Source organism: Meles meles, chromosome 18 (assembly GCF_922984935.1).
Source record: "Meles meles chromosome 18, mMelMel3.1 paternal haplotype, whole genome shotgun sequence".
NCBI lineage: Eukaryota > Metazoa > Chordata > Mammalia > Carnivora > Mustelidae > Meles > Meles meles.
The window spans coordinates 11,080,393-11,215,381 of record NC_060083.1 but is presented as its reverse complement, the minus strand read 5'-3'; the positions used below and the strand labels follow the sequence as shown (position 1 = coordinate 11,215,381).

Below are 134,989 nucleotides of genomic sequence, written 5' to 3'. Positions count from 1 at the left end.
TATTATAGTTAAAAGGACAAAGCCTGAGGCCTGCGTGGGAAGGGGTACGTGGACCTTGCGGTGCGGGATGCCCTCAGGTGCGGGGTCAAGGTCGTGGAGGCAGCAGATGCATGGCCTCGTCTGACAGTGGCTCCTGTGTGGCGGGGCGTCCGGAGGCTGTGTCTGCAGAGCTTATGCCACCTGCGTTGTCTCTGCCGGAGCCTGACCTTTTGAGACCATATGGGGTTGGTAACGGGGTGGGGGGTGGGGGGACCCATGGGCCACTGTGGGAAGCTCTGCAGGTTGCCTTTCGGAGGAGCAGCCCATGTGCTGCTGGGAGGGGGCAGGGTGGGACCGTGGCCTGGGGACGTGGGCAGGGACCACGGGCATGTGACGAGGTCTGGGGTGTCCGAGAGTGGCCGCCCCAGTCCCCGCAGGAGAGTGCGTCTTAGCACTAAGGATTGTGCGGGGGAGTCGGAAGCGGGGCCTCAGACGCACAGCGTGTGGGACGCGCTTTCCTCATGGGCTCTTGCGCTCATGTGTTTTGTTTAAAGAACCAGCTGCAGTTTAGCAGGAGCGCTGCCGAGCACGCCGACACCCTGGCCGTGCGCTACTCCTGCCCGCACGCCATCCGGATCGAGAAGCTGAAGCATTCATACCATGAGTCGTACGGCTGTGAGGATGCGGGCTGGCGCGGTGGCGGCGAAGGGAGCGGCTCGGCCTCGTTCTCTGTCATCTCCGAGGAGCGGCTCAGCTACGCCGTGCACCTGGCCAAGAGGGACGTGAAGCGCAGGCAGCTAGAGGAGCACGTCAGGCAGCACCGGCTCGCGAGGGAGCCCCGGCTCTCTCGTCCGCACAAGGTCCCCGAGCCCAGCGTGCAGAGGAAGGAACCGGGGAGCTGGGACACGTGTGCTTGCGGCCACCAGCCATCCACGGCGGGAACGTCCTGCGCAGGTGCCAAGGTGTTCCTGTATGCACCTCGTCCGGCCCTGTCCCACCCGGCCGTGCCCCACTCGCCCCCCACCCATGACCCAGGCCTGGAGCCCCGCCCCAAGCTTGCCGGCCACCAGCAGCTTCTGGACGTGCAGCGGCTCCAGAGGGAGCTGAGCGCTTGCATCCACAAGATGGAAGAAGTCACGAAGAAAGGTGAGAGCAGCCGGACTCTGCGGGCGGCCCAGCCTGCTCGTCTGGGTTAGTCCACCCTCTCCCTGCGGCGAGCAGGGCCCACAAGGCAGGTGGCCCATGAGTCTGACCAGAGTCTGTCCTCCCGGGAGTTGGTCCTGCCCTGGCCCCCGTCAGGCAGAGGTGCCTGACACTGCCCCATCCTGCAGGCTGCCGCATCAGCTGGTGATGCCTTGTGGTTGGGCACCTGCTGTCAACCTCGGGTCCAATGGCTCCCGAACGCAGACCCTCCTGCCGTGTTCTGCTGTCTGGAGAATTATCTTTAACTTGTCCAGAAACGAGCATCACGTGTGCATGCTTAGATAAAGCCGTTTGCATGGTGTCAGCGTTTGGATGGGCCTGCAGCTGGGATGGGGCCGAGGGCGTGGGGGGCATCTGACCTCCAAGCACAAGGGTGGGTGTGTGGTTCTCCACACTGTTCCCCACAGTTGCTCAGCGCGCTCTTCCCTGTGTTTCCCCACCTCCTGGTAGCGGGTTTGGATTAGGGTGGAGAGAGGAGCCCAGCTTCCCAGCTGCAAGGAGTGGGGAGCTGAGCAGCCCTGGGGACCACTGCTAGGACCCCCCGGGTCTGTGGCGATCCTCTGCAGACACATGCAGGTGCCACGGGGAGTTTATGCTGCCTTCCCGAGATAGCTGTGGCCCAACAGCACGACTGCAGAATGCAAGTGAGGGTATGGTGGCATGGGAGAGCCTGGACTTGTGTCCGCGCTTCCGAGCGGCTGGCTGAGCGGGCGAGGGGGTTGCTGCAGAGTTTACAAGGTCTGAAATAGCATGGCTGGGTGAGAAAGCGCTTTGTCCCCTGTCTTCCTGGTGAGTGTGTTGTGCAGTGTCGTGGGCGGTGACAGGAGTGTCGCTGCTCGTGTCTGACGCTGTTCCTTGGTGTGGGGTGCCCGGTCACCCTGTGGCATCCTGTGCTGGAAGCTGTGCTGTCCCGGGGATGGAGCCACCGGGACCCCCACTCTGATGACGTTGCCTGACCCGAGACCTTTCCAGCGAGTTCCTCAAACTCTCTGGGGCAGGACTGGCTTGGGTGATTTCTTGCTTATTTTATTCTGTCTTTCAAGACTTTATATTAGAGATAGCGTGTGTGCACATGTGAGGGCAGAGAAGGGGCAGAGGGAGAGGGTGTCACGCAGACTCCTGGCTGAGCACGGGGCTCGGTCCCAGGACCGTGAAGAGATGACGGTAGCCAGAATCAGGAATCGGAGGTGAAACCAGCCCATCCACCCAGGCACTCTCCGTTTGTTTTTTAGTTAAAAATTTCAGTTTGTCCCAAACCCATGCCTTCTGAACTGTAGCCAAAGTGTCACCACAGCAAGTAGCTGTAAAAACGCGTCATGCACACTGTACATTTCTGTGCTTAGTTGTCGTGGGCTGGGCACAGTTTGCCACGGCCCATCTGTGGACCACTCTGCGACGTGCACAGGGGCGCTCCCTGGGGGCGGCTCCGTGGACCGGCTGTCCGAGAACCGCCTGCAAGGCGGCAGCTCAGAGCCCCGTCAGAGCCAGCGTGCGTGACATTCACGCACATGTGCGGCACCTGCATCTCCACGGTGCACGGCCGACGTGAGACGCAGGTCTGGCTGTTGCTCCATGACACGGTGTCTGTACCCACAACTCCTGATCTCAGCGTGTTGCTTTTTCCAAAAAAGATTTTTTCATCATTTGGCTTCTTTTTTTTTTTTTCTTTTTTACCCCATAATTTGGTTTCTTAATGAATAAATGTTAAATATTTGTATTTATAAAATACACTTGCACTAATAAAACACGGCTTTTCCTGACTTGTATCCTGGAATTTTGCATCAGATCCTTTTCGGGATAAATGTGTTGGAAAACCACTGCCTCGGCGATGGGCGCCTGCGCAGCTCTGAGTCCCCCAGAAACAGCTTCTCCGAGTGCGCATTCTGCGAACCATGTGTGAGGGGCTCCCTGACAGACATGCAGGGCTTCGAACGTTTGAGCAATTTTAACGTGTTAAGAAAGGGTTTCGCTGTCGCATTCAAAATAAGAAAGTATCGGAGAAATCTTGCTGAACAGTAAATAGGGCAGTAAAGGGTTTCTGAAAAAAATAGAAAGCATCACCGGTCTGGGCTCAGTAGAAAGAACTTCAGAGTAGTGGGTGGCACTTGGCAGTGGCCGAGGCTGTCCCCTGGGGGTCTGGTTCCCGGATGCCGTGCGGCGGGAGCTCAGCTGGGCCCTCGCATCTCTTCCCACTGCGTCCCACTCTGGCCCGCTCCTTCCTCCCTTCTTGGCTGGTGGAGAATTTGTGGTGGGGGCCCCATTGTTTTTTTTTTAAATAGAACTAGAGCTCTGTAACTTCATGATGTCTTGGAATATGGACGTTTTCATGCATTTCTGTATGTAGCGTGTAATCCACATTTGGGGAAACCCTGTTTTCAGACAGGACGGAAGCGGCTTTGGACCCCGATGAGGAGCGGCGCGCCCGCGTCAGGAGGCAGGAGCAGGCTGTGAGCTCGGCCCGGATGCTGTATGTCCTGCAGCAGCAGGTAGGGGAGTGAGGGAGCGGCTGCCGGCCTGGGGAGCCCACACCTAGCGTCACAGCAGCACGAGCGCAGCATCCGGTGTGACTTCTACTGCGCTGCGGACGCTCAGTTTCCTGAACGTGTGGCCCTGCTGTCCCTCTTCTGTTGCCTGCCGTCATGCGCATGTGTGTACGGCAGGTGCGGGGTGATATCCTTCAAGGTGGTTTTTGGTTTCTTGGGGTCACAGGTTCTTGCCAACCTATGTGAGTGCTCCGGAAAGCGGTGCTGGTACAGCGCCTGTTTCTGGGCAGAGTCTGGTGGACAGTGGCTCGGGGACCCTGAAGCCCCCGGGCCCGGCTGGCACCCCGGGGTTAGAGGGATGGGGCCTCGTCACTTGCACACCTGCCTCCCATCCGTGGGGGGCCGGACGCCGAGTACTGCGGGTCACGTGGCTGTTTCCTCGCCTGGCGATGGCGGAGGTGTGCCGAGGGTCTCATTTCGTGGCTTGTGAACAGATACTCACGTCGCTTATGTTGCAATGCTTCTACAAGTCTGTGCTGACTGTGGTGCCTTCCTCACGAACTCACCTTTGACTCCTTTCCTGTCACTTAAGTCACATGTCGGCTTTATTGCTTGAACCAAAAGCCGAATGTTTTCATTTGAAGGAAATGACCTGAGTTAGACTTTATTCCATATTGTCCTGGGCTTGGCCACACGGCTGCCCCCGCGATCGTTCCAGAACACGCACCTGACCCTGTCAGGGCTCTCTGGACACAGTGCAGCCCGCGCCCCAGCATGGCCTCCCCCCTTCCCAGAGCCGCCCCCACCTTCACTCCCTCCTGGGATGTTCCTGTGACATTGGGACCAAGGACGGGAGGGGAACACTGCTCCATTCACCGTCTCGAACTGGAAGCCGGGGACTGTGTTTCGGGTCACGAGTGGAGGGCCTTGTCTCATTCCAAGTGACTTGAATTAAATAGTGGTTATAATTGAGCAAGAGAGGTCAGCGGACGGGTCTGAAGCCTTCACTTTCTGCCTTTACGGAACAGGTGAAGGAGATCCAGGAAGAGTTGGATAATCTGAGCCCACAGAAGACCAGACACACGAAGAAGGTGCTGGCGCGGTTCTGCAACCATGAGTACTGCTTGTCGATAAGTTGCATTTCCAGCGTCCGGGGGGGACTGTGCGTGGGGGTTCTCCACACTAACGGGTGCGCGGCTCTTACAGAGACGTGTCCAGGGGGGCATGAGCCGCGTACATATCCTGCATGTGGGGTGGCCCTCCAGGGCGTGGACTCTGAAAATAGATTCTGTTGCTGCTGGTGTGAGAGTAAGGGGTGCTGGGGCACTCGGTCGGGGGAGCTCCTGCCTTCCACTGGGGTCATGGCCCCAGGGTCCTGGGATCGAGTCCCACATCGGCCTCCCTGCTCAGCAGGGTGTCTGCCTCTCCCTCTGTCCCTCCCCCAGCTTATGCTCGCTCTCTCCACGTCTGCCAAATAAAAAAATAAAAATCTTAAAAAAAAAAAAGAAAGGTAAAAGCTCTTTGTCAGAGAAAACCTTTCCACTTCGTAATTGCCTTATTGTGAACGAGTGTCAGGGCACGAGGTCATCCGGAAAGAAGACGGGCCACAAGTGCTGGTGCGGATGGGACCGCCGCGGAGGAGTTGTGAGGCCTCACCCGCCCCCCTGTCCTCCCTCACCAGTCATGGGCCATGTCGCGGCTGGCGGCCGCCCACCGAGGAGCCATCCGGGCCTTGCAGGTGCTGGTGACACAGCTCACGGACCGCGGGGAGCACCCGGTTCCTGCACGCTGTCGGGAGCTGGGCGGCCTCATCCGCCAGCTCTCACTCTGCTCTGCCAGGCTGCACGCCGACCCCTCCGTCCCTGACGTGGTTGCGGACATCCTGCGGCAGATTGAGGTACGGTGCGGGCTCCGGGTTCTGCTCAGAGTGCTGTGTCTCTGAGCAGGGAGGTGACGTGTACCGTGGCTTGGTTTGGCTGGGACTGAGGGAAAGACAGGACGAAACTGCCGCCTGGGGAACTCCAGCTCTGCAGAGGACGCAGGACGTCCTTTGTTTTCATTTCATCACTTTCAGAGTTGGGTCTGTAACGTCGTATCTCACTCGTTTGAGAACGGGTGGCTTGGGTGTAGAACCCTCGTCGGTTCTTACCCAGGTCCGCTGACTCAGCAGAATGTTCCGTCCCCTGACTGTGCCCCTCGAGAGAGAGAGCCTGTTAGCACGGAAAAGGAGGGCAGTAAAGCAGTCTTCTCTCAGTGCTTGCATGGGAGTGCCAGAGTGCAGTCCCGGCGGGCTTCTGGGAAGAAGAGGTGCTTGAAGTCCTGAGGGAGCACAGCCTCCAGTCTGGTGTGATGGCTGGAGATGTCTGGCTGTCCCCTGGCAGGTACTAGTCAGGACAGAGCCAGCAAGAACAGGGTGCCCTCCTCTGTGCCGTCCTGGCCCTGCTGCGGAGCTGGCAGCCGCGCAGGCTTTCTCACCAGCACGCCACAGATGAGGGTCCGAGAGGCACCACTGCCACTTTCCTCGCACGCTCTCCCCGCGACTCCCTCTCCGCAGTTAGCTCCACCCCCATCCGTCCATGGACGAAAGGCGACCTTCATGTTGGTGAGACACGGGAGGACAGGTGCGCCAGAGGGAGCCTTCTGGGCATTGACTAGCCCTTGGTGGCCCCCGTGGCCCCTCTGCCTTGACCATCGCTGGTGCGGTGTGTGGGGGGCGGGTGCAGGGGGCACCAGTGCCTGGAGGGCGCAGCCCGGGAACGTCATCGGTCCCAGACCCCCCCACGACAGTGTGGTGGGGCACCTGGTGCTCTGGGTGCTTGCCTGTCACAGACAGCATGGGCACATCCTCATGGTCCTGGAAAGACCTCAAGGACTTATCAAGCCCATTCCCAGAGTCCGAGCAGGAGCACCTGAACGTGATGCTTCTTATACATGTCTGTCTGTCAGTAATGCAAGGAACTCGGTCCCGTTGACGGGCTGCGGTTGCCAGGGCTTGCTGTCCTCGTGCCTCCCCATCCCCGGAGTAAGTGTCGGTCTGCACGGACCCGCTGGAAGCCAGGCTGTCGCTGCCCGCTGATGAGCGAGGGCTGTGTCCTGTGGGAACGGGGGCCGTGCGGGGCTGGGCAGCCAAGGCCCTGGGCGTGCTGCGTGGCTTATGAAAATGTATGTCACACGCGGTTTTTTGCCCACCGAAAGTGCCATTTGAGTGGTTGAGTGGGTGGGATTTTGAGAATTAAGACGTCTAAAAAGCACACAGGCGGAGGCTCTGTGGACCGTGGTTAGTTTCTGACGTGGGGGTGTGGAGCCTTCAGACGTCCTGTTCTTTAGCGTCGTGCTATTGGTTTCAGCGACCTAGATGTGTAAATAACATGCACAAATCTTTTATTAATGACACGGACGTCCTCAGTAATAGCGTTTCCCAGCTAAACGACAGCCATTGGCCACTAGACATGGCTGTGCTAGCGACGCGTGTCTCCGGGGGCCCAATTTTCGTGTTTGTGATCGGCAGTCAGGCTTCAGTGAGATGATCTAAGATGGTAACGGACTATCTCATTGTAGGCTTGGGAATCCCTCCTGGGAAAGAAACTGTCACCAAAAAAGAAGAAAAGTTTCACGGAAATTCGGAACAGGTTTCCTGTTGGTGGCCACGGGGCCTTAGAGGGATGGCAGAGTCCTTCGCCCAAGAGCGAGAGGAGACCCCTCGTAGCGAAGGAGACGTTTCCCGAGGAAGCAAGGTGGCCTTCAGGGGCGAAGACGCTCCTGGCTGGTATGTGTCCTGAGACGTTCTCGGTGTGGTGTCTGCTTCCTCGAGGTCGTCTGGCCGACACAGACGCTGCGTGCAGGGGAGGCCAGGACTTAAATCCTGCTCCGCAGCAGACGCACTTGAACCCAGAGAAGCAAGTCGCAACCAGAGTGCGTCCTTGGGTGGGAGGCTGGAGGGTCCCCCTGCAGAGGAAGAATCCCTCCGTAGAGGAAACGTCACCCTCAGAGAGGAAGGCTCCCCCATAGAGGGAGGGCCCCCCCGTAGAAGGGTCTCCCGTAGAGGAGGGTCCCTATAGAGGAGGGTGGGGAATGTCAGGTTCCCACATCGTCATGCTCGGGTCCCCTAAAGGAGATTCCTGAAGAACAGGAAGTGAGAACCCGCTTTTTAAACACGTGCTTGTTTAGATTTTAACGATAGGCACACGTGTACACACAGACACCCACGCGACGGACGTGTGTGTGTTTAGTGCGGGTAATGACTTGTCCCCAGAGCCGGAGCTGCTGGCCTTGAACCTGGGCCTACAGGGATGTTCTGGGAACAGTGAGCAACAGAGTATGTTTCCCACATCCTTCCAAGCACTTTATGTTGTGAAACTGTGAGACTTTTCCAGTGTCTGGATGGAAATAGTCCCTTCCTGTTGGTCCTGTCCTGTCCTGACTCCAGCGAGGAAGATCATCGGTGCTCCTGGGCGCATGTGCTCCCTCCCGGGCGCACTCCACCCCGGGGCTGGCGGCGTGCTCGTGGGCGTGGAGACTTTCTTCCTGCGCTCTGGGCCTCCTCTCCGGGTTACGTGGGCAGTGGCGGGTCTCTCTCAGTCACTTGCTTTTCGCTTGGTTTGCGGTCCCTCTCCTGGTATGGAGACCTGCACCTGGTGCGCGGAGCCCGCGTTCTCACGTGTTTTCCTCTGTCAGGGGACTCTTCCTCCTCGTTCTTCACAGTTGGCTGACGACGATGTGTCTTCAGAGCAGAAGGTGCTTGTCAGGTTCTGGGGCAGAGGCTGTGAGGCTGGTGACGGGCCCCTGAGCTCACGGACTGGCCTGGGGGGATGACATCATCCTGCCCTTTGTCTGCTCCTGCAGGTGAAGGGCACAGTTGCTGGCCAAGGAGAATTCCCTGACGTAGGGTTAGTAGGAATTCCTGGATTCCTTGTTAGTTTCCAGTTTTTTCATTCTATAGTTTTTATTCCTGCTGTGAACGGGATTGTCATTTCGCTGCATGTTGAAATGGGTTCTAGCTCCTTCCGGCAGAGCCCTGGGATGCTTCCCAGACCCCGGGTGGTGACCTCACTGCGTTCTGTTGGTTCTGAGGGATGCGGTGGGACTTTTCCTGAAATTGGGATGCAGTCTTAGGTTGATGATACCTTACAAGTAATTGGTCATGTTTTAAAATTTGCTGTTGGTGCATAAATAAGGGCATGTCTTATACTCGATGTTTCAGATGTGATGAATTACTGAGATTGTTAGTTAATTCTTCCGTGTTTTTCTGGATACACAAGATCACCAACAAATAAGTAAAGTTCGGCTTCTCTCTTTGTGATTTTTATGCCTTTCATTCTTCTCTTTCTCCTTTACTGGATAGAATTTAGTTCAGAATAACACTGGGTGACAGCTGCGGTTTCCATGCCATGCTTGCTGTTGGGGTTGCGCATGTCCGTGGGCAAAGTGGGGGAAATAATCTTCCGTTTCTTCTTCCAGCTTTGTGAAGAGATTTTCTTTTCCTCTACTTTTTCCTTTTTTTAAGTTAAATCAATACAGATATACATTGATAGTGTTTTAAAGTAGCTCCAGGATTTTAATACTGAATTTTTTAATGGGCCATTGGTGTCGGTGTGGATGAACCCAGTGAACTAATTTTCCTGTTTCAGTTGAAGTAGAACATAGAGTTGGACGAGTGCACAGAACGTGGGTGTGCAGCTGCGTTTGCTGTCAGGAAACAAACATCTGTAGAGCTGCCACCTGCGTCAAGAAGTCCAACATTCCAAGCACTAAGAAGTCCCCTCCAGTCTCCATGCCTCGTCTCTCCCCAAAATGCACTGTTCTTCCGATTTTTTTGCTGTACTTCAGTTTCTGTCGGATCTGGAACTTCGTGAGCTTTGTCGGAATGGAGGTGCACGATCGGTATTTTTGCGGGACGGGCCTCTCTCCCCTCGCGTTTTGTGGGCGTTGCGTTCGTGTGGCTGTGACCTGCTGGGGCTCGCGGCTGCGTCCTGCCATAGGAGCGTAGCATGACGCCGTTGTCCTCACCGTCGGGGCTTCCCAGGTCTGGACGACACCGAGAAGGCTGCTCTTCTCCTGTGTGTGTCGGTGCGTGTACACGTGTGTTTGTGTTGGGTGTGTTCCCGGGTGTCACGGTCGGCGCGTAGCGGCTGGTTCCACCGTAATAGCAAAGATTCTTTTCAAAGTGGTTTCACCAGTTTTACGCTGACCAGCAGCGTGTGGGAGCCGCTGCCACACATCCTTGCCCACACTTGTCAGTTTCTGTAAGTGCAGCCCCTGCTTGGTGTGTAGACTGTCATTCTGGTTTTGTGTTCAGATATGATTGATTTGAGAGGGCTGGAGGCGGCAGGAAGGCATACGCGGTAGGTGCAGAGGAGGAGGGAAGCGGACCTTGCTGAGTGCGGAGCCCCGACGCAGGGTTCGACCCCAGGACCCTGAGATCAGACCTGAGCCGAAACCAAGAGGGCGACGCTTAACCCACTGAGCCGCCCAGGCGCCCCTCATTCCGGCTCGAATTTACATTTTCTGTGTGAGTGACGGTGTGAGTGTTTTCTTGTGTTTGGGCCCCGTTTGCACGCCTCCTGCTGGGCAGTGCCGGTTCAGGTCCCTTGCCCGCCCTCCCTCCCTCTTTCACGTTCTCCTTCTGTTCCTTCCTTTCCTTTTTTTTTTTTCTTTGTTTCCCAGAATTGTGTTTATAGTTCTTCATAGGACTGCTCCGTGTGTGGGCCCTGCCTCAGTTTTCTGTGCTGTAAACACACACTGGGACGTTACTGTAGCTTCTGCCGCGGCAGCGGTGCCAGGACAGACAGAGTTTGTCATTCGCTGGGGTCCGATGGAGCACTGCTTTCCTGTATGGCTTTTTGCCTTTGTTTTTATGTCCCGTTGAAGCTTTTTCCTACGCCAGAGTTAAGACCTTTTCCTGCGTTATTTCCTTGAGAAGGTTCATTTGAAAAGATCATTCCTTCCCCAGAGCGGCAAAGAATGCCACTCGTGTCGTAAATTCAGTGTCCACACGCGTGTGGGTCCGTTTCTGGGCCCCGTGTTCTCTGCCGTGGACCTCGCTGCTGGTCCCTTTGCTCATGTGCGGTGTCTCCGTTCTGACTCTTGACCGGACACTCGGCCGCCTGCTTCTCCGGAATGCCTTTGCTGACCTTGATCCTCGGCATCTGCATGGAAGTTTCAGGATCAGAATATGAGTTCCACCAACAGCCACCCCCGCCACACACAATGACAGCCCACAGCGGACGGCCGACAGACAGCCGACAGCGGACAGTGGACAGCGTACAGCGGACAGCAGACAGCGGATAGCTGATAGCAGACAGACAGCGGACAGCCGACAGTAGACAGCGACAGCAGACAGCGGACAGCAGATAGCGGACAGACAGCAGACAGTAGACAGCCAACAACAGACAGCAGACAGCAGACAGCCGATAGTGGACAGCCGATAGTGTCCTGGGATTCTGACTAGTTAATGCCTCCTGAGGTCCCGATTCACGGACGGGGCCTCTGACTCAGTTGTCCTCATATCCTCTCGTGCAGCTTTCACTGCGTTTACCCGTGCGTGGCATCCAGTAAGCCTGCTAACTCCTAATGTGTGTGCGGACGTACACATATCTGGGTGACGCGCAGACGCTCCTGTTTTCTTACCGCTTTGTCAGCAGGTTGTGCTCTGCTGTGCGTGGAATCGTGAACGATCCTGGCTCACTCCAGCCTTTGCTCCTTTCTTGCTTTTTCTCCCGTGCTCTTCTGACTTCATGTACGATCTGTCGACGGCTCGAGTGTCTCGTGCAGCGTGAGACTCGTGCTCTCCTTGGGCTTCCGCTTCGTCTGCTTGGAACCTGAGCCGTGAGACGCTCGGCCTTTGGGGCCGTGACGTCGTTCCTGTCGGAACCTCGGGGCCAGCCCCTTGGGTGGTGCTCGTGTGAGGTCGCGTGGCGCTCACCGAGACTCGCGCCCCTGTCCCAGGGCTCCGGCCTCCGCTGCCAGGCTCGAGAGTAGCTGGCTGTTGCATTGTTAACCCGCTCCGGTGTCTGAGGTGCAGGCTGCCCTTGAATGTTCAGCCTCAGTTCCTGAGTCTCCTCTGCCAACGTTTTCTCTGCCTGCGCCGGACTCTCCTGCGCTCATCAGCGGCTTCTCAGGTCACTGTTTCCTCTGCTGGGTTGGAGCTTGTGTGTCGCTGTGCACCTGACCTGTGTCCCAGTCTGCTGCCGATGTTGTGCACCGCCCTGGCGTGGATGTCTCTGAACTTGCTGGAGAGCGGTTAGACGTGCACGTCGCACAGTGTGGTTCTCCCTACCCCTCACAGCCACACAGTAGAACGCAGCCCCAAGTCGGTGCGCCTTTCCCTCCCACACCCGCAAGACAGGCTCTGGGGAAGTGTGTCCGAGGCGGGAAGGCTCCTGGCCAGCCGTGCAGCGTGCTGCGGTCTGGGTGCCTGGGGGAGACACGGATAGCTTCCCGGGCCTGCGCAGACGCGTCTCCTAACTGGGTTAGAAGAGCGCAGGTGCCCGCAGCCGAGGTGGGGAAGTGAGCTCCTGCGTTAGGGGGAGCGGGTGGAGAGCTGCCGGCTTGCAGCTCCTGCAGAACCGACGTGCAGAGCGGGAGCATGGACGCACGTCCTGACCCTGGTGGAGGATGCCGTTTCTCAGCCTTCGTTTTTCCGTCTGTGAAGCAAGGACTCTAGTCCTTATCCTGCGGGACAGACCCGGGTGTAAGTGGCACCTCGGATAATCCCGAAGCGCCCTAAACGTGGCAGGTGATTTTCGTTGCTTGCCACAGTCTCAAGCTACCGCGGGAGGGGCAGGTTGTGGTAGGCCAATGCTAGCTGAGGAAACAGGTCTTTGGTGGCCATTAAAAATGAGTTGTTTTTTTTTAAAGATTTTATTTATTTATGTGACAGACAGAGATCATAAGCAGGCAGAGAGGCAGGCGGGTGCCGGGGGGAAGCAGGCTCCCCGCTGAGCACGGAACCCTATGCGGGGCTCGATCCCAGGACCCTGAGACCATGACCTGAGCTGAAGGCAGAGGCTTAACCCACTGAGCCACCCAGGCACCCCTAAAAATGAGTTTTGTCCATTTCTAAAATAATAAAGTGATCAGGTCGTGGAGGAGTGAGCAGGCCTGCGTTGCCAGGGAAATGGGTTTCTGCGGGGCAGTTCCCCTGTCCCTGAGTGGAAGGGACGGACCCAATCTTGGACCCTAAGTCAGAGGGTGCAGCCCTGCACATGTTTCGTTTTGTCCCCATGGGCCGGCTGCTGGCCCCTGTGCTGGGCGCAGGCTTGGGACCGGACACGGAGGAAGCCCTGGGGGTCCGTCCCTTCCTGGGGAAAAAGGCTGTGCTTCTCAGGCACTGTCGGGTTGGCCTGGGGTTGTGTGAAGCACTTTGGGCGAGCCTGTTGGGACCCACTGAGAGGCCCGCTGGGGCACTAGCTGAATTTGTGCTTGAAATTACGGGCTACCGAGGGGAGGGCTCGCACCTCCACAGAAACAACTTACTCAGATCTTCCCTCCTGTCTTTAGAAGAACTGTGAGTGCATCTTTGTTAGTTTTCTTCCTGAGTGCCTGAGAGTTCTTGCTGCTGACGCTGACGGGACGTTTTCCCTTATATTATTGCTGGTCATCTTGATACGTGGGAATGACATGAATTTTCGTGTATTTTTTTCTTATCCAGAAACCCTCTTCCTCATTTAATTTTGTATCGATCCTCTTGGATTTCCTGTATGGAAAACATCTCATCTCTAATCAAAGACCATTTTATTTCTTTTCCCGCTGCAAATTGAACGGCGTGGAGGATAGAGGTTTTAAGAAACGACAGCTGAATATTTACATCTTAGAAAAAACACATTTGGTAGCCAGGTGGGGTGACCGCATACGAAAAAGGGGCGGGTCAGGAGGCGCTGTTCTCACAGTCACGGGATAGCACACGTCTGCCCCGGCTGGTAGGGGCTGTCAGGGCTGGGGTCCGAGGGACGGCGAAGGAGCACACGTGGGAGGGGAGCCTGGGCGTCAGCCACGGCCTGTGGGTCTCTGCCTGTGGGTCCCTGTGGGAGTCACAGGGCAGGGAGTGACTTTGGCTGTAAAACGCGTCTCTGGAAGATAGGAGAGAAGATCTGAGTTGGCAGGCGTGGCTAGATGTCTGCAGCTTGTCTGTCCTTTTGAAATGTCCTACAGATAACTGTCCCGCTGGGGCAGCGCCTGCTGCGAACTGGAGGTTGGAGAACGGGCTGGATGTGATGGGTGAGGAGATCCTTCCAGAAGAAGCCCCATCCGCTCCAGACCACAGCACCGGCTTCTTGGGGGATCCACTGGCCCCGGCGAGAGCTAGGGTGGCAGCGGGGAGGCCCACGACCAGGAGTGCGGTGCTTCGGAAGGAGGAGGCCCGGGTGCCGGCGAGGCCACCTCAGGTGCGGAGCGACCCATTTTGCGGCCCATGTCCCTGGTTGCCGGCTGAGCCCACGGTCCACCGGCTGAGCCCACCGTCTGACACAGCTGACTTAGCTCGGCTCCGGGTAGTGTTTGGGTTTTTTTCTTTTTCCTTAGAGATTTTATTTTATTTATTTGACAGAGACACTTCGAGAGAGGGAACACAAGCAGGGGGGGTGGGAGGAAGCAGGCTCCCCGCTGAGCCAGGAGCCCAGTGTGGGGCTTGATCCCAGGGCCCCCGGATCATGACCTGAGCCGAAGGCAGACGTTTTAACAACTGAGCCCCCCAGGCGCTCCTAGTGTTTGGCTTTTTAAGGAAAAAGAAGAGTTTTTAATACTGCTCCCAAGACCGGGTGTCTCTGTTGTCCTGGTTGGAGAGCTACGCATGAATTTGACACCACAGCCTTAATCGGGCAGGCTGTCCTGACGTTCTGCTGCGTCTGCTTCTGCTTCGGAAGTACGGGATTGGAGGGGGTTTAGGTCTGCTTTCTGCTGAGGATAAACATCGGTAACTCATCCCTCGGTATGAAAAGGCCTTACAGGGCTGCTGCTGTGGGTTGGGGAGGCAGCTGGCTTGAAGCTGTATTTGACTCTAAGCTTCTGTTTGTGGCGTGACTGCAGCGGAGAACCTGCTGGAGGACGGCCTCCTGGTCCAAACACTCTCGGTGTGCTTGGCGCTGGTGGGCCTGCATGTTGTCAGGTGTCCCCCGGCGCTGTGTGGAGCGCTGGTCACTGGGACTGAGGTCCTGGCTTGGCTCTGCCTCGTGGGGCGTCATCGGGCAGGCGGGGCTGGTCTTCGGCCATGAGCCCAGAAGCCTTCAGCCTTCTGGAAGCACAGGAAGAGGTCTGTCCCGGTGCACAGATGAGGCATGACGTGTTTCAACCAAGATCGTCATGCAGCTTTTTTTTTTCCTTAAGAAAAAACATAAGGATAAATGTATTTTATGTGTGTATCTGTGAACGTGTAAAAGGGTGGTTAATGAAGGGTGTCCAGCTTCACCCCTCCCCTAACCCCCATCGCCTCCCCGGGGATGCGGAGTATAGCGTGTACGTTCAGTATAGGAGTGCTCGGTGTGAGGCACGCTCGGTGTGAGCATGCTCCGTGTGAGGCCCGCCCGCCCCCAGGTATTGCCGGCTTCTGGTGCACTGTGGGGACTTCTGAAGCCTCAGGCGAGCTTCCCTGATACCCGTGTGGCTCTCGAGCTCCTTCATGCCTGTCTCCTGCAGGGACTGCACAAAGCTGGAAGAGGAGGACCGACCCGGTCCCAGAGCAGAAGCCGACTGCAGCGCACGACAGTGTCCTCTAGATTGAAAGTGAGCCAGCAGCCTGTGAGGGACAGCAGGGCCCCTTGGGTGCCTCCGAACCCCACGTCCCCACCAGCGTCTCCCAAGTGGTACGTGGTGGGGTGTGTGCTTCACAGGGCAGGTGCTTGTCGTTTAGAGCTGACGAGCAGCAGCAGCCCAAGTTCCCACTAAGCACAGAAGCGTCTGCGGCTGAGAAATATGGGAGAATGTTTGTCCAGAAGCCTCTTGGTGCCTTTATCCTTCTGACGGGGGCGGGAGCCTCCTGTGGCTGCCGACCCGCTGTGGGCGTGTGGTCCTGTGTGGGGGTCGCAGGTGTGCACCGACCCATGTTGCACAGCGGACCTCGCGGCCCGACGCTGGGGGCTGTGCCTTCCTTGTGCGGGGCGTTTTGTGCCAGCGCAGGGCCTCAGCCCTGATGGTCTGGGGGGCCCTTCAGTCGGTCTTTGCTGGGGGATGAGTATTTAAAGAGAATCCTAATCTCAAGACGAGATTGTGAATCCTAAAACTGGGGGGCTTTCTCCACCACCGGGCGCAGAGAGGAGAAAGCGGACTTTACCGTCTGTCTCTGTGTTAGCATGCACGGGGGCACAGCCCGTCCCACAGAGCGGGGCCGGCAGGTCTCCCGGGCCACAGGGGGGCCAGCAGGTGGCAGGGAGCAGCCCGGTGGGCCCGTCCGAGTGCGCGGATGTGCCTCCTCCTCAGCCCTCGGAGCCCACGCAGCGGCGACTTGGGTGTTGAAGGTCTTACACGGCAGGGCTGGATCCACCGTTAGGCCTGGTTTCACCACTCCTCTGCTCCAAAGGCTGTGCTTTCCCGCGTGGGTTAGAATAAAGACGTGTGTTCCGCTGGGATCTTGTGCGGACCTCCGTGGGTGGACGCCGCTGCGGCCCTGAGCCTGCGGGCGACCGGGCAGCGTGTGGGGTGTGGGTGGGAGGTGATGCAGGAGCCAGCGGCCACGTGGGCCGTGCTCCCCCAGCAGTCAGCGGTGCTCTCCCACGTTCGCAGCGCTGCCTGGCTGAAGGTGAAGCCGAGCCCCAAGAGTGCCGCAAAGGAAGCGTGGCCGCGGCAGGACGAGGCTCGGGACGAGAGTCCACGGAGGGATGCCATCGCGCAGGAAGCCGTGAGGTTTGTGCGGCCGGTTTTCCACCTCTGGGAAAGGAGGGGCCTTGGCCCCAGGGTCTGGAGCGGACCCTTCTCTCCCGCGCGCGAAGCCACTTCTATACGGTGCCGGATGGCCCCATGTGGACGGCGACCCTTTCCGTCCGTTCCTCGCCGCTGTGGGTGCTTTGTCACCGGCTGCTTGTTTGTGTACGGTGCAGTGGTGAGCTCTGCTGAGACTTCTAGAAATGGTTGGAAGAGAATCCCAGCCCCCATGACTTACAGTTGCAGGAGGGGCCTGTTCTGACCGACCTGAGGTGGAGGTGGAGGGTGAGGAATGGCGGGCTAGAAGGGGACTGCAGAGAGACAGGCTGGAATCGGGCGTGAGCTGAGAACGTTCCGGAAGGAGCGGTGACGGTGGGGCTCTGCGGTGATGGTGGGGCTCTGCGTTCACGTTGCCGAGACTGCTCTTGCCTTATGGACTGTTGTGTTATTGGATGCTAGTCCGGCGTCTGAAACTGAAGGATACAGAGTGCCCCGTGTGACAGCCCTCGTTCTTGAGTGTGCTTGGGCAGTGTGGGTGGCTGTCCGCGCTCACTGGGAGTGCGTGTGCCCAGAGCTGCCCGTGAGCAGCTCCCGCGGCAGAGGTGGGGTCCCCCGCAGAGCCCCGGCCCTGACCCTGACCCTGAGCCTGGCAGCGTGCAGGGCGAGGCAGGGTGGTCTGACACCGCTTATTGCCCAGCAGGCTCGCTTGGCTTGACGCCGAAACTTCCAGAACAGTGAAGGAGCTGGAGGAACTGAAAGCCGGGGCCTCGGATGAGACGCAGAGGCGGGGGTAAGTGCCCGTGTCCCAGGTGGAGCGCTGAGGCCACTCCCCATGAGCAGGGGCTATGCACATCTGGGCAGCCCTCAGCGGGGCGCTGGTGGAGCCAAGACAGCTGCTGGGCCTCTGCGCTGTCCCCAAGGCCTGCTCCGCTTGGTGTGGACTCCGCTTGGTGTGGACAGAGAGACTGGCTGCGGGAACGAGCAGGGAGCTGGCATTGGGGGGGCGGTTTGCGTCTGAGCGGGAGTCGTGAGGGCTCGCCTGTTGCTTCTGGTCTGCGCACTTGTGCCCCCAGGACCGCCGCGGCCTGGCCTTGCCACGTGGACGTGTGCCCGTGTGACCACGTGTGCGGTCTTTGCTACCAAGTGTCTCTCCTGGCCAGAGATGCCGAACGTCGTTGGTGGGCTGGGAGAGCTGAGAGGTCGGCCTCACGTCTGCTTGTCCCCCCACCCCTGGGTGCTCTGCTCTCGGCGGGCGGAGTGGATATGCGTCTGGTCCCAGGGCGGTGTACAGGCGCTTTGCTTCAGGGTTGATTCGAGTGGAGGGAGTTAGCGCCCAGCCGGACGCTTGAGTTGGAGGGGTCACTGGCACTCTGGGGCCGGCCGGGCTGCTTCCTGCCTCCGATCACAGCTGTCCTGCTGCCACCCTCACTGTGTGTGTGCTCTTAGCCCTCACGACACGCTCGTGCCCTGGCAGGCTCTGGCCTCCTCCTCTTTTGTCTGTGGTCCAGCGTTCAAGCAGCAAGGGCGCGGTCGGGGGGGCGTGGCCGACTTGGTTTCAGCTTGGTCCTGGTCTCGGGGTCCGGGATTGAGGCTGCGTTGGGCTCCTTGCTTGGGGCAGAGTCTGCTTGAGGTGCTCTCCTTCCCTCTGTCCTTCCCACCTACTTGCTCATGCGGTCTCTCTCTCGGACAGACAAGTGCACAACCACAGAGCTGTGGGGTTGGAAGGGCCTCACTCGGCCGACGTGCCCATGCAGTTGCACACAGAGTTTGGATGGGAGGCCCCACTGAGGCAGTCCCTTCCTCTGCCTCCTACCTTCAGGAGCAGCCCTGGGACCCCTACCCGCTGTCCTTTGGCCAGGGAGCAGGACGGCAGCCCACTGGGCCCCATCATCCTTTTGGGCGGTTGTCTGTGAGAAATGCACGCACGCGGCCCAGAGTACTAGGAGGTCCCTGCGCCAGCAGCTCTCATGGGAATGGGCACCCACTTACTGTCCCTCCTCAGTCCCTCCTGGGTCCCTCCTCAGTCACTCCTCCCCCCTGGAGCGAACCACCGTCCCAACTCCTTCGTTCATCTTTCATCGCCCTACCTATGAGTCTGCCCCCGACGGCCGCATCCCTGACAGTTTGCTGTGCAGGGCTGAGGTGCTGCGGCTGCGAGGGGCGTGGCACAGGCAGTGCGGCCTCTGGCTCCCGGCAGAGCTGCATGTCCATCCCAGGCCATCGGTGGGCCGGGTCACTGGCAAGTGTCACATACGTGTCTGGGAGGTGTCGTCGGGGCGGGGTCCCGCGTTCAGTGTGGGGCTCCGTTCCATCCCCCAACCTCGCTGACGTCTGCTGCTGTCTGCTAATTCTGGCCCCTGGGGTGAGCGTGTGGTGGTTTTGCTGTGCGCCTCCTTGCGTCGGCTGAGACTGTGTGCTGTCGTGCCAGCTGGGAGGCTCTCTGTGTCCGGGCATGAGCCGGTGTAGACGGGCGCGCGGCAGCGGGGGCTTGCCTGCGAGCGAGCTTCCCGATGGGGTCTTGACGAGGAAGCAGTTTCGGGTCCTGACGGAGAGGAGTTTGTCGGCGTTCTGTTGGATGGCCGCACGGATCGTCTGTGCTCCTCCAAGTGCTCTGCCGCTGTGCTGGGTTCTCCTGTTTGCCGCCCACTGTGAGCCGGCGTCCGTGCGTGACACCAGGTGCGGCTCCGTGCGGCTCCGTGCGTCTCTCTCCCCGTGGAGATGCACCATTCTAGCGCTGTCCTCTGGGGGCTGCTGGGCTGAGCTTTTCTCTGGGGCGAGCAGCCACCCTGCTGGTGAGGGAGCCTCGAGGGTTGTTAGTCCTTCCCTCGGGACGGGTCAGAGTGTCCGGACGCTAAGCCTCTGGTGGCCGGTGTCCCGGGAGCGTCCAGCATGCCTGCGTGTCCAGAGACGCTCTCAAAGGGGTGGCCAGACTTCCCTCCAGTCGGAGAGGGGCCCCCAGGCTTCTGTCTCCCACGTTTAGGCTGCCCCCAGGCCCCCACCTGCCTGCTTCCACCAGCCCTGTGCCGAGAAGTTGTCAGGGCCGCGTGTGACCCCTCCGCTTTCCCCATGACTCGCCCAGAGTTGAACTCGGCTGCTAGACGCAGTTGGTTACCATGCTGTCCTGTTTTCCAGAAGCATTTTCCTTCCTCTCTGTGGGTTTGTGTCTGACTCTGGGATAGCGGGGTTTGGAGAAGGAACAAAATCAGTTTGACTTGTTCGGTCTTCTGTGCTCTCGAGTTGTTGAAAGGTGGCCGTTTCTCTTAGGAAATGTACCGAAAACCTCGCGTACCTGTTGAGACGGTGAGAAGTGGCCTCAGCGGGTCCCAGACCGGCGGTGCATGGCTGTGGGGCGCTTGCTGGAAAGGCTGCATCCCGGCCAACCGCGGGTCTGCTCTTTAACGAGACCCCTGGGACATCGCATGGCTGTCAGGATTAGAGCAGCTCCGTGGTTTTACACTCGTTTCATTTTCCTCCGCCTGGAGCGGTACCTAAATATACAGACGGGGATGTTTTCTTGTCTCTGATTTTAATTGGATTTCATTTCCACATAGCGTGTCGGACACCCAGCTAGCAGACAAGGTGGAGAAGGCGGTCCTGGAGCGTTTGAAGCCTCTTCTGGTCACAGCCCAGGTAACACCGTCGCTTGCCCTTGGAAGCGCCAGACTGAAAGGCAGCCCTCCGTGAGGCCTCGCGGCTGCCGGGCCGCACTGTGCTGCGTGGTCCGCCTACAGCGCTGGTCCACGGGTGGGTCTTCAGTGCACGTAAGGGACTGAGACGGGAAGAGAGAGTCCCATGTCTGAGAAAGGGGAACTTTCAGTTTAGGGAATGAGCTGAGGCTCCAGGCTCCTGCCTCTGCGCGAGTCCTGGGCACGCTCAGCTCCACGGGCGGGATGGTCGGTGCAATTTCCCGCGGGCCCACGCTGATGCACAGACTGCTCCTCCCTCTCGAGGAGGAGGTGTCATGCAGCGTCACTGGCAGCCACCATCCTCCCATGGGCGGTGAGCCAGAAGTGCTGGCCGGCAGGGCACGGGTCGTGGAAATAGTCTTTTCTGCGTGGACATGGAGGCCACGGGGAGTGTTGTAATCTCACGTGAAACAAACGGTGTTCTGGGGCCCTGAATGGCCGTTGCAGTCCGTACCTCCAGTGTAAGAAGCATGTAGTTGTCGCGAGAGTCCCAGGACATCTCAGGGCAGAGTGGAGGGAGGGCCGTCCCCGGCCTGGCCGGCTGCCTCCCTGTCTCCTTGCTGAGTGAACCAGCACAGAGATGCGGAGCAGCTGCCGAAAGACACATGGTCACCCTGGCCGTGTCCAAAGTCGGAGAAGGGAAGAGGGCAGAAAGCCAAGAGCAGCACATGGCCTTGCTGTTCCCAAGGACACGAGCCGGGAACTGCGGTGGAGCCTGACAGAGCCACAGCCGGGACCGGAGATCGCGACGGCTCCTGGGCCGGAGATCGCGATGGCTCACAGGTCACACTTGTCTGTTTGCACAGGGGGTCAGCTCTTCTCAGGAAGCAGATCCTCAGCCGAGGGACCGACCGTCAGCAGACGTGGCAACCGGCCAGCCCGCAGAGGAGGTGAGTGCGCGGTGGCGTCCTGCCGACACTGCCATTGTGTCGCGAGAGCGTCCTGGGCTGCAGGGGAAGTACACGGGTTCCCGTGAGCGCTGAGGATGCTGCTCAGGGAGGGGGAGGCGACGGTTCCTCTTGGCTTGATGATGCTTATAGTGAGATCTCGGGAGCCACAGGGTGCTGTCCGTGGCGCTGTCCTCTCCTAAGGATAGGATGTGGCTGTGGCGCGTGGCTCTGAGCGCCAGCAGCCTGCGACCTGAAAGCAGCCACTGTCTTGTCCTGCCACGCAGCCTGGCTTTGCTCGCAACGGGCCTGACGTCCTATGTGCCGAGGGCCCGGTGCTCACTGCTCAGTCGGCTTGCTCACTAAGTGCCAGACGGCGCCCGGGACTGAGCAGGGAGGGGTCGGTACGATTTGGGGAGGACGAGAGCACGTGCTGGGGTCGGGTGCCCTTGCACGTCCCCACGGAGGACCTGTGTCTGGCCAGCGCGGGAGCGTTGCTGCCTGGCGGAGGCTCGGGCTTTGGGGTGGGGGTGGGCTCCCGCCAGGCTGGAAAGCAGCCGTGGCTGTCCGCACCCGGACACGGGGCCGAGCCGGTGTGTAGGCCCAGGCTTAGAGAAAGTGGGACCAAGCCACAGCGGCCCGGTGACGCGGGGTCAGGAGGAGCGCAGATTGCGAGGGCGTGTCCCATGCTGCAGCTCGGCCAGTGCCTGGCTGCCTCCTGAGAGCCTGGTCGGTGCGGCTCCCACCTCACGGTCCCAGCCTCGTGTGGCGAGTCGCGGGTTCTGCGGCTACTGAGGCCGGAAGCTGAGAGTGTGACCCACGCACCCGGTGCAGTCCCCGTGTGCCCCATGCAGCCCAGTCCCCAAGTGGTCCTTCTGGCCTAGTGTCTCAGCCGGGGTGGTGTCCCCGAGGGACCGGCAGGACCGTCAGCAGTGGGTTTGACGGTTACCAGCCTCGCGTATGAGAATTAGACTGTGTAGACCGTGGCACTAGGAGGTCTCGAGGAGAGTTAGTGATGAGGACTGCAGTCCTGTCAGCAGCTAGTGTCCCAGGCTCGACGTGGGCATCCCCGAGGAGGTCCCCAGGCAGCCCCGGGAGGGTGTGCGTGTGAAGACTCACTGAGGTCAGCCCAGCGACGTGGGGACAGGTGTGTGCTTTGACCCTGTAGGACCGGGGGCCTTCCCTTCCACGCAAAGTTTCCAAGTCCCATCGCGAGAGCGAAGGAGACATTTATGTCCTGCCCTCGCCATGTTCGCTTGCAACATGACCTGAGCACCTCAAAGGTCTCTTTCCGAAATGCTCAAGTGTTTTCTGAGTTGAAAGTTGTATGTGCACGTGGCTAAAAATGCAGTCATTCAGCTCAAGTGTGGTGTGGAAGTTAGACCGTCCTGCACGGGAGCACTGGGGCGTTCGGTACCCGGCTTCCGTCCTTCTGTGCCGGTGACCTCTGGTGACCTCTGGATCAGCGTGTCGGAGCGTCCTCATCTTTTCTGAGGGCACACGGGCTTTCTGACATCCTGTCAATCGTAGATGAGAAATGGGACACGTGCAGACACGCACCTGCATTAACGGACCCGTGTTCCTGGGTTCCTCTGCTCTAGATGTTTCTGTGACTCTGTTGTCTGATTATTTGGCTAATTTTTATTTAACTTAAGGTTGGGCGTTTATTCCTATCTCTATTGGCCGCTAACACACATATTTTTTCTGATCTGCTGGAGGGTTTTTTGAGTCCCCACGCCCGCGCTCACGAGCCTTTCCAGCTCCGTGATAGGACGGCCCCCATCTCCCTGCTGAGGGTGAGAGTGAGGCTCGGGCTCGTGGGCATAGCGGGCAGCGCCGTGACTGCACACCCCACGAGTGTCTCCTTCCGGAGCCTGATGCCGTCGCTTCCCAGCACACGTTCCTTGTAGAAGCCCTCAGAGCAGGTCACGGATGAAGAGCTGGAGCGTGCAGACGCTTGGCAGACCGTAGAGTGCTGTGGGGCATAACGAACCCGGGGTCAGGAGAAGCTGGCAAAGTGCTCCCGAGTGAAGGGTAGAGTGCCTCGAGTGAGGACAGAGTGTGAGGAGCGCCGTGACGTTGTGAACAGACGTTCTTCCAAAAGCCTGGAACCGCACGAGAACAGACCTGTCGTCTGGACTTGACGCGTGGGCTAGCAGGCTTTTTCTCTGGGTGCGGCACGAGGAGCACGCGTGCTTCACCGGCTGGCAGGTGGTGCTCACGGTCGTGTGCCTGGTTCACGGCAGCATCTGAGCAGCTGGTGGCAGCTGTGCTGATGTGGTTGCTTTGGGCTCGCTGGCGTGGCAGGGGTGCGACGTGAGGGGATGGCCGCCGGCCACCTTTAGGTCTTTCGTTGCTTCTCCACCCCTCCCTTGCTTCGCAGGCTGCAGCTCTGGACTGTGCACCCCACAGCCTTCGCCAGCTGGGGGACCGTTTGGAAAATGCTGCCCACGGGCCCTGGCCCATGACCCACCGTGGGGGCTCGGAGTCGGAAGCCTCAGCTCCCGTGGGGGACGGCAGAGGGAGCCCGGATCTGGAGAGCCTGATGCTGCGGGTGGAGGAAATGGAGGTGAGGTCCGGGGCCGCCCCCCACGCTTCTGCAGCCCGGGCGCTCGTCCCAGCCCCACTGCGGTCAGCATGGGGCCTTGGGAGAGTCACTTGCCCTCCCTAAAAGTCAGGGGTGTTGGCGAATGAGAGCAGGTGTGAGGCATCAGCACCCTGCCGGATGCAGCTCAGGACGTGGCGTTATCGGTAGGTGACGGGAGCCCCCCTGGGATGAGAGCCAGGGCCTGGACTTCCCCACCCCCCCGGCATGGGTTCCCCACAGATCACACAGCATCTCTCTTCTTTACTTGCTGTGATGCCACTTCAGGACCTTTCATCATAGAGGGTACACCTCCGGCAGGACCCGGTCTGGGGCCTGGAGTGTCCAGAGTAGGGAACCGAGGCACAGTGAGGGAGCGGAGGGTGCAACTGCGGCCGCTGGAGGTGCGCTGGGGCGCTGGGTCTCCTGACTCCCATGCCAGCCGGGCCCGTCTAAGGGCCCCATGACCGAGTCTCCATTAGGATTTGCTGCTAAGTAGAAACAGGAAGACTGTCTTTTGTTGGTTTTTCAAAACATGAAGTTGTGTCATTCGCCCCCATGCTAACACTTCCGTTCCCGGGGCACCCGTCGGGCCTGCAGCGTCCAGAGCGGCCGGCTCTAGCTCCGTGGGCGATGGAAACATCAATTCCGACGGGGCCAACGGCTCACGTTTGAAGTGGTCAGCGGCCCATGGGACAGGTCGCCCGTCACGACAGGTTCTCGTGGGCAGTGCTGGTCTCAGTCAGACTGGTCAGATGAACTCTTCATTTAATTTTAGACTTGGCCTCCTGAACGCCCTCACCACCCGTTTCCGGCAGTGCGCCGCATCATGTCAGTGACCTGTTCTGGTGCGGAATGAAACTACTCTTTGCTCATATGTTAAACTTTTTTTTACAGAAATACCGGGAGACAGTTTGCCAGAGATACAGTAAAATCGTGTATGCTGATCCTCTCCTGTGGGGGCAGGAGGGAAAGACGGGTGAGTGTCCCCCCGCCACGCTCCCCCGCCCCACTCTCCCCCACACCATATGCCGCAGGGTTTCAGACGCACAGGGACATGCAGACCTTGGGGACTTGCATGTGCCTGCTCGCGTCGCCCGCCCGCCCGTCACCTGTGTCTGGGTGCGTGTCAGAGCACGGCAGGTATGGGCCTGAGTGACCCTGAATGTTGCAGTGTGTGTGTCTGCAGCTAGAGGGTCGCATTTCTCTGTGGCTCTTTTTCCTTTTGAGATTAAACTTACATGCGATACAAAGCACGGATGTTAATTGTGTCCTTAGCTGGGTCATGGCAAACGGGTACACGGCGGACTTCTCGCACGTGGACGTGCCTCCTGTCGATCCGTCTGCCTGCGGGCCCTGGGCTGTTGTGGACCAGCGCGTGTGAGCACGTTGGTGTGTAGCCTGCGCAGACGCCGGCGGGTCCTGGGACATGGGGGCCGTGCTTCACTTTGGGGGAAGCTGCCAGGCCTATGCCGGGGGCCGGGCGGTCTGGGACTGCAGCCGTGGTGACGGGCGTGGACTTGTGTCTCGTCGTGGTTGTTCTATGCCCTCGATGAACGATGACATTTAGAACGTCTCTCTGTGATCATCAGCAGTGGCGTCTGTCTGCATGAGGCTTCCTGGTGCTTCGTGCGGTTTTGAACATCGTGGAATTCTTGTCTGGAGTCTAGGGTCCTCTGTGTTCTGAGACAAGTGCTTTGTCAACTGCATCCATTGTCCTCCTCACGCTGCTCTAGCGAGCTGCGATTCACCTTCCTCGGACTCGACCTTCGGAGCACGTGGCTTGGCGGTTTCCCGTGTGTTTGCATCTGGTTTGCCAGACCCTGGGATGCGTCGTCCCTGCGCGCCGGCCCTGCTCCTGCGGCCGCGGGTCTCTTCGGACGGACGCGGCCAGTTTTTCCCGAGCTTGTTCTCAGGTGTAGCTTGTTGTAGGGACGTTTTTGACTTTGAAAAGTCGAACATCAACTTTTTCCTTTTTTTTTTTTTGGATCTGAGATACCTTTGCCTAACCCCAAGTTCAGAAGGGGGTGTCTTGTTTTCTTCTAGAAGCTTCTCAGGTTTAGCTTTTGTGTGTACAGTTGGGTCCGTCTCGAATGAAAGTTGGCCTGTGACGTGAGGTGGAGGTGAGGGTCCGGTTTTGGTTCTCCTGAGGGACAGCCCTGCGGTCCCCGGCCGTCCGCGGAGGAGACGCCCGCTTCCCGCTCCCCTGCTGCACGTGGACACAGTTGCCAGCTCCTGTCACAGCTGTGGCCCGAAGTGCCACTCGTCAGCGGCTGCCTCATGGCTGTGGGGAGGTGCCGCACACAGGGCGTGAGTGCGGAGCGTTGGGGGGGGTGGGGGTGGCGGCCACTGCTCTTCTGGAATTGGGCTGTGAGGTATGACCTGGGCGGGGAAGCGTGTGCCGTGCCACGTGCGGACGGACGTGAGCCGTCTAAGCGCAGCGCTGACTTGAGCCTTTCGTGTGTTCTGTGGTTCTCAAGCCCCTGCCCTTGCTCGTGGCGTGTCGCCCCCCCCAGCTGACACCGTGAGTGCCACAGCCGCGGGGTCGCCTGACCCCACCTGTGCGGGGCTCCTGCCGCTGCCGCTCTGGAGCTTGGCTCCTCCCTCCCTCACCTACGCGCTTCCGTGGCCGTCATGCCCGTCGTGCATCGGGGTCGCTGGTGGAGGGATCTCCCCTCCCAGCCAGGCCGCAGAGCTGAGGCCGGAGTCAGTGCCCTGCCGTGCGTGTGCAGCGGGTCGCGTTGTGCAGCAGCCAGCCGAACGCAGGACTCTGCTCTCATTTCAAGGACAGTTCAGGTCATTAGTCGCTGCTGCCGAGCACGTGAAGTCTTGGTGTGCCCCCGACGAGCGCAGTCGACCCCGAGAGTGAGCACTCCCTGCCTGGGAAGTCCCAGGGTCCTGTGTCTGTTGCTCTGGTCGCGTGCCCAGCTGTACCACAGAAACTCCCCGAGAGTGGTTTTTCCTTCCCTGTCCTTGCTCGTGTGAACAGTGGACAGCTGTCCTTGTGGCGTTTTCGCAAGCACTGACGGATGTAGCATCTCCAACAAGGACGCCGTAGGCGCGTCGGCGTGAAACCGGCTCACAGGGCTCCTTCCCGGAGAGCAGCACACGTTTTCTTCCTCTATGTGAAACACCCTTCAAGTTTCAAGTGACCAGAGGTCAGAGGGGTGTCAAGCTCAAGGCTCGTTAGTAAGTCCATGTCCTGACTCCTGGTGATGCCCAGAGACAGACTGAACCAGCTAATTAAGCGTTCCGATGGGAGTGCATCTTTCCTTCCCCAGTAATCAAACCATCTCAAGGTTAACAACGAACCCAGGTGCTCAAGCGTCCTCGAGTGCTGGCCCCCATGGGAGCCTGCCTCTCCTGGGGCTTCGCACAAGCCTCTGGCGGAGCGTCCTCCAGGCTCCTGAGGCTCCTGAGCAGGCTCGTCGCGTCTTAATGCTGAGTCCTTTTCGTGACTTTAAGTTCGCCTTTTCTTTGCAAACCGGAGCATTTTTGCCCTGCCGGACCCCGGTCAGGTTTGAGAGATGGGCGTGTGGCCTCGTCACAGGCCGAGCTGCGAGGACGGCTCTGGGAAGCCGCTGGCATGTCTCCACACGGTCACGGTCTGCTTCTCCTCTTCTAGGGCAGGCACCCCCAGCAGTAAGTGAAAGGCCTCTCTCTCCTCATCCAATCAGGATCACAAAGACCCCAGCTCGCAGAGACCCCGACGTGAACATCGTGTTGGAACAACCCAGAAATGCCAAGTGAGTGGTGCTGAGACCTGCGTCAGACCCGCGTCAGGGCGCTAGCTTGCCCCTGGGAAGCCCCGGGGTCCTTTGATTCCCACAACACAGAGCCAGACCTCCTGAGCTCCGGGAAGGCCCCGGGAAGTAGCGTGCTTGCGGGGCGGGCAGGCCTCTGAGGGCAGCGCCACTGTCCCGGCTCGTCTTCTGTGACAGACCTGCTTCGAGAGCGCACTCTGGCCTCCAGCGCAGGGACTCCCGCCTCGGACAGGGCGAGCAGGGCGCAGTGGGGGGGTGCTGGCTTTGTTCAGGTGGGCGAGAGGCCTTCGCCCGTCCACGCGGCGGGTGGAGGGAACCACTCAGCCTTCCTATGGTGAGCTGGACGCTTTCCTGACTGCCTTTTCCCCCTCAGTTCCCTGGATGAAAGCATGGGGACGGATGAGAGGTCTGAGAAGAGCGGGGTCCCCCTTGCACCCCTCCCAGAAGAGTGTCCGCAGAAGGATGGCCGGACCGCGCTGCACGTCCCCCCAGGCCTGCGGCACAGCATTGGCGACTACTGTAGCCGCTTCGAGCGGTACCTCCGCCTGGTCGCGCACGAGGCTGTGGGCACCTTCAACCCGTGGCTTTTGGCCGAGAGGTCAGTACGGTGTCGTGGCTGCGCCGGGGGGGCCAGGTGCCGAGCGGGAGCGCCCAGAAGGCTGGCAGAGGGACAGGCCGGCATGTGGGCTCCCTAGGCGGGCTTTCTCTGCCACCTGCCTTTTCAGGCAGAGGAGTTGGTGAAGCAGGTGCCTGTTGCTGTGTCAGGAGCGCTGGGCGGCCTCCCTGTTGGGCCCCTGACTGGAGCCAGCTGGGCGGGGCGCCTCCCGAGAGGGGTGGCTGCCTGGGGTTCCTGCTGCTGGTACTTGGAGAAGGAGTGTAGACCACGCGTTGAAAGGCACGTGTAACTCTGCTCCTTTGAACTGTAGCGCACGTGGGGATCCTGGCCAGCACCTGAGGCAGCCCTGTGGATGGCTGCCGTCCCTGTCCCTGCACAGGTGCTTGGGCTGCGGCCGGCGCTTCCTCTGGCCACTGCGGGCCGGTGCCGAGAAATCCTTCCCGCCGTGCCCTGCACACCTGCCCTGCACGCTTGCCCTGCACACACACCCGCCCCGCACGCCCGCTCACCTGCACACCCGCTCACCCGCACACCCGCACAGTCAGACGCTCCCCTTAACGATGGGTCTCTGGCCTCCACACCCCACTTGTCTCCTCAGATCATCTTTCCTTCCCCCGTAAAATGGGCCTGATTGCTTTCCAGATCTGCGGGGCGGCTCTTGTCCTGGGCCGCCCCTCTCTTGGCACCTGTGCGAGCAGCCCCCACCCTGCCTCCCCAGGGGTCTCCTCTCTGGTTTGCCGAGCACATGCTGCCCCGTGCAGGGAGGCCAGGCTGACACTCCGTGTCTGTTCGCCTTCGTGCTGTCTTCCCCGCAGACTCGTGGCTGCTGCGTTGCCATCGCGGGTGTCCTGGTTCCAAGCTTGCAGCGTCCTTCCCTCGCAGGGGTGCAGGGGGCCCCACCTGCACACTCGGCCCTCCCCTCCAACCACCTCCACCCGGGGCGGCCTTTGTACTTAGTGGGTCCATCGGTCTCTCCCCCTGACCCTGGGTTTCTCCCTTCTTCGCGCGGCCCCTTAGGGCTCCAGTACCTGCCCTTCGCCCTCCCCAGTCCTGGGTGTTTCTCCTGCACTTCCGTCGTGCACGGTCTCTTGCTGAGGTCTGTGATCTGTTTCCTCGTCTTGCCTGAAGTGGGATCAGGTGGCTTGTGTCTATCCTCTGCGTTGCCCCCAAGCTTTCCTTTCCCATGCCCTACGGGCCTCTCGATTGTTCTGCGTGCGCTGCACATTTGTTTTCTGGGGAGGAGGACGGGGAAGCCCGCTGGTCTCGTGTGTTCCCTCGTGTACATGGTGGGACACTCCCTCCTCCCAGACCTGCCTGGGTCGGTTAGGCTGAGGGGCCTGCAGCACATCCGGAACGAGCCAAGGAGGACAGGCCGTCCATCGAGCGGTCTTCCCACGACCCGTGATGCTTTTCGTCCGCCGTCCCGCTCCAGCCCAAGGAGTCCAAGGGTTAGGGGCAGCAGCCCTTCTGTGCGGGTTCTCGCTGGGTTGTGTAGGGGCTGCGCGTGCACACGTCCCGGCTCCGAGGGCGCACGTCCCGGCTCCGAGGGCTCCCACTCTGGTCTTGTTCTCTTGGGGGCTTCCGCAGCTGAGGGTCGTGCCCACCGCATGCTGGAGTAGCCGCTAGGGTGAAGGGAGTGAGCTCAGCTTTACTCATGCTTTTCACGCCTCCGCTGCCCGCCCCCGACCACAGCACCATCCCGTGTGGGAAAGGAGCGATGGCGCGATCCGGCATAAGGGCGCTGGCGGTGTCAGGCTCAGCGGAAGCAGACTCACAGGGTCCCGGAGACGTGCGGCCGGAACGGACGGGGGAGCCGTGGACTTACCCATCCTTCGTGAATCCTTGTCGCACTCCGTGTTACCCAAAGGCTGTGTGGAGCCGTAGATGATGACCAACGGAGACGAGCAGGAGCATCGGGAGCTATCAAGCCGCAGGCAGACAGACGGCTGGAGACCCAGCTGCCGGGAACGCCGCAGAGGCCAGGGGAAGGGGTGCCTGGCACCCGCGGACGGAGGCGTGGGTGCAGGTGAGTGGGAGGGGTGGGCGGACTCTGAGCAGGACTCAAGCCAGACCAACCAGGACGTGTGTCCTAGGGAGTGAAGGACGCGGACACACGGGGACACGAGCCCGGGACACTGTGAAGGAGGAGCTCCCGAGGAGAAGTGAGTTCTTGGAAATTACGAGTACGACGGCCAGTCACCGGAGAGCTTCCCAGGCAAAGCCAGGCCCCCCAAGGCAGAGCAGCAGAGCGAGCAGATGGCAGGAGAGACAGGACTTTGCAGATCCGCCGCTGGTTCTAGAAGTCACGAGTCTAGGAGACCAACCGGACGGTTCAGCAGCTGGACTGTGGGTCACACTCTGGAGGCTGGGACGTGAGGCCAGTGTGTGAGCCGTCTGCTCTCTGGGGAGATGGTGGCCGTCCCCTGGGGCCCCTTCCTGCAGGGCCCGAGTGCCAGTCCACCCCTTGGGGCTGAGGCTTCAACAGCCTTTCATTGTGGGGACATACATGTTCGGCCCGTGGCGGCAGCCTCTGGCGGTGGGAGCCACGTCCGTGAAAACAGGGAAGGGGGCGTGGGAGATGCCCCGGAGGCCGCCCGCCCGCGGCCAGTGGGTGTGTGAGGAGCGAAGGCACAGACCGGGCAGAGTGTACCTTGGGACGTCACTACAGGAAGCCATGTGGGTGTCCGTGTGGGGGACAGGTGACAGACGGTTCCGGGGAGTCCAGCGGCCCCTTCATGAACCCGACAGGAGAACAGCGTGTCGTTTTCAGTTCGACTCTGCTAGAAGACGTCCGAGCGTCCCGCAAAGCCTCCCGAGCTCAGAGCTCAGCGAAGCTGTTGGATGAGGCAGCAGAGTGAAGGTGCCGTCTGGAAATCCGCCGTCACATGCAGCACCAGGAAACCCGGTGGCCAGGCAGCGGTCCTCAGTGAGCTTCTGGGGCGTGGGGCTCCGGCACAGCGTGGGTATCAAGGAAAGCAAGACAGGACTTAGGAAGTGAGACTCTGGCCTGAGAATCCATCACACGAGGAGAACGATTCAGTGGGTGTGAGGAGCACCCGCCCCGGTGGAGGGAGGACGGAGACAGGAAGGAAACAGGGCTGTTACCCAGGGCACGGGGGCACCTTTGCATCTGTCTCGTAGTTTGGGGTGGGCGAGGGCCAGGAATGTCGAGAACGTAGTGGGTGGTTCTGGTTGTGGTGGCCCTGGAATCTGGACCACCTCCCACTCAGGACAGACGGAGCCTCCACAAGCTACGAGCTGATAGCCCGGGGGACACGGGGGTCTTTTGAGGACCTTCGGAGATGGAGCCCAGGGGTGGGAGCCCAGGATGTGCCGCGGCAGCCTGGGAACGCTCCTTGTGGGGGACTGGAACTCCGTGGGCAGCGCTTCGGGCATCAGGACGGGGCTGGGCGTGCTGTCCACGCTGCTGGAGCCTCGGACCGTGGGTTCCAGAAGGTCTACGAGCCCCGAACACGGAAAGTGAGAAGAAACCCACGCATAGGCGCATGTCGTAGTTTTCTTGAAAAATAAGAGAAAACGTGAAAATCACTCGGAGGAGGGCAGAGCGGGAAGCAGAGCGCTAGAGGCTGGGGCACGCGGCATCCCGTAAGGGCAGAGGAGAGAGGGCCGCTGCTCTGGCGCAGGTGCGTCGCAGAGCTGAGGGATTCTGATGAGCGAAGCGAGGACGCTTGTCACCGGCCACTTCGCCACGGGAAATGGCAAACACGCATTTCTGGGGCAGAGCAGGAGCGGTGCCAGAGGAGAGGTGAGCGTGTGCGGCAGTGGGTGTCCGTGGGCACGACGACGCCCGCCCATGTCACAGCAGGACGAGCTGCTCCAGAGCCTCTGGGAGCCACCGGGGAGACGGCAAGAATGTCTGTGGTCAGGCTTGGCGTCTGGGCACGTGGGAGCAGAGTGTGCAACGTCCACAGGAACAGTGAGGGAAAATACCACAAATCCCCACAGAGTGGAGCAGGCCGGGGGGAGCCAGCGGACGAGGAGAAAGTACCCGCTTCGCTAGCAGTGAGGGGCTCTGATGCGTAGGGGTTGCTCTGAGTGGAGAAGACCACACACGTCGGGGGAGGACGGTCTGAGCCGCAGAAGCTCCACACGTCCAGGTGGGGGCAGCCGCGCGCTGTGGCTAGGCTGGGGGGACCCGCGTTCACGTTTCTCATCTGACCCCCAAGCCCCCCAGCTTGGAATGAGCGGAAACTCGAACCTCCCAGTATTTCCCACCAGTAACACGATCTAGGGAACGGGGCAGACGGCATCCGGTCCGAGCGGCTTGGACACGGCCTGTGCGTCCTCGGTGAAGCCCGGAGAGCTGTGGCCACATGTGTTTCTGCTCGGTGGGCGTCTGGCGCAGACACGGGAGGGTGGATCAGATTAGTGCGTGTGTCTACACGCCACACGGGGAGGCCGGATACGGGGTGGATGCGGCAGGTGTCCGCGTGTCCATCTGGCCCGTCTACTGAGAGAGCCTCCATGCCGCAACCCCAGGAGCACAGAGCACACCGGCTCCTGAGTGCCTTTCTCCCCAAAATGTGCCCGAGCCCCTCGGGGAAATGGCCGGGTCTGGGTGCGGGGCTCGGAATGGGCACGATGGCTGAACCATCTCCCTGAGCCAGGAAGGAGGTCAGAGGACCAGGGGCAGTTGGGGGGACCCGGGAGCAGCTGGGGGGTGGGCACCCATGGGGCATGGCTATCAGAGGGGCAGTGTGTGCACAAAAGCCCGGGATTGGTTACAGACGGGGCTGGCCAGGGGCTGTGAGGCCCCGCTGCTGGGAATGAAGGAGGGAGGGAGGGGCGAGCACGCGAGTCTGTCCGGGAATGGGAGCCCCCTGCACCCATCCGACTTCGGCCGGGCCTGCACCTGTGCCTGAGTCCTGTGGCCAGACACCCCTGCCAGGGGGTACTGGCACAGCCAGGGAGCTGGTCGCATGCCCGCTGTACCCCAGCAAGCCACGTGGGATGGCCGGATGCACTGAGGGACATGGCATCCCTTCTGTGGCCTCGGTTCCACAGGTGTGTGACCCGAGTGGCCCCGCGGAAACATCAGACAGGCCTGGACTGGGGGACATTCCACGAATAAAGGCCTTGCTCTTTTGGAAAATGTCCAGGTTATGAGAGAGAGGCTGGGGGCAGCTGCAGACTCGCGGGGGAGCTGGAGAGGCGGCCTGGGTTGGGTCCTGCCCCAGAGTAGATGCTGTGTGGCACTTGGCTGTGAGCCCCTGTCCTGTCAGTGGCAGCGTGGGGGTGACTGTCACAGAGGAGGTACCTGGGGGGTGGGTGTGGGCAGTGGTGGGGCATCCGTGGGGACGCCAGGCCCCGCCCCAGCCTGGCTGTGGGGTCTGGGCAAGCGGGGCCTCTCGCCTGGTGTTTCCTGTGCAGAGGTGCTGTGGCCCCGAATCTGCATGTGAGGCTCGGGGCCGCCCGCTGGGTGAGTCCCGGCTCCCGTGGCCGTGGCCGTGCCCCTACAGCTGTGTTGTTTGTCTTCAGCTTCTCCGATGAGCTGGTGGATGAGGCTCTGGGGGCCGTGGCCGCGGAGCTGGAGGATGCGTGCGAGGACTACGCAGAAGCCGTGTTCACCTCGGAGTTCCTGGAGGCCGCGACCTGAGGACTCCGTCTGCAGTGGACCTCCTTCCCAGGGCGCACGGGAGCCCCTGAGCCCGGCTACCCCTCTGTGCCTCCTGGGTGCTGCCCGTGGGGAGGGCCCCCTTTGCATCCTTTCGTGGTCGTGGCGATGGCTCCGGTGGTTGATGACGGAGGGCAAGGTGTTTCTCAGCGCCCAGAAATTGTGAATTACGACAGTATAATAGTTTCTCAATGTGTAGTTTCCCTATTGAAATACTGTGTTTATTTTGCCACCGAGTCTGGCGACAGGAGTGTCGGGAACGGTGCTGGCAGGTGTATTTCCCGAGGGTCCACGTTGCTGCCCAGCCCCCTGTGCCCGTGGCTCCTGTGGTCCCGTCATCCCGAGCTCGCTTCCGTCGGTCCCCGCGACGCCACACCATGCAGACGGAGCCCGCCAGCCCTCGGCATCCTGCCAGCCGGTTCTCACCCCGGTGGTCCTCTGCATTGTGGTCTGCAGCCTTGTCTCGCCCTGGTGGCCGTGTTCTGATGTCCAGAGTGTGTTACGACGCGGAGGCCATCGGAGACTGTCAGGAGGGTCCCGAACTGGTGTCCCTGTTCTCTGGGCCAGCATATTCCACGCCTGTGGACCCACAGAGGACCGGGCAGGAGGAGAGGACCCGCCTGGATGCGGGAAGCCCTGCGGGTCCCCCGGGAGAGGAAGACACCCGAGAGCCACAGTCGTTTCGTCCCCTCGAAGCTGTGTTTTACCAAGAAGTGCCTCTGGCTTTTCGGAAACAAAAAAGGAATGTGCGTAAAAGTAAGGCCACTTCCTGGAAGAAGGTTCTCTCCATTGGCTGGCCTGAGCTCGGCTCGGCTCGGCCATGGATGATGTGACTCCTTAGGACGCGGTCGGTGTCACAGCTGGACTTTCTCCAGCGTGAGCGTGTTTGAGGCGACCATGGGGAGCGGCTTGGCCACACCACCGCGCGCACACCTGGGCTGGGGGTGGTGCTGGCCTTCTGCTCAATTTTGCGTGGCCTCGGGACCGAGAAGGCTCTGGGGCCAAAGGTCATCCCTGTGTGGGGCACGCGGGTGCGCCTGCGTCGGCAGGCGGTGGCCTCGGTGTCTCGAAGTCGTCTGTGAGGCAGTTTGTACTGCGCTGATTTTTAAATAAACTCAGGATTTTCCAATACATGCGTGTCTGTCTGAAATGGTCCGTGCCCCCTTCTCGCCCACAGCAGACGCCCGCGAACCCAACCGCGTCTGATAGGGGTGCGGGGCCGCGGAAAGGAATGGTGGTGAGGCAAGGTTTGGACCTACACTCCGTGCATCCTGCCCGCGTACCTGCCCCTGGTCTGTTCGTTCCCGTGCGCCTCCCTCCCATGTGCTGGGCGCTCTGTGCGCCCTGAACTCGTGCACGGAGGGCGGCACCGCTCCCCCGGGTCGGGCTCGTACGGGGGAGGGGGCTAGCGCTTCTCCTCAGTGGCCTGACGCGGGTGCCACGTCTGAGGCGCTGCTGCCCTGGGAATGCCGGGTCAGTCTGAGAAGTGCCGCGTGCGGCGGCCGACGGGACCCTCCTCCTCCCTCTGCCGGCGGCACTGGGGCCCCAGACAGAAGGGGATGGGGGTCTTCCTTCGTCCCTGCCCACAAGGGCTGAGGAGGAGGAAGGGTCTCAGGGAAGCCCTCGGGGCCAGTGGGACAGGAAGGGCCTTGAGACGGGGTCAGCGAGTTTCGGCCTTTCTGGGCTCCAGGGACGCAGCAGGAAGGCAGTGAGTGGCAGGTGGGTCCCCTAGCTGGGGCTGGTCTGCTCCTGACAGTCTGGCTCCAGAGCGGAGGCGTGGGATCCGGTTCGAACTGGGCTGTGAGGCTTCCTCCAGCCCTCGGGAGTGTGACCAAGCGTCCTTGGTGAGGGTCCCGGGAATCCCCAGTGGGGACCCTCACCTACCTGGCCGCCTCCTACCCCCAGCCCACCTGCCCCCTGCCCCTCCAGGCCCTCCAGGCCCACCCAGGGACTCGCCCTTCCCTCCTCCTCCCTGCAGCCCCTCCCATACTTCCCTTGGCCTTGGTGGTGGGGGGGGAGGCTGGGCCACCAATGGACCTTAGAAGCCCCCGCCCCATTGGGTGGGACCCTCAGGCCCAGAGGTCCGGGTCCCCCTTCCTGGCCCCTTGAAGAAGGCGGAAGTCGAGAAGGGCCCCCTGAGGCTGGGGAGGGGAGGCAGCCACCCTCAACCTGCCTCCCCCCCACCCCACCCCGCTGAGTGTCTCTCTCTCCACCCGGCCCTGTATGCTGTGGGGACCGGCCGGCTAGGATTAGGGGGCCAAGAGGTGAGGACCCGTGGGGCCTCCGTGCCTCAGTTTCCCAGTCTGTGACACCGGTTACTGGACAACTGGGGGAAGTGAGCCATGCAAACATCTCGCCGTGGGGCTGGTCTCCTGGCCTCTGTCCCCAGGGGCTCTCCCTGCCTGTGACCCCAAGGCCAGCACGGGGTGGCTCCTCCTGCTGGTCTTCCGACCGCTGCAGACGGACATCCCTCGGGGCCCCTGGACGCTGCTCCCGCGAGCTGGCAGGCCTTCCTGAGCTAGCCTTGTCCTCGAGGCAGGAGAGGAAATACCGCCACTGTGTATATATCTCCACTGTGTGCGGGAGCTTCAGGGCTGCAGAACCAGGGAGAGGTCTGCTAGGGTCTTACGGGCACCGCGGCAGTGTGTTCTGGGTCCTGTGACTGTCTGTCGAGTAGATGATGCAGGGACGGTCTACAGACTGTAGCAGACATCACCTGTGGACACAGCCTCCATCTTCGCTGACGGTGGTCCTGCCCCACGCTGGGCACCCCGCTCCGTCCTGGGCCTCCCGACAGGCCCCGCCCTATTCCCACCCCCTACCGGGGCAGGACACAGCATCCACTCACGACAGCAGCCACTGTCCGCCACTGAGTGCCCACTGCTCTCTGGGTGCCTGGGGGCTCGCGCCCAACACTGAGGCAGAGACTGGACCCCTTCACGGGTGGGATGGGGACTAGGCAGCCGAAGGTGACCATCCGCGGTGCATGCAGTGGTCCATGGGGCCCTGGTGTCCCCGGAACGGGTGCCCCACGGCCTCGCCCCCTGCACCAGGCTGCAACCCCACTGTGGCCCTGTGGCCTCAGCTGCACTCCGAGCCCCGCCCTCGTTTCCTTCTGCTAAAAGCTTCCTTTGCACCTGGGGCGGCTCCCTGGTCTGTAACCAGTCCATCCTGACTTAACTCTGGGCTCTGGGCAGCCAGGTCTTAGCCATGGGCCCCTGCGGCCACATGGACGGACCAGGGGAAAGGGGCATTGAGGCCCCGCTGCCTGAGCTGCGGGACCAGCTGGTGGCCGGGGCAGACCTGCCCGTGGACGCCTCCAAAGCTCCATGTCTCCCAAGACTGGGCAGTTCCTGCAAGCTTCCTGCCGGCCACAGCAACCCAGGGATGGCACAGGCCGTCAGTCCCCAAGGTCTGACCATGAAGGCGAGAGAGGAGAACGGGCTGTGGTGGGGGCCGAGGGGCCTGGGCTGCAATTTTGGTGGTCTTCATGGAGGAGGCAGCCTTGGAACCAGACCTTGACAGATGGGTGGGGCTGTGGTGAGGGAGGGAGGGGGCAGCGTGGCACGGCCCGCCCCGGACAGCAGGCCACACGGTGCAGGTGGTGTGGTTAGTTTGGGTGACGGAGTGGGAGGACCCCACCCCCACGGTCCACTCGGCACCAGCACGGCCTAGACGCACTATTCCCTGGCCATGTCCGCCCTCCCTGGGAAATGTGATCCACCCCAGACCCAGCCCTGCCCCGGCATCCTGGTCTTCCCTCTGCGGCTGCACACGGGAGGCCCTGCCGCACGCCCGGCCACCCCTGGTCCATGCTCACGAAAGTCAGCCGGTGACACGTGCGCGAGGGGTGCAGGTGTGGGTCAGGGTTGCTGCTCCAACAAGGACCGGGCCCAGAGGGGACCGCGAGGTTCCCAGGACGGCACATCCTGAGGCTGAGCTTGCGGGAGGCTGAGGGCCCCGTGGGCACGGTCTTGGAGGCCGGCTCTGTCCACGGCGGCCTCCTGGCCGTGTCACCTCCCGCTGGTGGACTGTGTACCTGCTCCATGTGATGGGAGATGTGCAGAGCCTCCTGGGGGTCAGAAGGAAAACACGTACACACGTGTACACACATAACATGCACACGCAGCGCACACACAAGCACGCACACATATCCACAGGGCTCCAGTTTCGGGGGCTCACAATCCATGGACCCAGGCAGGCAGGAAGCCCGGTGAGGGAAGGCCCCCCCCCATAGCGCTCCCTGGCCTGACCGAGTGGGACCCCGCGGGGGCTTGCTCTCATCTTCCTCCAGGGTGGACGGAGGAAGGTCTGCTGCCCCCTTTCCCGCAGAGCAGGGGCGGGTCTCACCGGGGTCACTGGGGTCACCAGGGTCAGAGGCTCTGCACCCAAGGTCCCCGGTCTGGTGCACACCTGCTTCCCCCGGCCCCGTGGATGGTGCTGCCTCCCTCAGGTCCGGCCTCAGGATTTGCAGGAACCGAGTGAGGCTGGGGAAGAGGCAGCAAGGCATGGCATCGGAAGCGGAGGCGGAAGGAGGGACCGGGGCGGGGTGGGGGGGGGCTTGCAGGCTTTACTTCCGACAGCTCGAAGGGGAGTTCGAACTCTGACGATCAGTGTGCTTGTTCCCCGAGTGTGGGAACATCAGGGCGTGGAGACACGTGAACCGTGCCGTGGGCGGCTGCCCACACAGAGCCGCCTGCGCGAGGACCCCGCCGCCCCGGCGGAGCTGGGGGCTGCACACAGCGCCCGACCTCGCCCCTGGCCGCAGACCGCGCACTGTCCACAAGGCCTCGGGAGTGTGCTCTGGGGGCCACGGGGTCCCTGGCGTCTGAGTAATTTGGATTCAGGACGCGGCCTCCCCTCAGAAGCGTGTGGTGCCGCCACCGTCCTTAGCCTGTAGCCGTGGTGAGGCCGGACGCACCCCCCCCCCCCCCCCCCGCTCCCATCCAGGCGGGTGGGCGTGCCCGCGCGTCCTGGGTGTGGCCGGTGACCCGACTGAGCAACGTGGACGTGGGGGCCGGCAGTGCGGGCCTCTTGTGAAGGCGGGGCTGCCAGGCACGTCCGCTCCTGGTGCTGGCCTCTGGGTGGCCGGCGTCCTGTCTGCTCCTCGGGGTCTCAGACCCCGGTCAAGTCCACTTGTGTGGGACTGTCCGAGCGTGCGCCTGTGGCGGCGGGAAGCACCGTGTGCACGCTGTCCCTCTGCTGCACGGGCCGACAGCCTGTCCCCGTGTGCCGTCGGTCTGCGCCGAGCCCTGCGGGGGCTGGCACATTCACTGCTGCTCCTGGCGGTGCAGACAGGACGGCAGGACGAGGAGGGAGTAGAAGGGGCTCCTACCACAAGCCGGGGATCACCCCCGTTTTCGGGGCACCGGAAGCCGCAGGACCTGCAGCTCCTGGACCCTATGTCTGCAGCTGTGCAGCGAGGTGCGGGTCTCTGCCCCGCTGGCGCTGGCCCTGGGTGGGGCCTGCGTCCTTCCTCACTGGCGCAGAGGATGTCGGAGTGCTCGGTTCCCTCCCGAGACCCCGGATCTGAAAATGAAGCACAGCGTGGGCCCCTCCCCGGCTGCTGGCCGCCGCACCCCTTCCTCCCCGAGCGCTGGCTCTGGCGGTTCTTGCTTCTGTACTTGTAGGGGATTTCCGTGTAAGGGGATTTCCGTTTCTAGATCTGCCTGTTCGCTGGCGGTCGGCCCTCCTGGGCCAGGATGTTTCCTTGACTGACTGCAGTCCTTCACCTGCTAATCTAATTGACACCTGCCAGGTGCCCCGTGTCCCACGGTGGCTTCCAGGATGCGGCTTGGGTGCTTCCGTGTTTAGAGAAGGCTGCGCTGCTGGGGTCCCTGGGGTGCCTCTGCATTCCGCCAGGAATCTAGTACATCCTTCATAAGTGGACTCAATCCACTCTCCAGCCCTTGTCAAATTCAGCCTTTTGGTCATTGGTACGTAGCCCCACCGCACCGCTGGGAGGCCTCCCAGGCCAGGTGGGCTGTGCCCACGCTGGCAGAATATGGGACCTACCAGTGGAGAGGCTGCGACCCCTGGTGCCCTGCCGTCCTGCTGTCCTAGGTTGTCTTCTCTCTGGAGGTAGAGGGGGTCATGGATGGCAGACCTGGTCTGCCACTTAGGACCCGAAGAAAGATACCTGGCTTCTAGCCTCGGTTTCCTCATCTGTAAAATGTGAATGGTTGATGGGCTGCTGTCAGGACTAAACACAGTCCCTCACGAAGAACGTGCGTGACACCCATAGGGCTGCGGTGGCCGCTCAGAGCCCCTGTCACTGCTGTTCCAAGGAGAGGAACGGAGGACAGAGGAAGAGCTCCCAGCCCAATGGAGGTCCCCGGTACCTGGCAGAGTTCGGAGGCAGAAGGGTGGACACAGTGATCCCTTGTTTGGGGTTCCCTCCCCGCCGGCCCCTGTCTGGGCTTATCCAGCTGTGGTCTGAGCGCCGAGCACTGGGTGCTCTCCAGGGAACCGACAGACTTTGAGCTCCATCGGCCACAGGACCCTTGCCCGCACACAGCCACCCCAGGAGCCTTCCCCACACGCGGCGATGGGGCTGTCAAGGTTTAACCCCACCTCACAGGTGCTGCCGGTGAGCACACAGGAGGGGCTGCTCGTCGTGAGTGGTCTGTTTCCACCCTGTCTCTGTTTGTGTTTGGTCTGAGAGTAACATGAAGACAGCTGGACCTCGTCTCGGCCTCAAACAGAAAACAGCCACTGTGAGGCTGAAGGAGGAGGTGGAGCGACTGTGTGCCCAGGGCACAGCCTCCTCCATCAGATGCGCCTTCCTTGGAAACCCGGGCCGCCCCTGCAGACTCCCCCAGCCCCGCGACCCGGCAGCATGGTGGCCCTTGTGCCCCGGCGCTCAGCGGGTTCTCAGCTCCGCACACGTCTTTGGGACATGCTGAGGCTGCACGCACACAATGGCCTAGATTTTTCAGCCCCTCCTGGGCATGGGATGGGGACCGGGTCACAGCTGTGGAACCATGGGACACTGGGCATGGCCTGCCGGGTTGGGGCTGTGCCGGCGGGGGCCTTACACTTGGGGTCCGGGGCTCCCCCGAGGGCTCCCTTGCTGATCTTAAGGGATCGCTAGCGAGCGCCGTGGCCACCCAGTGCCTTCTTCCCCGACAGCGATGGCGCTGTGAGGGCGAGGCCATGGTCGTCCACACGCCCAGGGGTGGGCCAGGCAGGGTCCTAGCCCCTCCTGGGGTGGGCAGTGGAGGCGTGGGCTAGATTAGCCGCAGAAGCTGCCGGCGAGGAGGGAAGAGCTCGCTCCCGGCTCCCGCGTGGCGGGCAGGGCTGGGGCAGCTCCACTCGGGCCTCTGCTGCCGAGGCTCTGTCTGGGAATGGAGGCGGCCCTCCTGCGGCCGTGGACAGCCGCCGGAGACTTCCCAGTGTGGGAACTGGAGAGGAGGGGCCAGGAAGGCTGCAGGGAGGGAAGGTGCGACCAGCCGGCGAGGCTGGCAGAGGCCCCAGGCCTTGCCCTGACGTCCGTCTGCAGCGGGCAGCGAGGAGCCGCTTGGCTGGGCCTGAGCTGGGAGCGGCTGCGCCAGGCCTGCCGGGCACCGTGATACCTGCCCCGGCAGCCAGTGTGTCCAGGAAGGAAATGAGTGTAGTCGGGCGTGACTGCCCTTCTGTGGGGCCATGTTGGCTCTGGTGACGGGTGTGTCCCTTCCAATGCCCAGGTCCAGGCCAGCCCCGCTCCCTGGAGCTTTCCGGGGGGTCCAATCTGCACATTCTCCAGCAGTGGGCGTGGCTGGGCCTGGGAGCCGCCTGCCACCCTGGAGGAAGGGTTGGCCTGGAACCCAGACGCTGAGCCTCGCCACCACGGAGCTGAGCGCCCAGGAAGCAGCGGCACCCACGTCTCTCCTGCAGGCACAAGGGCAGCGCCTCTAAATCGCTGGTCATCCTTGGTCACCGAAGGGCGATGGTAGCGGTGCAGGAGGTCAGCCCCCGCCGGTTAGTCTCATGCCCGTCTGGACGACATGTTTGCTCTGCCCGGAGGCAGGGCCGGAACTTCCTTGGCAGCCGGTCTGCTGGCCCGGTCAGCAGCCCTGGGGGCCGCCCCGCTCTCCTGGCTGGACCAGATCCAGGCCTGGCACCCAGAAGCACCCTGTGCCTCCCGCCCACTCACTCCCCCCGAGGGGTGGGGCGGGGTCTGCACTTCCAACCAACTGGACGCCCCCCACGGCTTCTCCCCAGCCACCCCTGTCTACACCGAGCGGTGAGAAGTCTCAGGGCTCCCCTCACGGTGCGCCTTCCCTGGTGTGTGTGTGTGTGCAGGACACGCACATGTACACACATGCATGTCACAAAACAGACACACCCCCACACGCACACACACGTGCGCGCACACACCCAACACACACGTGTGCACACACCCCCACAGACGCATACATACACACAGACGTGCACAAACACCCCCACATATACACGTTGTACACACATGCACACCCATACACACATACGCATACCCCCCACAAATGCACACATGCACGCACAGCTCCACACACAGCCCATACACGTACACACACGTACACATTTAGAAGCACAACCACACACGTACCCACACGCGCGCGTGTGCACACATACCCACACACGCACACACATACACACACGCACACACGGAAGGCGGTGCCAGGAGGTAGCAGGGCCGCAGCCAAACAGCAGTCACTGTTGCCACGGTGAGCCAAGGGCCCCGGAGGGGTGCACGGGTCCAGGGGTGTCCCCTCGGAGGCAGGTCTGTGGCTCCCCTGCCACTGTTCCCGGCCACTGAGCAGACTTTCCCCAGCCTCTGCCTCTTTCCGGGTGCACTGGGGACGGCACAGCAACCCTCCGGGGGCCTCGTGGGTCCCGAGACCGGCTGCAGGTGAGGCCGCGGGCTCCCTGCCGGTCCGGCCCGTACCGCCCGCCGCGCCCATCCCCACCGCGCCCGAGGACTGGGGAAGGGCCGCAGGAGTCCATTCACTCTTCCGGCTGGTGACCAGCTTCTGACATTCCGTCTGCTGGAGTCAGCACCGTCGTCTGGGCCCGGGATCCAGAGCTCTCGGACTGACTGACTTGCAGCCTCTGGCAACCCAGGCTGGTGGGTCCTCCTGGGTGAAGACTCACTAGGGAGTTTGGACACGGGGACCTGGGAAGCCTCCGCTTCGCCCCGTGGGGCACTGGTCAGGACCCATACGGGGGTCACATACTAGACGCAGCCTGCAGCTCGGGTGAGGAGAGACGTTCTCGTGGTCCGCGCCATCCAAAGACGGGAGAGCTCACACTCGAACTCCTGAGCAACCGGTCCTTGGAGGTGGTCAGGCCCGAGGTGCAGGCCGCTTGGTGAGCCGCCCGTGGGTGGAGTTAAAGCTGCAAAGGGTTTGTGGACTAGATGCTCACTGAGGCCCCCTGTCGTCCGTGTGCCCGGTTTCCCTTGGAGGGGCTAATGGGACCTTGCCCTGACGACCGAGGCTGGCCCTAGGGGGACTTTCCTGCAGAAGGTGGGGGAGGGACAGGGTGGGTGGGGTGCTGGCTGCAGACGGTGACTGAGCTTAACCCTTGCCAAACGCGCAGCAGCAAGCAGAGGCACCGTCCCAGGACAGGGCCTGGTGGGGTTAACCCCTGCAGTAGCAGGGAGCCAGGAGGCTTGTCCTGGCACCCACCCCTTCCAGCAGCTGCCTCCCCTCGGGTTGCCCCGCACTGTGGATCCCCGGCTGCACTCAGGCAGACACCTCCCCCCAGGGCCTGCTCATCGGGAATGTCTGCGGCCAGGTTGGGGAAGTGCGGAGGCCGGAGTTGCCGGCTGGGCTGCTGGCCTCGCGCCCTGGAATCCCAGGTGGGATTTGCGTGTGTTGTACACGTTCCTGCAGAGTTCAAGGCACTGAGGTCCCTTCCAGTCTGAGGCTAGATCAGACCGTGGTCACGCCCCCGGACCTTGGCAGGGCGCTGATGGAGAGCCATCCCGGGGCCACCTCCCTCTCTCCTCGCCTCTGCTGTTCGGTGTCTCTCCTGCGCCAGGCTCTGGGTCTCCCGTCTTCTCTGATCTCCCTCTCCCCACCTCCCCCGCTGGCGTCTCGGACCGGGGGTGTCTCCCTGGCTCTGCGCCCCCGCGTCCCCGCGCCCCTTCTCCCGGCCCGCGCGCCCGCGTCCCCGCCCGCACCGCAGGGCCTCCCCGCGTCTGCGCCCCCGGCGCGCTGCGGTGGTGGCCGAAGAGCGGCGGCCGCGGCCGGGCGGGGGTGCGGGCCCGCGGGGGCGGCGTCGGGCGCTTTCCTCCGTCAGTCCCTCCCTGGAGGCGCGGGGGGCGGCGCGGCCGCCGCTCGGCGCCTTTAAGGCAGCGGGAGGGAGCGGCGAGGCGGCGGCTGCGGCGGCCGAGGCGCGCGGGGCGGGGGCGCGGGGCGCGGCGCGCGGAGTCCGCTCGGGGCCCGAGGCGGCTCGGCGGCCGGGGCCGGGCCTGGGAGCGGCGAGGAGCGCGCGCGGCGCAGCCGGAGTCCGCCGCCCGGGACATGGCCCAGGCGGGCCGCGCAGGTGAGGGCGGGCGCCGGGAGGGCAGGGCCGGCGGCCGGGGGGAGGGACCCGCGCGGCACGAGGAGGGGCCGCGGGCCCAGGTGAGCCCCCGCGCAGGTGGGCGGAGGTTCCGGGAGGGCCGTGCACCCCGCGTCCTTCCTGCGCCCCCGGCACCTGGAGGAACGGCGCCGGCGCGGGCGGGGGCGGGTCTGTGGCGCCCGGGTCGGGGTCAGGCCAGCCCCCGAGGCCTCCACTGCCACCCGCAGGGGCAGCCCAGGGCGCGGGGACCTCAGGGTCTGTCCGGTGGCCGCCGCTCCATCCCACGCCCCCAGCGCCAGCCAGGACGCGCCCCCCTGTCCTGCCCCTCACTCTAAACAGGACGCGCCGTTCCCCCGCCCCCAGCTCAGTCAGGAGACCCAGATTCCTCCTTGGGAGGGAGGGGTGCTCGCGCCGCACCGCCGGGGACCGTCCCACCCCTTCCCCCCACCTGACCCTGGAGGCAGAGGGTCAGGTGCGGGGTGGGGGGGGGTGTCTGAAGGTGGAGCCTCTTCTGGGGTCCCGTGGGCTCTGCCCTCCCCCAGGCGCGGGCGGTGCAGACCCGTGGTGTGAGGGAGTGGGCGTTAGTCATTCGTTCGTTCATTCATTCGGCCAGACCTTCATTCACCAACATCCGCTGTGTGCCAGGCCCTGAGCTGGGCGCTGGGGAGCAGGAGTTGCACCACACTCTGGGCCCCGCGATGCAGAGAGCCCCCAGGGCCGCCCGGCGTTGTGGGCGACTGGCAGCCCCGTCTCAGCAGGCCGGGCTGGGGAGACTGGCGTGTGTAAATGTTCCGAGAACTCACACCCAGCCTGTGACGTTGGTGGGTGCTGTGCCATCCCTCGGGACGCGGCATTGGTCTGGCACGAACCCCACCTCTCTCCCTGCAAGCCATGACCGTGCCAGAACAAGTGTGAACTCACCCGCATGCACACTCAGTGTGAGCGCCCTGGGCTCTGTGCAAAGCCAGTGCTACCCTGTGAATGGTGCTCTGAGCCTTGGGCCGGGGCTGGATCTCCCCCCACCACTGCCTGCACATGCTGGACTTGTGACTTATGGCCCCCAAGGAGCCCTGCAGGGGTGGGGCGGGCCAAGCGAGACCCAGCAAGCGCGCAGCACAGCTCAACACCCATTCTTCACGGAGCTGCTGCGGGAGGCACCAGGAGATGATGCTGGGCAGGGTGGAAAACGCTGTCTCCCTCCCTCCCTCCTCCTGGAGCCGGGGTCCCTCCCCACCCCCACTGCTCCCAGAGGGCAAGGCAGGGTGTGTGTCCCGCCCACCACCCCGGCTCCGTGTGTGCGTGTGCGTGCACAGCCCTGCACAGATCACCTGCTGGGGCACGGCCATGATGACAGCAGCCAGCCGCACGCCTGAACTGTGTTCCAGGCACCGTGCACAGTGATCCTGGAGGGGGAAACGCTTCTCTTCCCCCTCCTAAGGCATCGGAAACAGAGGGTCCGTGCAGAGCCTCCTCTGAAGGAGGAAGTGAGGGACTGTCTCCATCACGGCCCCGTCAGTGGCCCCCAACAGCCTGGGGTGCCGTTTGGCCCCGTGCAGTGGCCCGTGGTCCTTTGGATCCCAGGCTGACGGCGGCAGGTGAGGCACTGCCTGGCCTGGAGAGGCTGGGCCTCGCACTGTTCTAACATCTTGTCTTCTCGGCGTCCGTTCTGTGCCCGGCCCTTCCCTTCAGGGAGTCTGGACCCCCTCCTCTGTGGGTCCAGGCACCCAGGCTCCTCACTCCTGTGCTCAGCTGCCCCTCCCAGGAGCCACTGGGGCTGACCCCGTAAGAGAGGTCGGTGCCAGCTTCGCTCAGTCCTTCTGGGCTGCTTTGCACTTTGCAAATGTCCCTTCTGCTCTTCAGGCTCTGAGCCTACTGACCTGAAAACGGCTCTCTGTGGCGCGTGCACGGGAGCCACACCAGCAAAGCCGGAACAGAATAGATTGGCCAGCTTTAGAACAGAGACGGCCTCACAGACGGGGGCCCACAGCCCTCTCACCACAGCTGGAGAAATGGGGTACAAGGGGGTTCGTAACACAGAGGGGTGTGAACGCTCGCGACTGTCCACAGTGGATGGGCAGACCGATGGTCAGAAATGATCAGGCCACCCTGGGGGGTGACACTGAAACCAAGGGAGGCTGTGGGGGGAAGCTGTGGGAGGTCGGCCTGTGAGTCAGGGTGTGTTCTGTGACCTGCGAGATGTCCCCTCTGAAAACTGGCCAAGGGGCTGCCTAGTGAGGGAAGAGGCAGGGGTTTGGGCCCCAGAGTCACCGTAGTGCATGACTCTGGGATTATCATATTGTGGGCTACTGAATGGTGTTCCTGGGTTTGTGCAGTGTCCAGCCTGAGCAGCCAGCCATGGCTGTGTCAGCTATGTCAGACAGGCGCTGACGGGAAGCAGTAAAATGACTTTCACTTTGCCAGGAGATCCCAGGTGCAGGAAAACATGTTGGGAGTTTCCAGTAGGCATTGGATAAGTTAGAGCATTGATCCCAAACAGGTTGTTACCAGTTCCCGGTCTCTGGGGAGACTTCAGGCACTCAGGCCAGAGCTGTTGTGGTGCCCTGCATCCAGTCTTGAGAGGGGAGGGGAGGGCCTGAGGGAGCTCTAGGTCTGGTGGACAAGGAGGGGCCAGGCCTCCCTGCAGGGACGGTCATCTGCACCCCAGGGCTACCTGTGGGTAGCAGAACAGAACCAAGGAGGCCTGAGACAGTGAAGGCTGGTGGTTGTAGGAGTTACGTCTTAGAGGCTGGTGAATTTGGATGGGAAGATGGCGAGGGGCAGGCCTGGGGTTGGGGAGGGCTGGACGGAGGGAGAGGTGGGTGTGGAGGGGTTGGGGAGCGGTGCTGGAGGACTGGAAAGAGCTCAGGACTGAGAGCAGCACGGGGGATGGGGCCGGGTGGCAGGTTGAGAGTTTTGGCAGCCCCTCTGCCCCGGGGAAAGGCAGGTGAGGCCCGGCCTGGCAGGGCTGGCTCTGTGGGGAAGGGCTGCTTCCTGCCCCTGCCCGCCCCCTGCCCCCCCCCCCCCCAGCAGTTTGGGACCTCTTCTCAGCAGGGCAGGGCCTTGGGCTGGAGGAACCAGTTTATTTGCTCCCAGGGGCTGGCCCTGCTCCGAGGGGAGGAGCCTGCGGGGCCTGGGTGGGATGGGTAGGGGACCGTCCTCTCCCAGAGGAGGGACCAGACTCGCAGCACTTTGGGGAGGTGCGCTGTCATTGTCCGAGCCACTGTCACAGCAGCAGAGCTGGTGGGCCCGGCAGGCGCCCACCGGAGACGCTTTGCTGCCTCTCAGCCTGGGCTATGCAGGCTGCTGGGTCCCCGAGTCTCGTCTCAGGCCTGTGGCCTTGGGCCCCGGAGCCCCTGTCCTAGCGGGAGGCCCCGTCTACCTGGCCGGTTGTTTGGAAGTCTTCACAGGACACGCAGTGTGAGCACGTGGCTAGACCCCCCCTTGCAGGGGCCAGGTCTGCGTCCCACTGGCCGGAGGGTGTGACACTGCCGGCTTGCAGACCCCTTCCGATGCCCTGAGGGTTCCAGTCCCACCTGCGAATTAGCAGGCAGAGACTGAGGCCCTGAGGGCACGGGCCCTCTCCTGAGGTCTGTGTCTTTAAGGACGGGGTGTGAACGCTCGTGGGGTGTGGGATGTTCTGGTGGGTTCTGGCTGGGGGTCTGGAGGCACTGTGGTTGTGATGTCACCCGCCTTCCACCTGCTGGCTGGACAGCGTCTCTCTGGTGAGGCTCCGCGTCACTCCCATTTTGTGGATGAGGACACGGAGCCCCGGGAGGGTGAAGTGGCTCGTTCTAGAACCCTGTGAAGTCAGAGGCTGGGCTGGAAGTAGGACCCGGGGCTGGCCGGGGCTTAAACTTGACCTGCCCTCCTGGGCCCCAGTTTCCTCAAGGGTGGGGGGTTGGGGAAGGGGAGGAGAGGGGAAATGCCCCGGGAGCCAGGACTGGCTCTGAAGTTGTTGCCCCTTTAACACTAGTCTTTCTTCTTTCTCGCCCCTCCCTACGGCCTTGTCCTCTGGGTGGGGGAGGGGGTCTCCTCTCTGCTCTCTGGCCCCCCCAGGAACCCCCAAGGGGTTGTGGAGGATGCGGCCCAGCACAGAGAGCCCACGTGCCCTGGGGGTCACCAGATCTGCAGCCAGGCCGGGAAGGGAGTGGCCGACTCCCCCACCCAGGGCCTGGGGTGGGAGGGGGCCGGGAGCATGTCACCAGTGAGCCTGGAAACCACGAGATCCCAGCCCCCCTACACACGCCCTCAAATTCTCTCTACTCTTGGCTTTAAAATCCTTGTTTTCTAAAGAGAAAGAAAATGCTAAGTTGCACCCCGCGTGCAAAGGAACGGAGCCTCCGTGAGTCACTCCGGAGGTAAATGCCACCTCCAGGGCCCACCCGCCCAGCTGTGCGGGCCCCAGTCCTCACGGGGGTCCGCGTGTGGGTGGGGGGTGCCTCCTGCCTGTCAGCGGCTCAGGCGGAGTTGGGTCCCTGCTGCGCCCCCCCCGCCCCCTCCCCCCCCCCCCCCGCCTGTCCCCAGGGCGGAGGTTGTGAGGTTCACTCTAGGGCTGGGGATGGCCAGTCTGTGGGGTGCGTTCATGCTCTGGGGCGGGGGAGGTTTTGTGGCTGCGGGAAAGGGGGTCAGCCTGTGTGGCCAGCGCTGGCGGGGGCAGGTGCTGCTGCGTCAGACCCCGGAAACCCAGGTTCCTGGCCCGCAAACTGCTGTGGCCGCTTCTCGGCCCGGCTCGTCCCCAGGCCCGTGAGCAGCGGAGCCCGGGGCTGACCCTCCAGGGGTGGGATCCCCGGGGAGTCTGGAGCCCGTGTTCCCTGGAGAGGGTCACCTGTGTGTTTGCAGACTTGTGTGGGGGAGGCCAGCGAGGAGGCGCCCCCCCCTTCCTGGATGGCTGTTGTTCTGGAGGGGAGCGAGGTCGCCGTCTCGTAGCCGGGATGCCCAACAAGGGTTGGAAGCCAAGATGGAAACCTGTCAGGCTGTGTCTGGGAGCGGCCTCTTCCGAGTGGCCTGCAGCCAAGCCGGTCACCTCCTGCACAGCTCCTGCTGTGGGGACTTGGGGTGTGGAGCAGCCGTGGCCGCCTGTCCCTGCTCGCGCACCCCTGACCGTCCCCTGACCGCTCTGCAGCATGTGGACCCCTGTCCTCCTCGATGCCTCTGCCTGGCCATGGCCTGAGGCTTCCTTCTCCTGTCCCCACCCACGTCCCTCCCCTGGGAGTCTGGTCCCAGCTGAGCAACTCTGGAGTCATCCCTGGTGGTAAAAAGAGCTATTTTTGGCCTTCCCGTTACTGCCCAGGACGTGTGGGGTGTCTCTGCCGCTCTGTTCCTGGGAATCTGGAGGAGCTGAGAGCCTCGCGCAGCCCCACCTCTGGGGTCCTGGCCCCACAGCGGCTCCGGGGCTCCGGGGCTGTGAATCAGCACCAGGTGGGGAGCCTGCAGGGCAGGAGGTGGCCTGGGGTCCCCTGCGCTCTCTGGAGCAGCCTCGGAGCGGCAGGTGGTAAGGAGGCCCACGCAGGGTCACCTTGGCCCTTGCTGCTCCCCATCTGCCAGTGGCCTCTTGCGCTCTTGCCACAGTGCAGGCCGGCTCCTGGGGGGGGGGGTAGGGGGGTCTCTGCAGCTTCCTCCACAGGTTCTGTCCCCACTCCCCACAGGGGCTGGAGGGGGGTGTGACTGGCAGGGGCCTCTGTCCCCACATCCCTCCTGAGCGGCCTGTAGGCTGCCGAGCCCTCTGTGGCGCTGTGGCGGGTGCTGTGGGAGCTCCGATTCGCGGGAGGACAACGCCTTCTCCTCGTGGAGCAGGAGTCTGGGGGACAGATCGCCGGGCCCTTGGAGGTTTGCTCCCAGCAGCTCTGACCCTTGGGGAGCCGAGCTGGCAGGGCTGATGGAAATGCAGTAGGTAGCCAAAGTGGTTAATCACCGATTCTCTCCTAAAGACGGGAACTAGCGGGCGTTGCAGCGGCATGTTCACGAGCTACCAGAGTAACTGGTTGAGCCAGATGTGTTCTGTGGGGACCCTGGGGTCCTGATCCGCCTCCAGCCCAAGTCTGGGGACAGGGCTGGGACCGTGGGCAGGCTGGCTGCAGGTGGGGGCCACGGCCCTTCCTCGCTGGCCTCCTGGGCCATGCAGGCCCCCGGCAGCCGTGGGAGGCGCTGCCCAGGAGTCCGTGTTGGCAGAGGCCGAGCCTCTCCGTCGTGCCCGGAGCCAGTATGGGGGCCGTGGCCTACCGTGTGCCAGGACAGTGCCTCCGTCTGGGCCCACTGTGCCAGGCGTGGGCTGTGGATGGTCTCATGGCCACTCTGCAGCCTGGAGTCTACGTCCAGACTCATGGGGCCGCCTGGTCCCCCAGGAGCCGGATTGGATTCCTTCCAGTCATCCAGGACCTGGGCTCCGGGTGCCGAGAGCCCCGGCAGAGAGGCCCTCCCAGGGCTCCCCGCGTGTCCCTGAAACAGCCCAGCCCATACGCTCGTCAGTGGCGCATACGGCAGTTTGGGAAGAGTTAGGACTTGTTTCCATAGCAACCAACCCCCAACCTGCATCGGTTTCCTTCAACGGCTTGTCTGGCCTCTTGTCCCTCCCTGGTGGCACCCGTGAGGGCTGAGCACGGGCGGGTCGGCCCTGGACAGGCCTGCTTCCCGTACCCGTCGTGACCTAGAGAGGAGGGTGAGGACAGGTGCGTGGGATGCTCCCCTGAGAGGGCCACCCCGAGGTCTCTCCCGCAGGGGGCCGTGCCCAGCAGACCGAGAGCTTCCTTGGTGCCCAGTCCTGGAGGGTTCCCCCAGGGTGAGCCCCAGGGAACCCACTGCCCAGCCTGGGCCCAGGCTGCAGATGGGTGCTCCAATGGCCCAGGAGAAGGACGTCAGGGGCACGTGGAGGAGGTAGGCTCCAGACCCCCCTCAGGGCCGTGAAGGCTCTGCACTGACCCCCAGCACAGGTGCAGATGAAGGGAGGGTGGGGACACAGGGGGCGTGGTCCGGGGCCTCCCAGAGGCCGTGTGCAGCAGGAGCCCAGAAGTCCTGGCTTCATGATGCTCAGAGTCTGGGGGACGGGGAGCTGTGCCGGGGCAGGGCAGGGGCCCCATGGGGGAGTCTGTGCACAGACGCTGGCGTAGTCAGGCACGGCGCCAAGCCTGTTGCGGATACTCATTTGTGCCCTCCTCACGGCTGCCACTCTGAGTGCTGTTTTACTGCCCCCACGTCCCAGAGCGGGAAACTGAGCCACGGCGTGGTTAGCAGCAGTTACTGAGATGCCAGCGGATGGCTGAGAGGCAGGCCTGGGATCTGAACCAGCCTCCAGGGGGCGAGGGAGCGGGACGGTGGTCCACATCGTGCTTGACTGAGGCGGAAGTCCAGGCTCTGAGGCCGGGGCCAGACCCCACGTCTCACTCTGGATCCTGCGTGTGGACTTGTGGGAGCCCAGGCCGGAGCAGCGGGGCGGGATTCTGAGTGTCGTGAGACTAGGTGTGATGCTGTGCATGTGTGCGTGCGTGATGGACGCGGAGGCACGGGGGACAAGGGGCCTAAGGGAGCCCCAGCAGAGTCCTCGCTGCCCTGAGGCGCACGTGGCTCACAGGCATGGCTTCATGTCTGGCCGCGGGCTGGCCCAGTGCTGGACGGCCCTGCCCGGCCACTCGGAGGCGCTGGAGCCCCCGGAGGCGGCTGGCAGGTGCTGCTTCAACCCTGGCGCCCTATGGCCGTCACCGCAGATGCCCGGAGCCCCTCCATGCCCTGATGAGCCAGACTTCCCGTTCCGGAGGAGAAGTGTCTCCATCCAGCATCCGCAGTCGTGGCCTGACTGCGCTGACCTGTGTCTGTCCTCCCTTCCACCCTGCGCACCCTGCCCCTAAGGCTCAGCTGGGACCCCTCCCCAGGAAGGCCTCTGGGCCCTCCAGTCTGCGGGGCCTCTGCGTGCAGGACGTGCTGCCCACACTGTGGGGTGCGGGATTGGCCTTCAGCTCAGTGGCCGGGCTGCCCCTCATCTGTCCTGGGCTCTTGCCAGGCTGCATCCCAGGGGCAGGGACCAATCTGGGTCTGCTCGGCCCTAACTCCCTCCCCCGGGGTGTGGTCCGGCCCACGGCCTGACCCCAGAGGAGTTGGCCGATGCCTTCCCCATCGGGCCGGGCTCCTGAGCTCAGCATGGTATCTTCCCTCAGGTAGTCTCCTGCCTGCAGGTTTGGGGCCACTTTGGGGGGTTCCTTGGCACAGGGCCAAGCATCCCCGATGGCTCCTGTCCACGTGTCCCTCCGTTGCTGTGTCCCCGGGTCAGCCCAGCTGGGGAAGGCGAGCAGGTGTGGCTTGTGATGGGAGCCCGTGCTGGGGAGGCCCAGGCCTGGTCACAAGACTACACTGGGGGGCAGGAGAGAGCTCGGAGCCTGCTGGGGGTCAGGCCTCACAGGAGCAAGGGACCCTCAGTGTCGCTCTGGACGGGGAGGCTGACTTTCCCCCTTTCTCTCTGGTCCTGATTTAGAGCTGTAAGTAAGTGTGTTGGAGGAGGCAGGACAGGAGGAGGGTCCGCCGGAGGATGTCAGGTGGCCTTGGAGGACGTGGACGGGTCTGTGGCCGTGGGGGGCTGCCTGGAAGCCCCCGTGAGCCCTGGCTGCACCTCAGTCCTGCCGCTGGCAGGGGGCCAGGGCACTGGACCCTACAGTGGGCAGTTGGGGCCGAATTCCCGAGGATGGGGTTGGAGCTGCGATGCCCATCTCGCAGGCGACAGAAGTGAGGCCCCACGAGCTTCATGAGTTTCTGTCCCGGGCCCGGAAGTGGTGGCGGGAGCCCAGGTTGGTGTCTCTCCACGGCCACGTGGTAACGTTTCTGCTGAGTGTCCACCCCTGCCGGCGAGCCGGTGTGTGTGTGAGGCACAGAGACGGGGAGGGCGTGCTGTGGGGGCGCGTGGGCTTGGGCGTGTCTTTCAGACGGGCTCGGGAAGGGCCTCGGGAGGATGGCCGTCTCCCAGGAGCGCAGGTGCACGTGGAGATGTCCACACGGACACGAGGATACCCGGACACCGACTCGCAGAGCCGGAGGGCCGGTTGGATGGTCCCACTTCCTGCGCCGCCTCGGTCACCGACGGGCTTTGTGGCCTCGAGCAAACAGCTGCCCACACCCTCCCAGCTGGGGAGCGGGTCACGTGCACACACTCTGCCTGTGCACCCCACACGCGTGTGTGCAGGACACACACGCACACACGCTCGATGTGCCCGGCTCCTTCTCATGGACCGACGCATCTATAGTAAGGTCTCACGCCCTCATCCTGCTGCTCCCCCGCAGCCGCTCCCCCCTGCTGGGACCCCCCCGAAGCCCATCCCGTCATACCTGTGGTCAGCGTGGCAGTGACCGAGAGGGACGCTGGCCGGAGGGAAGGATGTGGGAGGCACCAGTGTGTGGCCTACAGATCCCAGATCCCGGAGCCTCCGCCCTTCAAGCTCAGGCACCAGACAGGGGTGAAGCTTACGCCGAGCCCGCTGCCCCGCCCGACCCTCAGGGACCAAATAGCAGGGACAGTGGGACCGTCCTGGCTGTCCAGGCTTCACCTCGTGGACCAGAATGGGTGTGCACAGCGAGGCATATCTGCGTGTTAGCCTGGTGTGCGTGCTGCTGACTGGGAACGCGTGTGAATTAAGGTAAATCCGGCAGGACGTTTAAACGACTGTGCTTTCTGGATCGCAGGCCTCTCTGCGTACATTCGGTTTATACTCAAGCACGTCTTTTTGTGGGTTTGGTTTTTTTGGTGCAGGTTATAAATGGTTTTGTTTTTTACGTCTCTAACTCCGGCTCCTCCTGACAACGCAGGGGTGCGGCTGGCTTCGTGTTGTCGGTCTCGTACCCAGCGACCGTGCTGTTCCAGGGGCGTTCCCGGTGGGTTTTTCGATTCTGTGGAGGTTTTGTTTCCATGTAGTCACGATGCCGTCTGAGCTTCGAGGCGGTTTGGGTTTTTCCTTTCAAATCCGTGTCCCTTTGGTTTCTTTTCCCTGTCTTGCTGTAGCCGCTGGAGCACCCCCACCCCCCCTACTGGTGCAACCTCGCAGGAAGGACAGAGTCTGAGCAGGGACTGGCTGCCCAGCCTGCTACGTGGCCCGCAGGGACCGGCAAGCGTCCAGAGCTTAGCAGGTCCCCACGGGGAATGTGTGTGCCCCTAGCTGGGACTCCGGGCTTCAGAACACACCTCCCAGCATGCTTCTGGCCTGGATCCCAGCACGGTGCCCAGGCTGGGGGTGTTTGGGAGTTAGTGGTGGGCGGGGCTGGAGGGACAGGCAGGGGCGGGGTCCCGGGGCCCACGGGGCTGGTCTCGCCCTTCAGGAACATTTTGTGCTGTGGGATCTGGGCGTACGGCAGGGAGCAGTGCCAGCTTCCTGCAGGGGTGCGGGGCCTGAGGGGACAGGGCTGCCGTGGGCTCCCTGGGGCTGTCACAGTGCCCACCCCCGGCTCCCATAGCCGGGGCTGGGGCAGCGCCCACCTCTTCCTTGCTCATCGGCATCTGCCATGTGTGCCAGACGGGCTCCTCCGACGTCGGTCAGAATTGAAGAGGGACAGTCGCCGTCAGGTTCCTCAATGTGCAGATGAGGAAACTGAGGCAGGGATCTTCTATAGGAAGGCGGGTCTCTCCGGACACATGACGTGTGACCTGCTTGGCCAGAGTGGCGCCCTGGGAGGACCAGCCCTGTGTGCAGTATGGTTTCACTGTCTCCCCTAGACTCTAAGACGCCGTAGTCCCTACTGGTGACCAGACCTCTCCAGTCACACAGTGGGTGACGCGCATTCTGCGTGTCTCCTGCGCAACGTGCCGTGGGATTACGGGGCTTCCGCTGCAGGGGAGGAAGCGTGATTAGGAAACCTGTAAGGACGTTTGCTGAAATAAAAGCCTTGAGTGTTTCCCGAAGGGCCCATGTGCGAGCGGGTCCGTGCTGTCCAAGCCCGAGTCGTTCTGGCGCCCGCCGGAGCTGGGACGTGCGCTCTCGGGCCACGTGTTAGGGCCTCCTCCCGTCAGAGCCGCTCCGCAGGAAACTTTGCCGGCGTCTCGGGCATGTCCTCCCCGACGCACGGACATGGCTGAATGTAAATTTGTACCATAATCTCTGTCGCAGATGCTCGCTTGGGCTCATGAGTGCTGTGATGCATCACTCGAGAGGGACACCCTCCCTGGCAGGGGTGAGCTGTCCTCACCTTATAGCTGGGGAAACTGAGGCACAGGGGCTGTCGAGGGCCTCACCCACGCAGCTTCTCGGGTCCGCAGCCCGACTGTGGATCCAGGCCGCCCCTCCTCAGACCTGAGTGTTTAACCAACACGCCGCCCAAATCCCTGTGCAGACACAAGTGTGTTTTCCAAACTGGCCCAAAGGAACACACTGTCCCGGCCCTTCCTGACTCTCTCCCTCCTGGCCGTGCCCACGGGCGTCCTCCACCGGGACCACTGCACCCTTCTGTCCTGCCCCCGCGCGGACGCCGGGGCACCTTCCAGCCTCTGGTGTGGCCGGACACGATGGTTTAGCCGCTCCCCGATGACCCTCAGGAAAGTCACGGGGCAGGTTTCTCCTGACACCTTCATGGTTTCAGTTTGGATGGTCCCCACTCTTCACGGGTCTGGGGAGGAGTGGAGGGCGTGAGGGCCCGGCCTGTGGAGGAGCTCAGAGAGGGGCTCCAGGGCAGCCCGGTGCGGGTGAGTGGAGGAGGAAGCCACGTCCCGTGTGCGCCCTTGCTGCCCCGGAGGGCTGTAGCGCCCGTCCCACCTCGTGTGGGCCCAGCAGCTGCAGCTCTGGGCCTGCCTCCCTTCCCATCCTTCGAGCCTGGGGCCGATGGCTGTCCTTACCTTCCGGGGCAAACCAAGGCCATGGCGTGGAAACGGGGGCTGCGGGGTTCCAAGCAGGGAGGGGCTCAGGCCCAGGTCCCCTCCCGACTGGGGCTTGCGTGTCTAGGCTGCACGCGTGGTGTGGGCATCGGCCTCTCTCCCCTCCCCACCCCCCCGCCGTTATCCTCCTACCACCGGGCATGGCCAGAAGCAGGCGGCCTGTGGGAAGACGTGGACATGACCAGCCGTGACTTCTGGGGCCTCCGTACCCTGCTCCGCTGAGCTTGGTGTCCCATTTTGAGCAGGTGGTGGGGCCTTCGAGAGGCCGTCGTGAACAGAGCCCCCTTCCTGCAGGGAGAGACCCCATGCCCTCGCAGCACAGCCGTGCATGTCGTGATGTGCCTGGCGACCTTGGCGGTGTGCCTCGACCGACTCGAGTCTCAGTTTGGGGCCCGCTCGCTCCTGCCTCACTGCCGCACGTTGGAGAGGGTCGGGGGCCCAACGCAAGCCGCGTGTCTGGCCGGCTCGGCAAGGGATGGGGCTGCTGGCGGCCATCGGTCTGGGGGCGCAGGTCTGCCTGCCGCACGCCAGACGCGGTCTCAGGCCAGGCTAACGGGAGTGTTCCCTCTGGCAGGTGGCCCTCCCCCGGGCGGCGGTGCCCCCTGGCACCTGAGAAACGTGCTTGGCGACTCCGTGGAAAGCTCGGACGATGAATTCTTTGATGCCAGAGGTGAGTGGACGCTGCTGTCCCATTGTTGGCTGGGTGACCGTTCTAGAAGCCCCGGGAAGCGGATCCCTGTGGGGGTTAGTGTCTCTCCCTCCTTGGACACCACGTCCCACACTCCACAGGTACCTGATACGTGAGTCCCCAGCGGGGGCTCTGCCTTCACCCTTCCGCCCTCTGGGTCTCCTTGGTTGCCGTACAAGGCACTCGCCTGGCTGCAGAGGCCGTGGGGCGTGGCACTGCCCCCCTCCCCCTGTGGTTGGGTGGGGAGGCCGAGCCCCGCAGTGACCCCGGGGAAGGCACACTCCTGAGGGGGAAGAAGGCTGCAAGTAAAACGCACCAGACGTTCCATGGTGACGTGGGTCCCTGATGGACGTGGGATGGGGGGCCTGTGGTGTCCTCTCTATGGTGATGAGGGACGAGGGCAAGGAGCCTTCTAGAAACAGGAAGTGGCAGGCAGGTGGGCAGCAGAGTCTGTCCAGAATTCCCGAGGGTCCCCGTGGTCGCGCTTGCCAGGCCCGTGTGCGGGTGGACGAGAGGCCCTGGAGGCCTCCTCCCGCCCCTGGGGCAGCCGGTCCTCACTGGCTGGCTTGGCTCCACCTGGGAAGGCTCCGTATGTGGGGGTCAGCTCACTCCTGGGATGGCTGGCTTTGAAATGCCTGGCAAAACGGGGTCTTGAAAGACAGACTGTGCGTTTGGGACATTGGGGCACTCGGGATGTGATCTCAGCCGTGCCATTGATCGCCTCCACCTCAGTTTCCCTGTGAGCTCTGTGCCTCCAGCAATGGGGAATGCCCGGTTCCGGTGACTTCCAGGACGCCCAGCCGGGCAGGGGGAGGCTTGGCCCCGAGGCCACCCCCGAACCAGTCCCCTTGGGACTCGTTGGCTGTCCCCACTGGTGTCCGTCTGCAGGGCGGCTGGGGCCGCGTCTCCCTGGCAACGAGCCTTCCCTGTGACGACAAGTGTCCACTTTGATGCTTAGAAACGTCTGTTTCAAGTACTCGGCAGTTCGTCCAGGCTGGGGGTCCTGGAGGACAGGGATGGCCTGCAGTGGGAGGCACTGTGGTGTGGTGGGCGGGTCAGGCCTGCTCACCTGCTTCCCCTCTGAGGGTCCCACCTCTGCCCTGCTGGCTGTGCCTCCCGCTGCACCTGTTTCCACTGTGGCCTCCCTTCCCCCGGCTGTGGGTTCGCCCTCTCCCCCTCCCTCTGCCCTAGGCTCCTGGGAGCCCTGTTGTCTGCACCCCACTGCCTAGCATCCCAGTCCTCAGCCACAGGGGCCACCCCACAGGTTGTGGAGACCCCCTTACTTCTAGGCTGCCCCCCCCCCCCACCGTGTGCTCCTTTGGAGGGTCCTGGGCTCAAGCGAGGAGTCAGGGGTGAAGCCGTCCTCTGCTGCCTGAGCTGAGCCAGACCCCACCAGCAGCTCTCAGCCTCGGGACCAGGCTGTGGGGGTCTAGGACTCGAGGGTCTCCTCCCTCACCCTGTTCTCCCACCATGCCCTCCCCCAGCAGGGCCCTGCGTCCTCCAGCCATCGCGGATCCACTTGGCAGGGTGTTCGTGCGGAGACCCCTGGAACATTATGTCCTCCTCCTCAGTGTTCTGACGGGGAAGATGGGAAACTGAGGCCACATCAAGATGGGGTGGCGGGGCTGGAACCCAGAAGCTTGGTGTGTGTGGGGGTCCCTTTCTCTGAATTAGGACTGAGGTTGGACCTTCTTCTCCTCCAGCCTGTAGGCCTGCACAGGGTTTCCCTAGTGGGGCGGGAGCCCCTTGCTCTGGTAATGCAGGGGAGAGGGTTGGGCTCCGGGTGGGGGGCTCGGCTGTGTGTGAGGGGTGGGAGGCATTGGGGGCAGGAGAGTGGAGCAGGCTGAGCACCCAGCACCCTCTTGGCAGAAGGCCAGCTCCACGGGCACTGTGGGCTGGATGCTGGGGTCCAGATTCCTGACCCAGAAGAGGTGCCTCCCTCCTGTCGGTCACAGGAGATGTGGGGGCTGCAGACCAGTCTGGAGGGTTGGGGTGCAGAGTGCGGGCAAAGCCAGGGGGGCAGGGAGGGGCCGTGGCTCAACCTCATGTCAGAGCTGGGGGCCTGCAAGGTCTTTGAGTTCAACACTGCTACCCAACCTCCAGGCTGGGACACTGAGGCCAGAGGACTGGGAAGCTTGCTCGGGGTCGCTCAAGGTCACTCAAGGAATCAGGAAGAGCAGGGACTAGAATCCGCCCACCCGTCCCCCCTTTCAGCGTTTACTGAGTATCTGCACGTCGGGGAGCGGGCGCTGCCCTCATGTAGGACACTCGGATGCATGGCACCGTCCAGCCCTCGCGGAGCCTGCCGGTCGGTGGTGCTGGGTGGGCAGACGGCAGAGAGCAGGTGAGCCATGCTGACAGTTGCCGAAAATGAAATAAGGGAAGAGACAACCGAGACCACGGGTGAGGCTGCCACAAGCCCACGGGAACCACAGCACGATGCTGCCACGAGCCCACAGGGAACCATGGCACGATGCTTCCATGATCCCATGGGGAATCACGGTGCAGCTTTGTCTGGGCTCCCTGTGGGTGCACAGCCTCAGGCAGGAGGGAAGGTAGTGGACAGTGCAAGCCGCCTGGACAGAGGTTGGGCAGGTGACTGGTCTGTGTCTGACCCCAGGCAAATCTCTGGGGCCCATCATGTTGCACATGGTGGGGGGGGGATCATTTGTCTCAGGGACGAGTGGGACGCTGTGCCATGGGGTGGAGGGACAAAGGGGCCTCACAGAATCAAACCACAGGGGTACTCCTGACCCCTGCCCTCTCATTAAGGCCGAGAGAGGAGGAGTGGGTGCCATGGAGCTGCCCCCAGGTGTCTGAGATGGGCTGTGCGGGGACCCCGTGATGGCCATGGCGGGGGGCAGGCTGGACTGAGGTACGTAGTGCCGGGGAAGGTGTGCAGTCCTGAACCAAGAGGCCCCAGGGCAGGGCTCTTCTCGGTCCTGGGAGATCCGTGTCCGATGCAGGGGTGACAGGTGTTGTTGGGCCGGTGATCATGGTAGGGGACACGCCCTTGGCTCCATGGGCTCGAGGTGGAGCCTCCCTGTGCAGGACAAGGAGTCTCGCTGCTCTGAGATCCTGTGGCCCCGGGGTCAGAGGGTGCGGAGGCCGTGAGTAAAGGGCGAGGACCCAGCTCGCGTCAGGGTCCGAGTCCGTACAGGGTCTGGGCTGGGCAGGGACGGGGGCTCCATGGGGGAGAAGTCGGTGCAAAAACCTTCCCCCGGAGTCTCTGGGGGTGACGGTCAGCATGCGGGGCACAGCCTCCAGCCGAAATGCAGAACCAGTAACCAGGGCACGCGTCCAGCCAGCGCTTTGTGGCCTCCGTGGGCCCTGCCGAGAGGCACGTACCACAGCGAAGGGACACAGAGCGGACAGATCGGCCACGGGCTCAAGGTGTGCGCTGTGCGTGTGCATGTGTGTGTGTGTGTGTGTGTGGGCGCGTGCGCGTCCGCGACCTCTCAGGAGGAGCCCGCTGTTGCCAGAGTGAACCCCCCGGGGCTGAGAGCTGAGAGCGGGCAGAGGGGAGGCCCAGGGAGGGGAGAGTGCGGGCGAGGGGCGGCTGGGGACAGAGAGCGCGAGCAGCTGTCAGAGGTTCCTGAAAGCGGCGGGGGGGGGGGGGGCTCCCCAGGACTGAACCGGGGTGTTGAGAGAGAACCAGTGGGAGAGGAAGAACAGTACGAGCCCAGTGGGAACAGGGAGGTCCTGAGCCCAGAGAGCGGGGGAGCAGGAGCCGAGCACGTGGCCAGAGCAAGGCCTGCCCTGCTGGTGGGGGACGGTGTGGCAGGGACTGCTGCAGCCTGAGAGAAGTTGGGGGGTTGGGGGACGGTGTGGCAGGGACTGCTGCAGCCTGAGAGAAGTTGGGGGGATGAGGGTGAGAACAGAGCTGTGTGGGCGGGCCGGCTGCAAGCCCAGGGACGTGGCGTGAGTCTGTGAGGACACTGTACTTGTTGGAAAGAGAGATCAAGGGGCCGTGGGCCAGGAGAGGAGGGTCCTCTGCTGAGCCCTGGGGGTCCCTGGGGCGCTGACCTCCTCAAACACACACACTTCATTGGCTCTGCGCTGTCATCTTCATGGGCGGTTCTCCAGGCCCGCACCTGTCCTATGGTCGCCATGCCGATGGACACCTTGCCTTCCTGACTTCATCTAACCCCAGGGCAGCTCCTGACGCCACGATGTGGTTTCATAGCGAGAAATACTGAGGTTCGTAAACACACGTTACCGTCCGAGGTCCCAGAGCCCGCAGATGGCGCACCCAGGGTTGAAGAGAGCCCGTCGAACCCCAGAGCTGAGTTTTTAACCCCTTGGCGGTCCTGCTCCCCAAAGAGTTGTACCCCCTGACCACATGTGGGCCCCTGGAACTTTGCAGGTGCAGAGCATCGTCTCCTGTCCTCGGGATGGCTTGCTGGGAAGGGCTGTCAAACCAGAGCCCTGTGAAAGAGACTCGAGGACAGGAACAGCTGGGGGACACGTGGGGCTGAGTGTGGACCAGAATCCGGCTGGGGTGTGCCCAGAACACAGCGCTGCCTGCTGGTGTAGATGTGTGCCTGCGGGGAGCACGCCGCCCATGGGGAGCGGTCAGGGCATACGTGTGGCGCCTGGCTGGGGGGCTGGGCAGCTGACGCAGGGTGTCCAGGCCAGGCCGTCAGGATCGGAGGGCTCTCAGGACAGTACACCTGGGTTCAAATCCCGGTTCTGGCTGGTGGCCTCCGGCAGGTCCTGAATTGCTCTGTGCTAAGCTTTCCTCGTCAATAAAATGGAAATGGTGCCAATCGTTACCTTTCTAGATGTGTCACGAGAGTGAAGGAAGGGGATGTCTGTGAAGCGGGTGTGACCATCTCCATGCGGAGCCCACATTCGGTGACAAGGGTGAATCCCTCCAGGTGAACTCTAGAGGCGGGAGCAGGTGTCCCGGCGTAAGGCAGGGTCGGGGAGCGCCGGCGTGGTCAGGACCCTGGACAGCTCCCTGCGCTCTGTCTTGCGGCGATGTGGCTCCTGTCCCCTGTTCCCAGGTTGTCTGACCCGTGGGCTTCTCCTCAGGGACCCGCTAACCCTATGACAGGAGGCTCGGCGCCCCTCGCAGGAAGGCTCGTCCCTTTAATAGCAGGGCCAGTGGACGCCTGTGGGATCAGTCTAGAGGACGTGCCCTGCTCTGGGACGGGGGGCTGTACCAGACCAATGTGCAGCTGACAAGGGACCCGGGGACCGGTGCTCAGTGTGGTTGGGGAATGTGGCCCCACTGACTCCTTCGGCGTCATCCCTGAGCCCTTCTGGGGAAGAGACCGGATAGAGATGGGGTGGAGGGGGGCGTCGGAGAAGACAGAGGCATTACTGGGTTCACAAGTGTGATGTGAGAGCCAAGGGGTCGATACAGATCAAGGTCTGCTTGGAGCCCGATGTCTCCTGCCCTCCCAGGTACAGCGGAGCTGGTCCTGCCCCCTCAAGCCCCAAGTGCCGGCAGCAGCCCCCTCTCACGTGGGGGAAGACCGTACTGTATCAACCAGCACCCCATGCCCTGAGACCTTTGCCCCATTGCCTCATTGAACCCTCACGGCAGCTCTGTGTGTTGGGGGGACTTGCCGCACCCATTTTTCTGATAGGAAAACAGGCTCAGAGAAGCCAAGTAACCCACCCAACGAAAAACTGAGCAAGGGGCATGGCTTTCTTCTTCCTTGCAAACACGTTTCCTTTCAGGAAATACCGCTCTTGGTGGCGGGAACAGAGACACAGATGGGGCTTTCAGCCTCCCTCGTGACCGTCCCCTTGTCCCTTTCTTTGCCGCAGCCCGTGGGGACCCCGTAGGGCGCAGCAGCCCTCCTGCCCACGGCAGAAGCTTCTGGGAAGTGTCGTAGCTGTCCATGAGCGCGGACCCCTCCGGTAGTGGAAGTCTGTGTCCGCAGGTAGGGCCGCCTGGATGCAGTCCGCATGCTCACGCCCATCTCTGCTTCCGCCCACAGAGGAGGTGGCCGAAGGGAAGAGTGCCCTCCTCATCGGGATGAGCCAGTGGAACTCCAACGACCTGGCGGAGCAGATGGAGACCATGGGGAAGCTGGACGAGCGTCCAGGTGAGGCTCTGCTTCTGGGGCCGGGGCGTGGGCAACGGCGGCTAGAGCTCGGGTCTCTCTGGGAGCCTCCCCGAATGCCGCGGTCTGCGGGAGCCCCTGCGGGCTCTCGTGCAGGGCTTTCTGTGCCGGGCGGCTGAGCTTCCCTTGTCCGTGGGATGACCTCACCCGGGGGCACACGTTCCTGGGGCCAGGGGCGGGGGCCAATCTCCGGGGTTGGCGGCACAGGTGAAGCCGGGGCAGCGGGTGGAGAGCCTCTGGGGAGGACCCGGAAGGGGAGCAGGGGGACTGCACCTGCTACCTGCTGCGGGCCGAGTGGTCGAGGAAGGAGTGTGTGGCTGGGTTGGCCCATCGGGCTTTTCATGGAGGCGCCCATCAGCAGAGCAGCCCATCCTCCCAGGCGTCCTGCCCATTGGGCCGTTTTACATCCCTGAGTTTGCTGAGCACCTACTGCATACAAGCGCTTGGCAGATGGAACCCTGGAGCCCACCTGGGGTCACCGCTTGTGACGGTGACACAGGACAAGACAAGATGTAAGGGTTCAAGCTTGGGCGGAGGGTCACTGGGGGCAGGGCAGGTTCCCAAGGACGGAGCTACGAGCCAGGCTTCGAGGGGCGGGTGGAGCAGGTCGCTTAGCGGGAAGGCCAGGTCATCAGAGCCTGGGTTGGATGAAGGCCACTCAGGAAGCAGGGCCAGATCTAGAACCACCCGGGGTCAAGGGGGCTGGCCTCTGGGCGTGTTGTCCCCAGGCTAGTCCTTCCTTCCTTCCTGTCCCCCCTCCCCCAGCCCAGAGAACACCTCTTCCTCATTTCCCGGCCCTGTCATTCCTCACATATGGGCCGGGCCAGGCCGTCCCCTCAGGAGATGTTCTGTGAGATGGTCCCGTCCCAGCCCAAGAGGACAGCCGTCTTGGTGGCAGCCGGTTCGGTGCTGGTGTCTTGCCCGAAGCCGCTTCCCTCGAACCCGTCTCCTGCGCCCTGGGCTTGGGGCGCTCACCGTGCCAAAGCTGTGCTGTGAGACGGACGCACCAGGGACGGGTGGGTGTCCATCCTACAGATGGCGAACCCCAGGCTTACAGACGCTGTGTTTTGCCCGACGTCCTGGGAGTTGGTGCGGCACCACACTCGGTCCCTCTCCCTCGTATCCTCATTGCCAGCAGGATGGAGTGGGCTTTGGGGCCTCTGCAGAGTAGTCAGGTGTTGAAGAAACGGTCTGGGCTACTGGCCCGTTCCCAGGAAGGGCAGGGTCCTATCTGGTCCCCAGGGCCCGTCCAGAGGCAACGCCCCAGTTGTCACAGCTGTGCGTTTGCAGATGGACACTTGGCCTGCTTTTGCCTTCACCCCAAAGCCTGGAGGGGCCCAGAAGGGGTCCCAGGTTCTAGCTGCTTCCCCGGGACAGTGCTCAGTCACTACAAGATAAGCCCAGCCTCGAACTCATGACCCATTTGGCCAACCTCTTCCCATCCCTGCCCCCCTGACTCAGCCTGTGCGAGCTGGGAGGGGCAGGAGCAGCAGCCAGGGCTGGGAGGGCTGTGCCAGGCAGGGGAGGGAGAGCCTCAGGTGCTCTTCGTGGTCTGGGCATGAACTTGGCTCTGCGGGCAGGCAAACTCTGGGCACCTTTGGCACCTCCCTTTCTTCGTGGGCAGTGCGGGGCTAGTGAGGGCATTGGGGGGCTTAAGTGAGTCAGGACTTGCCAAGTGCGTTCTGTACCGGGTCATCACGCCTCGGGGACCAGTGCGTTCCGGCGAGCACCTAACAGGCTCGCTGGGAGGGGTGCGCTGGGTCAGAGCCATGAGGCTGATGCTGTTTCCTCCCCATGGGCAGGGGGAGCAGGGGGGACACTGTGTCTGCAGCCCCTGGGGACTCAGGGTGTGACTTGTTCACAGAGCAGAACACACGCATTCATCTCACTGGCCGCCTGTCCGTCTGCCACGACACGGGCCGCTCCTGTGCTTGGTGAGGGCACAGCCCCCTGCAGCTGAGGAGGAGCGGGGGTCCCGGCCACAGTCACCCGTGCAGGAGGGCATTGAGCACGGGGCCTCGGGAGGGAGGCCCGGGCATGACTCTGGGCAGCAGAAGCCCCAAGGATGTGTCAGGAGAAGGCTGCCCCGGAGACCAGCCTGGGCGGTTGCCGCCACCCTCCATGGTGACCCCACGTCCGTCTCCAGCTGCGACTTCTTCCCTGGGCTACAGACTCAGCTGTGGGCTAGCTGCCTGCGTGTTAGCTCTGCCTGGACGCCTGAAGCCGTTTCGCGTTCCCAGCGTTCCTGACGCCCTTGAGGTGTCACATATGCCCCGTACACACGTGCACATACACGTACAACATATGATGTGCAACACGACACAGTGTATACTAGGTACACACGTGCAGCATGTAATGGGACATGACAGGCACTCTGTACACACCAGACGGGCAACTGGAGTACAATGTATCGGGTCTCTCTACGGCACTTGTTTAAGTTACTATAAGGCACGTTGTATATGTTACGTTGTATACGACTGTGCATATTGACGTGCACACCTGCGTGCATGTGTGTTTTCCTTTTATTATTTTTCAGGGGTTTCCTTCTCTGTTTCCCCTTCCACACTTACCTTAGAGACGTTCCAGACCTGCATCTCCCCTTGCCCGTCCTGTTCCTATTTCTTGGACCTTGCTGGGCTCTGGAAACTTTCCTCGCTCCAACCCCATTGGTAGCTCCCCGGTTGTCTTCTCTAGCCATCGCCTTTCCTCTGCTCAGCTCTTCTAGGTTTTTTTTGGTTTTGTTTTTTGTTTTTTGGGTTTTTTTTTCTTTTTTCTTTTTCTTTCTTTCTTTCTTTTTCTTTTTTTTTTTTTTTTAAACAATCATCTTTTCATTTTGGTGCACTGTGGTTTTTTTCTGTAACAACCTGGTATTCATCCATGGGTGCCACGGACTCATTCTGTGCTCTGCAAGGTCTCTCTCTTCCTGTTCTTTGACATGTCAGAGTCCCCTGGTGGGTTAGAAGTGGGTGGAAAGAGACCACATGCACTTCAGTGTGGGCTAATTAACCAAAGATCCCTCAGCGAGATTATGACATGGAACAGGAGCGAGCTTGAGTCCAGGGATCTCGGGAAGCACAGTGCTGCCATCAACATTGTCCAAGGAAAGTAGGTCCTGCCAAGTTCTTTTACAAACTGAGACACAATTCACATACCATATAACCCACCCTCGTAAAGTGTACAATTTGGCACTTTCTGTACAGTTTGTACGTTCATGACCCTGAGCAGCTGCCACTGCTACCTAGTTCCTGAACATCTCATCGCCCCAAGAAGAAGTCCCATACCTACCAGCAGCCACTCCCCATTTTTCTCTCCTCAAAACCCTGGGATTTTGTATGCATAGACTCCAACAGTATGTGGCCTTTTGTATTTGCTGTCTGCCTTGGCATTGTGATTCTGAGACTCAGCCCTGCTGTGGCATGAACCAGAACATCATTCCATTTTATGGCTGAATGATAATCCCACATACGGTTCATCCGTTCATCAGCTGGTGGACATTCGGGTGGTTTCCACTTTTTTACTGTTATAAGTAATTCTACTCTAAGTATTCAAGTAAGGGTTTTTGTGGGGACACACCTGGGACTGGGAGTGCCAGGCTGCCCCACGTTCCCTTCCTACAAATGTTGTACCAGAATTCAGACCAATCCACATTCTTGCCAGCACTTGTCTTTGTCTGGTTGTTTGATTATAGCTGCACCAGTGAGTATAATGTGGTATATGATTATGGATTGGATTTGCATTTCCCTAATGACCGATGATGATGAACTTATGTTTATGTGCTTTTTGGTCATTGTTTATCTTCTTTGAAGAAAGTCTATCCAAATCCTTTGCCCATTTAAAATCAGATTATCTTTCTCTTGTTGAGTTATAAGTGTTCTTTATGTATTGTGAATACTAGACCCTTATCAGTTATATGATTTACAGATACTTTCTTCCATGCTGTGGGTGTCTTTTCACTTTCTTGATAATACCCTTTAGAGTGCAAATTTTTAACAGTCAGATGAAACCCATTTTACTTCCTTTCACTTTTATTATTTCTGTGTTTGAGGCCATATCTAAGAAACCATCAACTAATACAAAGTCATGAAGATTTACCCTTAAGAGTCTTATATTTTCAGCTCTTCCATTTAGGTTTGATTCACTTTGAGTTCATTTTTATATAGAGTGTGAGGTAGGGGTTCAACTTCATTGTTTTGCCGGTGGGTAACCAGTGGTACTGGAACAATTTATTGGAAAGACGATTCTTGAATTGTCTTGGAATCCTTGTCAAAATCAATTGATCAGAAACATAGGGATTTACATTTGGGCTCTCAATTCTATTCCACTGATACATGTGTATCCTTAGGCCTGCACTACATCATCTTGATAACTGCACCCTTGTAGTTAGTTTGAAATCAAGATCCATGTGCTTTGCTCTCTTTGGCAAGTTTTTTTTGGCTATTCTGTATTCCTTGTATTTCCATGTGAATTTTAGAATCAGCTTCTCAATTTCTGCAAAAAACCCAGCTGGGATTTTAATAGGGGTTGTGTTGAATCCGTAGATCAATTTGGGGTGTATCACCATTTCAACAATTTCAGGCTTCCAATCCATGAACATGGGATGTCTTTCTGTTCATTTAAGTCGTCTTTAATTTCTTTCAGTGAGTGACATTTTGTAGTTTTCAGGGAACAAGTTTTGCACTTGTTTTGCTAAATTTATTCCAAAGTATTCTATTCTTTTTGGTGCTATTGTAATTGGATTATTTTCTTCATTTCATTCATGGGTTATTTGCAAGTATATAGAAATACACTTGATTTTTGTATATAATCTTGTATCCTGCAACTTTGCTGAAATCATTTATTAGGTTTATTTTGGGATGAGGATTCCTTAGGATTTTCTATACGCGAGATCATGTCATCTCCAAACAGGTAGTTTTACTTCCTCCTTTCCAGCCTGGATGCATTTTATTTCCCTTTCTTGCCTGAATTCCCTAGCTAGATTTTCCAGTGTAATACTGAATAGCAGTGGTGAGAGCTGGCATCTTGTCTTGTTCCCGATCGTCGGTGGAGTTTTCAGTCTTCTGCTGTTAAATATGATGTTAGCTGGGCTTTTCCTGTAGTTGTCATTTGCTTGGTCGAGGCAGTTCCCTTCTATTCTGGGTGAGATCAGGGCTTTTCTCATGAAAGGGTGTTGTGTTTTGCCAAGTGCTTCTTCTGCCTCTATTGAGATGATCCTGTGGGCTTTGTCCTGTTTTCTGTTACTGTGATTGACTTTCATGTATTGAACAGCCCTGTGTCCCACTTGGTCCTTGCTGTGTTGCTATCTTTTATGTTCAGAGTCTGCATATGTCTTTCCGAATAATTTGTACTACCAGTCTGTGAGCTCTCACTTAAGGGGCTGCTTACAGTCTTGTTTTAGGGACAAACTGAGTGTCATCAGGCCACATTCTTATTGTCAGTAGGGAAGCAGGCACTGCCCAGGTGTCCCGACCACATTCTCTGCCTTCCCTTTCCCAGAGAGCTGTTTTATTTTCCCCATGATTCCTCCCAGACTCTGGCTTATGTCCTGTGTCTAATAACATGGTTCTCAAAGAGTGTTCCCTGGATCCACAGTGTCAGCATCACTTGGACACCTGTCGGAGATGTGAATTTTGGAGCCCCCTCCTGGACTCACTGAATCTGTGTTTTAAGTGCCCTTTAGGTCCTGGTGGTGATGGCTGGACTCTGAGGGCGTGCTAACCAGCCAAGGGGTCTGCAGATCCGTTTTCCTGGGCTCACCTTCTTCCGTCACTGAGTTTGGCATCTTGCTTCCGTGCTGTTGGTCTTCCTGTGATACTGGGTGACACTGTGTACCCAACGCCGTAGTCGGACCCCCACCCCCACCCCCAGCCTGTCGCTGGTTGCTGGGATGTGTCTGTTTATTGCAAACAGCTGTGCTCTGATTATCGGGGAGGGTAGCACATGCTGCTGGATGACATGAGCTTCTGGTTTATTCTTCTTGGTATTTTTAGCTTCCCAGGGTGTCCTGTTCTCAGACACTCAGCCCTTCCCACACCTGAGAGCGGATGCCTCTGGTCTCAGACAGGCTCTATACTGACAGGCGGGTGTTGGGAGGAGGACTGGCAGGCCCAGGTGGTTGCAAAAGCTTCTTTTGCTCCATCGAGGAGCCTGCTCTCCCCCGAGCTGCCCCTCCTTTGGCCACAGCCTTCCTTCCTCTGCAGGATGCAAATTATGGCTTCCCCTCTCCTCGTTGGCAGTACGGCTCTGTGACCTTGGCAGTCCTATGAAGCTCCACGCTGAGGGTCTCTCACTTGATTTTATGCTCTGCTGTTGCCGTCTTCAAACTCTTAGTACTTCTGAACACGGTCCCCACCTTTTCTTTGTGCACGGGCTCTGCACACGCGGGCCCCGCCTCCCCCCACCCGTTCCCTCTGCTGTCCACCTCTCAGGGGTGCCTGACAGTGTCTGCTCTGCCAAGGACACCCCCTTCTTATTTTATAGTACTGCTCAAGACCAAATCCTAGGAAAATATTTGGTGTCATTTTCTAGATATTTGGCGCGGGAGGAAAAGCCTGGGTCCTGTTGTGAGTTTATCATCTCCATTCAGCTCTACTGTGCTGTAAACCCAGGACTTCCTTCTGCAGGGAGGCCGGCACGGGGATTCTCGTTGTCTGAGGAGTGAAGGGTAAATGCCCCAGCCAGGCACGGAGTCCTCCCTCCTGCCATTGTCATCATCTGGGGACCATGAGCTCACCATCGCTGTAGGAATCAGACAACTGTGAACGGCTCGACCAGAGAGCCACGCTCTTACCTGTGCAGGAAAGGAGCGTGGCCTGAGACGGGAGCCCCGACTCAGAAACAGCATCCTGCCGTGGAGGGCATCGGGGTGGGAGAGGGCATAGGAGGTGCCCAGGGGCTGCTTTCCGGAGAGGCTGGCTTGCCAGGCTCAGACTGTGAGGAAGGGGAGCCACTGTGGGCCCGCGAGCCAAGAGTGGTCTGGGCAGAGCATGGGTGCTGGGGTGAGTCTGGTGACGGGAGGCAGAGGGCTCAGGGGATGATGGCAGCATGCCCCATGGGGCGTGCAGGCGGGGCTCACCCACCCCTGCCCGTGGACCCGGGCTTCCCCTCCCGAGGGTGTATGATTTGAAGGAAGTCATTGAAAATGCACGGAGAACTTCAACCCCGGCGGTGTTGGCGGCTGTGAGTACGACGGTGGGGTGTGCGACTTCCCTCCAGCACAGTCCTTCTCAAGTCGTTGTGGGCTGTCCCCTCCGCAGAACGCTCTTCCCGCGGCCTTGGGAGGATGTTTGCGGGTGTCCGTCACTTGGCTGGGGAATCGTTTGTGTGCGAACGAAAGTGTATCTTGTGCGTAGCTGTCGTCTGCGATGCCTTCCGGAGCCCGCTGGCCGCAAGGGGTTCATCTGACTTCCAGGACTGCGGAGAGCGGCTTCTCCGGGTGGGGGGGGTGAGCTCTGTTGTCCATGGAACTTGGCTGGAGTCTGCCGGTGGGGGCGTGTGTGGCTGACAAGCAGCGTGCCAGGCACGGGGATAGTGGTGGACAGCACAGACGCCTCTTCCACTGTGGGGCCCAAGTCTCAGAGGCAGACCCCACGGGACTAGTGCCCCGACTGTGTGAGGATGGGGGTGGGGAGGGCCGGCCGTCCCCCCGGCTGGGGGCGAAGGGGTGTCTTCGCTGAGGCAGGACTTGGGGAGGGGGCGGTCCCAGGATGGTCATTGCAGTGGTCCAGGGCATCCAGAGCTAATGCAGGGGGGGAGACAGGAGCGGACGTGGGTGTGGAGCTAGGAGAGGGCCCGTGGTGATCTGCACGCTGCCGAGTATCTTCAGAGAGGGCAGCGTCCTGTGAGGAGCTGCCCTGGGACGGCAGGAGGAGAGGAGGCCAAGCCTCGTGTTCCCCGGCTCTGTGCGCTGTGGGGCATGAAGGGGAGAGATCTGCCCACCCCAGCTCTGGGAGGGGGTGGGCAGGAGCTCCACGTGGCCTCCCAGCGCCCAGCACCGTGGTGGGGAGTCTGCTCACATGTCTTCTCTCTCCTCGCAGGAGACGCGAGCGCCCCGTGCACTTCCAGCGCCCTTCAGGAGAAGCAGCGTGAGTTAAACCCAACCCCCTGGAGGCTTGTCTCCCGCCTGGGTGGGTCCAGCCTCCTTGGGCTTGGGCCCCCTCCCTGCCCTGTGGACTGAGCCTGGGGTCCCGAGTTCCCATGTGTGGGCAGCGCGGGGGCTGGTGGGCCAGGAGGCTGAGCCCGGCACAGCAGATGGGACCCCGCAAAGCCTTGTGTGTCATTTGCCTGTGGTCAGAGAGGACGGGAACGGGGTGCAAAGCCTTGGATCCTCAGAGATGAGGTCCTTTGGGTGACATAGACACGGACATGCCATCTGCCTCCCCCACCCCCCAGAGGCTGTGAGTGCAGAGCTCAGCCCTAGTCATCCTGGATCTGCACATCTGTCTGGTGGGGCTTCTCCAGGTTTCCTGCAGGGCCCGCCCCAGGGAGGCTTGGCAGAGTGTCCGCAGGCAACCCTGTGACCTGAGGACATCCTCTGAGCCGTGTCTGCTGCTGGCGGGGTTGGGTTTCTCAAGAGGCTGGGGTCGGGGAGGGTCAAGATGGAAGTTGGGTCTCCGAACCCCCTTCTTCTCTCTCCTGCTGTTTGGGTCTATGGTTGCTCCTTCGAGGGTTAAGCCCACGCTGCGCCCTCTCCTGCCCCCTGGGCTCGCCCATCCCTCAGCTGCAGGAAGGCGTCTGTGTTCCCACGACTCAGGAGCAGCATGGAAGGGGTTTTCTGCACTTGGGGGCAGCCATGGACAAGGCTGTCAGGGGCCGGGGCAGCCCGGGCTCCTCTGCCAGGGGCACCCCAAAGCCTCAGGCCGAGTGCACGGGGCTCAGCATGAGTGGAGTGGCGTCCGGACGTGCTCCCGGAGTTCAGCATACAGAGAAGCCTGAGTGAAGACCCAGGGGGATCTGTACCTTCACGTTTCCCAGGAGGAAGGGCCACAAGGAAGCTCCCAGTTCTGTCCCGGGGCAGACAGAGCGCGGGGGCACAGGGCCCCAGGGTGCATGGCCCTGGACCGAGTGCAGGGGTGCACGACCCGAGGGGCGGACAGAGCATAGGGGCGCTCAGCTGAGAGCCTGGGTAGTGTTTTCCACTGGAAAGGAGGCAATAGCTAAGGAGCAGCTACTGAGAAACATGGGGGGGCGGTGTGCGTCCATCCTGGGGGCACTTCAGGCAGGGGAGGGTTGGCTTGTTCATGAAGGAGGGGTTTGGACCATGAGAGCAGGTGTTTGCAGGTGGAAGGCTCGTTCGTCTCTGCAAATTAGCCAGCTCTGCATGGGGCGTCTCCCCAGGCCAGTCTGGCCCTCCAAGATGTCAGACCTCCCATCACTCAGGGGGTGGGGTGTGGCTACGTTCCGCAGCAAGGGAGGCACGACCTGCCTCAGAGGGAGAGCCGTGGGGCTGACCGCCCGTCCGCCGCTTCTGGACTGGGCCGGAAAAAACACGCGTTTACGTGAAGGCAAATTCCCTTGTGTTCTGTTTTCAAACCGCGGGTGTAGGTTTTAGTCCGTGTTCTGTGCTGAAGGCTGTCCCGCGAGTCTGCGCCTTCAGGATCTTCTTCGGGGACGTGCGGGGACGTGGTTGTGGGGCCGTGGCGGGGCCACTTCCCCAGCTGGGCTGTGCTGTCCGCGGAGCTGGGTGCATCTCGGCTTCAGCGAGATGACGGCGTCGTCCGTGCTGCTCTGCCGACTCCCATCCAGAGCAGGCGGAGCGCGAGTCCCCGACGCGGGTGCCGTGCTTTGCGGTCTGGGGCCTTCCTCCCCGTGCGGGGTCTTCTCGAGTATTTCCCCTCGCTGTTTGCACCCGCGCCAGAAGCAGGCAGCGGGCCGTGTCCTGACTGCGCTCGGCTCCGTGGGCTCGTCACCTGTGGAGCCTGTGTGGCCTGAAAGGGACAAAGAAGCTGGGGGTGTCAGCACCCGCCCCGCATGTGGGGCCCGACCTCACGTCCCCCTGCTGGGGCCCGGGAGCCAGAGGAGAAGCTCAGATGCCTGGACCATGACCCAGGGTCCCTTCCAGTGTCTCTACAGCGCCTCCCACCAGCCCACCAGGCCCGGAGCCCACTGCCCACAGCCGTCCCCCAGCCCCGCCGTGCCGGAGCCCCCTGCCCACAGCCGTCCCCCAGCCCCGCCGTGCCCAGAGCCCCCTGCCCGCAGCTCCACTGGTAGCTGGTGTCTTTTCCTGGCTGGTGTGGGCAGCGTGCTGAGCACAGCTGCAGACGGGCTATATTTAGCTGCTTTAATGAGCTCGGGGTGGCAGACGGCGGCCTGGGGAGCTTTCCTCCTGCGTGTGTGCCGCACGATACTCGTGTGTGTATTGGCGTGCGTGTGAGTGCGCCCGTGCGTTCCTCCACACGAGGACACGCTTGTGTCTGCACACGTCTGTGTGGCGTCTGTGCTTTGCTGGGACATCCTCAGCTTCCGACGCTGACGGGGCTCCAAAGCGGGAACAAGATATTTGTCCACTCACTTGTTTGAGAAACACTTCCCGAGTACCTCATCGGTGCCAGTGCCCGGACGGTCTGTGTGGGGGAAACGGAGCATAAATAAACTCAGTCCCGGCCTCGAAGGCCCTCCTGGCTGGCGAGGGAGGAGATGCCGGGTCAAGTAACCAGAAAACCTGAAGTGTGAGGACGAGTTCCCGAAGAGAGAGCCCGGTGCTTCTGGGAGGAGGAGGGCAAGGATGGGGACCCCTGGGGGCAGGACAATGGAGGCTTCGGGAGGAAATATTTGGACACAGCTGCGTGAAGAAAACGCAGGGCTTGGGGAGCAGAATGTGCAAAGCCCCTGTGATGAGAGGAAGAAGGTCGGAAAACCATTGTACGGCCCAGTGCTTGAGCTCAGAGGGGAGATGTGCAGAGGGGAGGCTGGTGTGGGACCGTGGTGCTGGGATCTTAAGGGACCCGTGACTTGGTCAGGGCTCCAGTGGAGAAAGACGGCTGCGTGGACGCGGAGCTGGAGCGGGGCCCGTGAAAGGGCTGCATTCTCAGGTTCAGCGAAACCCGGGGGCATGGGACCAGGCAGGTGCTCACATGTGGGAGCCCCAGCCCAGTGGACCCATCTGTCCCCCTGTGCAGCCCCTGGCCAGCAGTCTGGGCCCCCCCGAGCTCCCCCAGCCCTGAGGATACCCCGCATGGGTCTCAGCCTGGGGTGAGAATCTCTCTTCAGCCGGAGAGAATCTGTTTCCTCAAATCCTTTTCTCCTGGGAACAAAAGAGCTTCTGGAAACAAAACCAGGAAGCGCTGCCACAGGAAACCTTGGCCAGGAAACCCAAGCAGGGAGAATGTAGAAACCAGCATCTCCCAGAAGAAGTCCGCCCGCTCCACGGGACTGAGAAAATTCCCACTTTTAATCTGACATCCGAGTGGGCAGTGCCGGCCGATGGTCTGAACTCCGGAAGGACGCAGGTGAGGCGCGCTGCTCCCCGCGGCGGTGACTGGCCGCGTTCCCTGCACACGATCGTCTCCATAAATACGCACCAGTGGGAGCCCGCCATGCGCCCGCCCTGCCCTGCTCCTCGCGGGTGAGCACGTAGCAGGATTATCTTCGCCCCCTGTGCGTTTGGGGTGCGCCGGCCGCGGGAAGGGGTCCTGTCTCCGGGTGGTGTTACCCGTCTCACCGGCTCCCGACGCCAACCGTGGACGGGGAGTGGCTGCCTTCCCACACCCTGGGCCGCGCGGCAGTGCTGATCTGGGAGGCCTTCTGGAGTGATCTCCGCGGCCGTCCCTCCGGTGGGCGCCTGTGCACAGGAGCCATGACCCGTCCTTTCTCTGGAAGCAGCAGGGGTTAGCGTGCGGGTGTGCGCGGGTGGGTGCTGCTGTTCTGCTGTGTCTCTGTGCCCGCTCCCCAGCAGGGCCCAGCAGGCTCGGCAGCAGTTGCTACCCCTTTCCTTCCCCAGGTTCACTCCATGGGGCTGCGGTCAGGCCTCCGTGTGGGCCATTGCCTCTGGGGGGGCTGACCGGCCCACCGGGGTGAGCCTCCTTAGCAGATGAACCCAGGCCGACGGGGCTGGGCCATGACCTTGAAGGACCGAGGCTGCCGTAGCCCACCGTGCCCGGGGTGCCTGCCCGGCGTCCACCTGCCCGGCGTCCACCTGCCCGGCGTCCGCTCACAGCACTTGCTCCTACAGTCCCTCCTCCCAGCCAGCACAGGTCCCTCCGGGACAGCCATGAACCCTCAGAAGCCACCCCCCTCGGTGGCCGGGCTCTGCCGTCCCTCTGTGACCCACATGCAGCCCCCAAGCATTTGCAGGCCACTGCGTCCCCTTGAGACCGCTCTTTCCGGGCAGGGGCCCCCGTCCTGCAGCTTCCCTGCCTGGTTCTGGGCTCTACCTGAGCCCTCCGAGCAGCCTGAGCTGCGGGAACGCGCCGTCCTCGCTCTGCCCTGAAGACGCTGGAGCTTGCAACTGCGAGGCCGTGTGGGCACCCCTGCCCAGCCAAGGCCCGTGTCACATGACCCCAGGGCCCTTGAGGTCCTCGGGCTCCTGGGTGCACGTGTGGGCCCCAGCCAGTGGAGCAGGAGGCCGCCATGGTGTCCAGCTGGTTTGGGGGCCCAAATGCAGGATTTTGATTTGCGGGCCGTGTTTCATGGTCACCGTCGGCCCCCCAGGCCTTCCTTCCCCTTTGCACGCCCTCGGGGCCCTTGCCAGCCCACCAGCTCCGACGGCCGACCGGTTGCTCTGCTGCGCGTGTGGTGTGTGTGCGGTCGGGCAGGGCTTGCGGCTGGTTCACGGTCCTTGTTGTGACACACGCTCGCGCTCGCAATAGCTTTACACTAAAGCAAGTCCGGGCTCACGGGAGGAAAATGAGAAAATCACCCGGTGTCCCCCCAACCCCGTCCAAGCAAAACCACCCTGACAGGGGCGTAGCCGGGGGCCTCCATCCCTCGTGGTCCCCGCGGCTGGCGGCGGGAGAGAGGGACACGGACCCCTCCGCCGAGCCGGGTGACGCTCTGCCGAGTGTGCCGAGCGTGTGGGCGCTGACCTTGGCTTCTGTCTCAGGAGCACTGTGGCACTTGGTAATTAGAAGGGTGATGACAATGTGTGCCTCTCCAAGGTTGTGAGTAAGCAATTATAGCCTCCCCTCCAGCTGGCAGGGGAAGTCACGGGGAGCTGGGTAGGCCAGCAGGGGTGCTGGGGGTGGGCGCTGCGGTCACAAGACGCGGTCACAGAAACAGCCATGGGCTCTCCCCACCCCAGGCCTGGGCACCGCAGGGACCCTGCCTGAATAGAGCCCCGCGGCGGGAGCAAAGCCTCGGGGAGAACCACGCAGCCCACCCACGAGGTCCTGGGCTCCCCGCCTCCCGGGACCCTGCCCGCCGCTCCTGTCACCAGAGGCTCTGGGGAAGCCTGTGGAGGGGGAGGACCCATGAGGCCCAGGCTGAGAACTCGCCATGCTTCCCTGACACCAGCCCTCCCAGGGGCCTTCCGGGAGGTGCGCGTCCCGGTAGACGTTGCTTCCCTAGACGGGACTTCTCCTGGGGCTGATGAGCACGGAGAGGTGTCCCAGGCTGCACGCCCCCCCCCCCCCGGGTCTTTGCAGTGAGCTTTCACAAAAACCTGGCTGCCGATGCTCCCTGCTCTCAGGGACCGCCAGTCTGATGCAGAAATGGTCGACTAACCTCACAGCAATGAGCCAGGCCCTGCTGATCACAGTGCGAGACGACCGTCTCTCCTAGGTAGACCTGAGATGGCTTTCCAGAGGCTGGGATGGTTGCGCAGGGTTTTGCGGTATAGGTAGGAGTTCGCTGGTGTGCCGGGGAGAAAGGCCGTGCAGCAGAGAGCTCAGCATGAGCCAAAGCAGGGAGGAGCGAAGCTGCCGGGTTTGGTGGCCGGAACCGGTGTCCTCAGTTACTCTGCGGGGACTGTCTGCTTCTCAGAAGAGCAGAAGGCTTGTGGACCAGGCACAGGCAGGGGGGCCTCGAGGCTGCCTTTCTGCGTGTCTGCAGAGGCCTCTGCTGAGGCTGGAGACACACGTCCCCAAGGGCCCCCTCCAGGCCTGGTAGCCAGTCCTCAGGGTGGGGGGGCCGGATCTAGGTCTGCGGGTGAGGCCTCCCCTCCTCCCTCCCCCAGAGCCAAAGCTCTCTGGTTTTTGCGCTGAAAGGAAGCCAGACTCTTGCCGTTGGCAGGGGAAGACATGGGGCGTCCAGGGCCCTGCCAGGCCCATCCCTGCTGAGGCCCGAGCTGCCTCCGCGTCGTCCGTGGCCAGGATGCGGCATCAGCTCACTGCCCGGAGCGTGGCGTGGGGCCAAGGCGGCTGGCTGCGGGCCGACGGAGGATGTGGGAGCCTGGGGCCTGTGGGCTCAGTGAGAGTGCAGGAGCCAGTCCCCGCTTGCGGAGGGCACGGAGCCTGGGAGACGGCGGGACCCTCGTGTCTTCCCTGTGGCTTATGTATAGGCTCGTGGTGGTAATTTGTAGCAGCCACCGCGCAGGAACCTGCAGGCACACTGGAGGGGGACAGCCGGCCCAGCGAGGGTGAGGGGGGGCCATCAGGGCTCCGGCGGGTTTGGGGTCAGGGCTGTGTGTGCCCAAGGCAGCCATGGCCCTGCCGGCCTCTGGCCCCAGCTCGGGGACCCCTGAGCCTCCCTGGCATGTCCTCCAAATGCATGACTGACACGGACAGACTTAGCATGTGGCCAGCCCCACTCTGAGCCCCTCTGTGCTGGGCTCCTGCTCTGGGAGGCTGCCGTCCCCATCCCCGGATGAGAAAATTGAGTCCCACTCTCAAGCCGCTGAGAGCAAGCCTTGGACTCGGGCATTGGCTCTAAACCAGGTCCCACCCAGCCTCCGGAAGTGTGGTCTCTGGGCTGCTGCCAGCCCCGTGGTCACACACACCACGGAATTGGCCGCTTTGCTGTGGGGATGAGGTCCGTGCTGGGCGGCCTGCCGCTTTGTGGTTTGCAGGAGCGTCTCCTCTCCTGCGGACGGGGAGTGTGGTGTCACCCTCCCGGGGAGGACAGAGCACCACCAGGCATCGTCCTGGGCTGGGTGTGGGGCTTGTGTACAGGCTCACATGGCCTGATTCGCGGTGAGGCCGGGGGCACCTGACCCAGGAGGGGTGAGCCTCGGTTCTCTTGTCTGAAAATGGGGCTCACACCCGGAGAACCAAAGCTCAGGGCCATTGTGGGGAGGAGGGGACAGCGCAGGGGACATAGTAAGTGCTCTGCCAAGACCAGGCCTGCTCCCCGGCTGTTGTACTGGGAGCCTGTCCTGGGGTCGGGGCCCGGGGTCCACGGGCCGTTACAGGGACAGTCATGTGGCTGGAAGGAGCTGGAGGAAGCGCAGGCTGAGCAGGCCTCCCTCACCGCTCCCTACGGGCCAGCCCCTCTGCCATCGAGAAACCGGCTCCCGCCCGTCTGGGCAGCAGCTCCCAGCTCGTAAAGCAGCTACCCTGACCAGGTGTGTGTTATAAAGACCAAGGAGTTCAGAAACACACTTGCGTGCCAAGAAGGGCTTCTTGTTGGGTGCTCTTGGCGGAGCACCCTGGGGCCGCTGGGAGACCCGACTCTGACCCTGGGTCCAGCTCCCCCCTCCCCTGCCGCGGGCTTGCCTGCAGAGCCCCTGGAGGGTCCTCCCCTCGTGACTCCTCGCAGGTGTGGCAGGCTCGGGGTGGGCGTGAGTTCCCGGTCACTGACGGCACACGAGGGGTTCATAGTCTAGCCCTGTGGTGCGGCCACACAGAGAAAGTGGAATCCTTCCCACGGGGAGAAGGGAGAGGAAGCAAGGTCTGCGCGGCAGGTGGCCCCGGGCGGGCAGCGAGGGGGCGGCTGGACGTCTGGCGGCGTCTCTCTCCACCCCAGACTCCGGTGCAGCAACATTCGGGAATGCAGGCTTCAGACCGCACAGCCCGAGGGCAAGTAGTCCAGGCCTTGTGGGCTCGAAAGACTCGCTGAGGCCCCTGTGAGTGGCCACGGACTCCAGCTGTGCCCCAATAAAACTTTATTTACAAGAGCAGGCGGTGGGCCAGATTCGGTCTGCAGGGGCGGCTTGCGGGTCCCAGCGTTGGGGGACGCAGGCTTCGCTGGAGGCCTCAGAAGAAGAGTGGCAGCTGTGAAGACACCCCAGAGCTCCCCAGACCCCCATGCTGCCACGCCTCTCTGGGGCTCTGCCTGCCCCCCGCCCCTGCTCCCCGAATACACAGCCTTGCGGTTGGTCTGACGGCTTCACGCAGGTGCTTAAAAAAACACTCTGAGCGGGGCTCCGGCTTTCAGAGGGGTGCTCGGCCCACATCTGCATCCCAAGCTGGAAGCAGGAGTCCCCAGAGGACACTTGTGCCGTTGCGGCTGTCTGTCGGGCTTCCTGGGACCGCCTTCCCTGGCCCCAGGGACAGGGCATGCCATGGCTGCCCCTGCCGGCTTCCCTTGCCTGGGGAGGATGGAAGTTTCTGGTCCCGTTGATCTGGACGCTGTCCCTCCAGCGAGACCCCAGGGAACGCCGTGGCTCTGGCATTGGGAGGCCTACAGGCGCTGAGTCCTCCGTTCCCCTGCAGGAGAGCTGTATCGGGTCTCCCTGAGAAGACAGAGGTTCCCAGCCCAGGGAAGCATCGAGATCCACGATGACAATGAGGTGGGCTGGGCTTCTGGGGCGTCTGGGGCGTCTGGGCCGCCGCCAGTCAGGAGTCTTGGCTGGGAGACTTCCTCACCCTAGGACTTGCTGTGCGCCCCTGGGCAGGTGCTTGTACTGCTCTGGGCTGCTGGCTCCCGTGGGAACAAGAAAGGTCTTGTGGGACCCTTCCCGCCCTGGTAACAGGGGGCTTGGCCAGCCTGCTGCCCCTGCACCGCCCTCAGAATGCACAGGAGGCCCCGCCACGGCGGGAGCTGAGACAGGCCAGCCACAGCTGTGTGTGCGACAGCGCGTCCCTGCCTCCTGTCTATCCCGACCCGTGTCCTTCTCAGGAAGGCTGCCCACAGCGCTCCTGCAAGACGCACGTCCTCCTGCTGGTGCTGCATGGGGGGAGCATCCTGGACACGGGCGTGGGGGACCCGTCCTGCAAGGCGGCCGACATCCACACCTTCGGCTCGGTGCTGGAGAAGGTCACGCGAGCCCACTTCCCGGCGGCCCTGGGCCACATCCTCGTCAAGTTCGTGCCCTGCCCTGCTGTCTGCTCCGACGCCTTCTCCCTCGTCTCTAAGTGAGTCTACATCCTTCCTTCCCTTTCAGAGAGGTTGGGGGTCGGTAGGGATGACATGGAGGGGCTCCCCATCTGGGGCACCCCTGGGGGCGTCGGGTCCTGAGCGACCACGAACACAGGGCTGGGAAGTGGTCAGTGGGAGTCCAGAGCCCTGCACAGCTGTGCAGCACGAGCTCCTCTGCCGGCTGGGCTCTGGCCCTCTCCATGGTGCAGCCCTGCTCCTGGGGCTCACTAGACACCTGCCTCTCGGCCCAGGGGAAGACACCGAGGCCCCAAGAGGTGAATCCAGTTCCCCCGGGGGTACCTGGCCCCTAGAGCTGGGAGTCAAATCTGGGCAGCCTCGCCCAGTGGGCACGTGCATTCTGATGCAGCAGGTGCCGGGCCCCAGGATGCCTGGGGAGGACCTGGGGGACGGCCCTGTCCCAGTGTCCTCATCTGTATGATGTGGACAATCATGCCCCAAGTTCCTGCTGGAGACCGTGAGGGTCCCGTGTGCTGGTGCCGCAGGCAGAGCAAGGGGTCAGCTGTGACCCGGCTTCATCCTTGCGGGGGCACAGTGCATCCCATGGACTGGGCTAGGTGAGGGACGTTGCAGAGACCCCGGCTGGAGGGGTGAGGCAGTGCATTTGCTGGGCCTGGGGTCTTCCTCCAGACCTGCCCCTGGTCCCTGGGGGGGAGGGGAGAGCAGGGTGTGTGGGGCCCACTGTTCCCTTGGAGACACGGGAAAGTCTCCTCCGCCTTCAGGACCCGAGCAACCTCCTTGCTGACTCACCTGTGGTCACGGGACACACAGGGCAGGTCTCCGTCCGAGCTGTAAGGAGGGACGGGTTGAGTCAGTAGTTTCCTGACCCAACGTGATTCTTGTCAAATGCAGGGCCCCGGGGCTCAGCCCTGGGGTCCCCGTGGTCGGGAGGGGAAGAGCCCTGGACTCTGCCTGTGCACAGCCGCCCTGGGCACCTGCTCTGCAGTGGGACTTGGGAAACAGGCTCTTCCCCGCTCCAGCCATCAGGAGCTACCGTGTCCCTGGTAATCGATCTCGGGACCCCGGGCCCTCGCCCGCCAGACGGCTGACCTCCAGAACTGGGTCAGCCAGCCCTGGCCTGATCACCAGGAAGATGGATGGCCCGGCCACTCGAGGGGAGGGCGGGGACAGCCTCGCTCCCCCAGGCGGCTCCTCGCCGGGCCATCCATCACTCCAGGCTCTGCCGGGAGGGAGCTCTTGCTCGGCTAATTAAAATCTCTCCGGCAGCAATTGAGGCCTGTTTCCTCTAATTTGTGTTCTTTGGAGATGAGGAATGGCTGTGAGGCCAGCCTTGCCCTCCACAAGGGCTCTGCCATCTGCTCAGGAAACCTTGAGCCTGGTCGCCTGTCCTGCTTCCTGTGCGGTCCCCAGTGGGATTGGCCCTGGGTGCTCGTCAGCCTGAGCTGGGGCCGTGGGCAGAGGGCTGGTCCTTTGCCCAGTGAGGCCTGATGTCCCAGGGGACAGAGGCGGGCCAGGTGGGGGTGTGGGCTGGGGTGGGCGCTGGGGGCTGGTCCCAGAGGGGTCTGAGCCATGCATAGACGGAGGGACACGCTGGTGGGGAAGCAGGGAAACGAAGGTACCAGACGGTCCACTGGCCGTGGAGATGCTGTAGGGCAGGGTCTCTTAGTCCTTTCTGGGATCCCGCCTTTCACAAGGGCCACAAAGGCTCTGACCCTCTCCCAAGAAGGATGGACACAGGTCACGTGTGCAGCTGTGTGCCCATCTCCAAGCAGTGGCCGACACGGGATCCCACGCCTGGAAGGCTCTCCTTCCTCCTTTCTAGCATCCCTGAAGCCTTCCTTGAGACCTAGTCCAAAGTCCGCCTCCTCCAGGAAGTCTGCTCTAATGATATGTGCCCCCAACCCCGGTCCACACCAGGTGGCTTCCCCATGGTGGGGTGTCCCTTGGGGCTCAGCAGAAGAGGGCAGGGGAAGGCAGCTGTCCCAGGAGAGCCCGGGCCCACATCCCAGGCCGGAGCGGGCGGAGTCTGGACAGTGAACAGGGGAGTCGGTGCAGTCCGCCCCCAAGGCCCCTACCTGTGCCCTGTTTCCACTGGCTCTCGCCCAGCCCCTCCCCTAGAACCCCAAGCTGGGGCCTAACCGTGGCTGGCTCGTGCCTGTGCTCCCTTCTGCCCAGTGTGCAGCCCCACACTGGCCCCTGCCTGAGCCTGGCTGGGCTTCCCTTGACCCTGTCTGCAGCCTGAACCCCTACAGCCACGATGACGGCGGCCTCGGCAATAGCCAGGACCACGTCCCTCTGGCCGCCCTGCCCCTGCTGGCCATCTCCTCCCCGCGCTACCAGGACGCGGTGGCGACGGTCATTGAGCGGGCCAACCAGGTCTACGCGGAGTTCCTCAAGTCTCCGGACGGGATCGGCTTCAGTGGGCAGGTAGGACGACCTCCCCGACCTGTCCTGCCCTAGCCCGACCCAGGCCCAAGTCTGACCCCTGTGACACCCTGGCCTGAGCCGTCATCAGACCAACCGAGACCGCAGCCTGAGCACCCGTCCCCCGGTGGGCTCTGTCGTGTCTCACCGAGACAGGCTCTCTCCTCTCCCGTGGACAGGCATCCGGTACTCTGGCTGGGTAGGGAGTTCGGGGTCAGCCGTGGGCAGGCCTTGGTCCCAGCTGTGTCTTCTCCAGGTGTGTCTCATCGGGGACTGTGTGGGGGGCCTCCTGGCCTTCGATGCCATCTGCTACAGCGCAGGGCCCTCGGGGGACAGCCCGGGCAGCAGCAGCCGGAAGGGGAGCATCAGCAGCACGCAGGTGCGGGCCGGACAGTGGGGACAGCGCGGTGGGGACAGGGCGGTGGGGACAGGCCAGTGGGGACAGGCCGGGGGTCTGGCCCTAGGAGGGGCCTCTCCTGGGGGAGGCGATGTCAGCTCTGCGCACGTATCCGAGGTGACTCACCTGGGCAGTGCGGCTTCGCGGCCCTATGGGACTGGGGCTCGGCATGGCTGAGTCTAGAGTCCCAGGGGTCGCCGTGCCTGACACCTGCCCGTTGCTGCTGGCTGGCTCCCGTGGGAGCGCACCCCCCACACATCTCAGGACCAGGGCTCGGGGTCTCCGGTGGCGTCTCCGGTGGCAGTAGTGCCCTCCTGTCCCCCGCGTGGCCCCAAAGGACAGCCCGGTCGTGGTGAGCGAGGCGTGCGGTCTGGCCGGCAGTAAGCGCCTCAGCAGGAGCAGCATCGACGTGTCCAGCGCGCCCGAGGACGAGGGGCCCCAGAGGCCGTTGCCACGGAAACAGAGCGACTCATCCACCTACGACTGTGAGGCCGTCGCCCAGCATCACACCTTCCTGTCGAGGTGAGCGCCCCTTCTCGCGCCGTGTCCGCAGCAGAGGAGACCCGGCCTCGGAGGCGGCCTGCACCCTGCCCCTGCTCCGCCCCGACCGGCAGGGACCCGGGACAGCACAGCCCCCTCCCCGGGCCTCGCCGCCCCCTGACTCGCCGACGGTTCTGAGGACGTGGTCTGAGAGCAGATGGGGTGTATTTTGGGAACGGCTCCGGGAGTGTGCTCTCCGTATTCCCCTGAGGGCCAAAGAGGTCCCCACAGGGGGAGCTCCTGGGGTCACACGGCCTGTGTCCTGGCCCCCAGGCCCCAGGGCGCTGCCTCCTGCCCAGAGCTCCGTGAGTCACCTGCACCTCCACTCAGGACACAGACACAGACCGGTGCTGGCCCACGAGGGGAGGGACACCCCGGCCTCTGTCCCCTCTCTTCCTGCCCCCTTTCTTACCCAGTGACCGGTACCATGAGGTCATCACAGACTCAGCAAAACAGACCTGCTCTGGGCGTTTCCGAGGCCCTCCTTGCTGTGTGGACCATTCACGTGCTTCCCACACGGGTTTACTTGGACAAAACCCCTTGTCCCGCGACCGTTCCTGACTTTTCCCCACGTAATAAGTAGTCGGGAGTGTTCTCCACGGAGAGTATTTTATCAGTGAGGACGACTCACCTCATCGTAGGACTCGAATCCGGGGCTTCTCCCAGTTCTTGGGACTTGCAGGCGGAGGCCCGGTGACCCTCCCTGTGTGAAGACGGTCCCATGGGTCAGGGCTGTGTCCCAGGCGCCCTCCTGGAGGGGACTCGGCCAGAGCAAAGGCTCTGTGTCACCAATGATCAGACCGTAACGCAGCTCATGTCCGGGTTGCGAGGTGAAACCACAACCTTCCTGGTTCACCCCTTTATGAGGGCCCGGATCTGGAGAGTGGGAAGCAGTCAGCGGCTTTGCTCTGTGCCGCAGGGATGGATGGCAGTCTCTCGGGCAGTGATGTAGCTGGCATGTGGTAGGGACCGTCCGGATCCCCCACACGGACCGCCCAGCCCCAGCGCCGTCCTCACTGTGAGAGGCTTGCGGTGCGCAGACGGGAGCCCCGGCCTTCAGATCCAGCTCCCGGTAGCTGGCTCCCAGAGGGCAGGCCGCTCACCGGCATTGCTCCTGTTGTCACCTCCCAAATCCCCTTGCACGCCCACCTCAAGGGTTCTGGCTGAATCTGCGTGTCGTTAACCGATGCCTGGACCGGGGATCCCCGGACGGTCTTAAACTCTGAGCTGCGCCTCCAGGCTGGCTGGCAGGTCAGGAAGGCCCCCGGCTCTGCGGCCCGTCCGTCCCGGCTGTGCACTCCCGTCCCCGACAGGGTGTTGACCTGGGCTCCAAGGAGCAGCAGTGCCTGGGTGGGACTGGTTGGGATTTGCGGGGTTTTCTCCGCCTCCTTTCCCCGCAGGCTGCAGGGGAGGGAGGTGACAGCTGGCCGCACCTGTGTCTGCTGACTGCCGGTGAAGCGGGGCTGATGCCTTCTGGGGCCGTGTGTGCGGGCCGGGGCTCCCCACAGAGCCGGCACCATGGGGTGGGGCTGCCCATGTGCGGGGTGCTGGGGGCCCCGAGGTTCTCAGCCCTGCTGGGGAAATACAGTGCTGTCGGAGGGTGGCCGTGTGCGTTTGTCTGAGAGTCGCTTCTGGCTGCCCGCCGCCCCCGGCCCCGGAGGCCCCTAGGTGGAGGGCCAGTGGCCCCCAAAGCCTCCCACCTGGCCCTCAGAGGACATGCGGGTGGGCCGTGGCGGCCGGTATGGAGCCAGTGCAGACACGGAGGGCCGAGCTCTTCCCTCTCAGCCCGCGCGGTCCCTAACGGCCCTCCCGGCTCTCTCCCTTCCCGGGACAGCATCCACTCCAGCGTGCTGAAGGACGAGGCCGAGGCCCCTGCGCCCAGGGCGTCCCAGCCACCTGAGGTCAGCCTGGGCCGCCTGGACTTCGACGTGTCCGACTTCTTCCTCTTCGGCTCGCCCCTGGGCCTGGTCCTGGCCATGCGGAGGACGGTGCTGCCCGGGCTGGATGGTGGGTGGCCTGGGCCGTGGCCCGAGGGGCCTTATGTGTCTGCGGCAGTGGTCAGGCCCTCCGTCTGGGGGAGAGGGTGGGGCACAGGGAGAGCGGGGGGACGGGGCTGGGGGAGACGGCCGTGTCCCCTGATGGGGCAAAGGCACGGGTGGCTCTCACGCCCCTGTTCAGAGACGCCATGTCTGCCCCCCGCTGCCCTCCTTCCCCGGCGTGTAGGCTCACAGGCCTGCGGCAGCCGGTCAGCACACCCGGGGCCCACAGCCTGGGACGGCTGCCCCCGCACTGGTCTACAGCACACGACCTGCCCCCGCCAGTGCTGTCACAGGGGCTCGGGGAGTCCCAGAGGACCTCAAGGGTCCGCACTCGGGACTTCTCAAAGTCCTTTTGCAGCAGCGCTTCCCCCACGTGCACCCGACGGGACAGAAGGGGGTCCTGCCCGGAGCGGGCTGGGGGGTGAGGCAGCATCCCGCAGCCGCCCTCAGTGTTGCCCAGGAAACCTAGGGCTCCCAGACACCAGAGCGGCCAGTCCCCGGAGCCTGGCCGACTGGGAGCCTCAGTGGAGACACCTGCTGGTCTGCGGGAGGAGTGCTCTGCCGCTCGGGCCGCCGGAGCCCGGGGGCTGGGCCGCTGGGGAGGGGGCAGAGCGAAGGACCCCTGTCCGCCCTGCAGATCAGGCAGCGGCCACGTGAGAGTGGGACGGGTTCGCGGGAGTCTGACCAGGAGAAAGCAGGGGGGGCAGCGGGGCTGCCTGAGCAAGGCCACCGGGAGAGGGGGACGCCGCGGGCTGGGTGGGGGGCCGCTGCACTTGGCGCCTGCTGCCGCTCCTGGGGGGTGGGGGGCAGATCAGCCTGAACGCCGGACTCCGCATGGCGGCTGTGCTCCTGTGGGTAGTCGGGGCCGCGGCAGGTTCCTGAGCAGGGGGTGGGCGACTCAGAGCTGCACTCAGGGGGCGGGAACTAGAAGGCCCCGTGCGCCCTCTCACCCGCAGGCCTCCACGTGCGCCCCGCCTGCGGCCAGGTGTACAGCTTCTTCCACTGTGCCGACCCCTCAGCCTCAAGGCTGGAGCCACTGCTGGAGCCCAAGTTCCACCTGGTGCCGCCGGTCAGCGTGCCCCGCTACCAGAGGTTCCCACTGGGCGACGGACAGTCCCTCCTCCTGGGTAGGCTCGCGGGGTGGGTGAGCGGGCCGGGCCCCGGGCTGACCCCACCAGCTTGCCAAAGGGGGACCAGCCCCCACAGAGCAGGTCTGTGGGCTCTAGACGGACAGGCAGTGGGGAAGCAGCCGCCTCGCCTGCCTTCCCAGCCCCCGGCGGTGTGCACCTGCTCTGCAGGAGGCGACGGGGGCTCAGACCCTGCCCCTCCGATGGCTTCCCATGGCTGGCGCCAGCACAGGACCCAAGCTGCCAGTCCGGACTGCAAGTCCAGGGGTCCACGCTGGGTGCTGGTGCTGGAGGGCAGATCTGGGAGTATCCCAGCCTGGTGGGCGTCACGCAAGAGGGGGCCTTGGACCATGGCACTGGGACAGGTGGGAATGAGCTGTAGGACGGGGATCCAGAGGAACTTTGCAGGGGGAGCAGGGACACGGGGGCTGGGGGAGGGCCGGTGACCTCTGGGGCTCGAGTGGGGTGAGCCAGGCAGGGGCGGGGGAGGCCTGGGTTGGACGGCGGCCCAGGTGAGGACGTCTGGCTGGCGCCTGTTCTGAGCTTTGGACTAGGTCGGGGGTAGCTGCTGGGCCTGTGGTTCATTCAGGCTTGAAAACCAGCCCCAGCCCCCGATCTGTAACAGAAACTTAATTTTCGAAAGTCCTGACAGTCAGGAGCTCCACTGACGGAAGTGGCTCCGGACCGGCCCCCGCGCACCTTCGAATGCGTGGCCCTGCCCCGGGCTGGAGAGCCGTGCGGGCCCACGTGGCTCAGGGAGGCATTTGTACGAGAGACCACGTGGTTCCGGGTCATCTGTGACCTCAGCCTGGGCTCCGCAGCGGCCTTGTGCCTGCACGACCTGCGCCTCAGAGGCGGTCGGGGGTGCAGAAGGCCCATTGGGGGGCTCCAAGGGGTGGGTGGTGGGGGCTGGGGGACACAGGGCCACGACTCGACTGTGACGTTACCCCCGCAGCGGATGCCCTGCGTGCCCACAGCTCCCTCTTCCTGGAGGGCAGCTCGCAGGACAGCCCGCCGCTTCCGGACGCCCCTGCCTCGTCTCCCCAGGGCCTGCGGGCCCAGCGCCCAGAACGGAGGACGAGCCAGGACAGCTCCCATAGTGAGAGCTCGGCGTCCTCGGACAGCCTGGCACCAGTGGGTGCCTCCCACGGTGAGTGAGGGTCCTCGGGGCGCCGCCTGGTCGGAAGTCGAGGGAGCCTCCCCAGGGTGGCTGCAGAGGTCAGGCCAGGAGCCGCAGAGGAAGTCCAGACTGAGCCCTGAGCTCTGGGTCTGGACAAGGCCCTGTGGACCGAGCCCTGGCCTAGACTGACCTCAACCCCAGCCCGAGCCCTCTCCCCTGCGTTCCGTCTCCCCACTGGGAGTCCCTGCATCCTGGGATGAGAGCGGACGTCTCTGCGGGGCTGGCGCCCACCGCCGGGGACCCATGTGCGGCCCCTGCCCTGGGGGCTGGCAGGCGAGGGGCTGCGGGAGGCTGGGGGCTCCGTGCTTGGGGCCCCCACGGCCCCGCGGGTCAGTCGGGGCCCAAGCAGGCCACGCTGTCCTCACCCCACTGTCGGGCCCACAGTCACGGCCAGGTGGTGGGGCACCAGGCGCATCGACTACGCCCTGTACTGCCCCGACGTCCTGACGGCCTTCCCCACGGTGGCTCTGCCGCACCTCTTCCACGCCAGCTACTGGGAGTCCGCGGACGTGGTGGCCTTCATCCTGAGACAGGTGCGGCGCCCCTTCCCGGAGCGCCCGGCCCGGCACGTGGGGAGGGCTGCCTTGCCGGCCACCCTGGGCCCCAGAGCCGCTAGCCAGGCCGGGGTCGTGGGGTCAGGTGGTCGGTCGCGGGATGGGCGCTGGCTTCGGGTCAGTGATTTCTAGAAAATGCAGGAGCGAGTAGCTGGGAGGATGTCCCCATCTTCTGACACGGAGATGAGTGGTCAGTGGCTGCTCCTCCAAGAGCCTCGGTGTCCTCAGAGAGGCTGGGGGCCGGGAGCGTCCATGGCCATGAGAAGCCACGGCCGGGCTCGGGCGAAGGAGGGTGACCCGCTTGACGGGACTTGTGGGAGGGAACCCGTGTCTGCTGCTTGGTGGGCCGGAGAGCCGGAGCCCCGCTGTGAGGCCAGCCTGGGAGCCCGACTGGGGACGGCAGCCGGGTGCTGGCGCAGGGTGCCAGGGGCCGCCGGCTGTGACAGCGGGGAGGTCCCGAGCACCGGGCCGTGGCTTCTAGGTTTGGGGAGGAGCAGGGCCAGGCTGGGATGCGGGAAGCCGAGTCTGAGGGTGGACCTGGAAGAGGGGGGTGCCGGCCAGGGATCAGGGTCCGGAGCTCGGGGCAGACGTGAATGACACATAAGCCAGTGACGGGCAAGGCCCCCCGATTCCCGCGTGTGCGCTGCCCCACACCCGGCAGCTATCCCCCTCCAGTGGGGCGTCTGTCAAAGCAGCCCAGCTCTGAGCCTACCTACCCGGGGGCCCCGTCCGATCCCACAGGCTGGGGGTTCGGTCCCCCTGGACTGCCAGCCTTCGCAGGAATGAACCCCAAGTGCAGGTTGTCGCCAGGGCCTGACGGGGTCATGCGACGAGCCTGCCTCGGGTTCGATCAGGTCGCAAGAGCGACTCCCAGACCCCAGAGAAACCCGTCACTCACAGGGTCGTCAGTGTGTCGGGCACGACTGGGAACAGCGGGTGGAAGAGGGGCCTAGGGTGACGTGCGGGACAGGGCAGAGCCGCTGTGCCCCGCCCAGCACCATTGTCCCCAAATCTCCACGTGTCCATGACCCAGAAACTCTGCAAACCACATCCTTCTGGGTTTCCGTGGACGCCTCACTCCCCAGCAGGACGGGTCAAATCAGTGGCTGCTGCTGATCCATCCTCCAGCCCCCACCGGTCAGGGTGGGACCGGGGTTCTCCCGGCCACCGGCTCCCCCCTAGGTGGGGCCCAAATGCCCCTCACCAACAAACAAAGGACACCTACGGTCTCTCAGCATTTAGGAGATGGCAAGGGTTTAGGAGCTCTGTGCGGAACCGGACAAAGGCCAGATCTGTGGTCACCCCTGGGGTGATGCGGAGGGAGTCCCCTGGGGGAGGGATGCGGAGGGAGTCCCCTGGGGAGGGAGCCTGGGATCTGGAGGATGGAGGACTGAGGTCAGTCCCGGAGGGCGGGGCAGCAGCGGGAGGGGAGCAGGCCTCTGAGCGGGGCAGGGCGCAGTCAGGGGTCTCGTGGAGAACGGTGCTGGGGCCTGGGGCGAGCCTGCTGGTTGCCGGTGCAGGAGGGAGGTGGGGCGGGTGGAGCCTTGCATGGGGTGAGAGTTTCGTGGGGTGTGGGGGCCACGGAGAGACGCCACGGTTCTGGGAGTCACAGAGGCCATCCTCAGAACAGGCATGTCTTCGGGGGCTAGAGAGCACGCCCGGTGGGGAAGGGCTGCGTGGAGAGCAGCGGGCACAATGCGCAGAGTGGGTGGAAGGGGCCCCAGCCAAGCCCCTGAGAGTCCTGGGGTCTTGGGTCCTGCTGGGTCCTGCCAGGTCCTGGGGCTCCCGGCCCCCCTGAGTGTCCCAGGTGGGCGAGTGGGCCCCACGCCCCAGACAGAGGGAGCCAGGCAGCCCGGGCTGACCTGGAGCCCTGCTCCCTCGCTGTCCGTCAGGTGATGCGCTACGAGACCGTGACTGTCAAGGAGAGTGTGGGCCTGGACCCCACGGCGCTGAGCCCCGCCAAGCCCCGGGAGAAGTGGCTCCGTAAGAGGACCCAGGTCAAGCTGCGGGTGCGTGCACGGTGGCCGCCAGGAGTGGGGGCGCGGGGGCCTGGGCTCCAGGGGCGGCTGGTGGGAGGGGGAGATGCTGGCTCCGGAGGAGTCGCTGGAGGTCCGGCCTCCGTAGGTGTGACCTGAGTCAGAGTGCTGCCCACAATCGTGGGGCTTGCCCCCTGAGCATGGCCTGCTGTGGTACTCGCCATGACAGAGGGAGAGGAAGAAGACGGAGCAAGGACTCTCGGGCCAGGCCACGCAGGGCTTGGTGAGCAAGAGTCGCCTCTGCGGGGTGTTGAAGTATGGATAGGAGTTTGGGAGGCATAAATGCACGTGCTGACTCGGCCAACCGTCCTCGAGTGTGGGCGTGGCCACCGTGTCCCCTGTGGTGGGGAGCATGGGGGCCTGGGGCAGAGCCCCTGCCCTGGTGGGCCCCTCAAGTCTGGTGGGAACATCGGCTGTGCACCCTGAGAACGGTCCTGAGGCAGGAGGTGATCGGCGCTGCGTGGACCTGCCGTTTTTGTGGAACACATGTATTGAGCCAGAGCCACGTTTGACACCACATGTACACCTGCGCGGCTCCGTGGACCTTGGCGAGGTCACCGATGTGTGCAGACCTCACTGTCGTCCGTTCTGGAACACACTCATGGCCTCGGGGGCCGACCCCTTGCTTGTGCCCCTCAGCTCACCGCCACCCCCGGCGCTGCTGTCTGTCAACTTGCCGGCCTCCACGTGTGGGTCACGCAGCGTGCCCTCGTCCGTGTCTGGCTTCTCTTGCGGGGCGTCCGGGTTCCAGGCGCCTCTGTGGCTGAGCAGGCGGCCGAGCGGTCTCCCTCGCAGGGACACATCTCTTGACCTGTTCGCCGGCTGCCGGGCGTTCTGGGGCTCCCTTTTGTCTGCTGGGAGCGATGCTGCTGGCCTTCGGTGGATACGTGTTCTCACTCTGGGGGTGCAGGCCCAGCAGGGAAGGGCGGCTCGGAGCGGCAGCTCCGTCTGTCAGCGGCAGACCATCTGTCTGTCCATGGGAGGAGGTGGCGAGCTTCTCCGAGGACGCTGCACAGTTTTGCACCCTGTGGGGTGGGGGGCAGCGAGGAGGGGTCCCGCCGCCAAGGCGAGTGTGCCTGGAGTCTCCTGGCGGTGCGGCTCTGCGTTCCCCAGTGACTGGTGGTTTGGGCATCTTCCATGCGTTTATTTGCACGATCGACTCTTCCCCCTCGGGTGTTCTTGGGGGGCCTGTGGCGACTGTGTCTAGATCAGGATCCTGACTGCTTCCTCCCCGCATGCCCGGCACCCAGCTCAGGGACCAATGCCCGCGGGGGGCCTGCCACTGAATTGCATGCAGACCTCGTCGGTGGGGAGAGTCGTCTGCGGGGGCTTCCTGGCGAGGTGCTGGTGCTGGGCTGGCCTTTGGGCCACGCAGTTGGGGCTCTGGGGTGAGCCACGGCTGGGCCAGAAGCAGCGGGACATGCGCTGGAAGGTTCATGCGGGGTCAGCTGAGGATCAGGACTGCATCCCCAGGCGCGAAAAGTCCACGGTGCTTTCCGAAGAGGGTTGGAGGGGAGCCCGGGCAGGTCTGGGGAGAGCTCTGGAGGGGGACGGTCATCGGCTTGAGGGATTCAGGTCTGGGAGCATGGTCGGGCGTGGTGGGTGGGCTGGGAGACCTTGGAGCCGGAGGGTGAGCAGAAGCCACGAGTGCAAGGATGGGGACGGCGGGAGGTCACAGACGAGATGACTCAGTGTCCAGAATGCCCCGGAGCGTGGTGGAGACTCCTGCGGCCTCCTCACGCGATGGCCTCCTCATGCGCTCCCTCTACTCTGGCCCATCCCCTGTCCCAGTAAATGGCTGCAGGATGTGAGCTGGGACCCGGGAAGGAGGACAGTCAGGGGACCGGCCACTGCCATGCAGGATGGTCAGGAGCAGAGCGAGCTCGTCTGTCCCTGGAGACAGCGTTGGGGTCCATAGACCTGTTTCTCGAGGGTCCCATGGTACCCGGCTCAGAAGGTCTGCCGGGAAGGCGTGGTGCAGCAGAGACACGCCCCCCCTTCGGCCGTCCCAGGGACGGTGTCGGGAAGAAGCCGGCCCTGGCTGAGCCCACTTATGTTCCTCCAGAACGTGACTGCAAACCACCGGGCCAACGACGTGATCGCGGCCGAGGACGGCCCCCAGGTCCTGGTAGGGCGCTTCATGTACGGGCCTCTTGACATGGTGGCCCTGACCGGAGAGAAGGTACGGGGTCTGCGCTGTCCCTCATGGGCGGCATGTGGCAGGAGGGGCGGGGGCTGGTGGGGGGGGGTTGCTGGCTGCCTGTCGGGGGAGGTGGGAGCCGGGAGAAGGTAGGATCTCGGTGGATCTGAGAGGAGGGCGGGGCGCTAGGCGGAGAGGGCCTCAGGTGGAGAGCTCCTGGCCAGGCCCTGGGCCCTGGGCCCTCCCCACCCCGGCCTTCAGGGAGTCCCCAACCCCCGCCCTGGGCAGGTGGACATCCTGGTGATGGCGGAGCCGTCCTCGGGCCGCTGGGTGCACCTGGACACCGAGATCACCAACGGCAGTGGCCGGATCACATACAGCGTGCCACGGCCCCGGCGCCTGGGGGTCGGCGTCTATCCTGTGAAGATGGTTGTCAGGTGAGACGCCGGCTCGTCCCCACGGCCCTGCCAGCTGGGCCGTCTGGAGGTGGAGGCCTCGGGGCGCCCTCCCGCGGGCCCGTGCCTGTCCGTGGGGAGAGAGGAGGACGGACGGGGCCGCCAGCCAGCTTCCTCCCGACCCCGGCCCCAGACTGAGCTCTGACCCCAGCTGCAGGCTGACCTCGGGCCTCAGGCTAACAGCTGACTCGGACGCACGGCTGACCGCAGGCAGGTGCCTTGTAGGGGCGACCAGACCTTCGCGATGAGCTACCTCACGGTGCTGCCCCGGGGCATGGAGTGCGTGGTGTTCAGCATTGATGGGTCCTTTGCCGCCAGCGTGTCCATCATGGGAAGTGACCCCAAGGTCCGGCCGGGCGCAGTGGATGTTGTCCGGTGAGTGCTGCCTCCGTGCAAGGGGGTGTCCTGCCGTCAGGGGCGGTAGCCCACAGCCCGGGGAGATGGCCGCGTGTTCTCTGGGCTGGGAAGTCCTGGTCTCAAGGACTCAGGGTCCCCTGGAAATGCCCTGCCGCTCGCGGGCCCCAGCTCCCCTCTCCCTTGCCGCGTCCACCCATCGGTGCAGCGGATCAGGCCTGGCCTCCAGGCTTCCGTCCCAGTCAGCATGGTCCAGACACGATCGGAGTATTTGGAGTGTGTCTGGCTGCAAGAAAGGGCTCTGTGTTTAGCAGCCCAAAATAATCGTTCACATTCCATTTCTCGTGGTTCTCTGGGTTGCCTGGGCTCTGCCGGGATGTTGTCACATGTCCCCGTGACTCGCAGCCAGGTGGCTATCTGGGCTGGGGTTCGTCTGTGGCCCCCCTGGGCTGGAGTCCCACGTGGCTTCTGTACTCACATGAGCTCCTGTTCCTTGGCGGGGCTCGCTTGCTTTCTGTCCACGTGGCTGGTCTCCTCAACACTGGGGGAAGCTACAAGCCTTCTTATGACCCAGCCTTGGGAGTCACGGTGACCTTCCCAGTGTGGTCTGTGGGTTGTACGTAGGGGCAGGGTCCACCCGGACTCACGTGGCAGGGACCACGTGCAGGTACGCACACGGGACATGTGGCTCCCTGGGGGCCACCTCTCGAGTCCAGCAAACGCACGGCTCCAAGTGAAGTCAACAGTAGACACTCTCCTGCTGGGCTGGTGCTGCTTGGGAAGCTGGGAAGGCTTCCTGGAGGAGGGGGCCCTGAAAGGCAGGGGGATGCGGAGGAGAGGAGGAGGGGAAGCCACAGAGGCTGCCCAGGGGACTGGTCGGCCACAGAGCACAAGGGTTATGGGCTAGAGCACTGCCTTGTATGTGGCAAGGGGGGATGGACGCTTCGGGGCAGAGCGCTGGGTGTCCCAGGTGCGCAGAGGAGGGAGACCTTGGGACACGACACAGGGAGCCAACGGAGCAGTAGGGGTAGGTGTGTGAAGCCACAGCAGGGTTAGCCAGGAAGCCGCCCCATGGCACACACTGCGCCCGCATGCCTCTCTAGGCGCGTCTGGGACTGGTCCCTGTCGGCCAAAGGACAGCCCCCTGGGGCACTGTCCACTCATGCCCCCCCGTACAGATGGACACTGGGGTCCTGGGGGACTGCGCAGGCTGGGCTGGAGTTGGGGTGCTGTGAGCGAGGGCAGAGAAGCTAGCTGAGGGGGGTGGTTGGGTCAGACCCTGCTGGAAGGAGATGACGCACTCAGGGATGGGAAGGGGAGAACACGGGGACAGTGGGGGACAGCAGGGCAGGCAGAGCTGGCTTGTCTCCACTAGGAAAAGTGAGTGCCATCAGAGGCCCCTGGGAGAAGGGGACAGGAGCAGAGGGGGCAGCAGTGGGGGTCAGCTTGGTTGTGGGCTTGTGGTGCCTGTGGGCCATCTGGGATATGTCCGGGACTCTGGGGCTCAGCTTCCTGTGACTCTGGAATCCTTCCCCCTGGTTCTCCTGGGGTCTCCTCAGGAAGGCTGTGGGGTGCGGGTGGGGACTGGGGGCTGCTGGGGACTGCGGGGGCTGCAGGTTGGAGGTGGGACAGCAGGTGGGAGGGTGGGTGGGGGCTGGGGGCTGCAGGTGGGGGGTGGGGGCTGGGAGGGCTGGGGGCCACAGTCGGGTGTGTAGGGGCTGCAGGCTGTGGGGTCTGGCCCGGGCAGAGGCGGGTGGGGAGCGTGGCGGCTGCAGGCTCCGGGGCTGGACCTATGTGCCATGCGCCCGCAGGCACTGGCAGGACCTGGGCTATCTGATTCTGTACATTACGGGCCGGCCGGACATGCAGAAGCAGCGGGTGGTGTCCTGGCTGTCCCAGCACAACTTTCCCCAGGGCATGATCTTCTTCTCCGATGGGCTCGTGCACGACCCCCTGCGGCAGAAGGCCATCTTCCTGCGTAACCTCGTGCAGGAGGTGAGTCCCCGCGGCCGGAGAGGGGCGACACCCCAGACGCTGCCGCGCGCTCCTTCCCTCCGCCCTCCGCCTGCAGCCCGCGCCTGGGTGCGGAGCGCATCCGTGAACCTCGCCGCGAGCCCGCACAGCTCGGCGCGGTGGGTGCTGTCCGCGGGGGCCCATGAGGACAGCGAGACTCCCTGATGGTTGGTGACTCGCCCACAATCCCAGAGTCCCACGTTTCCACCTTTATCTCCTGCCCCCAAGCCTGAACTCTTGTCTCCATGCCTGGTTACTCATTCAGTGGACACCTCAGTGGCTGCTTTGCTCCGTCTGGGTCCTGCTTCGGGCCACCGAGCTCTGATCTCCTCCCTGCACTGTGAGCCAGGGTGGTCCTCATGGTGGGACTCAGGCCCCAGCACAGCGTCCCCGGGGAGCCCCTTAGACAGGAGCTCGCTCTGCCTCCCCCTCCTGCATCAGACACAGCACACGGGGCCCATTCTGTACTCGGAGAGACCCTGATGGAGAGCGGCCCAGGGCTCAGGGTACCCACAGCCTCTGTCTATGGACCTGGACCTAAGAATGGTTTCCGTAGTTTTCAGTGGTTAGGGGGAAATCCCAAGGGGAATCACGGTTCATGATGTGACGAGGACGGGAAACGCAGATTTCGGCGCCCGTAAACACTGTTGTAGTCAAGTGCGGCTGCGTCCCTTGCTTACGCGGTGCTCACGCTGGGCACAAGTGTGCAGAGCCTACGACACTTACTGTCTGGGCTTTCACAACCAAGTCTGCCAGTTCCTGATCCAGAGGAAAAAAGACAGGTAAACTGACAGCCTCGTGGTCCACGATGAGCACAGGCCTCTCGGCAAGGAGGACGGATGTGGCTTTGCCTGGGGAGGGCAGAGAGGATTTCTAGGAGGCGGCACATTTTGAGCTGAGTCCTGAAGCGAGAGTGTGAATTTGCTGAAGAAACAGCCTGTGCAAAGGCACTGAGGTAGACAGGAGCCTAAGATGTTCTCAGAGGCTCTTGTGTACAGGGTCAGGCCCAGATCAAGCAGGACCAGAGGCCGGGAGGTCACCAGAGGTCTGAAGGTCATCAGGAGCCTTAAAACCCTTGCAAACCAGGCCGACCATAAACTGCTGAGGGGAATGGGGAGCCATGGAAGGGTCAAAAGCCAGGCAGCGGCAGTGACTGAAGCATTGCAGAAAGTTCCCTTCACGGTCAGACAAACAAGAGGTGGGGAGGCCAACAAGGGCGAGGATGACCCGAATCCAGGGGGTGGCCGTGGGCTGGAGAGGACAGCAGGGACTGTCAGGGACTCTGGCAGGGGAAGGGTCTGGTCCCAGTGGTGGTTGGGTGGGGGTGCATCCCTGCTGGCAAGAGCAGGTCTGAGCAGGGGTGGGGCCAGACGGGGCACCCCTCCCAGCTGAGGAAGCCCCTCACTGGTTCATAGCTGGGGCACAGGTGGGGTACAGTCCTCCCCAGGGCTGGTGGCAGCCAGGGTGGGGGGGTGGGACTTGGGCAGAGTTTTTCTGGGGGCGGCAGGAAGAGGATGTGGTACCAGAGCTGCGCGGTCCCCTCGCCCCTGGAAGCTGGAAGGTGGACCCTGGAGCTGTTCTGGGGGACGGTGTGAGGGGAGGACGAGGGGCCCAGGCCCATGAGGGGTGAAGCTGTGAGTGACTGGGAGGAAAGCGGGGGCAGAGTGGGGTTGGGACCTTCAGAGCCCAGAGAGGCAGTTCTGGGTTTGGTGCTGGAGGCCACTGTCCTTGAAGAAGGCAGGGTGGAGGCCCAGGCAGTCAGTGGGCTGTCCCCAGCCATGGTGGGACCAGTGTGGGGACTCAAAGCGAGCAGTGTGAGGGCGAGTGTCTCCCGGGGTGGCCAGACCTGGAGCCGGTGAACAGTGCAGTCCGGGCTCCTGTGGACGGCACAGGTTGGGGGTCAGGGACCAGATAGCACGGGCCTGCAGTCCTGGCCCCACGTCCCCTAATGCCCTGTCCAGTGGGGTCTGCAGAGCTGTGGTCCCGACTTCCCCAGGAGCTGGCCTAGGGTGCAGGGCGGGCAGGACCGGGCGGCTCTGCAGGGGCGCGCCCTGGCGCGAGGTGAAGCCGCCTGGCCTGTGTTTCAGTGTTTCATCAGAATCAGTGCGGCCTACGGCTCCACCAAGGACATCTCCGTCTACAGCGTGCTGGGGCTGCCACCCTCCCAGATCTTCATCGTAGGCCGGCCGGCCAAGAAGTACCAGACCCAGTGCCAGGTGGGGTGGCTGGGCGGGGCGGCTGGGCGGGGCCTGCGGGAGCCGGTTGGGGCATCCTAGACCGCTAATGCTTTTCTCTGGTCCCTAGTCCTTCATTCATTCCGCTCGCGCTAGTGGGTACGTGCTCGGGACCAGGCGCCGTGTGGGGCACAGGGGGTGGACTCAGGTGTCCCCTCATCCAGTCCAGCGGGGCAGAGGGAACATAGAGGCCTAATGCATGACAAGGAACACGGGGTGGTGGCCCCCCAGGAAGGAACAGCTAAGACGGGGGTGAGGTTGGTTCTCGGGAATTTGAAGGACTTGTTCAGGAAGGGCTTGGGGTCCGAGGAGCACTGGCTGCAGAGGTTGGGGGTGACACCAGGAGCCCCAGCTTCCAGGGGATGCAGGGCCTGGCTCAGCCTCTTTCTGGCGCTGGTCAGCAGGTGGGTGCTGCCCTCCCAGGGACCGAGAGCAGGTCGGAGAAGGAGGGGACTGAAGGGAAGGTGATGATCCCCTGGAACGTGGGGTGTGACGGCGACCAGCAGATGTGGGCCAGGGACGGCACCCCCAGGGTGGGAACCAGGTCAGAGACAGTGCCCCACGCAGAGGGGGAACCGAGGCGGGCTTCTCTGGCTCTGATGCACACACCCGTCCTGGGGGCTTGCCCCATGCAGATTTGGACTCTGGAGTCCCGGTGGGGCTGGAGACTCTGCCTGCTATGGTCCTGCGGCTGCTGCTGGTCTGCAGACCACTTTCTGGGGAGCTGGGGTCTGAGGACCCGGTGGGGGGATGGGCTAGAAGGCCACTATGGGGGCCAAGACCCGACAGAGGTCCGTGGGATAGGGGCTGGGTGATGGGACAACCTTGTGTTTGGGGGATTCGGTGGCACGCGACAAGGATGGGGGCCTCCCCCCGATCCCGATCAAGAATCCGGAGCTCTGGTGCGCCCCACGGGTGCAGATGGAAGGGCTCGGAGGTCGAAGCCCAGGCAGGGTGGTGAGCTCCCTGTTCCCACCAGGCTCCACGGCGAAGCTGGAGACCGTGCTAGGGCGTGCAGGGTGACACGGGCGGTGGCAGCACGGGGCCCCTCCCGCCTGACGCCTGCCCCCTGTCCGCCCCTGCAGTTTCTGAGCGAGGGCTACGCCGCGCACCTGGCGGCGCTGGAGGCCGGCCACCGCTCGCGCCCCAAGAAGAACAACTCGCGAATGGTCCTGCGCAAGGGCAGCTTCGGCCTGCACGCCCAGCCTGAGTTCCTGCGCAAGCGGAACCACCTGCGCCGCACCATGTCCGTGCAGCAGCCCGACCCGCCCGCCAACCCCAAGCCTGAGCGGGCGCAGAGCCAGCCCGAGTCCGACAAGGACCACGAGCGGCCCCTGGCCGCGCTCACCTGGGCACGCGGGCCCCCCAAGTTCGAGTCGGTGCCCTGAGGGCCGGGCTGTGTGCAGAGCAGGGGGACCCTGCCGGCTGCCTGCGGGCTGGGAGGGGCTGCTGCTCCCCGAGACGGGCCTTTTCCCGCTTTTTCCCTCCCGTGTCTGTCCAGCAGTGTCCGACCAGAGCGGGGAGGGACCCTGTCGCGCCCGGGGGTGCTTCCCGGGCCACAAGGGGGAGATCCCAGGGTCTGTGTGCAGCTGTGGCTGCCTCCCTTGCGGTGCCCGTGACCGCAAGCCTGGGTCAGGGCTGGTGTGGGTGTGATCCTGGGGAGCTAGCCTGCCTGGAGCAGGAGGGTTGGAAGGAGTTGACCATCCTGCTGGGTTCCCAAGGCTTTGGAGGTGCCGGGCAGGGAGGGGAGAAGCCCCCAGACCGGGGACCAGTGGCCCCTGGCAGGCACGGCTTTCTGGCTGCCTGCTGGAGGGGTGAGTGGCGCCATCCTCCTTGTCGCATCCCGGGTCACCGTCTTGGGCCTCCTGGCTTTCCTGGGGCCAAGTGGCCACTTTCTGGGAGTGAGAGGATACCCCTGGGTCCTCCTGTGTTTGCAGTGTCTGCCCAGGGCCTTGGGGGGTCGGAGTCTGGTGCTGACGGTCTGTCCTCCTGCGGCTGTCCATTGTCCCCGTCTTGTCCTCGGTACTGTTACCATTCTCCTGTGCCCCATGAGGACAGTCATTCCTCTTCCCAGGGCCCTGCCTGGCGCCCTCCCCCGTGAGGCTGCAGCCATGAGCTCTGGCCCAGCTGGTCTGGCTGTGAGACCTGGAGCCCACTGCTCGCCCTCTCTGGGCCTGCCTTCCATATGGGATTGGGTGGGTCTCCCTGCTGAGACTGGTGTGGGTTTCTGATTCCTGGGCTTTCTTGCACTTGGAACTACACAAAGCCTGGTGTGCCCCTTACACGCAGCCTGAGGGGGGCTCTGGGGCCCCTTGCAGGCTCCGAGCACCCCACCAGTTCACAGGAAGCCCCTGGGAGGGGGATGGGGACAGGAACCTGGGAAGGGCTCCCTGCTCCACCGGGTAGCTTGCTTTCCACTGCTGCCCAAACCATGTGTCCCAGGAACAGGGACATGGCCCCAAGGGCACTGATCTGACTCGCCCTCCCCACCTCTGCTCAGACTGATTCTTCCTCTTGGCTCCTGGAGGGCACAGAGCTGAGACCCAGGCATTCTGGGGGTCATGTGATTTTGGCTCAAACTGTTGTATTCTCTTTGCTTCCGCCTGCCACTCCGCTGGGTTTGGTGCCCTTACCCTCCTGGCTCATCCCCTGAGGTTGGCAGGGCTTGGCTCCCAGAGTGGGGGGGCCCCTCAGAGCCTGCCCGAGGTATCCTGCTGCGAGCCCCTGCAGGGGGCCTGGGTCTCCTGCACCCCAGCTGCTGTCCCCATGGGCGGCCGTGGCCTGCTTCGGGGCACCCTCTGGCCGCCCTGGAGCTGGCTCAGCTCCTCCAGACAGGGCTGTGCCCTGCCGGGCTGCCCCGGAGCCTAGACGTCTGTGTCCGCAGCAGGCACCCACGTGGGCCCCGTGTCGCTTCCGCTCGGCGTCTACCTCTTACAGCTCCCGCGTGGCCGGCGTTCTCCCTGACAGCGGCTGCTGGTGGGGAGAGCTGGCACCCCCCTGTGAATTGCGGGGGGGGCAAAGCAGGCCTCCCGCTGGGGCCGGAGGGGGCCGGTTCCCAGCCCCCATCCCCCGAGCTCCTGGACGCTATTCTCTTCCAGCGCTGCAGGGGTGCAGGGGCGCGGTCCTCCCGCAGGGTGTCCTCCCCCGGCCAGCCCCCAGCCTCGGGCAGCTCCCGCTCTGGCCCTGCCGCCCGGCGGTCCGCGGGGGCCACCCCTCCGTCCACATTCCATCCGTGGGGCGCTCCGCGAGGCCGCTTCCACCCTTTCCAGAGCACGCGCTGGCGGAGCCCGGGCAGCCGGCCCCACTCCCCGACGTGCGTCCTCTTCGCGGAACTACTGATGTGGGTGATACAGTCGTTCCGGGAGCTCGGCCTTCTCTGCATTGCGACCCCCGGGCTGGAAGCCAGAGAGGCGGAGACAGAGACCGCCGCGCCAGGACCCCGCAGGGAAACTGCATCCCGTGAGCGGGGTTCCGAGGGCAGGTCTGGAGCTGGGATGGGGGACCGGGCAGGAGCCCACCCCCCTCCTGTCGCCAGCTCGGAGGACTCGCGCCGGCGACGCTGAAGCCGGGGCGCAGGCGCAGTGGGGTTCTGCGCCGGAGGCTCCCCTGCTTTCCCCGCGACTCCAGCCCACACGCGCCCCGTGGACCAGCGTCCTGTTCTGTTGCGTCCATCCACTCCAATCGGAGAGGAAAAAAGCACCCCGTGGTGCTGTTGTCTGGAGGGGGGCCCTGCCTCTCCCCGGAGCCGTTCTGCGACCCCGGTGTGGCTGTTTTCCAGAGAACCCTTCCAGTCCCCGGTGCGCTCGCTCCCGGGGGGCCGGGCGCCCCTCTTCCCGCCTGACCAAAGCTCCTCGTCTCTCCTGTGGCATGTTTGTTCTTCCCGACCCAGGGGCTGTCCTTGCCGCCGCGCTGCCTGCCGCCCTCCTCCGCGCCCTCTTCCTGCAGGGGGCGCGGGGTGCGCCCTGCCGACCCGCTCTCGGGCATCGTGGGTTTTCTTTGGACGTTCTCGCGACTCCTCCCTGAGGCTCCACAGAACACTTGTTTCAAGAAGCCGACTCTTCCTGCGTGCGGGTGAATGGCCTCCTGTCTGGGCGCGGGGCGGGGAAGAGCAGGTGTGGACCCCGCATGCCGGAGGTGGCTGGGGCTTGGGCTCCCGTAAGCAGGGAGACCCTCGTCCTACCACCTGGGAGCCGAGTCTGCGCCCCGACGTGTCCTGCAGGCAGAGTGCGGTGCCCATTTGTAAAAGAAAGCCAGACACTGGACCTGGTGGCAGCAGGTGCCGAGATGGCACTGGTTCTGCTCCGATGACCCCGCCCAGCCTTGGTGCCCGCGCCCCTGGGCGCCCGGACCTCGGAGGAGCCTCGCGACTTGACCCCGCCTTAAATAACCAATGTCCCCCGATTCCGATTCCCGGGGTTTGGGTGCCACGTGCTCTGGAAACCTATTCTCTTCGGCTCCGCCAAAAGAAACCACCCCTCTCTCCCTCCCTCCTTCTAGGCTTGGGGGAGCTTTCGTAAAAATCACAGCTAGGGTCAGGTCCCCGAGCAGCAGTGAGGCCTGGCCTGGTCCTGCTCTTGGGGCCGGGCAGGAACGTGGAGTCTGACCTCACCCTCGCTGGGACAAAGAACAGCCAGTGACACCAAGGAGGGGCAGGACAGGAACAGCCCGCTCGCGGGGACCCCCACCCTGGGACCCCACTGTCCATTTCTATTTGTTTACTCCGCCAGGGGCAGCCTGTCTGACCTTGTCTGTGGCCTGGCTGTTCCTCAGTGTGTGAGTCAGTGTTACCCATGCGGGATGGTTCTGTGCTGAAAACGGTTTCTCCCACTCCTCATGGCTGCCTTGTACAAATCCGTTAGAGAACATGTAAAATATCAGATTTCTAACCAGACCCACGCCTAGCACTAAGGAGTTCAATGATTTTTACAAACTGGTCTTGATTTTGATGTGAGCTGGTTTTTAACTCTCGAATGTTGTCACCGAAATAAAAACCTGATTTGCCTTTAAGGTGTTCTTGGTCCTGAGCAAAGCTGAGGGACCATTTCTGTTCCTCGCTCCCCGTCCCCCGAGCTGGGGGTCGGCAGCTTGGCCTGGGGAGGATGAGGGGAGCCCAGCCCCGCTGCCCTGAGTGGGGTGTGCATGTGTGTGTGTGACACAGAGAACAGACGTCACAGAGGCAGAGTCTTTATTATGAAAAAGCATCGTTATCTCCAGAGAAATCAACTGGTAGTTTGAGTAAAATGACAAAGGCAGATTTCTTAAATAATTTGCCGACAGCAGAAATGGCCACTGACCAGTGCTACCCCTCCCCGCACACTCATGGTACCCTGTGCTGCGGATAAATAGGGATCTGTTGGCCCAGGGGCTCGGGGCTCGGGGGAGGGGTTGGCATGGGGACGGGAGCCAGGGTCCCTGGAACTGGGCAGTCCAGGGGCTGATTCCTCAAAGGTCCACCTCCTGGGCGCACAGCTCAGGGACCCCCAGGACCTCTGCTGCCCGGGCTTCCCATTGTAGACGTGGCCACAAAATGTGGGGTGAGTTTCCAAGCCCAAAAGTGGAGGGGAGTGAACCACCCCAGCCTCTCCCCACGAGACTCTCAGGCTGGGGCGGGCGGTCAAGGGCAGAACCAGATGTGGCCAGGTCAGGAGCAGGGCACCCCCCAGCAGCCTCTACCTAGGTCATTGTTAGCAGTGGCCCCTGGGCCGTCCTTGGGAGCTCGGGGGACACACGGACCCTGGCATGAGGGCACGGTGGTCGGATGTGGCTTGCTTCCCACAATACACAGTTCCCTTCATGCGCCCTCTGTACTCAGAGCAGGGAAGTGGGGGCGCCGTGATCGTCCCCCCGGAACCAGGAGCTGGAAGGTGGCCGGTATGCTCTGCTAGTGACAGGGTCGGTGAGGTCAGCGGCTCTGGCTCCAGGCAGGCGGGAAGCCTCGCACACTCCTGGCTCTGCTGAGCTCATCAGCTCTGTGGGTTTTTCCAGAAAAGGCTCTGTTCGTGCACTTGTTTGTGCGTGAGGAGGAAGAGGAGGAGGAGGAGGAGAGCCCAGGGAAGATGTCTGGGAGGAAGGCATTGCCTGCAGGCACGTCCTTAGTCACGGATGAGAGAAACGGTCATGTCCGTCATGTCGCTGCTGAAGATGAGAAGGCGGGAGAGACAGAGGCCGATGGGGCCGCGGGCTCGGAGGGGACCTCCCGCCACGTACCGGAGCTGTCTGGGTCCCACCCAGGAGCCCATCATGGCCATTGTATGAATGGGGGACTGGCCCCAAGCTGGGGCAGCTGCAGACCCAAGGCTTGCCTCCAGGGCCCTGAGCAGACAGACCAGAAACTCCACAGGCAGGCAGGAGAGGGCAGCCATGGGGAATGCCGGAGGAAGGGCGGGTCTTTCCTGGCCTGGGGGGTTCCAGGTGATGGACAAACATGGCACCAGGGCCCTACATGTTTTGTCCCTCTCACGTTAGAGATGAGCAGAGGGAGGCCCAGTGAGGGGCAGGGGTAGGCCAGGGTCACACAGCAGGACAGAACCAGGGGCAAAGAGGTCCCCCAGAAATGCCGGCTCACCTCTCTTCTGCCGCAATGGCCTCATCTAGCTCTTGGGACAGCTGCTGGAGATGCTGAAGTCCTGCTCCCACAGGCTCTAGGTCACTGTCAGACTCGCTGAAAGAGGGAAAAGCCACTCTGGCGACCTGTGGGAACCTGAAACGGGCCCCTCCCAAGCCACTCTGGACTGGGGTGATGTCCAGGGGGCTGGAACACCCTGTCCCAGACCCCCCCCCCCCAGGAATGACACAGGTGCAGCTTGGAGCACCTGGCAGAGAACAGAGGCGCAAGGCCCAGGTCAAGGGCAGGTGACCTTGCAGACAGGTCAGCCCTGCCGTTGCCCCCATGGAACGGAGCCTCGGCCTCCAGGTGCCGTCTAGACTTGCTTTGGGCTCATCTGGCTCGTATGTTTGACAAATAGGGAAACTGAGGCCCTGGAGGACCTCCCGAGGCCCCTGGCTGGCAGGGGGTGGAGGTGGGGAACGCGGCTGCTGGCAGCTCCGGGTGCCCCTGGCAGCCGCAGGAGGGGGCCCAGCTCACGTCAGGGGGCCCCAGCACTGCCCCTCTTACCTGGGGGAGCAGAGGGGCTCTGTGGAGGAGTAGGGGCTGCGGAGGGCCGCCTCCCTCCTGGACCGCCGCAGGGGGTAGGTGCGTGGGCCCCCACGGGCAGAGAGTCGGGGACCGTCCCTCTCCCATGGGTCCAGGGCCGTGTAGGCAGGGGCAGCTCCAGACAGCCGGGGGCCCTTCTGTGCCCCTTTCCTCCTCCTCCTGGCTGTCACCTGGGTTTCCACCAGCCACTTGGTACCACTGTGGCAGGACTCCTGGATTCTCTGTGGCGGATGCAGGGAGAGGTGAGCATGACCATTGCCAAGGGGCACTCTCCCGAGAGCCGCGACGGGACTTCCCACCCCGCGGCCTGCCAGCGGCCGCAGACACCGGCAGCTCAGGGGACTGGGGGAGGGGTGTGGACGAGCCCCTGGGAAACGGGTCCCGATCTGCCGCAGCCACAGGGAGTGAGTCCGCATTCACCCAAGTCCCTTCCAGGGCCCATAATGCCCCTGACTCTCCCAACAAGGCCCAGAGACCGGGCCTGCCCCTCCCCCCCAGGACCGGCCCCTGGTCTCACCCAGCAGTTCATGCTGTGCATGGGTGCAGTCCTCTCCGGGCCGGCTGACAGGACACCCAAGGGCTCGGAAGCCGTCTGGGGCTCCTCACTACCTACAGCAGTGAGCCTGAGCTCCAAGGTCTCTCGGACCCGCCCGGCTCCTCTCTACCAGAACGTCTGCCCCAGCAGAGCCAGAGGCCAGAGGTCAGAATGAGACCCGAGTTCCATATGGCAGGTGGTGTGGCCGAGGGCCGACCATCTCATTTTCTGTCTCCGAGCCCTGAGGGACAAATCCATGCTGGAGCTCCTACAGACCAGACTAACGCTTGGCTCAGGACCTCTCAGTGGATGTCTGGGGATTTCGGGTTCCCAGTCAGACCCCAAGAAGACGACCGGCCCCATTCTCTCCTTGGGGGTCGGTCCATCCTCACGGCTTCTGTCCCTCCTGGGTGACACCTTCCCTCATTTTTGGGTGCCCTTCCCAGCCTTGCTCTCCACCCTCTGGCCACACCCAGGCTTCCCCCTAGCTCTGGAGAGGGACTCACACTATGTTGCTTGCCTTATGCCCCCCTCCTGCTGCCCCTCTCCTGGGTGGTTCTGTGGAGTCGCCCATTACACCCTTGCGTGTCATCCCATCACAATGCAGCTCTGGCCTCTTGCCATTGTGGGGCTTGGTTCCTCTGGACTGTGCACCTATTCTCGTCTGCTCTTCCTCCTCACAGCGGCCCTTGGAGGCATCAGCTGTCTGGCGCCACGGAAGCCTGAGCTAATGGACAGGTAACAACGCCGGCCTTACCTGGGACACAGCATCCAGGGCGCTCTTAGCAGAGCGAGCCGCAGCCTGGAGGCCGTGCTGCCCTGGGCCGGGGCTTTCCAGGCGTTTCCAGGAGGGCCCTGCCCCGAGGTTGAGGCTGACGGCTCTCAGAGGCAGCCTCCTCTGAAAGTGTCTGCACAGGGAGCCCAGGGCCCCGCCTGAGGTCTCTGGATGGCCGGCTGCAGGCCGAGGCAGGTTCTCCTCCTCCAGCTGTTCCTGGTCCTGTAGCGGTGTCCGGCGCACTGAGGTCCCCACGCCCGGCCACCCGGAAGCCATCTGCCTGGCCAAGAGACTGTTCTGTCCACCAGAACCTGCGGAGGAGGTCAAAAGTCAGGTCAGCAGGGCAGCCCCCTTACCCTCCCCGGGCCCCACGGATACAAGGCAGCCGGGGCTGGGTGTGGAGGCCCCTGGCAGCTGTGGGTGCGGGAAGGAAGGTGCATCCTGGAAGAGAGGTCAGAGGCGCAGAGGAGGGCGGAGGATAGACAGGCCGCTCCGCCAGTCCTGTGGTCCCTGTCTGCCAGTGTCCACCGCGCCCGTCTTCCATCCAGCCTCCTTTCGGCTCTCTGCCGCAAGCGGGGAGGCAGGACCGGCCCTCGCCGACCTCCCTGGGCCGCGGCCGTGTCTGACGCCCTTTGGCGAACTCGCGGGGGCCCGGGGCGCTCCAGCCGCGTAGCCCCCCCAGCTCTCCGGTCTGAGTCTTGCAGCCCCCGGACGGCCCCGCATGCGCACCCGTCCTGTCCGGAGCCCCCCCGCCCCGTCCGGTCCCGTGGGAACGGAAGCGCCGCCGAGCCCCGGGGCCGCACTCACCCGACAGTCCCCCGCGCCCACCGCACGCCCCGCACGCCCCGCGGGCCGCTCCGCGCCCACCCCGCCGGTTTGAATCTCCGCGCGGGTCCGCCCTCGGCCCGTCCTCGCCGCTGACTGGCTGCGTCCGCGCACCGCGTCCGCGCCCGGGATCCGATTGGCCCCCGCGCTCGGGGGGGGGGGCTGCTGCCCTCCGATTGGCTGACCGCCCGGCTCCCGCGGTGGGGTGCGCAGCCGGGGGCCGCCCCTTTGTCTCCACGGGGGTGGGCGCAGCTGGGGGCCGCCCCTTTGTCTCCGCTGTCCGGCGGCCGCGCGGGGGTGTCTGCCCGGAGCGCTCACGGCTGCCAGCTCCCGCGTGGGTGTGTCCCTCTCCAGCCCTTGCCCTGTGTTCCCCAAACGCGCCCCCGCACTCTGGACCTGGGAGATCCTGGAGGAGGGGCCAGAGCAGGGTACCCGCCCCCCCCCCTCTATCCAGCCCCCCTCAGGGCGAGGCCTTCCCCCATCCCAGCAACTGCACAAGCTCCAAAACTCGCCCTTTGGAACGCCCCTTCCTCTTTCCCGCGACCCCGGGGCCAGGGCGCCCCCCACCCCAGGCTTCCTCACTACGAGCTTCAACCCCCCACCCCCCCACCCCCCCACCCCATAGCTCTGTCGCGGCCATGCAGCGCGTCCTCTCTCCGGCCCGTCTCCGTTGGCTCCCCAGCCCTTCCGCTTAGCTCGGCCCTGGGCCGCGACAGAGCTGGGTGACCCAGGCCTGGGGCTCAGGACCCCCCTTCCCCGCAGCGGGGGGGATGGAGGGATGGGGGGGAGCTGCGCGCCACAGGTGCTGGTGTGCCCCCCGAGCCCTTATGTGATGACCTCACTGGACCCTCAGGGCTGCCTAGGAGTAAATGAGGAAACAGGCTGGGCGAGGTTCGGTGGGCCCCAGTGGCCCTCAGTTAGGGGACCAGGGTCCCTGCGCCCACTCCTCAGATCTAGCGTGTGGGGAGAGACAGGGCGTCCATGAACCGAAGTACCAATAATCAAAGAAAATGACAGTGAAGTCCCCCTGCGTCGTGGCATTTACAGCTGGGGCCTCCATGAGCTAAGGGAGCGGAGAACGTGTTTGAGCGTGTGGGGGGAGACTCCTGGGGAGGGGCCAGCGCCCACAGTCGGACACCCAGCTCACAGATGTGTGAGACAAGTTTCTGGAAACGAGTGGGACTCTGAGCAGTGGGCTGGGGTGTTCTGCTTTGCTGTTTCATTGTCTGACCACGGCTCTGCCTGTCCCTGCCTTCCCCACGTGGAGGCTGAGCTGTGGCCTGTTGGGGACAGGCGTGTGAATGGCACTTAGAGGATTTGATTCCCGCCTTTCCCCAAGGACACAGGAGGGGGAAGGTGAGGGCCCTTACTCTCCGGAAAACTAAACTGGATGTGCTCTGGGCAGACACCCCCGCGCGGCCGCGGGACAGCGGAAAACGTCTCAGCTTGCCCAGGCTGCTCCCTTCTGTGTCCTGCGGTCAGAGGACAGTCCGCGCAGACCCAGCCCTGACCCCAGCCAAGTGCGCTTCCTGCCCTGCGGCCCAAGGAGGAGCTATTTTTATTCGCATTTGGATGACAGCACAGATTTCCAAGGCTGAAGTGGCTGGCCCCACACGGGAGTGCAGAGTCATCAGGAACCGAAATCTTGGGTGTCCGGCTTTGCACCCCAAATGCCTAATCTTTGATCACAGGACTTCCTCAGGGTCAGACGTGAATGGAGGGATGTTTGACCGCCCCCCCCCCCGCCCACGTGGGGCTTTGCATCCCCTCCGTCAGAAGGTCCCCATCTCCGCCAGCCCAGGAGAAAGGAAGGCGGTGTCCACGACAATGAGGAGGAGGAGGAAACGTTTTCTTTTGAATGAGAGACTCTCCCTTGTGGGGAGCAGAGCCGGCCAGGCGGGGGAGGAAAGGGGGGTATCCCTAGGGGGGCAGGCTCTTAGTGAAGCGGTGGCAGGGACAGGGGCAAAGCCATTCCCAGGCAGAGGCTTTCTGGGGTCCAGCCCCACCTGTGCCTCTGTTGCCGAGGAGGACCGAGGGGGAGGGGCTCCAGCCCTGCCCTGTCCTGGGGGACTCCCTGGCCAACAGCAGAATTTCCTGCTAGTTCCCACGACCTCTTGGAATGGCAGGTGCTGGAAGCAACCTACACTGGGCCAGATGCTGCAAGGGAGGCGTCCTTGGAGGAGGAAGGTGGCGAAGGGGTGTGGGAACCCCCACGTGAGCAGGGGCAGGGTAGATTCTCCTAGCGTGCAGCAGTTTAGCAGAGGAGCTCGGGGACAAGATGCAGGGTGGACGGGGGTGGCGAGGCTTTCCTCAGCTGGGGCTGCCAAGGCTAGTGTAGGGGACCCAGCACCACCCATTTCCAGGACCAAGGAAGGCGGCTGGCGGACTGAGGGCCCACCACCCTGGGGACAGGTGGCCAGGGGCAGGGGGGGCTTCACTGGGTGGGGGGGGGAGCCTGGGAGTGTGTCCTGAGGGGAGCAGAGAGCCTTTGATGGATTTTAAGAGGGGTGGGGTTATTAGGGTTGCCTTTTCTGGAAGTCCATGAGGAGGTTAGTCTGGGGCTAAGTGCGGCTGGGGGCCCATCGGGACGCTGTGGCCTGAGCACCTCCTTCTGGCCTTGGCTTCAGCAAACACCCCCAAGCCCCACTCCCGCTCCTCCACACCGGGAACCCAGATCTATGCCTTCTACCCCAGCACCCACCCCCCAACTCGGTGCCTCTGGAGCCAAGCGAGCGACCAATCACGGATTACAGTGAGAAGCCAGCTGCCCGGCAGGGGGTCCAGCACGATGAGCACAGACAAAGCCGACGACAGCCAGCACTGCCGGGACCCCGGAAGCAGCCTCCCACCCCTGGGTCCTGCCGCCCTCTCTCCGTCCCCCGACATCCATGGTAATTGCTTTATTTCCGCCTAAGCATCCGTTTTGCTTCCTGTGCGTTTGGACCCCTCTGTGTGGCTGTGTGGTCAGAGAAGGACCCCAGGACCCCTGCCCCCAGAGAGGGCCGGATGGGGGCCCTAGGGGGTCTGAGCACCCCGGGAGGGGCCTAGGGGCCTGATCCGGCAGCCCCGATCTGGGCTTAGGGGCTCAGGCTTGACCTCTGTCAGTGGCTTTTTGTGGGAGACTTTGGGGGGGCTGGGGAGGTGGCTCTCCCCACTTTGGTGGGGCAGGTGGGGTTAAGGAGGGTGGCAGACATCCAAGGCCACAGGTCAGGAAATGAGAAGTGGGGTCAGGGGCTCTGTGTGGCTCCTGATAAGCCAGTGCCCCTTCCCGCGGGGGTCACAGAAAGGAAGGACCCTGGGAACCCGAGCTCCCATTGGCCACAAGGTGGCGCCAGATACCACGCCTTCAGGCCACCTGTCCCTTTGAGTCCCCAAAAGGGAATCCCAGGTGCAGGGACTGAGCTCTGCAGGGGTCCTGAGCACAGGGGTGAGGGATGAGACCCTCCACCTGGGAGAGAGAGCCCTGCTTCCCACAGTCAGGACCCGGAGTGGGGGGCTGGAGTGGGGCTGGGGGACACCCTTAACTTTCCCCAAACTTGTCCTTCTCCACTCCTCCCCGTCCGTCCCCCCCCCCCCCCCCCCCCCGCATCACAACCTCTCCTGTGCAGCGTTTGGGGGGAGAGGGGGAGGAAACAGGAAAGAGGGAAGGCAGGGACTGTAGAGACCACAGGACCTTGGCATGGACACCAGGACATGGAGGGGGCTTCAGGCTTCCCTCCTGTTCCCTTTTGCTGGGCTGAGGCTTCTCTCCTTCTACACCCCTCCCCATCTTCTCTGAGAACCCTCTGGCCTCTTTCTTTCTTCCTGGGATGGGAGAAAACCCTCGGTGACTGGCCGGTGGGAGCCTCTCCTCCCCCTGAGGAGCAGGGAGGAGGCACCACCCGGCTTACTCCTGACTCACACCTGCCTGGGGGCAGGGTCAATCCCCAGGTCTGAGTATCTTCCTCCCGGGAGATTACTCAGCCTGAGCCCGGGAGCCATGGAGGCGGCTCTGCTTCTGAACGTGGAAGGGGTCAAGAAAACCATCCTGCATGGAGGGACCGGGGAGCTCCCAAACTTCATCACGGGGTCCCGGGTGAGTGGACCTGGTCTCCTGCATTCCTGCTGTGCCTCTTTTGGCTCTGCCAGAACGGGGCCAGGAGGGCCCTTCCTGGAATCATCAACCCCGAGCCCCTGGGAAACTCGGAAACGGCGCCCACTCGTCGAACGTCTGTGATGCTGGCAAATTAAACTCCGGCGTGGGCTGGGGGAAGGGTTTTGGGAGTTTTCTGATGCCCCAATGTAGAGTGGAGCCCTCAGGGTTCACGGTTCTGTCCACAAATGTCTGGTGGGCCTCCCTGGATAACGGAGTGGCGGGGTCTGTGGCCTCAGATCTAGGGCTTCTGTGAGCCGGGCTCTGAGGTCCGCACGGCTGCCAGGCAGCGGGACAGCCAGTGGCTCGGGGTCCTTGGGGCGGGGGCAAGGGCAGGCAGCGTGGGGTCGCCATGAGGTCCCGGCATCTGGACGGGGTACAGTGTGCTGAGCCCGGAGGGTGCTCCCGCGAGCGACGGTGGGAGGTTGTCTGAGACCAGGGTCCCCTCCGGCCGACCAGGTGATCTTTCACTTCCGAACCACAAAATGCGACGAGGAGCGGACGGTGATCGACGACAGCAAGCGCGTGGGCCACCCCATGCACATCATCATCGGGAACATGTTCAAGCTGGAGGTCTGGGAAGTGCTGCTGACGTCCATGCGGGTCGGCGAGGTGGCCGAGTTCTGGTGTGACGCCATCGTGAGTAGCCCGCGCCCGCCCGCGCGGTCCACGCCTCCAGCAGCCCCGTGACCGCTCTGTGGGGCAAAGTGGGGTGAAAACGAAACCCTGCATCCCTTCCTCTGCCTCTGAGCACATGGAGGAGAGTCACCCCAGACCACAAGCCCCCAGAGTGGCCGTCGGTGTTGTGGTCATCTGGGGGGCGGGGTGGGGTGTGGCACCAGGACCGCGCCCCACACACGGTTACTGGGTCCTGGGGACTTTTGGTCCCTGGTCACTTTCCTGCCCTTCTGCCCGTGCCCGTGAGCCATGTTAAACTATTATCAAATCCGTGACCCTCCTGGGATCGCCTCCTTGTTCTGTGGCCCAGATAGAAATGGCAAGACTCACTTTTTTTTTTTTTAAGATTTTTTACTTATTCGTTTGAGAGACAGCGAGAGAGCACAAGCAGGAGGAACAGCAGTGGGAGAGGGAGAAGCAGACTCCCTGCTGAGCAGGGAGCCGGACATGGGGCTTGAGCCCAGCACCCTGGGATCATGACCTGAGTTGAAGGCAGGCACCCAACCCACAGAGTCACCCAGGCGCCCCCAAGACTCACGGACGTTTAAACAAACATTTCTTTCTTTTTTAAAGATTTTATTTATTTATTTGACAGACAGAGATCACAAGCAGGCAGAGAGGCAGGCAGAGAGTAGAGGAAACAGGCTCCCCACCAAGCAGAGAGCCTGATGCAGGACTCGATCCCAGGACCCTGAGATCATGACCTGAGTCGAAGGGAGAGGTTTAACCCCCTGAGCCACCCAGGCGCCCCTAAACAAACATTTCTTATGGAGACTTTCAAGCATATACAAAAATCGACAGAAAGCGCAGAGAAGTCCCTAATGCCCATCCCCCACACCAGCCCCCATGGCCCCCAGCCAGGCTTGCCTTATCACTCCCCCTCTCTCCCTCATTCCACACAGCTAAACCACACTCCAGACTCCCTACGTTACAGCTGCAAAGACAAATCCGTATCTGTAAAACGGGTATTAAAGTAACATCACCTCAGTGTCATTATTACGTCTTTTGAAAACCCTCATAATTCCTTCAGGCCAATTGTCTCTGGTACTGTCCACATTTCTCTCGCTTTGTGGCCGGCTTGTTCCGATCTGGACCCAAACACAGTCCGTGCACAGGGGCTCCCCACATTCTAGAAAGCTGGCTGCTTTCCATGGGACAGTCCACCATGTTCCTCTCTCCCCACAGTTTCTAGAAATTGTGCTGCCAGCTTCCCACTGGGTGCCCGGTCCGCTGGCCTCTCGCGCTGGGAGTCTCTTCTCACCGTGACTGGCCGACGGGCTCAGATGTCGTGGGCCTGACCAGCCATTGCCGGGCTCCCACTTGGCTTTCACCCAATGGGCGCACCAGCCCTTGATGGCGGCCGCTCCGACCCATCACGGCATCGGGGCCGCTGACCCTTCGAAGGAGCAATTTGGGAGAGATAGAGAGAGATCCGAGTTTGAGCTCTGTGGTCCCAGGAAACCCTTTCTCCCGGAGACACTCTGTGTCGCTCATCTATAAACCCTGTGCCGGGGGCCGGTTGGGGGGACTACTGACATGGTGGCTGCTCGGACGAGCGCTAGCAGAATTTCAGATGCTGATGAGGAGGCATCGGGGGGCAGAGACGGGGAGTGACTTGCTCAGGGTCTGGGTGGGATCCCCGTCCCCTCCCTGCTCTTGGCAGGGGCCACCGTCACAGCACGAGTCAGGCTGCAGAGCTGCCTCCACCGCTAGGGGCGCCCGCTGCCCTGTCCCTCATTTTTTGGCTCCCGGGGCCAACACTGACACTTTGCCCACTGGGGTCCCTGCTGGTCTTGGTCCTGGAGCTTAGAAACCTGGTCAAGGCGTTTTATTCTTTTTTTTTTTTTTAAGATTTTATTTATTTATTTGAAAGACAGAGATCACAAGTAGGCAGAGAGGCAGACAGAGAGAGAGGCTGAGCAGAGAGCCCGAGGCGGGGCTCGATCCCAGGACCCTGAGACCATGACCTGAGCCGAAGGCAGAGGCTTTAACCCACTGAGCCACCCAGGCGCCCCAAGGCATTTTATTCTTAACCGCCCGAGTCTTCTGAAAACGGGCTTCTTCGTGGCTTCAGATGGTTTAATATCTATCGGCTTTGCTTGGTGTGGATGCCCTGCAGGTTTTGGACCCACACGCACCGGTCATGCCGGCGGTCATGCTGCGGCCCGGTAGATGAGGCCTGGCCACCAGCGAGGCCCTGCCCCCGCAGGCTGCATGGTCACCACGCGGGAGGGCTGAGTGCATGGAGGGCTGCCAAGAAAGCCTGGGCTGGCTGACGGATGTGTTGTCTTGGCCGCGTCACAGGAGGGCACTGCCCATCTCGCTAAGCTTCCACCCGTCGTGCGTGTGCCTGGCTGCCAATCTATCTGAAAACATTCACTGGGGACCAGGTGTGGACTCTGCTGTGTGTTAGGAATGAAACCCTAAGTGCTTCCTTCAAGGAACCTCAATTCTTGGAGGAGGAACAAACACTCGACTCTTTCGATGCGGGGCAGCCAGCCCTGACATGAGTAAGGAAGGGCAGACTGCTTCAGGGCCCAGGAGATGGGCACCTAGTGCTTTATGGTCTTGGGGGAGTGTCTCCAAGATGACCTTGAACTGGGTATTGAAGGATGAATAGGAGTTCACCGGGTCTGCATCTAGGGAGGAGGTGGCATCCAGGCCAGGAAGTGCAAGAAGGTTTGGCATGCTTAATTAGGTTAGCCCCTTTCCCCTCCCGGGGCTCCTCTCCATTTAAGAATCCGAGTTTTGGAAAGACGCAGGCAGCCATCAGTGGGATGATCATATTAGGAGGGCCTGGCCTTCCCCTCAGCAGCGTTGCTTGTCACTCCCAGCAGACCCTCCCCCTGGCCAGTCCTCTCTGCATCAGTCTGAAGAGGAAGGGGCTCCCTCTCTTCCTCCCCTGCCCCTAGGGAGGGAGGCAGGGCCGCTCTGGGGCTGGAAGCTTCTGCCCTGCCCCCAGGCAGGAAGTTGGTCTCTATGTGGGATTTTTATGCCGGTGCCCAGGACTGTGAGGCCACGGGTTGCAAACTAAAATTCCACGAGGGGCCCGGAGCTCTGGCTGACTGTGGATCGTCTGCCTCATCCGAAGGGGCAGCAGGTCCTCAGCTCCACCTGGATGGTCTCCTGGTGAGCTCCCCCATATTTGAATGTTGGTTAAGTAGTTGATAACAACTCTGCAAGGTGAATGATCAGACAAAACCAGTCTGCGAGCTGAGTATGGCCCATGGCCCAGAGTTTGCAGACTCTCCCATAGCGACAGATCCACAGGCAGAGGGAGACTTGGTGTGGGGGTCCCAGGGGCCCCTGCCTCCGTCACAGGTGCGGTCTTGGTCCCCAGGGCCAGAGGTGAGCTCCACGGAGCCCCACGTGTGGCTCTGGCTGGTCTGCGGTCCCCAGCCAGGCAAGCTGGCCTCAAGACTGACACAGAGCTGGGACTCCTATCCTCCTTGCTCCCTCCCTCCCAGGGGCTGCCACCCCGCTGGTCGTGGGACTCGCCTTCCTCCTCTCTCCTGGATATTTTTCAGCTCGTGGCGGCACCCCCAGCCACAGTGCTGCCCTGGGGGGGAGGCTCTGCAGGTGCTAGGGTGTGCGTGTGTCATGGGGCAGAGTCTTTACCGGAGGTCCTGCCCAGGCAGCCACCTGGCCCTGGGGCCCAGTTGCTCAGTGCACTTGCTGGGATGCAGGACATGGGGGCTGCCTGGAGGAACAGCTGCTCCTGGGGCCTCTCCCGACCTCAGGTCAGCCTTGATCCCCGGGGGATTAACCACCATCTGGCCTTCTTCCTAATGAAGGAGCCTCAGCAGGGCATTCTGGGCTAATCCTGGCTGGTGGGGGCAGGGCGGGCTGACCTTCACCCCCATGCTGGTGACTTGGAGGACAGGCTGAATTGTTTCTGCCCCTTCAGTTCCTGGAGCTGCCACCAGGGCTCCTGAGATGCCCCGTTTCTGGACTTTCTGAGCAGAGGGGGGCTGTTTCTGGACTGTCCCAGCAGAGGGGGCTCTCGGGCACAGCTCACAGGTGGGGCAGCTGAGGCCCAAGGGGCTGGTTTTCTCAGCCCTCTTCCTCTTTGAGGTGGCAAGCCCCGTGCCCAGTGCAGGGAGAGGCTGGGACGAGCGGGGCCTACCCCCGTGCCTCCTCTAACTCACGTCAGCTCCATGACCCCAGGTGCGGCCGAAGGGGCCGGAGCTCAGACAGATGCCCAGGTTCCCTGCTGATCAGCAGTTCCCCGGGAATGCCAGGCCGGCCCTCTGGCCCCTGGAGCCCGCACCTTTCCTTCCTCCCCACACTTCCCTCCCCACAGGTCACCAACCCACGGGCTCAGGCCTCCCCGGGAGAGAAATGGGTCAGGGCTGAGCACAAGGGCCAGGAAAGGTGAGAGCATGCCCCCTGGAGCCGGGCGCGAACCTGGCCTGTGTCGTTTCCTAGCTGGGTAACCTTACGCGACTGGCTTCATGCCTCTGGGCTCCAGTCTCCCACCTGTGGAGTGGGGATAAGGGCCTCCCTCGCTGGGGCCTGTGGAAGGGGCTGACAGAGGAGCTGGGAGAGCACTTGGCCTGGAGCACAGAGCGCCAGTCCTTCCGGGGGCCTGTTGGGAGTGAACAGCAGCTACAGCCCAGGCCGGCGAGGCTGCAGCAGGACTCAGAGCGGGCTCCGAGCACGCAGGCCAGACGCCATCCGCCGTCTTTCCCCCCAGCACACAGGGGTCTACCCCATCCTGTCCCGGAGTCTGCGGCAGGTGGCAGAGGGCAAGGACCCCACGGAGTGGCACGTACACACGTGTGGGCTGGCCAACATGTTCGCCTACCACACGCTGGGCTACGAGGACCTGGACGAGCTACAGAAGGAGCCGCAGCCTCTGATCTTCGTGATAGAGCTGCTGCAGGTGCGCCCGGGGGCGGCAGGGGCAGAGGGCTGTCCCAGGCTCAGAGAGCACGCGGTGTGGGGAGCCTCCCCTTGCTGGTCCTGGGCATCACTGCCTTCTCTCTAGAGCATGAGAGGGCTCCTAAACCATTGCCGCGTTTGTGGGGTTGTGGGAGAGGGTCCGGCCTGGGTTGGGACTCAGGTTATGGCCAAGGATGAGGTTCAGCTCGACGGCTACATGGGTGAACAAATAAGGGAATGGTGTCAACAATAGGGCCTTTGCGGGCCTGCTAGGGCAGTTGTGCGGTTTGTGCACTGCACAAGGGCCTCACTCTAAAGTGTTCATTTTAGACCTCGTATATCTGAACTTTCATGACGGCAATTTCTCAGCAGGTGGCAATAATGTCTTGTTCTAGCCAAGTGAGTATAGAGACCACCTTCTGAATAGTGGAAGTCCAGTGTTGACAAGGGCTGTCTGTCCCTAACTTGCATAAAGGTGCTGATTTAGGGTGGGCTCGGCCGTGGCTTCCATCCCCTATGCACGTGGATGTGACCAGCAAGCATGCTTGCGGAGAAGGCAGAGGAGGCGGGTCTCCAGCTGCGGGGACGCGGGTCCCCAGGTCCCCGCCTCACCCGCCTGCCGCTGTCGGGCCAGGTGGAGGCCCCGAGCGAGTACCAGCGGGAGACGTGGAGCCTGAACAACCAGGAGAAGATGCAGGCGGTGCCCGTCCTCCATGGAGAAGGGAACCGGCTCTTCAAGCTGGGCCGCTACGACGAAGCCTCCAGCAAGTACCAGGAGGCCATCGTCTGCCTGAGGAACCTGCAGACCAAGGTGGGGGGCTGCCCGCGCGGTCAGGGTGGGGGGACGGTAGCAGGGGCGGGAGGCAGGCGGCCCAGCTCACGGCGGACCGGTGTCCCCCCCCCCACCCGCGCAGGAGAAGCCCTGGGAGGTGCAGTGGCTGAAGCTGGAGAAGATGGTCAACACCCTGATTCTCAACTACTGCCAGTGTCTGCTCAAGAAGGAGGAGTACTACGAGGTGCTGGAGCACACGGGTGACATCCTGCGGCTGCACCCAGGTTTGGCGTGGGGCTGGGTGGGGGGGGCCGGCAGGTTCACGGGACGGGGTGAGGCGGGGCGGGTCGGGCAGGGCCAGCAGGTGCGAGGGGCGGGGTAGGCAGGGCCGGCAGGGCCAGCAGGTCCGGGGCAGGGCCCCTGAGGGAGGCTTTTGCGCTCATGCGCTGGGACTCGCAGGCAGCAGGTCTGCACGCTGGTGCGCCGGCAGCTGGTGCGGCTGGTGGGAGCAGTTGTTTGTGAGCGAGGTGTGGGGGGATGGTCGTGCAGGGCGGAGTGACTGCGGGTGGGCTGCGACATCGCTCTTCTGCTGTGCGCAGGGGGCTGGGCTCCCCGTGCTCCTCAGCTCCTTCAGTGCCCCAGTAACCTGTGGGGGCGGGGGCGGGGACGGGGGCCTGAAGCCCAAGCCTTGCGGGGACTGGGTAGAAGGTTATGGGTTTGGAGTTGGCTCTGGGCCCGGCGGGGTCCCTGCAAGGGAGGGGAGTAGGTTCTGCTCTTGCTGCTCTCACCCACATGTACAGCCGAGGAGGTGGCCCACGGGGCACAGAGAGGTTAAGGACCGCGGTCAAGGTTAAGAGTTTGTCAGCGGTGAGGCCGCCCCTGGAGAGGGTCAGCAGGTGCACTATTGTCCTCCCCTCAGGGATCGTGAAGGCCTACTACGTGCGGGCCCGGGCTCACGCGGAGGTGTGGAATGAGGCGGAGGCCAGGGCGGACCTTCAGAAAGTGCTGGAGCTGGAGCCGTCCATGGGGAAGGCGGTGCGCAGGGAGCTGAGGCTTTTGGAAAACCGCCTGGAGGAGAAGCGGGAGGAAGAGCGGCTCCGCTGCCGGAACATGCTGGGCTAGGGCGCGGAGTGGGCTCCCCCGGCCTCCCCTGGCCTCCCCTGGGTACTTCTGTAGCTGTGCACGCTTCCTCTAAAATGCTCTCGGGTCCGTGCCACTCCCTTCTGGGCAGGACAACCACTGGAACTTTACTCTCCCCCCCGCCCCGCCCTAACACCCGGCTTCTGTCCGTAGTCAAAATTACGTTTTTTGTTCTTTGTCTGAAGCCTGACTAAAATGAAAAAAACAATAAACAGTGTAAGTAAGTTTCCCCCACAGGCCCCACGTGGCACTGTGATTGTGGTTCTTTCTCTGTGGTCCCCAATCCATGGGCCCAGGGCCTCCAGAATGAGGCTGTTCCTGGTGGTGGGAGTGGCCGCGAACACTGTGATGTTCTCTTTCTTTCCCCTCCTTTGTGTCACCGGGAGGTCTGAGGTATCGGTCCCCCACCCCTGCCCACAGAGGAAAGAGGGTTGATGTTTGGTGGGTTCTGCTTGTGGCTAAGGGCCGCCTGGCGGGCATTGGGGGGCGGCCAGCATGGCCCGGTGGGAGGAGGTCAGAGCAAGGGGATGCTTCGAGCTGGGGAAGCCAGAGCGGGACAGTCGCCTGCCTCCCGATGGCCACAGGAGGCTGGACAAGCAGGGGCCCCAGTGGGGGGCAGAGGCAGAGGACCGGGAGCTCTGGCCCAAGGGCTCCCGGGCCCCACGCTCCTTTCCATTTCCTGCGTGCACCTTCCTTTCCTCTCTTCTGAGGTCCATGAGGACCTGCCCCCAAATGTGGTCCCCCCCAGCAGGACTGATTGCCGAGTGTGTCCCATGACCCTGCCTGGTCCGCTGTGCAGACCAAATGGTTATCCCAACCGTCTCCCCTCCTGATGTCCCCGGACCTTTGCAAGCCCAAGAGAGAAGAGGGGCAGGGCCAGGACACGGAGGGCTGTGTGGCCTTAGTGCTTCTGGTGGGGATGGCCCCAGGCAGCTGGAGACCCCTCCCCTCATCACAGAGTCCACAGGGGTCCCTCCAGCCACGCCATGCAGTGGATTATCAGTCACTTTTCCACTCTCTTCTTTCTAGGCCCGCTCTCCCCCAGCCCCGCCGGCCCCCAGCCTGTGCACCTGCCCTTTTTGATTTTACAGTAGACACAAGGCCAAGGGCAGGACGACCGGACCCTTTCCAGGAACCATCTCACACCCCATCTGACTAGTGCGGGCTTTGGGGAGCAGCCCTGGGGCCCCCGTAACATGCGGCTGCCCACCCGGGAACCTCTGGCCTCTATATCTGCTTCCCCACCTCCCGCAGCTTCTGGAGGCTGATGCCCTCCTGCCTCTGAGCCCCCCCGGGCGGCCATCGGGTCCCCCGCCTGCCTGCGCCCTCCAGCCTCCCTCTCGCCAGCATCCTCCTATTGTGCCTGCTCGCCCGAAGCATCGGCGCGGTCTCCCCACTCAGCACTCTTAGCTGGGTCACACGGCAGGTCCCTCTGCCACAGCGGGTCTCCTGTTCACGGGCTCTGGGGATTAGGCCGCTGGCCTCTTTGGGGAAAGACTGTCTTCAATCTCACCTGTACCGCATGGCCCAAGCGTAGGGGGCATCACTTTGTCCACACAGTCTGGGGGCCCCTTCCCTGACCCTGCCCGCTGAGGGCTCCATGGAAGGTCAGGCCGAACCTCGTCTTCCTGACGCACATGGGCAGAGCTCCTCACTTCGGGTCGTCGTCAGCGCGAGAATCTGATGAACAAAGACTCTTGCTTTGCCTCCCGCTACCAATGCAGACAGCGTCAGAGGACGTACTGGGCGTCTGTCTCTCCCCAGCAGTCTCAAGGCTGGCGGCCGCTGTGGATGGTGTGGTCCCGGGCAGATGGCCCGTTGTACCCATGTGGGTCGGTGTCAGCCACCAGGACAATGCCCGCTGCGGACAGGGCCCAGGAACACCGGCTGAACCAGAGCATCTCTTTGCGGAGAACATCTCTGCTCTCACACGCGCAAAGGCCCTCAGAAATGTCACCCCGACCTCTCGCTTTGTGGATGGGGAAACTGAGGCCCACAGATGAGGACGGGCATAGCCAAGGTCACTGCGGTAGTCACGGACAGAACCCGGGCTGGGGACACTTGTCCACACTGACCGGGGAGCCTTGGGAGGGAGGGAAGGAGGGCCCTGTGCTCCAGCACAGCAGAGGGGCTGGGGGAGAGACTCGGGGGACGGGGTCAGGTGTCCGAGCCTGGGGTCCCTGCAGCGGCTCATGTGGCTGGGGAGTACTCCCGCCACGTCCTCCCTGGTGGCCCCGAATCCGGAAGCAGAGTCTGATGAGGGCCCCGCGCAGAGAAGGGGGAGGAGGCAGGAGGAGGGAGGGGAGGAAGAGAGAAAGAGCGTGTTTAAGAGGACACGGTGTCCCCTCCCAGCGAGCCGATCTCACGGTCTAACCAGACCCTCCCTCAGGGAAGGGGGGGAGGGAGCCGGGGTCTGCAGCCCCCGCCACCGGGTGCAGAGCGACCTGGAGCCCACAGCCGGGGCACCATGTCCCGCAGATGCCCAGGCGGGAAGGGGAGGGCAGCGTGGTCCAGGCGGCTTCAAATTCAAGCAGCAGTGATGATTCCGAGTTTCCTGGCGGCCACGCCAGAAAGGTAAAGAAGAAACGGGTAATGTTCGTTAGGTCCACTATGAAATGAAACGAGACTGAGACAAAGTGAAAGTTATTTAAAGCTTTATTTTATGATAAGTATTAGAAGTTAGACTGACCAGTCAGGGCCGTCTCTGAAGAGAGTGACCACCCCCAGCTTATAGGCTCAAGAATTGACTGACCGGTCAGGGCCCCCTCCGAAGAGGGCGACCCTTCCCCCTCTTACAGACTACCTTCTATAGAGCAAAAGTCTGGCCACACATAGGTGGCCAATGAGATTGTAGTCATGTTAGGTCACATGCAGGTGGCCAATTGAATTACAATTTACGCTATAGTAGCTGTTTGACCTAATCTATTACTCTGGTCAGAATTGGTGCTCAAGGTTGGCACCCAAACGACGGGGTTTACATTCTTTGGTGGTTAGGGGGAAAGTATGTGTGTTTCTTACTGATTGGATGTCTCTGCCTGGCCCGACTTGTCCTTGTATTCTGGGCTCTGTTATTAGGAACTGGCTGACCATATTGTACTGGTTTCCCAGACTTGCTTCTAAGTAAGTTTCTCTGGGGGAAGGGAGGTAGGGTCAGTTTAAGTTTTACTGCACAAACAACAAAATGGCTTTTAACCAAGATGGAGTCGCTCTGGCTAAATAGGTCCTTCCATGTTAATGTTAATCCAAACAATTTGGTTAACATTTGGCTAATGTTAACCAAAACACTACCGTTTTGCCCTAAAGGAGATGCTTTACGTTTTGTTTCTGACATGGTCTCTGGGGTGATCCTGACTCGGCCGGCGTGTGGTAGTGGTCCCCCGCAGCCCTGCCCCACACACTACAAACTAGACTCCTTCTGGGGCTTCATGTGAACGTGGTCCGACAGTGGATTCCCCTCTGTGCTCTCTCACTGTTAGCGCATAAGCCCGTGGGTACGAGCAGGGGTGCGCTCCTGGTGGCCTTTGCCGGCAGGCGTGGATGGGGCCAGGGTGGGGCCAGGGAGACAGACAACAGAACAAAAGACGCCACCTATCCTCACCGTCATTCTGGTTGTGATGAAGCCCTGTGCAAGGCCGCCAGTCTGCGACTTACTGTTGTGTGTGTTGTGCACTGCACAATCCCGGGGGGCCCCCCTGTTTATCTCCTTGTCATCTTAGGTACATGTAGTTACTACAAATTCCCAGCAGATGTCAGGGAAGTGTTTTGGGGAAGGTGCAGCTTTTCCTAATTTGCTCAGTTGATGTATTGGCTAATGCTGGCCCTGTGTTTCCGCTGGGTGGGCCTGGAGAAGTCAGTTTCTGAGGGCAGGGCCTGAGGATATCCACATCTGACACTGCTCAGTACTTGTCGGCCAGAGCACGCCAGGAGCAATAGACGGCCAGGAATGCCGGGTCCTTCTCTCAGCCAGTAGAACTGCCTCTGGGATGGGTGGCCGGGCTGGGGTGGTGGGTAAGCCAGGACAAGGGCACGGTCACCCCTGCAGACCGGCCCACGAGTGCTGTTGGGGCCTGGGGTCCTGTCCTGAGGGCAGGGCTACTCCCCCTGAGAACTCATGCGTGGCTGGACTCTGGCACAGGACGCAGGCCGGCATCTTTGTGTCCTTTCCGCCACGCCCTTCGACCTCCACTCCCTGCTCTTGTCCGACCACACTGTCCTTCCGGGGTCCAGTAACCGTGCCCCACCGCATTCTGGGGCTGTGCCGGGACCTGGCTGCTGCAGTCTGGGTCCGTTCCCCATGGATTCCCTGCGTCCTGCCCACAGCTCGGTCAAGTCCCCTCGAAGAACCTTCCTCAAGCTCCCCACACTGATGGTGCTTTGGGATCCCAGCCAAACCCCAGCTGATGTGCTCAGCCGGCCAGTTCAGTCTTCCCAACGCCGCGCTGAGTGGGTTTCTCACCCTTTCCGCACCCCTGCCTCCATATAGTGTTCGCAGAACTTGAGCGTGGGACAGTTTAAGTGACCTGCCCACGGCTGCCCGGCCAGGTCCCCGCAGAGCTGGGATGGGAAGCAGAGCCGACTCTCCGACCTCAGTCCTGGCCCCAGGGCTGTCCCTTTGTGAGGCATTCGGCTTCTGGATGGTGACCGTCCTCCACAGTCCTCCTGTCTCTGACACCGGGGTCCCTACGGCCATCGATTGGGTTGTCGGATGAAGGCCGAGCACGGCTGTCACGCATTAGCCACAGTGGTCACACCAGGTTCCCAGAGACTGCTCGGTGTATCGGCACCGAGCGGAGGGCCAGTGCTGTGGCCTGGGGTCACCTCCTCGCACGCCTGGGCCGCACCCCAGCTGCCCCAGCTCTCCGCGGGCCTCCTGGGAGCCCGTGTTCCGGTGCCTCTGTTTTCTGGGTCTCGATGAACCTGAATTTTCTCCGCCTGCTGGAGCCCCAGCAGCTCCTGCCTGCGTGGGAGGAGGGATCCACGGCCTGGAGAAGCCTGATGCATATTTTGTGCCAGTGTGAACCGTGCGACCTTTCACGGGTGTCTCTGTTCCATCATCAATACCGCAGATGGCTGACCCCGAGGCTTCACCCCCTTTACAGGGCTTTTCGGGACCCCCGTGGGGAATTCAGAGCAAGAACAGTGACCCCCGTCTGGAAAGTTTGTATTCACCCTGCAGACAGGTTTGCCTTTGTCTCTTAGAAATGCCTTTTCTTTCCCCAGGACTTGGCATCTGCGGCCGCCCTGCGGGCCACCCTGCCCGTTCCTGGGCCTGGCACCCCCAGGCGCCAGCTCTGGGCTCGCCCCAGAGTCCAGATTGGAGGAGGGAGGGGAGGCTTGCAGCAGGCGGTGCCGGCAAAGAGGCCCCCTCTGATTTGGTGAAACCAGCAGCCACCTCTCCACACGCTCCCTCCCCACCTGCCTCGTGCCTGGTTCCAGCTAATTGAGAACAGCTGCCCGCAGTGGGAACCATTTCTGGCGGAAGGCTGCTGGAGGGGACGGGTGGTTAGCTGGGGATTTAGGGATGGGCTCTCGCGGGCTGGGCTACTTGGCAAGGAGGCGTCCCCACAGTGCAGGGTGAGCAGGGGGGTCTTCGAGACTCCTGGGGAGCGTGCACGCAGCCGGGACCCTGCCGCTGTGGTGGAGAGAGGCTTGTGTCATGTGAGACAGACACCTGCGGGCCTGAGCCCGGTCTGTGCAGCGCAGTGGGGTCAGGTCCTGAGCACCGCTGGGGGCGTGGCCGCACCACCTTCCCACCTGTGTGGGGGGGTGATCCCACGTGCACATGCGTGTGTGTGTGCAGGACGGAGCCTCGCACGGAGGGTCCCGGGCCCGGGACTACTCACCGCTCAGGGCTGTAACGTGAGTCGTCTGTTGGACGATGCCGGGGGCAGACAGAGGGCCGGGCCCGATGTCTGGTCAGGGTCCAAGCAGAAGGTGGGTGCTCAGGCCAGCGGCACTCTATACGGATATGCACCCCGGCGGCTCCGTAGGTCTGGGATTCCAGAGCGCTCCCTGACCGGGACTGCAACCTGCAGGGTCACAGTCATGCTGGAGGAGGATGACGCTTCCCTGGCATGAGGTCAGGCCGAGACGACCATGGAGAGCGGCGGTTCCCTCTGCGGGCACACGGCATGCCTCAGGGCAATTCGGGTGAAGCCCTGCACAGCCCCCGTAGGGGAGGGAAGGAATCAGAGGCAGAACCTGGACACCCTCCTCCTGCTGAAGAATCCACGCCTGTGCTGGGGGGTGCAGAGTACGTCTGGTTCCCTGCGGACCTGATGCGGGGGGCTCCTCCTCCTCGGGGTTACGCTCTGGACCCTGTGCGACCCTGGCGTGGGCGCTTAGGACGCTCTTCTGGAGCCTTCTGTCAAAACCTGCTTTCCCGTCACTTGTTGGTGGCTGTAACCTGGCTGAGGAGGCCCGGGGTCCTTCCCGGTGAACTCTAGCACACGAGCTCCCGCAGAAGCAGGTGTGAGGTCACGGTCAGGGCCCAGCAGCAGGGCCCGGGCAGAGCAGGGATATGCCCCGTTGTCCTGGCCTGGTCTTTACTGACCATGTCCCCGCCTGCAGTAGTCATTCCCTGAAAGGACTTAGGCCCAGCGGACTCAGAGTTGGCTGCCGGTGGTCAGGGGCTGTCTTTGCTGGAATGGGGGGGCTCTTGTCAGCTGCTTCCTCCCTGCAGGGATGCGAGTGGACGATTTGCAGGCACACTGTGGAGGACAGTGAGGTGATTCATGGTTCCCAGGTCCTCGAGCGGGAGGCAGACTCTTTCCCGACCTCACTGGAGGTCCTGGTCCAGCAAAGGGCTTCCTTAGGTTCCTGCTCCCGTGAGCTTCCCTGGAGGCGACAGTGGCCTTGTGCAATCAGAGGGACAAGACCACTGGCCACCCTGAGTGCCGGGCGACTCCTTCAGACTCAGGATACACACGCAGGAGGGGACGGGGTGCAGGCAGCTCAGCCTTGGAGGGGGGAGGGGCGCCAGGCTGAGCAGGTCCCAGGCAGGGTGCCCGTCCTGCCCACACTTGCAGGCAGAGGGCGAGGAGCCTGGGAACCGAAGCAGGAGGGATGAGGCGTGCACACATGCGAGCACACACATGTGTGTACACACGCACACGCAGGTGTACATGTGCATGCGTGTACACACAGGTACGTACATGTGTGCGCGCATACACTATGCTCACCTGTGTGCACACGTGTGTGCGTGTGCACGTGTGTGCCTATGCCTGTGCGTGCATGCGGCGTGCCTGTGTGGGGGGATTATCATCATCCCGGCTTTCAGATGAGATGAGGAGGCTGAGGTGCTCATCGGTGACAGCAACCAAGTCAGCGACCAGGCCGGACAATGCCGACGGTGCAGAGGCACGGCGCCCTGCAGCCCACGTTGTGTCGGGCTGGGACGGCCGGTCTCGTCCTCCGTTGCCTGGGTGTGCAGGTGAGCGGGGGTCGGAGCCTATGTAAATGTCTGAGGTTTGCCCTGATCTTGCACAGGAAGGGACAGGCTTGGGGGATTCAAATGACCCCTGGCGCCTTTGCTCTCCAATCCCAATTCCAATTGCTGGTCCCCATCTCGCTTTTCCTTGTTCCTGGTGAATCCCTTTGCTGAGCTCCTGGGTGAGGAGCTGGTCTGACAGCATCTCCTGCCAGCGGCGGCTCGAGGACTGGCCACCGGAAACCTTCCTCTCCAGCTCCACGTCTGCATCTGCTGCTGCCTTGGGGGCCAGGACCCCATGGCTGAGGACTGAAATCAGTTGCCCTCGGCGTGGGGAGATGACCCTGCAGTGTCTGGCGAGCCATCGGGACCACCAGGTCCCGCGGAGGGAGGAGGCCGCCGGAGATGGGCCAGTGTGAGAGGGGCTCTGCCAGACGCCGCTGCCTGTGAAGGTGGAGGGAGGGGCCACGTGCCAAGGGATATGGGTGCCTCCCAGAAGAGAGATTCACCCCAGAACCTCCCAGAAGGAACCCAGCCCTGCCAGCATCTCGATTTGAGCCCAGCGAGTCCCATGTTGGACGTCTGAAGCCCAAGACTGTAAGGTAGTGAGAACTGTGTTAAGCCACTTTGTGGACATCTGTTACCAGGGCTGGGGGGCAGGGAGGTGAGCGGCAGCGTCCAGGGCCCGGGCAGGGAGAGGGGATTGTCCTGAGCGTCTCCCTGGCCAGCCCCTCGTTGGTCCCACGGCCTCGTAGACCAGACACCTGGGTCTCCAAGTCTATTCTTGCCTGTAGTTGCTCAGTTGTCTCCCCTGAAACATTGTACCCTCTGCCACAAAAGTCCGACCTTCAAACCATCCAAGACTGGCACCCTGCAGGGAGGCAGCGAGGTCCTGTCCACACTGCCAAGAACGGGGTCAATGAGGCCAGCGAGGTCCCACGTCCAGGACCCGTCCTTTCACGCTGAAGACAGCAAGTGCCGCCACGTTCCAGAGGTCACGGGCAGTCCCAGGCCGTCCCAGGCAGTCCCAGGCAGTCGGCTAACACGACTCTCCAGCAGCCATTCCTCATGTCATGACATCCCAATTCCCAGGTAGCTTCCGCACAGACACAGCAGCCGGCGTCTTAGGATGTTCGCGAACCCCGCGGTGTTCTGGGCACGAGAGTCCCAGGAGCCAGCCGGAGAGAGCGGCTTCGCACCCGCATCCCCAGCCTCCCGTCCCGTGGGCCCTCCTCTCCAGGCCCAGCACGAGGAAGACAAGATGCGGAAGCAGTAATCACATTCACCGCGAGATCGCCTTCCCTCCAAAACCGGGACGTGCTGCAAGAGGGACGCATCGAATTAGAATTAGGATAATCTGCCAAATTTGCACCCTCCCCCCCAACCCCCCGCACTGTAGGATTCCGGCTAATTTTATCATTTTTGATTGCCGACTTGAAACTACATCCGCAGGAAGGTAAAGAAAGCTCAGATTTCATTCTCAGTTTCGGCTTCAATCTTCCTTCCGTGGAACATCTTTCCCCGGCGGGTTTTTTCCGGCAAGTTTAGCTACAGGGGACAGAAACACTCATCCCGATTTAAATAAAGAAAAAGTAAAATATAAACTATAGAAAGGGACGCAGGACACCGGAGGACAGAACCCGGAGAAATGACTTCTGTCCATCGTGTGTTTCTACGGCGGCGAGATCGCCGAGTCGCATGTGTGTGTCTTTCAGGGAAAAAAGTGCTTTAAAACAATACCACAAAGCCACGATCATCCTTCCGTCATAACGAGGGTCCAGCATGTAACAGCATTTTCCATCAGATGGCCGGGGTCTTTTTTTCCGTAGAATTGTCTGCTAGCTCAAACAGTATCCCCTTGGAAAAGCACGGAATTCCAGGGAAAAAATAGTGCGTCTTTCTGGAATGAACTTCCTGGCACACAGTGTGTAGCGGAGAGAGTCCAAGTCTCCCTTTCAACACATATTGAAACATGAATTCCGGAGCCACAGTGGGAACCACGCCTCCAGCGGGGCTGGCGGTTTGCCCAGCAAGCACGACCGTTGGATTGAGTTCGGCTCCCTCCAGCTCACGGACTCACTGCCGCCCCACCCGTGCTGGGGCACCTGGACATGGACTCTGCCTCACTTTCCCCAGACGCCCACAGACCTCCTCCCTCACCCGCTCCGGGCCCCTCTCCGTTGGGCCTTCCCTGGCTTCTCTGGCTGGAGGGGAGCCCCATCTGTGCCCGACACCCCACCCACTCATGACTTCCAGAAGCTGCCTATTTCCTGCACTAGACGGTAAATCCGCGAAGGCGTGTTTATCTGCTGTCCTCGCTGCCTGTTCCCGGTGCCTACAGCAGTGTCCCGCCTGGGAGGCACTGAGATGTAATTGTCCCAGGACAGACTGACTTCGCATTCCGAGTGTCTACCACGAACTCCTGCCAGGCCTCCGTGGGCACCTGCCGTCCCTCTTGGTGTTACTTCGCCTGCGACCCACCAGCTTCCGATCTCACCCTGGTGACATTCCTTCCATTCCTGCAGCACAGCTCCCCTCGGGGACACCCCTCTGCCTCACACACACCCCGGAGCCCACCGTCTTTTTCTTCTTTCATTTGCTCCTTCATTTCTGGGATGGAACATGCTCCAGGCATTTCCGAGAAAAGGTGGGTGGGAGACGACTCGGGGGCGGAGAGTGTATTTACTTTTCCTTCACGCTCTGGTGCTTTGCGCCCTGCCTGCCTCTTCCCCTCCCTCTGTGAGCTCCGGACCTCATCCCTTCCAAACCTCCAATGCCTCCCACAGCACCCTGCACACAGGAGGTCCGCAGTGACCAGACGTCGGAGTTTGGGACCAGACCTTGTTTATCTGTGGCTTAACACCATGTGCCCCAGGCGGTGTATGTAATTGTCATTTTCTTTGTGAATTCCTTGTTTTGTTTCGGTGATGTTTTTCCAAAGATCTGTTCTTCCCTGGTGATGGCGTGCTTCTCTGCAGAGGGCGTGGGGCTCAGAGACCAGGCTCACGGTGCAAGCAGCATCTTCCAGCCCAGCTGTCCGAGCCCCACCTTCTCACCACCTCCTGCCTCTGTCAGGCAACTGTCTCCAAATCCAACTGTGTCCTCCCTCCAGGGGTGAGCAGGATGGCCAGACGTGGCCCCCCGGGGTCAGACAGGTCTGAGCTTCTGCGGTGGTTCTGCTGCCCCAGTCCTCACCTCCCCAGGCTGCCATCCCTTGTCTGCAAAGTAGGGATGATAGTGCTGTTGCTGCAGGCGGGGACCAGAGGAGGTCAGGCGTACTCCCTGGTACAGTGTGTGACCTGTGCAACCGTTCCTCTCACTAGCGACCACACCTGGTCCTCCGCCGTCGGTCGAGGGTAGAGCACTGAGAGCCACCCTTTGGTAAATGTTAGTTGTGAGTAAGATGAACCACCAGCCCCTGTGGTCTGTTTGTGCTTGTTCTTCCAGCCTGTTCCACGGCTTCTTGGTTTTACCTCTGACCGCCTAGGGTCCCCCTTTATTGAGCATCCATAGCCGGCCAGTGGTGGAATGAGTTCCCCGTCGCTGGAGGTGTTCAAGAAGCTACCCGATGGCATCAGGCCCTGGTGGGAGGGGACCCTCACAAGTGACACGAGGTGGACGAGGTCACCAACCCAGGAAAGGTTTCCGCTCCTTGAATGGAGAGCGAGGCAGGGGCGCTATGTGCTAGCGTGCTGCCTGGCGGACCTGAATCTGGGAGAGAGCTCCCCTCCTTGTTTGCACTTTTCAGCTCGCCTGTTGCCATGGGAACGGCGAGTGATTGCAATCACCGCTGTTTGTAGGGGGAGCTGCACCCATCCACACGGCTCCTGAGAAACAAGGCATACAAATCTTGACTTTGGTTCACCGCTCGCGACCTTTCAGAACAGACGCCCCAACCCCACGAAGTCCCATGGCCTCCTCCCCGGCACAGGGGCTCCTGTTTGGAAAGTCCCCCCAGCCCAGCTTCCCTGGAGGCCGGATTCCTCCCACCCTCAGCCCCTCCCTCTCTGAGGATGTGCAGGGACCTGGCCTCGCTCCCCTCCCCCCCAAGCTCGTTCTTACCTACGGGGACTCAGCAGTCCCCCCACGGGCCTCCCCCCCGCCCGTTCTCTCTGCTGGGTCTCTATCCAGAGGCTGCCTGAGGGCTCCCCAGCCACCCCCAGGGCCTGGGCCTCCCCTCCCAGGGCTACTGAGCCACTAAGGGATTTGGCCTGTTGCCCGAGATAATCAAACAGGAGAGGCTCCCTCTAGCGGCTGACCCCGCCCACGGGACTCCTGGGGATTAACTCCAGCGAGGGTGCAGGAGCCAGCCAGAGGCACAGGACACAGAGCGTCCCCCAGCCCTTGTCCCCAGGTTTTCTGCAAATTCCTCCCTCTGTGCCACGTCCCAGGGAGCCTTGTTTATAAACTCTAGCGAGGACAGCAATTGTGTCTTTGCAGCTCGCCCAGGCTTGGGATCGCTCTCCTTTGGAGAAGACGCACCTCGTGATAAAGTTTTTTAAAAATGAGCTTCATTCTGGAGACGGCTATTTAGTGATAACGGTGTTCTCGGGGCCGGAGCCCCAGGCCCGGGCAGAGGATGGGCCCCACAGAGTCCAGACTTGGCCCTGGTGTGGTGTTGGGCTCCCGCCTCGCCTCATGGGCCCCGGCTGGGATCTCCGGTAAGCTGGAGGGCATGGAGGTGACCTCATCCACCTCGTGTCACTTGTGAGGGTCCCCACGAGCTCGTGGGTGTCCCTGCCTTTCCTAAGATGTGAAGAGTCCTCGAGCTCCTGCTATCAAGCCGGACCTTCAGCTGTAGGCAAGGCTGGGGTTCCCAGCCCCACCCCGGTGGCCACTCAGGGGATCCGTGTTTACTCCTGTTGGGGATGCAAAGGATTCCCCTGTGACTTTGCAGTTATCCAGGGTTCTCTGGTTTGGATGAAGGAACTCGTGGAAGATGAGAAACCCCCAGGGTCTGGGCTCATTCTCCCAATCAGCTAGTCCTGGGGGCCATCCGTGTGTGGTCCCGGGCTGAGCTCCGGGAGTCAGGAGAAATGGACAGAAGGCTCCCGCCTTGGGCAGCCTCTGCTGAGGTCGTGTCTCTTCCAGCAGTGCCCCCAGAGGGCTGAGGTTCTGGCGTTTGGGGCACTTGTCTGAAAACCCAGAGCCTCAGGGAGGGAGCTCAGGTTCGTCTCTTAGAAACAGCTACATTTCTGTTTTGAGTGGACCCTGGTTCCTTCCGGGCTGAGGCAGAGTTCTGTGGCCGCCAGTCTCCCCGGGTGGGATGCAGAGCCTGCCACGCGGCAGGAGCCTGGTAAGTGCCGGCTGGACGGGTCCGGGGCCATGGGCCAGCCCATCACCAGGACCCGCCTCCCGTCCCCCGTGTGGGGCACTTGCCCAGCCTGACACACGTTTCCACGTGGGCAGGGACACAGGAAGGGACATGGAAGCGACGATGGGCTGTTTGGGCGGACGGAATTTACGAGGGAGCGTTCCTCGACCCTCTCCTTACCCCCTTGGCCAGCGGGGAGCAGGGGACAAAATACAGCCCACGGGCAAATCTGGGCCTGCTGTGGGTTTTTGTAAATAAAGTTTGATGGGAACCCAGCCACTCCTGTCTGGGGCTTGTGTCTGTAGGTCGAGTTTACTGGCCCGTCGCCATGTCCATTTTTCTCAGGGTTACTCCGCGCTGCTTCCCGCTACAGTGGCGGTGGCAGATCTGAGAGGCTGTGACAAAGGCATTCTGACCCAAGATATTTGCGGAAGAAGCTGGCCGAGTGGGGACAGAGGGACACGAGGTGGAGGGAAACGGGTCTCTGAGTCTCTGTGCAGAGGAAATGCATCACTGCCGAGAGGACTTGCGGGGGCCCAAGCGTGGGCTGGAGCCACAGCGTGGACATCTTTCAGGGTTGGGGCTGTCCACGTTGGGGGCTCACGGCAGTCGATGGCCGAGCCGCTCAGGGATGTGCTGGGGGCCCACACAGGGGGTGCTGATGGCTTCCAGACCTCCTGATGGGTATGCCCCGGGGCGTGTGCAGAGCGGGTCCCCCAAGCTCCCTAACCCAGCTGTGGGACGGAGCGAGGGGCTCAGGGCCGACCAAAGTGCCTCAGCATTTGGGGAGGCCCCGAGAGGATGCATGAGGGTGCAGGAGAGTTGGGATCCCACAGCCACCCAGGGACAGGACAGGTGGATGGGGCTGGATGGGGACAGTGCGTGGGCTGGGTTGGCGGGGACGGGCCCCGGGTCTGCCACCAAGCGGACCTGACCTGTGGGGTTGATACAGGGGACAGGTGGGAGGTGCTTTGCCGGGTGATGGATGCACCGGGATGCCAGTGCGGGAAGCCCCAGGGAGCAGAATGCCGGTTCCTGGTGCAGAGAGGGCACAGGGCAGGGAGAGGAGGTGGTGCCCTGCTCCTCCGAGGCCCAAGGCGCACCCATCCCAACTCCCTCCTCAGCACCTGCCACATCCAGCCACGTCAAGTCCTGTCCGTCTTCCCTCCTAACACCCTTCCGATGCGTCCATTCTCCTCCTCCCACCTTCTCCACACCTGCTGCGCGGGCCACAGACCCTCCCACCTGTTGTACGGCACCCCCCCCCCGCCAGATCCTCTCTCCACAGCAGCTAGTGATGCCTCCTCTAGACGCAGACCTGTCCACGTCCCTCCTGCCTCAAAGCCCTCCCTGATGGGGACACAGCTCCTTTCCAGGGCCACCGCTCTGCCTTTCCTGCCCTCATGAGAGGCAGGAAACCCAGACCCCAGGGTTTGCCACAACCCCTTGGCCCCAGGGCCTTTGTACACACCGTTCTCTCCCTGCGGAGGGGCATTCCCTGCCTTGCCGTCTGGTCTGGGTCTCCGGGGAGGCCGGTCTTCCTCGGGGAGAGTGTCTCCAGCAGCCGGTTTAGAACCTGTCCCCCTGTACAAGATCAGCCCTGTCCTGGAATTTTGCACTTTGGGGGTGCTTGACCATTTGGGTAGTGGCTGTCTCCTCCTCCAGACAGCTCAGGGCGGGAACACACGACTATGTGGGCACATCTCCTGCCGGGCGTCAGGAGGGCCGAGATGGTGTCTGTTCCTGCACACCCACAGCCCCGGCACGCATCAGAGAGGCCAAAATGGATCGGGGGCAGGGCTGAGCAAGGACTCTGGTCAGGCTCCTCCTGGCACTGGCCGGTTCCTGCCACGGTGGCTCGCTCATGGACACACCCACGGGACACCCATTGTGAGCAGAGAGGTCTGGGCCCCCCTCTGGCTTCACGTCCTGCCAACTCCTGCTCACAGTGCGAGGCCCCGTGCGGGAGCTCCTTCTGTCACAGGCTCCACCGAGGGCGCGGCCTCCTGCTCTGTCGGTGTGCCTGCTCTGAGCTGTGGACTCGCGGGGCGGGGGGGGGGGGGTGACAGCAATCCCATCTTCCTTGTCCCCAGAGTCACAACACCAAGCACGGGCTCGTGGGGCGCCAGGCAGAGCCGTCACATGGAGCGAGGGAAGGACGGGAACCAGACACAGGCCTCCCTCGGAGAGCTCGCGGCTCGCCCGGAGAGAGGGCCGAACGGGAGCTGCCAGGACGGCAAGGGCCTGGGCGGGACGCGCTCTGCTCCGGGAGTGGGCGAGGGAGCTGGTAGGGCGTCAGGGAGGGGTGCTGCCGGGCGGGATCCCCCAGCACTCTGCTCTGATGTGCATGAAAACCGTGGTTCCCATGCAGGATGTTGTTGGGGACGAGTGCTGGTGACTACAGGGGGCTCTGGGATTGGACTTGAGAGGGGGGAGCGGGAGCTGGCCCAGCCCGGTCCCAGGGGAGGGCAGGTCGCTGACACCCCAGGTCCCGGGTCGGTCCCACCTGGAGCCGTGGCTGGGTGTTGCAGTTCCTGGTGGACACTCGTAAGGCCTCAGGGCTCAAAACTTCCAGGCCCGGCCCTGCTGTCCGGCGGAGGGCAGCTTTCCGGAGCAAACTCGTGCTATTGGGGCCAGACAGGACACGATCGGTGGCCACGTGGTCTGGTTCTGCCGTGGCCCAGCTCTGCCGTCCTCCCATGAATGCAGCCACCGGCAATATGCAGCTGACCGGCTGTGTTCCAATAAAACTTTATTTGTAAAAACAGCTGACTCTGGAGGGTGGGACGCTGGGAGCCCCGAGGAGTCAGTATTTATGGCGCTGGCATGGCAGGGAACTGAGAACACACAGAAAGCCTCCAGGTCTTCATCAGCTAAATGGGAAGACGTCCCCTGCTAGATTGTGGGAAGCTTGAGGTTCTGGCCGGTCCTGCCCGCTGGGTGCTGGGGGCGCAGGGGGACCTCGCGGTTCTGTCTGGTGACCGGCGTGCGGGGATCCGGGAGACACACTTCCCAGGGCAGACTTGGGCATCCCCCCCGGTGATGGTGGGGGCAGCACAGTCTCAGGCCCCCGCTCTGATAGCCAGCATCCCGAGGGGAGCAGAGAAGGGGATGGCCAGCCCCGTGGAGGCAGGAGGGCAGCCGTGTCCCCTGCCCTCTGCTCCTCACCAAGGTTCATGCGCCCGGGAAGCCAATTTTTTGTCAGAATGACCAGGTTCGCTTTGGGCATATTGGAGAAAAAAAAGCTCTTTCCTAGTGTCTAAATCTCATTAAAAAAGCAATTTTGCAATCAATTACCATGCAATTTAGCCACTAACTGTTTAATTATATAAATATAGAAAACAGGGGAGATGAAGAATAAGCAGAAGTGGGTTTGTCCTTCCTGTCCTTGCATTTATGAGCCGGGCCGGGAGAGCCCGTCTTTGGGGGACCCTCGGGGGCAGAGCTGAGCGGCCGGCGTGGCCCAGTTGCTCCGCGAGTTAGACTTCCCAAGTCAGAGTATTATATGTGCCCGAGGAGGTCGCGGCGTCCGGGCCTACCACAGGGGGAGAGATTCGGTCCCCCGAATCTCCGAGAACCTCCGGTCCTCGGCCACGCGCTCTGGAAACTGTGTCACTCCGTTGGCTTTTAGTAAAGGAACGTTATTTCTACAAATTACCTTTTAATGCTGCGGGAGCGCGTGCCTCCTGGAACCACCGCAGGAGAAGCGGGATGAGAAGAGAGCGGGGACGTGGGCTTCAGAGTGAGGCGGGGATGAACCCCAGGTGCACCTGCCTTCCCACCCCGCCCTTGCCGCCCCTGCACGCTCTGCAATGAATATGGGGGGGGGATCCGAGGTACAGACAGTGGCCTCACCCTGAGCCCCTGGTGACCACCCCTGCCTCAGGCCCGTTCTGG

The 134,989-nt window shown here is 62.6% G+C and overlaps 4 protein-coding genes across 7 annotated transcripts in view; 3 read left to right on the top strand and 1 right to left on the bottom strand.

Annotated features, from left to right (window-relative positions):
* The window catches only part of KIAA0753 (KIAA0753 ortholog), a 42,317-nt gene extending 7,510 nt beyond the window's left edge, over window positions 1–34,807 (top strand). For both annotated transcript variants that reach the window (XM_045984443.1, XM_045984444.1), the window contains exons 3-18: window positions 534–1,125; window positions 3,562–3,668; window positions 4,694–4,756; window positions 5,347–5,562; window positions 7,224–7,431; window positions 13,815–14,047; window positions 15,294–15,460; window positions 16,377–16,496; window positions 17,215–17,304; window positions 20,066–20,144; window positions 21,007–21,090; window positions 23,471–23,656; window positions 24,569–24,650; window positions 27,297–27,417; window positions 27,809–28,033; window positions 33,551–34,807. In XM_045984443.1, the coding sequence (XP_045840399.1) occupies window positions 534–1,125; window positions 3,562–3,668; window positions 4,694–4,756; window positions 5,347–5,562; window positions 7,224–7,431; window positions 13,815–14,047; window positions 15,294–15,460; window positions 16,377–16,496; window positions 17,215–17,304; window positions 20,066–20,144; window positions 21,007–21,090; window positions 23,471–23,656; window positions 24,569–24,650; window positions 27,297–27,417; window positions 27,809–28,033; window positions 33,551–33,668 (2,691 nt within the window). In that variant the 3' untranslated portion in view covers window positions 33,669–34,807. The remainder of the gene's footprint in view (window positions 1–533; window positions 1,126–3,561; window positions 3,669–4,693; window positions 4,757–5,346; window positions 5,563–7,223; window positions 7,432–13,814; window positions 14,048–15,293; window positions 15,461–16,376; window positions 16,497–17,214; window positions 17,305–20,065; window positions 20,145–21,006; window positions 21,091–23,470; window positions 23,657–24,568; window positions 24,651–27,296; window positions 27,418–27,808; window positions 28,034–33,550) is intronic.
* Window positions 34,808–44,127: 9,320 nt separating this feature from the next.
* Window positions 44,128–102,462, top strand: PITPNM3 (PITPNM family member 3). Of its 2 annotated transcripts, none has more exons than XM_045986464.1 (20): window positions 44,128–44,195; window positions 56,621–56,716; window positions 62,689–62,796; window positions 70,848–70,895; window positions 79,338–79,414; window positions 79,744–79,979; window positions 82,200–82,389; window positions 82,643–82,765; window positions 83,121–83,305; window positions 85,158–85,330; window positions 86,319–86,489; window positions 87,445–87,639; window positions 88,054–88,202; window positions 90,116–90,232; window positions 92,325–92,441; window positions 92,688–92,836; window positions 93,080–93,229; window positions 95,020–95,203; window positions 97,309–97,437; window positions 98,541–102,462. In XM_045986464.1, exons 1-20 carry the CDS (start codon window positions 44,174–44,176, stop codon window positions 98,841–98,843), a joined length of 2,922 nt encoding a protein of 973 aa, XP_045842420.1. In that variant the 5' UTR covers window positions 44,128–44,173; the 3' UTR covers window positions 98,844–102,462. The 2 variants fall into 2 exon arrangements, with proteins under 2 accessions (XP_045842420.1, XP_045842419.1); XM_045986463.1 differs by having other exon boundaries at window positions 93,065–93,229.
* A 164-nt stretch (window positions 102,463–102,626) lies between these two features.
* PIMREG (PICALM interacting mitotic regulator) lies at window positions 102,627–106,210 on the bottom strand. 2 transcript variants are annotated; one of them, XM_045986123.1, is made up of 4 exons: window positions 105,901–106,210; window positions 104,570–104,829; window positions 104,021–104,116; window positions 102,627–103,424 (listed from the first exon to the last, which is right to left on the bottom strand). In XM_045986123.1, the coding sequence occupies exons 1-4, from the start codon at window positions 106,192–106,194 to the stop codon at window positions 103,358–103,360; spliced, it is 717 nt and encodes a 238-aa protein (XP_045842079.1). In that variant the 5' UTR covers window positions 106,195–106,210; the 3' UTR covers window positions 102,627–103,357. The 2 variants fall into 2 exon arrangements, with proteins under 2 accessions (XP_045842079.1, XP_045842078.1); XM_045986122.1 differs by lacking the exon at window positions 102,627–103,424 and adding an exon at window positions 103,450–103,590.
* A 3,354-nt stretch (window positions 106,211–109,564) lies between these two features.
* Window positions 109,565–118,331, top strand: AIPL1 (aryl hydrocarbon receptor interacting protein like 1). The gene is made up of 7 exons (XM_045986187.1): window positions 109,565–109,634; window positions 110,661–110,818; window positions 111,335–111,514; window positions 116,250–116,438; window positions 117,072–117,248; window positions 117,352–117,493; window positions 118,129–118,331. Exons 2-7 carry the CDS (start codon window positions 110,723–110,725, stop codon window positions 118,329–118,331), a joined length of 987 nt encoding a protein of 328 aa, XP_045842143.1. The 5' UTR covers window positions 109,565–109,634; window positions 110,661–110,722.
* The last annotated feature ends 16,658 nt before the right edge of the window (window positions 118,332–134,989 follow it).

Bases quoted from the DNA above. Each gene is read 5' to 3' on its own strand.
- PITPNM3 (XM_045986463.1), top strand. From the start codon at position 44,174: ATGGCCCAGGCGGGCCGCGCAG. The intron at 62,797-70,847 runs GTGAGGCTCTGC...CTCTCCTCGCAG, and splicing joins GAAGCTGGACGAGCGTCCAG to GAGACGCGAGCGCCCCGTGC. The intron at 88,203-90,115 runs GTGCGGCGCCCC...GCTGTCCGTCAG, and splicing joins TGGCCTTCATCCTGAGACAG to GTGATGCGCTACGAGACCGT.
- PIMREG (XM_045986123.1), bottom strand. From the start codon at position 106,194: ATGGCTTCCGGGTGGCCGGGCGTGGGGACCTCAGTGCGCCGGACACCG. The intron at 104,830-105,900 runs GTAAGGCCGGCG...CATCCGCCACAG, and splicing joins CCCTGGATGCTGTGTCCCAG to AGAATCCAGGAGTCCTGCCA. The intron at 104,117-104,569 runs GTAAGAGGGGCA...TCCCTCTTTCAG, and splicing joins GAGCCCCTCTGCTCCCCCAG to CGAGTCTGACAGTGACCTAG.
- AIPL1 (XM_045986187.1), top strand. From the start codon at position 110,723: ATGGAGGCGGCTCTGCTTCTGAACGTGGAAGGGGTCAAGAAAACCATC. The intron at 111,515-116,249 runs GTGAGTAGCCCG...CTTTCCCCCCAG, and splicing joins AGTTCTGGTGTGACGCCATC to CACACAGGGGTCTACCCCAT. The intron at 116,439-117,071 runs GTGCGCCCGGGG...CTGTCGGGCCAG, and splicing joins TCGTGATAGAGCTGCTGCAG to GTGGAGGCCCCGAGCGAGTA.